This window comes from Fundulus heteroclitus, chromosome 2 (genome assembly GCF_011125445.2).
Source record: "Fundulus heteroclitus isolate FHET01 chromosome 2, MU-UCD_Fhet_4.1, whole genome shotgun sequence".
NCBI lineage: Eukaryota > Metazoa > Chordata > Actinopteri > Cyprinodontiformes > Fundulidae > Fundulus > Fundulus heteroclitus.
Genome location: NC_046362.1, coordinates 27210283 through 27319894, shown reverse-complemented (window position 1 = coordinate 27319894; position 109612 = coordinate 27210283). Strand labels below are relative to the sequence as shown.

Genomic DNA, 109612 nt, shown 5'->3' with positions numbered 1-109612 from the left:
AAGGGTTTTATACATTGATGGGATATTGATGTTTGTGTTATCCGTCCAATCATTATTGCTAAAATAAAGCCGAAAATCCACTAGCCAAACAGCTATTAGCTTCTGATAACTTCCGGTTCCCGGATAGACACGAAAAAAGCTTGTTTCAAGCAGAAGGTTTGTTTCATTTCGCTCCGCCATTGTTCGATAGTGCTACGAGCGTTATTACAGCATTAATACGGAATATTAATGCTTTTAATGGCGTTTTGTTTAACTTTAGGATTAGACGATTTTAGCGACTGGTCGCTACATCGACCCCTAGCCTCCCGGAGGTATAATTGCATCAATAAAATCAAGCATCCCTAAAGTTAATGATTTTACTGAGAAAATTATTCTTTAAAATTTTATTTTGTCAAATAATGTTTTGTTTAACTCAGGATTTGCATTGTGAATGGGTTGGAAAACATACCAAATGTTGTTCAGAATTAGTTAAGCTAATTTAACCTCAATTCACATTCTTTAGGATGAACTTTGGTTCTTTAACTCAGATCTGCAGTGAACCCGGATTCACTGAATTATTCTGATGATGATCACCACTTTTATGTTGTCTTTTTTCTTTTGCATGTACATAGTTCCTCAGCTTAGCTTATTTTTTATCTTCATTTTGCTTAGTAGTTTAGTTAAGTTTCACTAGCCTAGTAGAGAGGATTTGTTGATTGAAATATAGTGTTAATTCAGATAAACAGCATTATATAGTGATGTCCTCTGGATGTTCATTTTATTTCTGTTAATGAATTCTTGAACTTGAAGAGAAGTTGTCTCTCATTTATTCTATGTGTGTGCAGAGTTTGCTGTTAAAACATTTCCAGTGCTCGAATTATCCCTTTCAACTATTGTCCTGATATCAGCTTAAGAGCTGATATCCACTGGACAATACCTAACAGACAGAGAGTCATGCATTCAACATTAAATTACTTTAAAACAGTGTCTAATTCCACAACAACACTTTCGGTATTTCACAGTCTTTCTCTCAAACTCACACAACAAAACTGAAAACTTGACACCACAGACCAGACATTCATCTGTTCTATTTAATGAGTTTCTTCTGTGTAGTGTGATCTCTTTTTGTCTGTTTGTTTTTATCTACCAGAGTTGGGTCTCACAAATATTAAGAAAATAATATAGAATTGGATCAAATCATAAAAGACAAGCAAACAATGATCATGTAACACAGCAGCTGGCCATAAATAAGTAAGCAAACCACTCATTTAAAGTTCAGGTTTAAGCTAGTGATTCAAAGTTTTAAAGTACCCAACAAACTTAATTTACATTTTGCTTTTACAAAAATTAAAATAGGGTTGGATGGAAGCCTGGTTCCAGCAGGTATTAAGGCTCTTCTAAATCTCTCAGTCCTGCATTGAACAGAGAGGAGTGGTCCACCACTATGTTCCAATTCATCAAGGGCCCATGAAGCAAATGACTTGAGATTGCTGAATCTCTCCACCACATCTCTCTGAATCCATCAGGGACACATGTCTGAAGTCATGTTTAAATTTCATTAAGTCATGATTTTATGATAAAACATACATAAGGATTTTTAGTAGCTGTGAATGTGACTACATAACTTCCTAACTGTATCATCAGTAGAGAAAACTGTGTCACCTCCGGGGTGGTATATGATAGATATGTGCCAATCTTTTTGGGTCGGTGCTATCTAAGTGTGCCATGCAGTTCTGGGATAAACAGTTTGTTCCACTTGACCTCGTTAATATCCTAACAAAATAGACGTGTAAACATATATTATCATTACTATTATTATGACTATGTAGACTATGTAGACTGTCTTCACCTATATAGTGTCACAGTATGTCAATGTAATAAACTTTTAAACAGTTTGGCATCGGGTGCACTAAATGTCTAAACTATTAAAATCAGTGTTTTAATTAGCTTTAATGGCTACTGACAGTCATCCACGTTGTACTCGTAAATAAGTAGATTGTGCTGTCACAGAAGAGAAGGGGTCTAGAACAGTGGTTCTGAACGTATTACTATTGAATAGTGCTACTGTGGGAGAACGTTAAAACTTAGAAAAACCAAAAAACCAAGACAAGACAAAATAACTGCTCTTTTCTCAGCCAGACTGGGAATCTCTATTTGCCATCCAGCTTCATCCAAGGATGAAACTGTATAAGCATTCATGCTTCTTTTTATAGTGTGTGTGCGTGGTCTGTGCGTGTGAGATCTTTTGGTCACCTATCCTGACCAGATGTTTTTCTATTATACCTGGAAAAATGCTTATACAATCATTATACTGTTATTAACATGAAATAACTAAACATTAATCTTCCTCTCTCTTGGCAAACACATCATCCAGTCTTTGTAACACACCTTCCAGATGTTCGAAATTTATTTATTTATTTATTCAAACATTAACATGTCTCCTTATCCTGCTTGAGTAAACAGCATTTCCTTTCTGTTAACAAAGTAAATGTGTTAGGCTGAAAAGGATAAGTACAGGGGTTGGACAATGAAACTGAAACACCTCTCATTTTAGTGTGGGAGGTTTCATGGCTAAATTGGACCAGCCTGGTGGCCAATCTTCATTAATTGCACATTGAACCAATAAGAGCAGAGTGTGAAGGTCCAATTAGCAGGGTAAGATCACAGTTTTGCTCAAAACATTGCAATGCACACAACATTATGGGTGACATACCAGAGTTCAAAAGAGGAGAAATTGTTGGTGCACATCTTGCTGGCGCATCTGTGACCAAGACAGCAAGTCTTTGTGATGTATCAAGAGCCACGGTATCCAGGGTAATGTCAGCATACCACCAAGAAGGACGAACCACATCCAACAAGATTAACTGTGGACGCAAGGGGAAGCTGTCTCAAAGGGATGTTCGGGTGCTAACCCGGATTGTATCCAAAAAACATAAAACCACAGCTCCCCAGATCATGGCAGAATTAAAGGTGCACCTCAAGTCTCCTGTTTCCAACAAATCTGTCCGTCGGGAGCTCCACAGGGTCGATATCCACGGCCGGGCTGCTATAGCCAAACCTTTGGTCACTCGTGCCAATGTCAAACGTCGGTTTAAAAGTGGAGGGAGCGCAAATCTTGGGCCGTGGACAATGTGAAACATGTATTGTTCTCTGATGAGACCACCTTTACTGTTTTACCCACATCCGGGAGAGTTACGGTGTGGAGAAGCCCCAAAGAAGCGTACCACCCAGACTGTTGCATGCCTAGAGTGAAGCATGGGGGTGGATCAGTGATGGTTTGAGCTGCCATATCCTGGCATTGCCTTGGCCCCATACTTGTGCTAGATGGGCGCGTCACTGCCAAGGACTACCGAACCATTCTGGAGGACCATGTGCATCCAATGGTTCAGACGTTGTATCCTGAAGGAGGTGCCGTGTATCAGGATGACAATGCACCAATACACACAGCAAGACTGGTGAAATATTGGTTTGATGAACATGAAAGTGAAGTTGAACATCTCCCATGGCCTGCACAGTCACCAGATCTAAATATTATTGAGCCACTTTGGGGTGTTTTGGAGGAGCGAGTCAGGTAACCTTTTTCCTCCACCAGCATCACGTCGTGACCTGGCCACTATCCTGCAAGAAGAATGGCTTAAAATCCCTCTGACCACTGTGCAGGGCTTGTATATGTCATTCCCAAGACGAATTGACGCTGTATTGGCCACAAAAGGAGGCCCTACACCATACTAATAAATTATTGTGGTCTAAAACCAGGTGTTTCAGTTTCATTGCCCAACCGCTGTATGTTTGAACAAGTTCAGTGAAGGCTGTGAGGTAATCCTGTACTTGTTCAGTGAAGGATGTTGAAAGAGGGGTGATAGATGACTCAAGTAGGAACAAAAAGAGGAAGATTGCTGTCTACTGAAATCAGCCCAAAAGAGAGGAAGAAACTTATTGACTGCAGCTAGCCGCTCCCTATTACAACATCAACAGGGATTTTGGCTGAAGAAAGGGGTTTTGCAACTCCCACCAGTGGTTTTCAAGCACGTATGCTCAGTGCTCAGTTCTCATAACAGAAGACACGTTACACGGAGCAGAAGAAGGAAGATTCAAGAAAGAAGACGCATGACAGAAGTAAGACGATTGACTGGCCAAAGGAGGAGCCTCTGTCTCGTGTCACGTTGTCAGGACGGAGACTCAAACTGTGAACCTTTGTGAGCAGGACATCATCTGGACATCAGAGCGTTGCCATTAAGAGGAGGAAAGTTCTTTATTTGATCAACTCTTTCGCCCAGGAAAAAGAGTCACCTTAGGATTCCATCTGCGGTATGGGTCTGTCTGCTCCCCGAAATTCAAAAGCCTCTCCTGAACATTTTAGTAATCAGCCCTAGATAGAGTTAAGAAGTTAGTTAAATTTTAATGTGTGATTTCTTCATTTGCTTTATTGTGCTGTTACTAATCCCCTGCTAAAGTTTACTAATCAAAGAAGCATTTAAAATTCTGTTAGAAGTTGTGGACATTTGATTTATTGAGTCAATATTTATTTAGCTCTTTAATGGTTGTAAAATAGACTTGGTGCATGGTTCTAAAAATGTTTAGGAGGTCTTTAAAGATTGCCTGCAGCAAACTTTAATAAACAGCACCCTTAGGGGACTGTTTATTAAAAGATTTAGTGACTTTTGAGTCACTAAAACTTAACCGATCCGATAACAAGTGCTGTTATGTAAGAGTAGGAGCCACCTTTAACTAAGGCGGTAGACAGGAAATAGGTGGCTACTAGGTTGCCTAACTTGTCTACTGGAAATGGGTGTGACCTTAGGAGGAAGATGGCTGGTAGATAGATTGTGTCCTACTTAGCTAAAAAGGTCTCATAGGAACTCTGAGCAAGGTAATGCTGGTTAGGTTCAGAGGTCTTTAGAACCATAGTTAGTTTGTTTAAATAAACAAAGAGAAGTATGAAGGAGGGGTTTAGTTCAAGTCTAACAACACTCTTACCCCTAAATAAAAGACAGTTAAGTCTACGAGAAACCTATTTAATAAATAGAGTCAATCTGTATCTAATATTGAATCAGTAGAATTACCATACAGGCGTTTTAAGAAGTTTTTTAGATAACATTATTGAACAAACAACATATTTAGAGACACAGCTGTAGCTCTACCAAGAGGAACCCTAATCAGAGAAACAGCCAACGGAAAATGTGTTGCATCACAACTAAAGTCTTGTGTTAAAGAGGCTGATGTATGTTACTGCTGGTCCTAGTTTTAAACCATAAATCTTTTTGAAGGTTGCCTGCCATAAAACCTCATGTGACTTGCCTGGTATCCCACAAGAATGGTGGATACCAGGCAAGTCACATGAATTTGAGTTGAGTGAATTTATAACCCTGCAGACTCCATACTATTTGCCCACCAGGCCACAAAGTTTAATAATATTATTTAAAACTTAGGCAAGTCTTACTGCTTTAGGAAAAATGCATTATTAATACAAAAACTGATTATATATTTCCATAACAATTGTCAGTCTAATCCGAGCAGCTTGTCAGTCCAAATAAACTTTCCGTAATCCCAAAAAGATAAAACAACAGATTCCAGGTTTTCTTTGAAAATAGAGATCCAATGTCAGACGTCTTACTTACTCAAAAAACAAGGTTACTCTAAACAGCTTTATTTCCTTTCAATATAAACAAATCAGTTTAAAAAAATCTATTACCTCCTTTTTTCTGTCTGCATACATAAAAGGGGCAAATAATGTTCAGACTTTCTCAGGAATTTAAAAAGTCATCATTAACAGAAACATCTGCTATAACCTTTCTCAGCAGGGCTGCATGTCTGGGGGTCTCTCTCCATGTGGGGTGGTGGAGTGTGTGTGTCTGTGTGTGTGTGGAGGGGGGGGGGGGTCTTCCTATTTCAAAGGTTACAGCAATGACGTCTTTAAAAATCTTTTCCCCCGTGTCCATGTGTAAGACAGTGTCTTCTGCAAACCTATTTTTTATGACATAAGGGTGAATACAGAGTCTCGATAAATGTTATCACATTTAAATCGCCTTTGTCTGGAAATGAAATGAAATGATATGATTAAACACACACACACACACATATATACATATACATATATATATATATATATATATATATATATATATATATATATATATATATATATATATATATATATATATATATATATATGTTTTATATATAAAAAGGATTGGAGGATATAAGGGATGCAGGATTCAAACCTCCAATAGTCAGGCAACCTACCAACTGAGCTCTGCCCAAGGTCATCAAGATAGCACCCCTGGACGTTGGTGATCCTCCCCAAATTTGTTTATGAGACAGAACAAAGGCAAATGGAGTCAGTGAAGGTAAATCAACCAAGCATTTATTATATGAAACCATGTACAAAGATGTCTTTGGAGATCAACATTTACAGCAATACAGCACCAGCCCCCATCTCAGTGTGATGCCCCCTGTCCTGCTCCCCTCCGTTGGCTGGAGGTTTATGATCAAACCTCAACTTTTATGCTTAAACACCGTACGTTAGCTGCAGGAGACTCCCAGATGTATTACACTCCCTTCCCCTTCAGGCTCGCTATCCTGTTATCTGACAAAGGGTTGCTTATGAGGACCTCATAAACTTATCTCCTGTAGCTCCACTGAGAACAAAGGGATACTGTTCCAAGGAGAAGCTACTCCCCTCACCGCAAGCATTTTCTCACTAATGCAGAGCCTTTGGATCAAGGTGAGGAACTAACTTCCTGTTGAGTTGATGAAGGAGATCCTGATTTTGCAATATCATTTCAAATATCATTTCAAACACACTTATTGCAAAGACATGCTCATTTGTTAAAGGTATACTATGCAACCAGGGTTGATTTTTCAGCGAGGCTCCCCCCAGAGGGTGAAAGTAAAAGTGCACTGTCATAAAGATGCCCAGCTGTTCTGGTTTCTCTGTCAAGCCAGGTGCGGTTGTTTTGAGCTTAGCAGACAGGAGAACGCAAGTAAAAGTCGAAAAAACGGCAGTACAAACAATGACTAACACAGTGAAAGTATGAACATCAGGGTTTCCCGCAGCGCTATCTTGGCGGCCGCCTCGCCAAACTCACGCTACCGCCTCGCCAACATTAAAAAAAATAAAAAAAAAATTAAAAAAAATAAATAAATAATAATAATAATAATAATAATAATAATAAAACTTGATATGCTTGCATGTTTATTTGAGGTTAACACGCGGTTCTTTGTTGCTTTCGCGTGTGCATATAGTGAATGGCAGGGCAAAAACACATGGAGCTCTCGCCGTAAAGCAAGACCGACTCTCGCGGTCTTGCACGAGACTTCTGAGCCTGTGGGTGCGGGCCGAGGGCTCTTGCAATTGCAAGTACGGTACCACCAGGGCAGCCGAGAAAACCTTTGTTCGACCTGAAATGACTCATTTAATCATCCAAAACGGTATGGAACACATTAATTAACTAAAAAATGTTGCATAGTATGCCTTTAAGCAAACAAAAACTAATATAAAAGACGACCTCTACTTCAAAATATGGATGAGGAGATGATTGTAGTGCCCTGAAAGTTACATACAAGGTGCACTGACACGAATTTGCTCCCTACATTCAATCTAAATAGGAGATAGGTAGGTTGTGTTTGTACTGAAAGCAGCTCCACGTGCTGCGCCTGGGAGAGATAAGCTCCATATTTCCTCTTTGAGGTAATTTACATCCTAGAAACGATTTTGGGTATAACCTTCTCATGACAGAGCTCCCTCCTGAAGAATACCAGGGACCAGACGGAAGAGGCGGACTGGAAAGCTCATTAGATATTTGCAGCATATATTACATATTAAGCCCCTCAAGGAGTTTTGTTGTTGGCCAGTAAAATCAACAGTTTTTTTAAAAAAATGGAAAGATCATGTCTTGTTGTGTCTGTGTGCTATGTGTATTTATGTGCATTGTCAGCCAGTGTGAACAATCAATTGATCAATCAATAATAATTTATTTATATAGTCCTTCACAAAGGCAATAAAAGCGACCAAAGTGCTTTACAGGTAGGTAAAAACAATTAAAAAAAAAACATACAGCGATAAACAAAGCAAAGCATAGACCCATAAGGACAGGAAATATAAACTCAGGAATAGAATTTCAGGGAGCTACTTTCTATTTAAAGCCAACCTGAATGAATGAGATTTGAGATTCGATGCAAAAAAAGACTTAGATCAGTGGTGGAGGGTAGATCCAGAGGGAGCTGTGTCCTGAATCGGAGTGCTGCCACTGAGAAGGCCCGGCCACACGAACGTTTGGACCTGGCCTTTGGTCTGCCTTATACAAACAGGACCTTGAAGACCTGCCAGGCCAAATAAAGCTTAGTAAATTGCTAATAAGTGACTAATGTCATTGTTGATTTCAAACTTTTCAAAACTGTTTTTGGGAACCGTTGCTTTGATGAGAACCAATGCTATGTACTATGATGTTGCTGTCCTTTGTCTTTTCCTCCACTTTGTTCGTTTTCATGTTGAATTTATTAATTTCATGGGTCACCAATATACCAGAGCAAGAAGAAAGCAAGAGAGAGGAGAGCAGTTCCCAGAAGATCTCCAGCGGCTGTGAGGTAGGGTATTGAATAACTGTCAGGGTCTTTGCCCCTCCTCCACAGACAGCGAACTATGCAATCAGCCATGCTCAGCAGGAAGAAGACCTGGGAGACAGAGGTAACAGATAGATCAGAGCACTGTTAAAATCAGCCAGTGGGGAATGTCACACCGTGGCTGACTCACCTGGATGAAAGAAGCAGATATGAAGAATACAGTGAAGAGAGCACTGGGCAAAGTGAGGCCTCCTTTCATCAGATAAATAATGTGTAGAAAGACGAGCTGACCAGGAAGAACCAAAAGGAGCAGAACCTGAGCAGATCGGTTGTTTGCCCCTGCCATAACAAAGCTAAATGTTAAAATGTGTGTGATGGTAAATTTACTTTCAACAAATGTACTTTTGAACATAGATTCCAGTAACATTACCATTATGAAAAAATAATGTTTAAAGAAATTTAATAAAATTAGTACTTCTACAATAGGTTGCATGCAAAGTTTCAGGTTCAGTCAAGCTGGTTAGATTTTTAGATGTAGCAGACAGATGTTAAGGAAAATATTAAAGGTTCAAATATGACAAAATTGGAACAAAAGAAAGTGTAACAGGGGTTAAAGCAGCTTCTGGGACCCTGCAAAAGTTAAACCAAAGGAAAACCAAACCTCTTCCCGAACTACGGCTCGATTGGTAACTAAACTACTGGAGCAGGCCACCATCTACTATGTTTTGCACTCAGATAAAACAAGCATGCATCATTTAGTGGCCAAATCGCTGCAAAGCACTGGTTAGAGTGGAGTACTGCCACCAGCTTCACACCTACATGCCTGATGGGTTTGTGACTGCAATCCTGATTGAATTGAATCTTTAATGATTTCAATAAAAAAACTATTTTTAAGTAAAATAGTGTTATTTAATGGAGCATTGCTTCCCTAATTTCCTTTATGCAACTAGAAATGCTAATATCCACACATGCACTTATCTTTCTTGTTGATTATTTAAAGGTTCTGGCTCCAAGGGCTAACACTGTCCCTGACAAGAGGATTCCTGTTTTTGAAGATAATGAGTTATCGTTCTGCCTGTGTATACCAAGATCCTAACTAAAATTCAGGGCGCGATTGAGAGGAAGCACTTTGACTCCAGGACTGCAGTGTGTGTGCTCTAAATGATTTTCACTCTCCTGCTAAACGACAACCAGAGAAAAGCCCGTTATTCGCTCCTAATCATTTCCCCGAGGGTCTTGGACAATGATGAATATGTTCCTTCCTCATGGACTCTGAGGTGAAACAGCAGCTTAACTTTAAAACCCATTCAGCATTTTTCCTCTATTAGATTCAATTTTGAAAGAAGCTTCTCTTTATCACTTTGTGGGGCAAAAACATTAACTTGCCTGTACAGCTGCAGTTAGATATGTCTCAGCATATTATTTTGATCGTGCTGGGACCTAGGAATTTTTCAGCTGGCGCTAGAAGGTGCCTTGGTTGAAGATGTTGTTTTGTTTAAGTGGAAGGTTTAGTTTTCTCTAGTTTTGGAGTATACATATACAGGGGAGTTTTTCCTTTTGTCTGGTTAGAGCAGAATGGAACAGGATAGACCAAACCATGACCTCTTTTGGACTTGTGTCCCATGCTGTTCTCCTTCTCGTGAGAAGATGATACTTTTTGACTTTGATCAAATCCCAAAGCTCTGCCCTGGTAATTAAGGAAAGAAATGAGAGAAATATTTTCCAGCTGTAATTCGCATGACTCAAACTTATACAGGATGAAGGATCCTATTGGACAGCTATGAGAGCAGCTAATTAGCTGCTAAGTCGCTAAGAAAGAAGAGATAATGGGGCAGAACAGGATGAGTTTTTTTGTTTTCCTTGAATGAAAAGAATAATATTTTCTTAAGGGTGTTAGAAAACATAAATGTGATCATTTTATTTTCATTAAATTACAAGTGTTTCCTTGTAACTTAATGTGCTTCCTCTCAATTGCGCCCTGAAGCTTTACAAGAACAGTTGTCCCACCCAGCTGTGTGGGTGCTGTAAAACTGGGAATCGCAATGGTGTGAAATCTTGTACCCCCTCCTGTGCGAGATGTAATAAAGGCTTAAGGTGGGAATGTATCAGCGGAGTTGAGCTCAGACACTAAGTGTTTAGTTTGCTTCGTTTGACTTTTTCCCCTTTTCCGCAGAAAAGTCTAACTGGTTTTTGTGTTGGTTCTTTTAGGTAATTAAGGGTGCATAACCCTAACAAGGGACAAATTCAAAGATGACATATCAGAGAAAATTTAGTTTACTATGTCATAAACTACAGACAACATAAATGGGTAAAACAGAAAAATGAACGTCGATTGAAACAGTGAGCAGACCTCTGTGCACCGAATACTCGCTGGGTGACAATTGGCACACGTCAAGTCTTTCTGCTTATTAATGATCAGCCACTGTATGTCAGGGTTTTGTGGATTGAACCCGAATTCAGCCACACACAGAGCCACAATTAAGGAGTCTTTATTGCAGGGTTTGAGCAGTGGATGAAAAAACCAGGAAACTATACCATGCTGGAGCTGAAGTGTGAAGATGGCTGGAGCTGGACGGCTGAGCTGGTGAGGGAGCAGATGCTAGGCAGACGGCGGACGAGGAACACACATCGACTGAGGGCATCTGAAGGTTGAAGACGGACCAGCAGTGGGGAACAGACTGAGGGAGTTTATATAGGGGAGCTGGCAGGTGTATTGAGTCCAGGATAACTAGAGCAGCAGGTGAAACAGATCAGGCTTGGAGTGGGACTGAGCAGAGTGGAATGATCCGGAACTGTCCATGGTGAAGCCGGAGGAACTGATCCCTGACATCACCCCCCCCCTCAAGGTCGGATCCCAGACGACCAAAGAAAAATAGTCCAAACATCAAAATAACCCACTGAGGGTGGGCGGAGGGAGGCACAGGACGGAGGGAGAGAGTCCAACAAAAAACTACCCAACCAGGGCGAACGGCGAGAGGCTTTGATTGGCAGGCCAAAGGCGAAACAAGAGGAAGTTCAGGTGGTCGACCAGGGGGTTGACGGCCACGAAAAAGCTCTGGAAGCCACTGCGGAGAGCTGGAGACCACAAGCTGCGGCTTAGGAGAACTGAGAGCGCTGGGGTACTTGAGAGCGCTGGGGTACTTGAGAGCGCTGGGGTACTTGAGAGCGCTGGGGTACTTGAGAGCGCTGGGGTACTTGAGAGCGCTGGGGTACTTGAGCGGTGGCTTGCTTCGGTGCGCCGGGAGGATGCTTGGCTGATGACTTGTGGCCAGGTGGGTCGGCGGAGGACGGCCCGGACGTGGCAGGCGGCGAAGCAGCAAGGTCTCTGGAGGCGGTCGTCGCGGAGGACGACCCCGGCGAGGCGCAGCCATCTGGCAGCAGAACGGCAGGATCTCCGGCCCTGAGCGTCGCGGAGGACGACCCCGGCGAGGCGCAGCCATCTGGCAGCAGAACGGCAGGATCTCCGGCCCTGAGCGTCGCGGAGGACGACCCCGGCGAGGCGCAGCCATCTGGCAGCAGAACGGCAGGATCTCCGGCCCTGAGCGTCGCGGAGGACGACCCCGGCGAGGCGCAGCCATCTGGCAGCAGAACGGCAGGATCTCCGGCTCTGAGCGTCGCGGTGGGCGACCCCGGCGAGGCAGGGCCAGGTGCGGGCGTCGCGGTGGGCGACCCCGGCGAGGCAGGGCCAGGTGCGGGCGTCGCGGTGGGCGACCCCGGCGAGGCAGGGCCAGGTGCGGGCGTCGCGGTGGGCGACCCCGGCGAGGCAGGGCCAGGTGCGGGCGTTGTGGCTGCTGTTCTCGGCAAAGCAGAGTGGGCGGCGGAGGAGCGGGCGTTGTGGCCGGCGGATCAGGTCTTTCGTCGGCCGGCGGATCAGGTCTTTCGTCGGCCGGCGGATCAGGTCTTTCGTCGGCCGGCGGATCAGGTCTTTCGTCGGCCGGCGGATCAGGTCTACCCCCTGGGGGCTTTGGAGCTTTGACCGGAGGCGGGTCCCCCTGGACCCACTCGCTGGACTCGGAAGCGTGGGCTGGAGGCGGGTCCCCCTGGACCCCCTCGCTGGACTCGGAAGCGTGGGCTGGAGGCGGGTCCCCCTGGACCCCCTCGCTGGACTCGGAAGCGTGGGCTGGAGGCAGGTCCCCCTGGACCCCCCTCGCTGGATTCGGAAGCGTGGGCTGGAGGCGGGTCCCCCTGGACCCCCTCGCTGGACTGCGGGGCTTCAGCTGGCGGCGGCTCAGCAGGACCTTCAGAGGCTGGCGGCGGCTCAGCAGGACCTTCAGAGGCTGGCGGCGGCTCAGCAGGACCTTCAGAGGCTGGCGGCGGCTCAGCAGGACCTTCAGAGGCTGGCGGCGGCTCAGCAGGACCTTCAGAGGCTGGCGGCGGCTCAGCAGGACCTTCAGAGGCTGGCGGCGGCTCAGCAGGACCTTCAGAGGCTGGCGGCGGCTCAGCAGGACCTTCAGAGGCTGGCGGCGGCTCAGCAGGACCTTCAGAGGCTGGCGGCGGCTCAGCAGGACCTTCAAAGGCTGGCGGCGGCTCAGCAGGACCTTTAGTCGCTGGCGGCGGTATAGGAACGTGCACCCCGCAGGCTTGGGCCGTGGCGTGTGCCGCAGGGACCCTTGAGACAGCCAGCTGCATAGGTTGAGGGCTTCTTTCGGCCGGCGGGGCTTTTCTCTCCTCGGCCGGCGGGGCTTTTCTCTCCTCGGCCGGCGGGGCTTTTCTCTCCTCGGCCGGCGGGGCTTTTCTCTCCTCGGCCGGCGGGGCTTTTCTCTCCTCGGCCGGCGGGGCTTTTCTCTCCTCGGCCGGCGGGGCTTTTCTCTCCTCGGCCGGCAGGGCTTTTCTCTCCTCGGCCGGCAGGGCTTTTCTCTCCTCGGCCGGCGTCGGCAAGATGTGCGCACCCACGCGGGCTTTGGCCGTGGCGTGCGCAGCAGGAACCTTAACTATAGCCAGCAGAGCGGAGCTTTCGGCGGCTGGCAGAGCGGAGCTTTCGGCGGATGCGCGCACACCCACGCAGGCTTGGGCCGTGGCGTGTGCGGTGGGAACCTCTGCGGTGGTTGGAGAGGCGGTGTGCACCCCGGCCTCGTAGGCTGTGGGAGTTTCATCAGGGGCGGACCAACATGGGAGAAGGTCGTCCCTGTCCCCGTAGAAAAAGTCCCACAGCTGATCTTCATGAAGGCGGGGTGCTCTTGCCAGACTATCCTGAGCGGCAGCATCTGCGCTCGGCCGACTCACCGGAGAAAGGGAGGTGACGTCGGCTGCAGTTGGTGCGGCTTCAGCGGGGATGTCAGGCTTGGCCTCAGGAGATTTTCTGTGCCGCCCAGTCCGGCGTCTGCGCCGGGAGGAGCCGGGCGGCGATGTAGAAACTGCTGCTGACGGTGAGGCATCAGGAGCTGCAGCAAAGACAGCAGCGGCGGAAGTTACAGCAGCGGCGGAGACAGCAGAGACTGGAGCTGCAGCAGCGGCGGAGACAGCAGAGACGGAAGGAGCAACGGTGGACAGGCAGGTGAGCTGTGGTCTGGGTGGAGGTGGCTCGTTGAGGAGCTGGGAATGCGCAGCCTGATAGTTCCACTCCAACTCCTCAAACAGCCCAGAGATTCCGAGGGTTGAGAGGAGCTTGATCTGGTCCTTGAAAATGTCCCGTGCGTGGTTGATGGCATTCAGCCGTTTCCAAGGCGGGCTGGCTGCGGCGATGGCATCCAGGCTTTCTCGGAGCTGGATACAGAAGAGCTCCGCTGTGGAGCTCAGGAAAGAGGTGAGCTCCGGGCTCTGTGTGGGTGACAGGTTCATTTGGCTGGTCCGTACTGTCAGGGTTTTGTGGATTGAACCCGAATTCAGCCACACACAGAGCCACAATTAAGGAGTCTTTATTGCAGGGTTTGAGCAGTGGATGAAAAAACCAGGAAACTATACCATGCTGGAGCTGAAGTGTGAAGATGGCTGGAGCTGGACGGCTGAGCTGGTGAGGGAGCAGATGCTAGGCAGACGGCGGACGAGGAACACACATCGACTGAGGGCATCTGAAGGTTGAAGACGGACCAGCAGTGGGGAACAGACTGAGGGAGTTTATATAGGGGAGCTGGCAGGTGTATTGAGTCCAGGATAACTAGAGCAGCAGGTGAAACAGATCAGGCTTGGAGTGGGACTGAGCAGAGTGGAATGATCCGGAACTGTCCATGGTGAAGCCGGAGGAACTGATCCCTGACACTGTATCTCATTAATTTCCCTAAGTTGTCTCGGTGGGTACTGTTAGGGTGTAAAAAAAAATCTACCTTTGCAGGGTGTACAAATTGATAGAAGACACAAATATTCATGGTGGGTTGGGTGAATTTTTAGAGGACAGTGAAGTGTAAAAAGAGATTTGTTCACTCTCCCACTGCCAATGCATGGACATCCCATAGATGACTCAGTGGACACTGACTTGCTGAACAAGGTAAGCTTTTATTTCAACTTGTCAAATGTTACAGATCCTGCGTACAAGACCTGGAAAAAACTGAACCAAATTGCATAAACACTCTTTGTTGATCTCTGGACGCACTCTCCTCTATACAGGTACAGACCATATTTTGTTGCCTTAATGTAGCTAACACTACAAACACATCTTACACACGCTTTCCCATATTTGGAATCCTTCAACCTGCAGCTTCCTGGATCCATACCTTTCCCTTTTTTTGACCCTCTTAGCCTGAGTCTCTGGTCCAGGAATATGCCCTAAATCAAACCTGAGGCGTCGAGTAGCAACAGACACCACAACAGTCTTGATGTGATAATCACTGTGAACATTGTGTGTGATTAACCCTGGAGTTGTGGGGTTCATCTAGATGAAAAAAGTTACACTCAGTTGCTGCTGTGTGCCAGATGGTACTTTTACACAGACAGATAGACACGGGCGCCTCAACAAAAACCCTCAAGGCTGCATATCTTGTCCGATAACACACAGACACACATTTTAAACAGAGAGAGACTTGTCGACAGAAACACACACACATTACAGCAGAAGAGGTCAATGTGATGAGGTTACTGCAGGGCAGATTAGTGGTACAGAGGAAGAGAAAGAGGTATTTCTTCATTGACATTATTGTATGTACAATGGAGAAATACATTTAGGTTGCTCTAAAAGGCCATTTCCGACAAACAAAGGATTGCCTCTAAGTTAAGAAGAAAGATCCTCCTTAGCCTTTTTTAAATCAGTTCAACCCAGCTCATCCCCCTGCTGACCATCAAGGAATAATTCCCATCTTCAGGTTCCACATCAGCTATTTTCACTCATTTAGACTTTCCCGTTCTCCATCCAGTGATCCCAGCTTCCACTCAACCATTGTTTTATCTCATACAGGGTTTGTGTTCATTTTCTATCATGTTTTAAATAAGTGGACTTTCATGATATCCAGTTTTCTATTCTCAATAAAATGTCTTTGTTTCAACTGTGCCAGCTTGCCTGCCTTTACACCAGGAATGGAAGAAATACCACCCCCCCCCCCCCCCCCCCCCCCCACACACACACACACACACACACTTCTGTTTTTTGCTATTTTCAAACAAATATTCAAATTGCCACTTAAACCAAACTGTGTCACCCTTTGCCACAAAGCATTATCTGGAATTATTCAAGGTCATGGCTCAGTACTATAATCAGATTCAGCCTAAAGCTAATGTTAAATTAGCCCTGGTGGAGCTCTATTGTTTCATCGGCAGCAAAATGACCAGTGATCCAAAGGCAGCTGTGATCGCACCTGGAAACTTAAATCATGCTGAATTAAAACCTGATCTCCCCAACTTCCAAAAAAATCATAAAGTCTCCGACCAGAGACAATAGGATCAGATCTACTGCAACATCCCAGGAGCGCATCAGGCTGCAACAGCTCCTCACTTTGGATTATCAGATCATATCTCTGTGGACCTGATACCTGCATATCAACCACGATCCTCACTGATCCTCAACACTGTCACGCCGCACGGTTGTGTCCTCAACCCTCTGCACTCGTGAGTCTCTTACGACTCCTCCGCTATCCACCCCTCAAACATTGCTATCAAGTTTGCGGATGACACCACTGTGGTAGGTCTCATTCCCAACAATGATGAGACCCACTACAGAGATGAGGTCCACAATTTGACACAGTGGTGCTCCAGGAACAACCTCATCCTGAACATCAGCCAAACCAAGGAGGTTGTAGTGGACAACAGGAGGGCCAGGAAGATTGAATATGCTCCTTTCTGCATACATTGGGAGGTGGTGAAACGGATGGACAGCAAAATGTTCCTGGACATTCACATTTCCTCCAATCTCCTCCAACCTCCCCCAGCTGGGGGGTGTGAACACCCCCCAGCTGGTGAAGAGGGCCCAGCAGTGGCTCTTCTTCCTCAGGAAACTGAAAAAAGCTGGACTTTCCACTAAGCTGTTACAGAGGCACAACAGAACGGCTTTTTTGTCTCAGCATAACTGTGTGGTATGGGAGCTGCACGGACCCAGAATTTAGCAAGGCTGTTGAGGACAATACAGGGGATTGTGGGATGCCATCTAAAGGACCTAGACACAGTCTATGCTGCATGAGTCCAGAAAAGGGCCAGACATATTGCCAGAGATCCCACCCACCCGCACAATGCAATGTTTGTCCCACTTAAATCAGAAAGGCTTCAGGGACATTAAAACAAAAAAGTAACAGACTTAAAAACAGCTTTTTTACCAAGGATGTGAGACCCCTGCTAACAATCAACAAACCATCAGTCCAGTTTACATGTCTACATGTGATAAAACTCGGGCTCGTTTCTACTCCATCTTACCACGGCCCGTCTCACCCATCCGGTTCAATGATTTGGCAGCAAGAGAGGAGACAAATAATCAGAGGCAAACCACTTAAAACATACATACACTTATTACAATTTGGAATTCCAAGTTGGGAGACAACTTACAAGTTTTATCAACGACGCGGATAGCCTAATCTTATCCCGAAATTCCTTCCATGAATTGTAAGTCGTGTCTCTCCGTTTACCCTCGGAACATGTCTTTTAAGACACACGAGCCTCTGAGGGGGCTGGACTAACCCCCCTTTCTGGAGACATTCAGTCGATATGTGCTTTCTGACACTTGGCCTGGCCTGTTTCTTGGGAGTCAACTAAAATAATATTCAGGGCCCTGAAAGTTTTTTTAAAAAAACCATTAACTGATCTACAAGGCTCTAATAAATTTTCCGTTCTCTCCTGCACCTGGCACTATTACTGAAGTCTGAATGTAGCCATTGTGTTGTGCAAAGAACCCCCTCCATCCCAGGTTACCGTGTTAAAGGTTAACTCTGTATAACTTTAAAATACACTATTATCATATAAATTATTATATAATTTCATAACACATGTTACATGTTAGAAACACACTACTGATGATTACACAGGTTTCTGATTTGATTGAAATCATTTCTACTGCTTCTCGCTTGCAAATGTCTATTCACGCACTTCAATCTATCAGGGACTGTCTGTTTTGACATCCATGCAAATTGCACAATTCTGCAACTAAGTTTATACCACAGTACTGTCGACTGCTATCTGACTTTGACTCAAAAGGGAGAACATTAGCTGCTAAGGACTATATGAAGCCCCTCAGGGAGTGTTGTTGCTGGGCACTGCCATCAACTGTTTCATGTTTGTTTGTTCAAATGGAAACATCACGTCTTCTCGTTTCTACATGTAATGTGTAATTATGAGCATTCAGAGTCGGTTTCAGCCTCAAAAGTCCCCTTTGTACTTTTATGGTAGATAGCAGATTTTTTTATTCCAACTCAGGTCAACTACATTGCAAAGAGCACACTAAACAAATCAAAAGCTTAATGAAACAAGTACTTCAACAAAAGGTTGCATTAATAGTTTAGTCAAACTGGTTAGAAATTCAGATGCAACAGACAGATGTTAAGGAATATATTCCATGCTAAGATATTTAAATGACAAAACCTGAACCAAAAAAAGTGTAACAGGGGTTGAAGCAGCTTTTGGGACCCTCGGGAACCTCTCCCGGTGAGTAATTCAAATGCAGATGGGTCGAAATGCGGCTAGACTGTATGGAAACCAGGTTTCCTCCCACACCTTAAAAGGAAAACCAAAGTAGATGTCTGGTTAACTGAATATTGGCTGCATATTGACCACAAATAATCTCCTATGTTATGTTGTATATATTATGTTGAACAGTTTGATTAAACAAGCAACAATGAGACGGCAGTTTACCATAGATCACTAGTTAGAGTGGAGCATTGCCTCCCATTTCCATGTACTTGCCAACTAAGTTTGTGACTACAGACCTCAGTGTTTTAAATTAAAACTTATGGTATTGTCTAATTTATCAGTGCATGTCTGATTTCCTCTATCCAGACTTTTTTTTCTACTCAGTTATCTAAAAAGTCAGTCTCCAAGGTTGCAACTCTGTCCCTGACAAAAGCGCTTCTGTTTTTGAAGATAATTGTCATTGTAAGAGATTATGTGACTACAGAGACAGGACTGCAATATCAGTTACTATGGAGATCACAGATAAACGGACTCTGGAGGCCAAAGCCTGACATATTAAGATTGGACAGAATGACTAATTAGGGGAAACCTGTCAGCTAGGACACGTCTGCATTATAGTATCCTCTCCACCAATGTAATGAACGGAACACTGTTATCATGTTGCAAACACCCCTGAATGGATGTAACACAATTGGCCCTATTTAAGGTGAAGAATGAACTCTGAGTCTCACTCTCTCTCTGTCTCCCTGTTTCTCTCTCTCTCTGTCTCTGTCTCGGACATCCTGGAAATGATGTCAGCGTGGAACTGAAGCATCCCTCTGCTTTTTTTTTCGCAGAGTTAAACGTAACTCTGTTGTCTGGCTAGAATATCCGGTTATCAGAACTCTACCCTTAACATTAATGAGTTATCTTTCTGCCTGGGTATCTCAAGATCCAAACTATAATTCAGGTGCAACCACCAGTTCCAGGGTAACTAGTCCTGTTTTACAAGATAATGCTTTACAACCATCAAGGTGTTAAAAGATGCGATTCAGAGGAAGCTTTTTGATCCCAGACTATTGTGTGTGTGCTCTACTTATACCCTCCTGCTAAAATGCATATTTTTGACTCTGGATCATTTCCCTGAGGGTCTTGGAAAATGATGGAAAGTTTCCTGTCTCAGTGACTCTGAGGTGAAACAACAGCTTAACTTTAAAATCCATGCCTTTGTGCTCTCATCAAACTAATACGAGAATAAGGTGATTTATTGGACAGCTTTGAAAGGATAGCAAATAATTTGGTCACCTCCAATGAAAATGCGATAGTAGTTTATAAATTAATGCTAGTAAAATGATTAGCTTGAGTAACTTGTGAAATGTTGAAACAATTAATCTCACATATTAGTGTGTGAGATTAGTAAATTCTGTTGAGGATGTGATCTTGCAGGGATTTTTTTCATCACTTTTGGTTTTTGTGTTTTCAGTCGTTGTCGATAAAAATTAAATCTTTTATATTGTAATGGAGCAATTTCAGCCCACTGTTTTGTGCAGAGTTGGTTTTATCGTCTATATTTGGAGGTTTTAACACCAGAATAGTCTGTTCAAGGTCTTGCCTCAGTACTTTAATTAGATCTAAGTCCAGATATTGACTAGGCAACTCCAAAATCTTAAGTTTAGATCTGCCCATTCAGAGGTGGACTAGGTGGTGCATTTTAGATAATTTTGCTTCTACATAATCCATGTGTGCTTGAACTTAACATGCTGGTAGAGAGCAGAATTTATGGTTCCTCTTTTGGTATGACGTTCTCTATCTGCAATGACTTTCTAAGATTTGTGAACATGACAACAATCAGGAGATAGTAAACGGGGAGTGTTTGTACGCATGCACATGTTGGTCGGTTTCAAAGAACAAACCACCTACTAGTGGCATGGCCCCAGAAATTGTAATATTCCTGTTGTTGTGTCCAAGGAGGCCACAATTAAAAGTTTGTAATCTAAAAGGGTTAACAGAAAGGGAAAAACAATGCCGCATTTAATGGATTGTTGCAATGTGCACAGCACCTACTAAGAGAGCTCTGGGCATACCAAACATTGTTGCCATGATGTAAATTACCTCAAGAAGACAGAGGGAGATATCTCTCCCAGGCACCTGCAGCTGTTTGTTTTACAAGCACAACCTACATATCTTCTAATTGGGCCGAACTTACAATGAACTCTTATAGGGCATAAATCCATGTCAATGCATCTTGTATGTAAACTTCAGACGTCACCAGGATAACACCTTAAATAAGCATGCATTAGAAAAAACGTTGCCAGTGGGTCATGTAGTATAATTTAGTTGAATACCTGAGCAAGCTGTATCCCTTAATGATTCAAGGGAGTTAAATAAAAAAAAAATTAAGAATGTTAATAATTGTATACTCTACCAAAAAGTATTAAAAACCACTGATAGAGAGATTATATAGTATATGACATGTCACTTTTTAATCCGATTTTGATGGATTAAAAGTAGGCGGGGCGATTTAAAAAGGGGCGGGGCTTATTTTTTAATTGACCTTTTAGGTGACCCCACTCACATGATCGTCACGTGGCCCTGCTCGTGACCCTCATGTGACACCCTATCATTGATATTATTACCCTACCGTGACCTCCATATGACCCCACCACGTGACCCCTCATGTGACCCCCCCACATTAATCATTATTAATTAATTAATTATTCTTTTATTAATTGTATTATTATTATTTTCATTTATATTCATATCATTAATAATATTATTACTACTATCATTGATATTATTGTAATTATTTAATTCTGTTATGCATACCCAACCTTATTTAGTAGTATTATTGTAATCATTTAAAGTTATTTATAATTATTTAACTCCGGTATACATACCCAATCTTTTTATTAGTATTATTATGATTATTTTGAATTATTTAATTCCATTACGCGCACCCAATCTTTAAGGTGGGAGGAAATCAGTCTTTGTTTCAGCCGTAAAAGCAGTCAGACTCTGAATACTTAAAGTTTCAAAATAAAGATTAAAAATAAAACTATATAAATCGTTTAGACGCATAAGCTTCCCCATCCGGAATCTGTAAATAAAAAGCTCAGGGTTCTCGCTCAGCCAGAATCCAGCGAGGCAACCCCTCAGCTCTCCCTGTAAACAGCAAGCGTTTAACCTCAGTTACTGACTGCTTACCAGTTGCAGCTTAGAACATAATAAGTCCATACACTCTACAGGTCACTGTCAGTTTGAGGGTCATAAGTTCACTCGGTCAGTAAGCAGTTAAAATAATACTCAACCTGTTCGAAGCGCCGCGCGGGAGGAGACACAAGGGGGGAGATCTCGCTTTCTCTCAATCATCTGACCCCTCAACACAAAAACTGTGTCTTTCTCTACAACCCTCGCGCTGTCATGCTTAGTATTTATAAATAGCGGACACCCTGTCACAAAAAAAATCGACAGGACGTTGTATTTCACGCCTTTACGTATCCTAAAAATCCCCATCACGCGGACAAACACAATGCCTGTATTATCAATAATGTATATATAAGGCCCCCTTCCCCTCCCACCTAATCGAAGGCATATACGGTGACTCCTCCGAAAAATGTCAAAAGACATTTATGTGTGAAATGTTTGTCTCCCCTTTATTATAACTTTTTCTTGCATCGTTACCATCAAGGCTCAGTATAAAATTAAGCATTGTAAAAATGAAAAATGATTTAACTTTTTGGTGCTTACTGCTGTTTCTTGTTCTTCATTCAATTTTGCACAAATATCCTATTTCTCAATAAACTATACATTAAAAGGGTGGCTCTTTTGGAAGTGGGTTTCTGTTATTACAAGTTAATCTCTGGCCCGCAGTATCAACCAAATAAACTTTATTTGTAAAGCACTTTTCAGTTCTGCCTCACATAGGTTAAAAAAATAACTAAACTGAGAGAAAAAGGTTATTTAGATGAATTAAAGTAATTTATGAGGAATGGCTGAAAAACGGGTGTGGAGTTTAATGAAGAAACTGCATTAAATATGAAAAAACTTAACACAAGCTATCATCATGGAAAAGCTAAATGTTTTAACAGGGTCTGCTGTAATGACACAATTTAAAAGACATAATACAAGATGTTGATTATGTCAAACTTCCATGAAGTTGAACTTATCTGCTGCAGATATCAGGGGCTTCTCATTTTACCTCACTGTTGATTAATATAACACTTCACATACTAAAACATAGTTTTCTTGTTTAACAGAATTCTTTGTTTCTGAATTTTTACAACATTTTTTGAGTAAAATGTTTAACCTTGGCTGAACAGAAGATGGGTCTTATTATCGATATGTCCATAAATTCTAAAAGACGTCAACCAGCTTCTTGGGAGTCGGGGTAGGGAAAAAAAGCCTACTCTGTGCAACCATCACAAACTGAAAACCTAACTGTTCTGGGACTTAGACTGGAACTGTGTGCTTCGGTCAGAAGAGTCTAAGCTTTAGCCTTTTGGAAACAAGCACTGCAGCAGGGTTTGGGGTCAAACAATGCATTAAATGTTGTGGTTGTAACATGACAAAATGTGAAAAACTTCCAGAGGTTTTGAATACTATCTTATTTATTAGTAAATTAAATCTACCTGTGTATCGTTTTGTTTCTTTGTTGTTGTTTTTTTTGGAGCCAAGGATTTCGGCATATCTGTTTCAGAGATTGATTTCTAAATCTGGTTTACTGAAGGTGGCAGCTTTTCCACATAGTTTTTTTCTGCCTCTGTCTTGAATCCCAACGATCTCAATCTTTTTGCAATGCAACACAAACTCGCAATAATGAGTGTGTAAACATCTGCCATTTCTTCCTCTGCAAATAGGTGTTCTTGCCTATACAGCTTTGATTCGTTTTGTATTGTTCACGCTACTTCTACGTTTGCTCGCTGTATTGCCAAAACAAATTCCTCGTAAAATACGAATTAGCAACAAATCTCACTCAGACTCTGCTCTGTGACACAGATGACCGGCATTAGTTCAAAGTTAGTTTTTTAATCATTTCAGATGAAGCTCAGGTGTTCAGATGTTGTCACCTACACCAACCTGCACAGCAGCACATGTTCAACACGTATTGTGCTCTATACATATAAATGTTTGCAAGGTAAATTACTTGATGATGATAACTGGTCATTCAAACTTGCTTAAAATAAGAGTTATGGTATTGTAAAATGCGATATATACAATAATTTCCTATTTGCCCACGCTTCTGTGTGCATTTCTTCAGTAAAGTTGTGTCCAGTTAAGTTGGCTTTGAATGTAGAGTTTATCATCTGTGTTAAAGTTGTTGTTTCATACATCTAGCTTTAAATTTCAGTGATTCTTGCTTGGAAGGTGGTTTCATTATTTCTTTCTTTTTTCTAACTGTAACTAAAAAGAGTGAAATACTTACTTTATACAAAAACACAAAATGTGTTTCCGTTGCTGCTTGTTGTGAATTCAGATTTGAGGTCTTGCTTTTGTGTACGACTAGAGAAGGCTGGGGCTTTCTATCCGGGGTCATATTTAGTTGGGGGGAGCTTAGGTCAAATCAACAGGTTTGGAAGTGGCTTTTTCTTGTTGAATGATGGCAGTAATTGTCTAAACTTCTTCTTTTACTCGACAAAACTGCTGACAAACACAAAATTGTTGGATTTTGTTGTGAAATCAAAGGCAGCCGCAGAACACCAGACTCTCTAACAGCTAAACCAGTGTTGTAAAACCCCTAAAGCTACATCTCCGCTGCAGGATCCGGGGCTAAATGGCTAAAAGTGGGTAGAAACGGACCCCTGGTAGGAAGGCAGAGTTTTAAGGATGAACCCTGAACTAAAGGTGGAGTTTTGTGGAGGATGGAAGTTTCTCTTAGTTTTCATCTAATTTACAAACACAACTAGACCCAGCAACCCTCTGTGAATGCCGCTGTTTTATAGAGTTTGCATTCAACCGCTTTGATAAAATCTACAAATCATTGCCGTAAATGTTTAATCAAATGAAGCTTGAACGTCCACTTTCAGCTTCACCACAGAAATGCCAACGGTACCAATCTTCTGACTTTTTAAGAGATTTTAACCTGTAAAGTTAGCATATTTTCAGCATTTAGGCTCTGAAGTACGGATGAAAGGGATCACAATCCCCCAGGACTGTTGATTATTCACCGTCTTTACAGAGCAGCGCCGGATTGAGGAAAAATCAGTGCTGTTCACGCTTAACAACAACAAATGAATAGGCCTACGTTCATGTAGGGCTTCAGCCAGATTGATAGTGTTAGTAAAATTGTATCGTACGTCGATTTATGGAAAAATATCAAATTAAAACCTGAAAATCTGAGTCTTTTTTTTTTCTTTCTAAAGTTGTATTTTGTAGTTGTAAGAACCCAACATACAATACGAGTGTGGATAGTAACTTTAGCCTCCCTGTACTAGCAGCTGAGCGACAACATTTTTTGCTAATTTTACTAGTAAGGTGAGGACTTGAATGTAAAATGAGGCACTCACTTTTTTCTGGGCTATGGGCTAAGGTGTCAAATAGGTCAGGGTGTGTGTGTCACTTTACGGCATATATGCTATAAAAACCCACCGGTTATTACTCCTTTAGGGTAATCTTGCAGAAAAATATTTTATTGCTTATCAGACTTTGAATCTACTCCGGCTTCCTCCCACAGTCCAAAAACATGAAATCAGAATGGAGTCAAATAATCAAAAGAATATCTGGTATAGTCAGATTTAACAACATTGACAAAAAAATATGCATCTTTTTGTGCAGTGTTTCTTATCGTGAAGCCTTTACTTTGTGACATTTTACATAAAAATGTAATCAATACATTATAAAACTTTGAATTAAATTACTCAAATAACTTTTCAGACTACACTGAAATCATTTTTATATAGTTTCATCATTAATGTATTTAAAATGGAAGTCTTTCACACTGTAAGAACGTTAGCTGATATTTAACTGATACATGCATACGGCAGTTACGTGTATTAAAAGTACACCAGGAACAAAGTGATGGTGTGCCTATAATACACTTTCATTATACAGCGAAAGCCATGTTTTCACAGAGCATCAATTCATTTGGACAAACTCAAATAACACATGATATACTTTATTCATCCGAGAATTGGGGAATTATCTAGCAGTAGCGGCATAATATATAGAAATCAAGCTAAACATGAGACCCAAAAATAAAAATATGAAGTGGAAGAGTATCATCTAAAAATGTCTATACATTCTTACATCTTATAGTTAAATCCATTTTGCCCTTAGCAGCCCCGTATTACTGACCTACTCAGTTAATGCTTTTAGCTAAGAAAAGACCTTGATGATTCTTTAGAGGATCCAAAGATAAATTGAACGTCTGTAACAGACTATGGGTTTACCGAAATATATAAATAAAAGGTGAGATATTAAAAAAAAACCTTTGGGGTGTAATAGTGTGTGACTTTAATTTTTAGAAGAAGAAGAAGAAAGAACATTTTAGCTGCTCCTTTGAAGAAATATTTCATTTAAGATACAAAATTAGAGATTAGTGAGAAAAACTGATTTATTGGTTATACACACTTTGGAATCCTGAGAAAAAGCATTCAATGTTTAGAAACCTAGTAGGAAAAAGGTTAAATTAGTCAAGATCTGATGAATTAGAACCATATTGTTACAATTTACTTTTGTTTATTTTTATTTAAACGCAATGAATTTTAACGTGCTATCATGGTGAAGCTGACTGCTTTAAGGATGGTAATAGTGGACTTTCTATGTTTTATTCAGTAAACCAGATTTAGAAATCAATCTCTGAAACAGATATGCCGAAATCCTTGGCTCCAAAAAAAACAACAACAAAGAAACAAAACGATACACAGGTAGATTTAATTTACTAATAAATAAGATAGTATTCAAAACCTCTGGAAGTTTTTCACATTTTGTCATGTTACAACCACAACCTTTAATGCATTGTTTGACCCCAAACCCTGCTGCAGTGCTTGTTTCCAAAAGGCTAAAGCTTAGACTCTTCTGACCGAAGCACACAGTTCCAGTCTAAGTCCCAGAACAGTTAGGTTTTCAGTTTGTGACGGTTGCACAGAGTAGGCTTTTTTTCCCTACCCCGACTCCCAAGAAGCTGGTTGACGTCTTTTAGAATTTATGGACATATCGATAATAAGACCCATCTTCTGTTCAGCCAAGGTTAAACATTTTACTCAAAAAATGTTGTAAAAATTCAGAAACAAAGAATTCTGTTAAACAAGAAAACTATGTTTTAGTATGTGAAGTGTTATATTAATCAACAGTGAGGTAAAATGAGAAGCCCCTGATATCTGCAGCAGATAAGTTCAACTTCATGGAAGTTTGACATAATCAACATCTTGTATTATGTCTTTTAAATTGTGTCATTACAGCAGACCCTGTTAAAACATTTAGCTTTTCCATGATGATAGCTTGTGTTAAGTTTTTTCATATTTAATGCAGTTTCTTCATTAAACTCCACAACCGTTTTTCAGCCATTCCTCATAAATTACTTTAATTCATCTAAATAACCTTTTTCTCTCAGTTTAGTTATTTTTTTAACCTATGTGAGGCAGAACTGAAAAGTGCTTTACAAATAAAGTTTATTTGGTTGATACTGCGGGCCAGAGATTAACTTGTAATAACAGAAACCCACTTCCAAAAGAGCCACCCTTTTAATGTATAGTTTATTGAGAAATAGGATATTTGTGCAAAATTGAATGAAGAACAAGAAACAGCAGTAAGCACCAAAAAGTTAAATCATTTTTCATTTTTACAATGCTTAATTTTATACTGAGCCTTGATGGTAACGATGCAAGAAAAAGTTATAATAAAGGGGAGACAAACATTTCACACATAAATGTCTTTTGACATTTTTCGGAGGAGTCACCGTATATGCCTTCGATTAGGTGGGAGGGGAAGGGGGCCTTATATATACATTATTGATAATACAGGCATTGTGTTTGTCCGCGTGATGGGGATTTTTAGGATACGTAAAGGCGTGAAATACAACGTCCTGTCGATTTTTTTTTGTGACAGGGTGTCCGCTATTTATAAATACTAAGCATGACAGCGCGAGGGTTGTAGAGAAAGACACAGTTTTTGTGTTGAGGGGTCAGATGATTGAGAGAAAGCGAGATCTCCCCCCTTGTGTCTCCTCCCGCGCGGCGCTTCGAACAGGTTGAGTATTATTTTAACTGCTTACTGACCGAGTGAACTTATGACCCTCAAACTGACCTGTAGAGTGTATGGACTTATTATGTTGTAAGCTGCAACTGGTAAGCAGTCAGTAACTGAGGTTAAACGCTTGCTGTTTACAGGGAGAGCTGAGGGGTTCCATCGCTGGATTCTGGCTGAGCGAGAACCCTGAGCTTTTTATTTACAGATTCCGGATGGGGAAGCTTATGCGTCTAAACGATTTATATAGTTTTATTTTTAATCTTTATTTTGAAACTTTAAGTATTCAGAGTCTGACTGCTTTTACGGCTGAAACAAAGACTGATTTCCTCCCACCTTAAAGATTGGGTGCGCGTAATGGAATTAAATAATTCAAAATAATCATAATAATACTAATAAAAAGATTGGGTATGTATACCGGAGTTAAATAATTATAAATAACTTTAAATGATTACATCATTATCAATAATATCAATGATAGTAGTAATAATATTATTAATGATATGAATATAAATGAAAATAATAATAATACAATTAATAAAAGAATAATTAATTAATTTAATAATGATTAATGTGGGGGGGTCACATGAGGGGTCACGTGGTGGGGTCATATGGAGGTCACGGTAGGGTAATATTATCAATGATAGGGTGTCACATGAGGGTCACGAGCAGGGCCACGTGACGATCATGTGAGTGGGGTCACCTAAAAGGTCAATCGCCCCGCCCACTTTTAATCCATCAAAATCTGATTAAAAAGTGACATGTCATATACTATATAATCTCTACTGATATATTCCAGACACTATATAATTCAAAGAAACATTAACAAACACATGAAAAGAAATATGTTTGCAGCAATCTGTGGTAACCCTGTTAATTCTCTAATAAACCCAATAAAAAATAATCACAACATTATTCAATTGTTTTTATTAAAACATGAATAGCTATAAATTAAACATTTATTTTTAACCCTTCTATATTCAGTTTTTAGCATCTAGTGTTGCATCCTTGAGGAAATGGTGGAGTAATGTTTTACACCCCTGAAATTTTAGGCAATGTGTTACAGTTGTTGAAATATATTCTAGGATAACGTGTGAATTTTTTTTCTGTACTGAACTTTAGTAGCTTCCAAGTCTTTCTTCGAATGTAATTATTGAAATAAAGAAGTGTTTGCTAAATGTTAACGATAAAGACATCAACGGTAAAAAGCATATAAATATAATGAAGACAGCAGCTTACCATTTATAACAGGTGCAAAAACTATGATTCCAATCAAGTTAGGATCTGACACAGCCTTTTCCAGAATAAGCCCTCCGATACTAAAAGGCAAATTACAAGTTAATGAATGCCCCATTGGTGAAACATAAATACACATTTTAAAAGGGTTTTTAGTTAACAGTGTGAGGAGAAATACATTAATGTCAGTTACTCTCATTATGCTCTAGAGTAGAGATAAAGTGTTTAAATCAAATGGTATTAACATGTTACAATTTCTCCAACACCTACAGCGTATGAACAAAACATCAAGATTTCTAAACACAAGCTGAACCAAGTAAAAAAAAGCAGAGATGTGTACCTGCTGATGAACATTGCTGTAATGATTGGCTCCCAGCCTGTATGGAGCAGGATGTTACTGGCTGGGTGTTTGGAAGCGACCACCATCCAGACAGGTATTAGACACAAATACAGAAGATCCACCAGGTACAACACATATGGATAAAGCTCTGTCAAAAAAATAAATAAATAAATAAATAAATAAATATATATATATATATATATATATATATATATATATATATATATATATATATATATATATATATATATATATATAAATGTTTGTAATTACTATTTCCACTGTGGTAGCTCTCTAAGCCTTAGATGCCAAAAAAGTTGAAAGGTGCCTTCAGCTGCCCAGAAGTATGTTTTGTGTGTAAATATATATCTTCAATACTTTAGCTTATACCATTCAAAACTTCAAAGCAAAGTTTCCTCATTCATCTTACCCATAAATGAGTAGAACCACCAACTGAAGCACACCAACAAAACAAGCGTGATGAGATCGCCAAAACTGGCAGCCAGGGGTGTGGCCACATTATCAGGATTGATCCCCATCCGCTTGGAGCCAATGATCACTCCCACCACTATGATGCCTGAAGACAGTACAAGACAAAAAGAAATTGCTCTTGAAATTGTTGTCACACTCCACCATGAACCCTGATTAGTTTGTGCGATGCTCTCCCATTGGAGCAGCAATGCATATTTTTCTTTTGCAACGTAACATCTTTGTAGCGGGTGTTGCTCTACAAGCATTAAAAAAACTGTAAATACAAAATGATTTGGTTTATAGCCATATTTACCTATTATTATTAATTTAACTGTTAATGGATCATATACAGCCTAGCAAAACCTCTCAAGGGTTGGGAATATTTTCTACTTAAAATTTTCAACAGCGGACCTTTTAACCACGCTTCCACAGTTATAATACTTACATACTTACTCCACAGTTATAAGTATGCATTCAGAGATAGCTCCATACATCGGCTAGCATGGAGAAGAAAACAGAAACAAATATAAGGAGCTATGGAGAGAGAGTTTTTTCTGTCACTGCCTCCCAGGGCCCCTTTTCCCTCAGATAGATACTTCCTGTACCAACCCCCGTTGTCTGATTTATTGTCACCTCCAGCTTCACCCAAGACCAAGCTCTCATTGTCTCCAAGAGACTCAGTCAACGGTTTCATAACGATCTACTAGCTAGAATCCTCTCCCGCCATCTCCACCATGGGCACAATACCCAAGTTTTCACAGACTCAAAAGTCCCCTTGAGAAATCTCTGCTTCTAGCATATTCCCAGAACAATGGTAGGGTTAGAGCCGTGGTAGAAGCTTACTTGCATGAATTAACTTTAGTGACAGAATTGAACATTTATGCTGAAGATGTATGAACAGTTTGTAGGAAAGAACATAAAGAAATTACAGTAACTTGAAACCATGGCAGAGTATTGGAAGGGTGTTTAATGCATACCAAAGTAATATTCAAACTTTTTTGTGATTGTATTGTATCGTAGTTTGTATCTCATTCTACACTAAAATTGACCCTTTTTTGTGATGAATGGTGTGGTGAAGAACCCAGAATTCAGCCAAACACTGGAGCAATGCTTTTGACGGTCTTTTAATGGAGGGAAGGTGAGGAGAGGGAATCAAAACAGGCAAACAGAACAGGGTCCAAAAAGGGTAAGGCAGACATCCAGACAACTTGACAGTGAACCGGCAAACAGAACTGGGCAGAACAAAACAGATCAGGTTACAGACAGGATCAATGTGCTGTGAGCTCTTACCAAACTGAGGCAATGAACGCATGGTTGACAAATGAAAAACCGACAGGGAGCAGAGAACTAAGGAAGGCTTAAATAACCGGACGAACAGGTGAGCAGAGTAAACTAATTAATCACGGACAGGTGGAAGCGATTGAGGGATCTGACAGAAACCTGAACGTAAAATCTAAGACTGAACAAAACACAGAATAGAAAACAGAACTAATAAAGAGACCAGGGGCCTGTTTCAATAAGGAGGTTCAACCAACTCTAAGTTAAAACTTGAACTTTGAGTTGACTTAGCCTGAGATGGGAAACTCTGAGTTTTGGGTTTCAGAACAGCTGAAATGAGTTAGTTCAATCAACTCTGAGTTCACTGACTCTGAGTTAAGCGCGTGCACCACAACTATAAAAAGGCCATTATCAATGGAGCGCAGATATTACGAGTCACCATGGCAACAGCATCGGACAAAAAAACGTGTGCATATTTCTCACCAGCAGAACTGGATGTACTTATGCAAGCAAATGCAGAATTTGAACATGTATTTAAAAAAAAAAAAAAAAAGCAACACGGCTGCAGTGGCGAAGGACAGAGAGTTAGCTTGGGTGAAAATAGCTGCTTGAGTCAATGCGTAAGTTTACATTTAATTACTTTTATACAGTGTTGGGTGTAATGAATTAAGTTACTAAGTCATCTAAATACTGTAATTAAATTAAAGACTATAAAACAATAGTGGATTTAATATCAAATTTTAAAAGGTATATTTTTAATTTAACTTTCTCCCTCTAGTTACACACTTTGGTCAATTTAAGATTAATTCATGCAATTGAATATTGTTTATTTGAAAGCATTAGAAGTGCAGTTTCTTATCTCTCCTTGTATTTTTCGAGTGGTTGAGGTTGATTTGGGATTTAGAAAGTAATTAATAAGTAAGTAAAACAAATTAGTAAGTAGACCAATACTTTCTAGAGACAGTAATTATTACATTAATCTAATTAGACTTGTTGAAGATAAAATTTGTAGTTAGTAATTAAGAACTATTTTAGAGTAACTTACCCAACTGTTATAATATCAGAGGTGAAACTGGAAGAACAGTATTTTGTTAAACCTAATTTAATTTTCATGGATAGGTGCAATCCTGCAGGCATCAAAAGAACATGGCAGCAGCTAAAAATGAAATATAAAAACATACTTCAAGCAGGCAAGCCTTGAGCACATCACCTGTATAGCCAGGTAGAGTAGCTACCTGGCTTTACAAACATTTGACATAATAAATGACTAAATGGCATTCAGTGTCTAGCAGTGCAACAGTATTTTTGACATAGGTCTAAATGTTCATTCTCATTTGACTTCTACTCAGCCAACAGAAAGAAGGCAGAGGCTCGTAAAACAGGGGGAGGACCTGCACCACCACCCCTGACAAATGCAGAAGAGATGGCCCTGAGCCTAAATGCTGGAAGGCCAATGGCTGAGGGAATTCCTGGAGGGACTTCATCAGAGCCAGTCACTCCAGAAGATTTAAGTGCCTTCATAAAATGTAAGAGGTCTACCTACAGTGTTATTTTTTAATATAGACTAAATGTGATATTTCCATTTATATTACTTTGGGTTGGGTTTTTCGTTGGTCCCAACAGATTCGGATGGTAATATCTGCCTCTTGGAGCCTCCTGTCCCAACAGTACCCCATACAGTTGTCAGTAGCCTACTCCATACACCATCAATTATGACAAATAGTATTATAAAGTGTACTCTATGAAATGCTCATCTTCACAGGATGATGGGGATGAAGAAACCGTTTCTCCTGCCACAGACAGGCCTACAGAGGTAATTTTAATATTATATGTCTACACATCAAAAATCTACACATTCACATTTATATGCGGAGTAGCCTATAGAATCCAAGTTTATATCTATAATGGTCATTCTTATCTCTACCCCCCAGAGTGTGGAAGAACGGCAGGAGGAAGGTCCATCAACTTCTGGTGCACAGATGGACACAGTTCAGTGATTTACAGTAAATGCCACAGTTTCATTCTGAATTTTAGACTACATTCATGATGTAACTCTAATCTAATGTATTTTCAGTTGCCAGTTAAGGAGTTATATAGACTTCTTCTTATTAAAAAGATAGAAAAAAAACAGCAAAGAACTTGTATACTTGGACCGCCAGATCCAAAAGGCAGATCTGGAAATCGACATTCTGAAACTAAAGCTAGAGGTAAGTGTATGGTCACAGGTGAATTCTAGGAAGTATTGAAACTATTTTAAAATCTTTTTTCTGTTTTCTTTTTTTTTTTTTTAGCAAATGAAGAACACCATATAAATTGCTGTGACAGGATAGGGATATGACAAAAAAGCCACTCTGGGCCTCAAAATCCTTTCCCGACGTAAATGTAACTACCTACGAAGTAATACAGCCTCTTCGTCAACAGGATCATCCATAAAAGGACATGCCATTTCATTCCCTTTGATGCGCTCTGCTGAAATGTGCGGAATGAATATATCCCCAAAGAATCAATGAGGTGTTTAAACACCACTTCCTCTTTAAAAAAGGGGAGAAGACCAAAATAAACTCTGGGTTTTGTTGTGGATGGGCCTCCCCACAACGTAATAATTTGTACTAAGTCCTTCAAAAATTCTAAGTTCTTGGTAAGGCAGTTAAAAATATCCAACAGTAGTCAAAAGTGAACAAAGGCAGCTGAAGTTCGGTCCAGGGTGGTTTATTGCAACAACACAAGACAACCACAAGTGAGATGAGCTCCAAACAACATCTGACAGCGTACTGAAAATAATCTGCTTATATACATTCTCTATGTCTTTGGGCTCCTCCTTGAGCCCCTCCCATTTTTACATATTTTCCATTGCTTTTTCCACAGATATCTTTGTTAATTTTTTACCTATCAGTGGAAACTTCCAGGGGGTGTACCTTTTTTAAAAAACATGGTTACACATCACAGCTCATTCCAATCATGGTCATTTCCATATGGTTACACGGTACAAAGTTACACATCACAGCTCATTCCAATCATGGCCCCTTACTACTGCCCATTTCCATATAGTTACGCGTCATTACCTTTTCTGACCATGGACCATGCATTTTCTAAGTTCATTTGCAACCTTCCCTGTTCTAAGTTCATTTGCCACCTTTCCTATTCTAATTTCCTTTGCTACCTGTCCTGTTCTAATTTACATTGCAAATGGCTTGCTCTTTGACCCAGAGGTTTCTTCCACTGCCCTGTTATGTGTCCCTTGACCATCTGCCTCTTAATCTGGACTTGTAGCGTGACACACACATGTTTCTTAGGTGAATGTTACAGCACACTTTATAACCATTGTGATAAGAATATATTTATTATAAGATATTGATCCACTACAATATTCATTGTGAGATATTAATCCCCTACAGTTTTCTGAAGAAAACCTGCTCCCCACCAGGTTATGTTCACAGAGTAAATTGCCATGGTAACTGACTCTGAGTATAAGTTACCTCTCTTTCAGAAACGGGCTTGACTTACTCTGCTTTCTCAGGTTTAACTTACCTCCCTTTCTGAAACAGAAAACCAAGAGTTTCCCTCATTTCAGAGTTAACATACTCAGAGTTTTCACTTAACCTCCTTTCTGAAACAGGCCCCAGATAACTGAAATAGTAAACAGACTAAATATGAATCTAAAACAAGACAGAACCTACTGTAGAAATAAATCCAGAGGCAGGAGAGAACTAACCTTCCCAAACAATAAACCTAAACCAAAACAGAACATCACATTTTTATAATTTTTTATAATTGTTTTAAATATGGTGTTAAGAAATGTATTGTTATTTTGTATATATGAAAAAGTAAATCATCAAAAAGGTTTTACAGACAAAGGTCTTGCCTTTTAAGATCTGATTCGCCGATTTTGAGTTTGTGTAACTAAATCTAATAAAAACGTGAAAATAAAATGTGCTGCAGATTTCCCTGAAAGAATTTTTTTAATGGTCTCTGATAATTAATTTTACATCACCTTTGCCCAGAAGAAACATTGTTCAAAACATTCACAAGGGGCGGTTCCAGACGGGGGCCAACAGGGGTCAGTGCCTCTGTAGAATTGGTCCTGGCCCCTGTTATGGCCCCTGTACTAAAGACTTGGTATTAAATTTCTTATGATGATATATACTGACGACCTGTCCAGGGTGTACCGCGCCTCTCGCCCATTGAACTCCTGGAGATAGGCAATATATTTCCACCCCAATCTTTTGTTCTGTACCCCCATGAAAAAATGGCCCCATCCTGGGCCCCCTGCTAAATGTGGTGTAGTGTTTTAACTTTAAACATTTAACATTTAACACACCCTGTATGTTAAACGTTAATTAACATAGTTTTGTGTTGAATAAAGTAACAAATAAATGTTTTAGCCAACAGTTGTAAATCCAATCAGTATCATTACATCAAAACAAAACAGAGTTACAGACTAAATCATTATCAAAAACAAGCTAATTTAGTTAGTTCTAAAGCAACAGAGTATGAAATAATCAAAATTGCCAAAATAAAACCAGAGCAAGTGTTGCACAATTAATGATAATACAACATATTTAGATTAAGATAAAATTAAATACTTAAGTTAAACAGAGGAAGATCAGCAGCCAATTTATACTACGATGCGACATAAATATGCAGTACGCATGATTGATTGTACAAACAACATCTTGGAGTTGCTAAAACGCGTACAAAAGGACAGCAGTGTCTGAGAGACAGTGTAAATGGTCCATGATCAAATCAGAGCCGTTGTGACCATTAGCATGTTATAAACACTTATTGATTGATTGATTGATTGATTGATTGATTGATTGATTGATTGATTGATTGATTGATTCAACAAACTTGTGGTCCACAAAGCGATAAAAAAACAAGAAAAATTAATACTTAAAAACAAATGGAATAAAAATTAAAAAAATTCAAATAAATCTTATAAAAGACTTGCATACCAATGTTTCCACAGAGCCGACTGGAATCTTAGCGCACTGAGAGAGGGATGTGAAAACATTACAATAAGACTGTTCAATGAGCTGCCCAAACGACACATAAACCTGTATATCAGATTTCTCACAAGTGCCTGGAATGTTCTGACATGTGCGTTACAAAACATCATCACACTGGCACTGCTGAACCTGGGTTTCTTAAGCAGAATTCTCAAAGAGTCATTATATTCAATTCAATTCAATTCAATTCAATTCAATTTTATTTATGTAGCGCCAAATCATGAAACATGTCATCTCAAGGCACTTTACAAAGTCAAGTTCAATCATATTATACAGATTGGGTCAGATTATACAGATTGGTCAAAAATGTCCTATATAAGGAAACCAGTTGGTTGCATCAAAGTCCCGACAAGCAGCATTCACTCCTGGGGAACCGTAGAGCCACAGGAAGAGTCATCTGCATTGTACATGGCTTTGCTGCAATCCCTCATACTGAGCAAGCATGAAGCGACAGTGGGAAGAAAAACCACCCATTAACGGGAAGGAAAAACCTCCGGCAGAACCGGGCTCAGTATGAACGGTCGTCTGCCTCGACCGACTGGGGTTACAGAAGACAGAACAGAGACACAACAAGAGAAACAAAAAAGCACAGAAGCACACATTGATCTAGTAATCTGTTCTACATTAGATGGTAGTAGCGGGTGAGCAGTCTTCTCTGGATGATGTCACAGTTAACAGAACGCCAGACCAGGTGTACCTACTATGAAGAGAAAAGAGAGAGAACAGAAAGTTAAAGCAGAAATGACAACACATAATGCATAATTGAAGAACAGTAGAACTCAATAGAGTGAGAAAATTAGATCCTGATATACTCCAGTAGCCTAAGCCTATAGCAGTAAAACTATAAAGATAGCTGAAAGTAACATGAGCCACTAGTTATAATTTTTGTCAAAAAGAAAAGTTTTAAGCCTAGTCTTAAAAGTAGACAGGGTGTCTGCCTCACGGACCAAAACTGGGAGTTGGTTCCACAGGAGAGGAGCCTGATAGCTAAAGGATCTGCCTCCCATTCTACTTTTAGAGACTCTAGGAACCACCAGCAGACCTGCAGTCTGAGAGCGAAGTGCTCTGTTAGGAACATACGGGGTAATCAGAGCTCTGATATATGATGGAGTTTGATTATTAAGGGCTTTATACGTTAGAAGAAGAATTTTAAATTCTATTCTTGATTTAACAGGAAGCCAATGAAGGGAAGCTAAAATTGGAGAAATATGATCCCTCTTGTTGATTTTCATCAGAACTCTTGCTGCAGCATTTTGGATCAGCTGAAGTATTTGAACTGCATTTTGTGGACTTCCTGATAGTAAAGAATTACAATAGTCCAGCCTTGAAGTAACAAATGCATGGACCAGTTTTTCAGCATCACTCCTGGACAGAATGTTTCTAATTTTGGCGATATTCCGGAGGTGAAAAAAGGAAACTCTGGAAACCTGTTTAATATGGGATTTAAATGACATGTCTTGGTCAAAAATAACACCAAGATTTTTTACTTTATTACCAGAGGCCAGGTTAATGCCACCCAGATTAAGTGATTGGTTAAGAAGTTTATTTTTTGAGGACTCTGGCCCAAAGATTAAAACTTCGGTCTTGTAATATTTAGATGCAGGAAATTTAAAGTCATCCAGCTTTTGATGTCATCAAGACATGACTGCAGTCGAAGTAATTGATTGGATTCATCAGGATTTATGGATAAATATAGCTGAGTATCATCAGCATAACAGTGGAAATTAATCCCATGCTGTCTGATAATTTTGCCTATCGGAAGCATATATATAGTAAAGAGAATTGGTCCAAGGACTGAACCCTGTGGTACTCCACAGGTGACCCTAGAGTTTGAGGAAGATTTATTATTAACATGAACAAATTGGAATCTGTCTGACAGATAAGATTTAAACCAGCCTAATGCTTTCCCCTTAATCCCTACAGTATGTTCAAGTCTTTGTAGGAGAATATTGTGATCAACTGTATCAAACGCAGCACTGAGATCTAACAGGACAAGTATAGACACAAGTCCATTATCTGAGGCCATGAGAATATCATTAGTGACCTTCACCAGAGCTGTTTCAGTGCTATGATGAGCTCTGAAGCCTGACTGAAACTCCTCAAGTAGGTCATTACTTTGTAAATGTTCACAAAGTTGATTAGCAACTACTTTCTCAAGAATTTTAGATAAGAAAAGAAGATTAGATATAGGTCTGTAATTTACTAACTCATCTTGATCAAGAGAAGGTTTCTTAAGTAAAGGTTTAATAACAGCTACTTTCAAAACCTGTGGTACATATCCATTTACTAAGGATAGATTAATCATGTCTAAAATAGTGCCACTGATCAAAGGGAATATGTCCTTAAACAACTTGGTTGGGATTGGGTCTAACATACAGGTAGAAGGTTTAGATGAAGCTAAAATTTTAGATAGCTCAGAAAGCTCTACTGCTTCTAAACAGTTCAAACACTGCGCAGATTCTAAAGATTCCTCCAATGCTGCCTCACTTACTGAGGACGAGGTAATCATGTTTGGGAGGATGCCAATTATTTTATTTTTAATGGCATCAATTTTATTTATGAAGAATCCCATAAAATCATTACTACTAAGAGCTAAGGGAATGGATGGATCAACAGAGCTGTGGCTCTGGGTAAGTTTGGCAACTGTACTAAGGAGAAATCTAGGATTATTTTTATTTTCTTCAATTAATGATGAAAAATATGCTGCTCTAACTCTGCGGAGGGTCTTGTTATACAACAATAGTCTGTCCCTCCAGATTAAGTAGGATTCCTCTTGGTGTGTAGAGCGCCATTTTCTCTCCAATTTCCTAACATTGTGCTTCAAGGAACGCAGCTCTGAATTAAACCAAGGAGCCAGCTTCCTGTGAATAATCACCTTCTTTTTCAAGGGAGCTACATTGTCTAATGCAGAACGCAATGAGGAAGTCAGATTGTTAGCAAAGGTATTGATTTGTGAATGGGAAGAAACAGCAATGCTGCCATCTACAGGGCATTTCTGCAATACTGAGGATATTAAAAAGGGGACAGACTCTTTAAGTTTTGATACAGCATTATCCGATAAAAATCTACTATAATGGAACCCTCTTTTGGGGGTGGAGAACTCAGTTAGATTAAACTCAAATGTTATTAAAAAATGATCAGACAGGACAGGGTTGTGAGAGAATACTGTTAATTCTTCACAATCAATGCCATATGTCAGAACAAGGTCTAAAGTATGGAGCCGAGAGTGCGTCGGTTCATGCACATTTTGAGCAAAACCAATTGAATCTAGGATAGTTTTAAAGGCTACACTAAGGTTATCACATTCAGTGTCAACATGGATGTTAAAATCACCCACTATAATAACCTTGTCAGTATTTAACACCAAATCAGATAAGAAATCTGACAACTCATCCAAAAACTGAGTGTAAGGGCCTGGTGGACGATACAAAACAACAAACAGAAGAGGTTTTATTGCTTTGCAGTTTGGATGAGGGAAACTGAGGGTTAAATGTTCAAAAGAACAGTAATTATTAGTTGGCCTGGGACTAATTAATAAATCAGACTGAAAGATAGTTGCCACTCCTCCTCCTCTTCCCACAGATCTGGGAATGTGGAAATTTGAATAACTGGAGGGGGTTGACTCATTTATACTAACGTAGTCCTCTTGTAGCCAGGTTTCTGTGAGACAAAACAAATCAATCTGATTATCAGAAATCAATTCATTAACTAACAAAGTCTTTGGAGGGAGAGACCTTATATTTAATAGACCACATTTTATTGTTTTATTTTTAGGTTCAAGGTGAACCGTATTGATTTTTATTAGGTTTTTATGATTTATTCCTTTTAGTTCAGTTTTTGATCTGTTAAGTTTTGGCCGTGGGAAAGACACCGTCTCAATAGGATAATGGATGGGTAACAGTACAGAAGCTGCAGAGAGGTGTGTTAAACTACGGCTCTGCTTCCTGGTCTGGACCCTGGGTTGTCAGCATTTAGGAGAACTAATAAATCCGTCCAGATTCCTAGAAAGAAGAGCTGCACCCTCCAAAGTAGGATGGATGCCGTCTCTCCGGATCAGACCAGGTTTTCCCCAGAAAGTTCTCCAGTTATCAATGTAGCCCACGTCGTTTTCTGGACACCACCTAGATAACCAGCGGTTGAATGATGACATGCGGCTAAACATGTCATCACTGGTCAGATCAGGCAGGGGACCAGAGAAAATTACAGAGTCCGACATAGTTTTAGCAAACTCACAAACCGAAGCAACACCAACTTTGGTGACCTCTGATCGGCGTGACCGGGTGTCATTACCGCCAGCGTGAATAACAATTTTGCGGTATTTACGCTTATCCTTAGCCAGTAGCTTAAGGTTATAAGCAACCTTAAGCTTCTGCATGCTAGCTTTTTTTAAATTACACCACAAGGGAGCTGTATACAAGGATGTACAGTAAGCTTTAAGCAGGCTTATTTTTACATCATCAGTGCACATATAGAATTTCCTCCCCAGAATGTTTGCCTGGGCGTACAACACACGACACTGTCGATAAATGTCATCACCATCACAGAGCTGGTCTGTGATGTAGTGACCCAGATATTTAGTTTTGGAACAAACATTTAACTTTTGCCCTGACGGTAAAAAAATCAGGGAAGCAACGTTGTTTGTCTGCTTTAGTCCTACAAACTAATACAACAGTTTTCTTAGCATCACACTGCACATCAAATCTCAACTCATAACCAGAGCAGATATTCAGTAGCTGCTGAAAACCAGCACTGCTGGGTGAGAGGACAGTCAGATCAACAGCATACATGAAGTAATTGACCAAAGTATCGCCAATCATACATCCAGTTTTAAAGAGGTTAATTTCCTTTGACACGTCATCTATGTACAATTTAAACAAGGCAGGTGAAAGAAGCCCACCCTGGCGCACACCATTACTCACTCCAAAGGAAGCAGAGATGTTATTGCCCCATTTTACATGCATTTTCTGGTTAGAATACCAGTAAACTAAAATTTGTATGAAAATATTTGGAACCCCTTGCTGTTTTAATTTGTCAAATAACTTGTAGTGATTGACACGATCAAAGGCCTTAGAGGTATCAATGAACCCAATTAACATAGATGAATTTTTTTAATAAATATGCTCTTGCTGCCTCTTTCAGGCCATAAATACAGAAATCAGTACTCAACTTGGCTTTGAAACCAAATTGGTTTTCTGCTGTACTAATAAACTATAAAGCCAGTAATGTGGTAAACATAAGGGGTTCATTGTCTCAAAATGGTCGCTAGCATCTGGCCATCATTAAGTCGGTCATAGGTCATAAGTCATAAATACTATGTCAAAGGTCTTAGATTACATGTCATAAATCTTAGATTATAGGTCAAATGTCAAAAATCATGTGATTTGACAGAAGGGTTCTTAACCTATTTTTTTCCTAAGATTTATATTTTTTCATATATGTTTCAATTTATTAGTTTGCTCCATATTTTTACTGATGACATTATTTGTTGTGTTACTAATATGTTAGATGTATTAATTAAGGCTGACAAGTTCACTCACTATATTAATTAACAGCCTGACCCACTAACAATATGTTTAAAAAAAGTTATGAGAATATTTACAGATATATTTGCTTTTCCCAAGATAACATTGACTGATCATCTTACATTAAATATGTTACCGGTACGTCAGTATGATAAGTGCCAAGTGGAATGAAAAAAAAAGAATAGATGCAGAAATAAATGGCTTAATATGTGACTTAAATATATGATAGTGAGATTTTAACCAGACTTTTTAGCTTACAAAAGCAGAAAAAGGAAACAAGAAACAAACCTTATTGTAAGTAAAGAATATATGTTGAAATTTGCTATCCGACCAACGACATATACTTAATGATCTAAGGAGCAAGTTCGGATTTAGGCAACATTAAATAGTTATCCTCATGTGGGGAATTTGTAAACCAACTCTTGCAACATTTACTTCGTTTTCCAGCATTTTTAAACAACTTTAAAGTTTAGTGTTTAAAATTAAAACACAAAAATTTAGAGTACACAAGTAAAAACATAGATACACTGAAACATTTCTAGTCCCAGACTTCGCTTTGAAAGAACGTAGAAATTGTCATAAGCATAAAGGCAATTTCAAAAACATGTCCTCCCCTTTTAGCTAAAATTTGTAGAGAAAACCCGGAGTAAGATTTTTTAAGAGTGTCGTTTTTTTTCTTTCACTGTAGCCGAACTAAGAAGCTAAGTCAGGGCAATGTGTTCAAACATAACATGGATCTCCAGCCAGTAGAGATAACAAACCATGGGATAGAAAAACAATTGACTCTAATTTTACAGCCACAGCCCTTCTAATGGGTAAAAAGATTAAAATGGTTCAGTGATGACAAAAGAAGCAATGCAGTTACGTGTTACATCCTGAAACCAGAAAACTCTTGTGAATTATTTGTTTAGGAATATGTCACACTGCCGAAGTTCGTATGTAGAGATATATTTTACAGGTTTTACCTAAAAATGGAATTGTAGACAAGGTCTAATGGAAATATCTTTAGGGATGTATTTTCTTGTCAAATGTTACTTGTGTCAGGTAGGTTTCTTTCATGCGATGTTTAATGCTAATACCTGACTGTTCTTGGTCATGTTGCTAGATCTCACATAGGATCAAGGAAACTGAGGCTATGTTCACACTGCAGGTCTTAATGCTCAATTCCGATTTTTTTGTGAAATCAGATTTTTTTGCATGGTCGTTCACATTTCCAAATATATGCGACTTGTATGTGATCTCCTGTGTGAACTGAATGCGTTCAACCGAAGTGTGCCGCATGCGCACTCGAAGACGCCGTGACGTCACACGTAGCAAGCGTCCTTAGTGTTTGCGGAAGTAAACATGGATTATAATGCTGGCGCGCATTTTGCGGTCATTAACTTATTTTCTAACCAGAGCTTTCCGTCCATTGACTGCTCTTCTCATTGTAGTCCGCTATGGGTGTCGTCTTTCTTCCCGCTTCTGGATAGCAGGACACAGAATAGTGACGTTTGTCGAGTATCGGTGACGTACAGGTCGGATAAATGCGACCCGGCCGTACAGACACAGGTCGCATTTGAAAAGATCAGATACGTATCGGATTCAGGACCACATATCCAAGTGGCCTGGGTCGCATTTGAAAAAATCCGATCTGTGTCGTTCAGACTGTCATAAAAAGATCAGATACAGGTCGCATATAGGCAAAAAAAAAACAGAATTGGGTCACTTCAAGCTGCAGTGTGAACGTAGCCTTAGACAATGAAGAAGTGAACACAAAAATGATGTACCTTTAACACGAAAGAGGCATGTAATTCAACTTTCTGCCACAGTGTAACCAGTAATTTTTATATATGTTATTCTGAAAAACAGGAATAGAAATTCGAAGATGCAGGATCATTTTTTTCAGAATTCTGAAAAGCGGCGTGTTCATATTTATCACTTTTTGCTCTCTAGATAAAAGATGGTGACCTAAATAGTAAACTCATGTTCTTTAAATAACATTAAATCAGTGGAATTACTGTGCAGCTATTTTCATGAGGTTTAAACAAGCAGAGGTTCATCAGCCGCCAGGTCACTCATACAGTTCGAAAGGCGGTGGGATGGCTTATTTTCAAAGCTGCGTCACTTTCTTTCATTTAGGTTTACCTTACCATTTGTGATTCTTTCAAATAAGTATTTTTTCTGTCTGGTACTGTGTGGGTATGGACAGGTTGAATCCCTGTTTTGGATTTTAAATTTGGCTTAGAACGCTACTTAATAAGATGTCACCTTAGAGCTAAAAAATCCTGTTTTTCAACTCTATTGAAGGATATTGTCTTAAATTTTACATGTTTGTGGGTATCCAAACCCCATTCAGACGACCCACGGACAGAGAGAGATCATTCCCCTCCAGTGCGACTGATGACCAGAGGCGGATGAGAGCGTTTGTTCGATGGCCAGGGGGATTTATACAGTGGGCCCCCTGCTGTGAGATGCCGGAAAAAGTCTTGCATTTGATGTAGTTTCCAACTTACAGTCTGATCTTATATTCTCTCTTGGCTGAAAGCACAACAGCAATAAAATTGTCATTCAAACCTAATAGGATCTAACCTCAACTAACTTTTAATAATACTATTTCACTTACATGAGACCCGTCCAGAACATTCCTGAAACCTACAGGGTGTGTTCTACAAAAGTAATCTTATAAGATCACTCAACAGGTTCTGTAAAGTTGCTCAGAAAGGCCAAAACAGCTTTTTAGGATCACGATTAACCCGGTAGAGATGAGTGACGGTCCGTTTCAGTGAAGGAGGATTGCTGAATCCCCCTTCAGTGATCGTCTTTCACCCACAGATTCTACCCCCACGTTTTCTTAACCAATAATTGTAAAAAAAAAAAAAAAAAAATTCACACATTATCTACTGTATAAAAGATGTATGCACTGCATGATCACTGCTTTCTCCTCGGTATGCCGTGTGTGCTTTAGAGTGGGATTGTCAGCTAAACGGAGCGAAGGACTTTGTCACCAAACATTGAGTTTTCAATAAATTCTCAATTGGAAGAAGCAGCCGGGTGGGCTGACAAACACACAGAGTTTATAAAAATCAACAACTCCGTACGGTTTGACTACCTTACTCAGTCGGACCTTTATTGCTCCAACTACTCCACTCCATCTACACATCTACATCTGTCCTCCCTTTCCCTGCAGATCCTTCTGTTAATTTAATTGTACTGGCCTAATCCTGCTTAGCTCTGAAGGCCCATTTCTACCCCGGTTTAAGATTTGACAGTAAATGAGGACTCATTGATCAGAGGTAAACATTGTAAAATGCATATTTAATTCATTAGGAATTCCTAATGGAGACAAAAAGTTTACATTACCATTTTGTTGTATTCATTACAAGCTGACATCCTGGCGATGTAAACGATTGTCTACCTTTCACTAGTCGGAATACATCTTTTAAAGGCTGTGTCCCTCCCATGCTTGGGAGGAGGGTGATCTGTTCTTAAAACAAAGAGGCTGTTCTACTCTGCCAAGGGTCAAACCAAATGACCTACCCCCCTGCCATAAAACCCATGTATGTTATCTTACCCGCAAAGAGAAGAGACAGTCAACAACTCTACATTCCTGAGTTCTTCCATATGAATACAACTAAGATATTTATTTTCCTCAATAATTGCGATCCGGTTCACCCAAGGTTCAGAAGTATGTGTGTATTATGCTGGCTCCCTGACATTTAGTGTCATTCCACTGTGCTCGAAAACATATTGGTGTCTTGCACATGTTCACGTATTCTTCTGCTGATGAGGGATCACGAGGACAGTACTTACCTTGTAGCAGTGATGCCACAAAGGCGGTAGAAAGACTGGTTGAGCAGAGGATCGTCATGTGGCTGAAGGGCATCTGTCTATCTGCGATCCAACCCAACAGAGTCGCCAGAAGAGAAGCCAACAGACCCAAAATTGTGGCTTGGAGCTGGAAAATAGGGAGGGATCATAAACTTTGGCCGAAGAAATCCTGATTTCATTAGTTAAATAAATTTGTCACGTTAAATAAAATCCACCTGTTTAAGCGCAAGGTTTCCACCAATCAGCATCCACTTTTCTCTGGTTGATTCAATTTTTCCAGCATTTACCTAGCAACATCAAACATGTATTAAGTAGAAAAATATATATGAAAAGCTTGTCATAATTTAATCACATTTAATCAAAGTGTTAATAAATCATTTGGGTAAAACATGCTTTCAGATGGGCAGTTTAATGTGTATTGTGCCAATTAAATCTCTGAACCCAGTAGCTCCACTGAGGATTTTTTTTTTCTTCCTTTTTACAAGTACATATAAATCTGAAGATAAAATGTAGCCATTTTCTCTAAATTATGCAGCAAAACCATAATATAATTTTAAAAACGAGACTGTTTTCTCCTATATCTATATCTATATATATCTATATATATCTATATATATATATATATATATATATATATATATATATATATATATATATATATATATATATATATATATCTTGGAATCAGTTGGATGAGTCCCAGACATGGTACTCATGTTGACAAGAGCACAAGCTCCTTTGAAATGTGTATCTGGGTTTCATATCAACTTCTTTTCAGTGTACTGTGATGAGATCACCACCCCAATAATGTGGCCTTGGAGGCAAGCTGCATAGCTCTCAGTCTGACCTAAAAAGCTGCATGTGGATTGAGGCGGGAGTTTGAGTATCAACTGGGTGTAACTATGAGAAGAAACTGGATGATCTCACTTTATTTTGAGTGAACACATAAAAGACGCTCTCATGGTTTAATGAGAGCTTGAAAAAATGGTATGCACGATGCAAAATGGCTGCAGGAAAGGACAAATGTTTTGTCTGAAATAAACAATATGTGTACGTGGACATTTTCTCAGTCAATGAGATTAGAGATGCTTCACTTTACTTTTGATGGCAATGTCCCAGCCACATTGGCAAATAAAATTACGGTTTGTGTGAAGCACTTCACAAAGGACTTTACTATCAACAGTACACGGCAGGATTTACTGAAGGAAAATTATGTCTTGTGTAATGTATTAACTTTGATTAATTTTTTCTACACTTTATGAAGGTTTAACCTGCTTTTATATGCTGTTATATGCTTTTAGATAACTTGCAGAAGGTTCCAAGGTCAGTTCAGCAATTAGCAGAAGAGAAAAACAACTCCATAAATGGTAGAAGTATCTGATAGTGAGTAGAACCGATACTGTGTGCATCATTTGCTAGTGTAACTCTGTAAATTCCTCCTGTTTGAAGTTAAATAAAGCTATGGAGCGATATTTGTGCCTTCTGATTGAGCGAGCAGAAAACCAATTCGAGCGCACAGTAACACAACACACGCGTGCTCAAAACCGGTCTGGCGTGCGCTGAACTCTGAAAAACTCTTCTCAATCCACTGTCCTCGCACTCAGTTCCTTCTTTGCTCGCACACTCGACCTGCTCATTCCACGCTCAACACCAGCTTTGCACTCGCTGGGCTGTTTCTCCTCTCGCTCGACTCTGTCTCTGCGCTGCCTGGCGACTTCAAAAACTGTCCACCTCACCTGCCAATCACAGACAGGTTTCTTTCCATCCAATCAGAGCATGGCTTACAAACACTGCATTCAGATGGATTAAATCAAAGTGCTGCAACTTTTGGCAGAAATTACTAAACATAACGGTGGGATTGTCACTGCGCGCTCGGATTGGTTCCTGCGCGCTCAATCAGAATGCACCAACATCGCTCCATATAAAATGAGCCTGCACAAGGAGGAGAGCAGAGTTGATGGTCACAGACATTGGCTGGTGCATCTCCTCTCCCTTTGCAAAGGTGAAACTGAATTCTGTTTCCTGGCTGAGTTTTGTTGCACTCAACTAAGTCCTGCACACGAATCAAACGGACTGGGGAAGCAAGACGGCTTCAACAACCTTCAGCATGATGGTAACTCCACCTTGCTTGGCAGTTGCTGTAGTGCTGCTACGTCTTAAGGATTATTTTAAACAGAATAAAACAAACTATTCAAATATATCACTAAAAGCTCAAAATTCATATAGCATTCATGACCTTTATGTATGTAAATCTCTGACCAGAGCTGAGTTTTTGATCGCTGCCGCCTCACTCTGTTGGCTTGTTTACATTCAAATGACTCACAGCAGTTGACAGCCTTGATGCCAGAGTCATTTCAAGGTTCCCCTTCATGCCTAAAACAGCAGGAACCAGAATGTAGAGCTCGGTGATCTCCTGGAACACATCCCAGCCCTGCCACAAAAACACAGAAAACAACTTAATCGGATCGTAGACTCCAGACGATAACTGAAATAGACAATTATTGGCTGTGTTTTTATTTTCAGCTAACAGCTAAAAATAAAATGAATGAGTGTTGGGGTGTGTATTAAGTTCTACCTTGGGTAATCTTTTAATCTCATCACTTTATTAATCTAAGTGCAGCAGAGACCTTCTTTCTCCAAGAGAATAGTTTCCTCCTGGTGTTTTCCCAAAAAGTCCTTATTTCAAATCCTTTTATTTTTCCCAGAGTTCTGTCGTGTAGTTTCCTGAATCCTGCTTTTGACTAACTTTATGTTTCTGTTATTGTCTGAACGTTTATCTGCATTAATCTGTGGTTTCCTCACCTGCACAAAATCAAGCAGAACCCCAGCAGAAACCGTCCCTAGCCCAGCCAATACAAACGGCACCAGAATCTGCAGCACCATGGAACACACTGATTCTGTGGGTCCACTTGAACCTCTTGCATCCTTGGCGCTGATGGATCTGCTGAACCTGGGCCCATTCCGGAGCTCATTGGAGAGCAGATGGTCTGACTCACTGTACTCCAGAGACTCGCCCTCCAAACTGTTATTGACTGAAGATATTCTATGAGAGCTACAATGTTGTACACATCCAGAGTGCTGGGAGAAGGATGGGACTGAACCATAGTGCTGGGTGCCATGGGTTCCCAAATGGCTGATTTGGGACGGTGTCTTATCTGGTGATTTTGGGACAAACATGATGTAAAGTTGGTCTCAGGAAATGATCTTCTGCTGTTCCAGAGAGTGATTTAGGAACCTGAAAATACATGAAAAGCCTGAAAAGTTAGACACATATTAACTTGGAAAAGCATTTGTTGGCAGTTAAACTCAATATTATTATTATTATTATTATTATTATTAAACTATTAAAAAATATATATTTTTGTGGATGGCTTGAAAATCCCATTAGTATCACAAAAAAACAGCAGCAAATGTTATTTGTATTGTAAAGTCTTGCATCATAAAAACATGCAAATAATTGGAATATTAGCAGGGAAACTGGAGACATAATGACAGAATCCAGTCAAGTTTGAGGAATGGTGCTTTTGCGGCTTTGAGCTTTGTGGCTGTAAGAATATAATATCAGCCTTAATTGATTGTGACTTTAATGACTGAAAAAGTCCCTGGTGTTATAGCAAAGGTCAAATATCACAGGTAACATCTCATCAAATGAGATCATTTAACAGAAACACTTTTATCATAGTTTACTTTTTTTTCCAGCAGATGTAGATGTGAAAAAATACTGGCTTCCCTTACCTCCTGACCCCAAAGGAATGCGTCTCTGGTTTGACTCAGCATCTGTTTAATGAATTAGCCTCCAACCTTAAATAGCATTACAATAGAAATAGATTACCAAAAATGTTATGATCAAACAACAGAGGTTAATAACTGGTGTAGAGGGTACAACCCAAGTGATGTATGCATGTGTGTAAATTATTTAATATGGTAATTGTCAGGGGGAAATTAATCTTGCAAGGAGGGAACTACACATAGCTTTGCAAACGTGCATTCTGCGTTTCAAAAGAAAGCAAGCTCTTTTTATAAGATGTAGTAAACCCCTCCTCCAACACTCACACAGCTCCAGAGCTGATATCCTGAACTGCAGCATTCTAACTGGCAAGCAATAATTTATCAAATTCAGTTTTAAATTCAGGCAAATGTTACGCACCCAATTATCAGCCCCTTTCCATGGATACATGGTTCTCTGTTGTTCGATTTTCCTGTATTACTAGCTCATTCCCTCCAAGTTTTTATTCAGAGAATCTTGCCGGATCATTCTGTATAATATATATTTGTTTTAACACATACAGACACCATTCTAACAGCTTTTTTCCTTAAACACAGAGTTCTTTTGGCCAGTAATTGCTTCTTTCTCACAAAGGGTCTATGTAATCACCTACTCCAACTCCATACTGTGTCAACACACACACACACACACACACACATACACTGACATAGACTAATTTGTCCCACGACACCACAGGCAATGGGGGATAAGGGGTGTAAAGACCCCACTCAAGTTTTTTTATTCTTACATTTGCAGATAATTTACTAAGACTAAAATTAAGTATTTAGGCCACCTTTATCGATAAGTCTCAATTGCTTTGGCAGAAAATTAAGATTAGCCTATTTATTGTATATCTCTTACCATATGTTTTGAAACCTTATTTTCTCTTAATAAGTAAATAATAACACACACATCAGACATCGCGTAACAAAAGCTCTTCATTGATCACCTTTGAATAAAGCATGGGTAATAGGTCAATTCTAGGGGTAATTTATATCATTTAGACAGCAGAGCGATAAATATGACCACTCTGCAGTTTTCATATTGCTGAAAAAAACTTCAGTTTTTAAAAAATAATACAATATATTGACATTACATGATAGATGGCAGTAGAAAGTTCAATTACATACCAAAACCTATTTCGGTAGGATCTATTGGTAAAGTGGGTGTTTAAGTACTGTTAAATTCACCTCTTCATCTTCTAATTTTCTTGATCCTCTGTGAGCTCGAGCAACAAGATCATAAACAAACATTCAGGTATTAGCATCAAGCGTTGCAGGAAAGAAACCTGATTGTAACAAGTACCGTTTGACAACAAAATACATCCCGTGAAACCTTTTTTTCTTAAGTAAAACCTGTAAGATATATCTCTGCATACTAACTACAATAATGTATCTCAGGTTTCAACAACCTTTACAATCCAAAGAGCCATCTTTACCCGGATTCTTAATGAATAAAATAAGTCTAGAACAAAAAAAAAACACCTATGCAACCCTGTTGTAGTTTACTCAAAAGTACATTTTGTACTTTACATATTTATGGAAAATGAAGGCATGAAAAAACAACAATTCAGAATGAGCTTTTTTACCTTTTAAATCTAAAAAATATTTCTCCCATGTATAATATTGAAAAGGGTCAATGTATAATATTTTTTAAGTTGAAAAGGGTCATTCCTAAAGAGCCTACCATGGTTCTGGAACCATTGGATGCAGACCCCTGGTCCAACAACTACTTATCAAGTACTTAGCAAAATTATCAGGGTAATGTATCCAGTTATTAGTGGATGTAACAAGTAGATTTCCATTTCATCTGCCATTGACTATTTGTTTGAACTTCTTATCCACTACATATTCAAATATTGAACTATTTTACTCAGGATACCAGAATTTGTATTAATGGCTACATTCTGTTATGGAAATATATAATAATTTTTTTGTTAATCGTGTATTTTTCTTAAAGCAGTAAACGTTACCTAAAATCTAATCACTAAACTGTGGCTTGGATTTGAGATGGGATGGGGTTTGCAAACTCACTCAAAAGCAATAAATTCATTCAAGCTCTCGTAGATACCAGGCACTAAGAGTTACTGGAGGTTTTATGGGGGATAGCGACAGTTGGAAAGAGATTGCAGCTGTTACAGGATATCTGCCAAGAAAGAGGAAGTGGCCCACCTGTGGCTCAGAAGAAGGGGAACAAGACCTTTTGTTCAACCGACTTGCTGCCCGGGTTTAAGAGGAAATAAGAGACTTTGTACTGTTGTTCAGTAAAGGGGGGTGGTTCGAAGCTTTGCAACCTTCCAACGGTTCTCTCACCACATAAAGAAGAGATCATTTGGGTGTTCGGGGCTCAGTCCTTATCTCAGAAGACACGCAACACAGAACAGAAGAAAGAAGACCCAAGACGGAAAGAAGATCAACGAGCCAAGGGAAGAACACGGTGCCCCTGTCTCTGAGAACCACCGGGACTAAGTCGAGTTACCCACTTTTTCGTGTTTTTCCACAATTCGTGGCCAACGATCTACAAGTACAAGAAACGCTGTGGTTTTGAACTGGTCGATGAAAACCACCTGAATGTTCCAGAGATGGGAGTCGCACCCACGGGATGTCAGTTCTGAGGCTGAACCAACTTGTCGAGCAGAAGAGACGAATCTCGGACACTGGCATCAAAGCAGAGGCAGAGTCTTTGTGAGTGAGACAATAATGGGACATCAGGGTTGCCATCGAGAGCAGGAAAGTTACTCGTCTGACCAAGTCCTTCATCCACAAATCAAAGACACTTTGGGACTTTGTCTGCAGTTTGGGTCAGTCTGCTCCTCTAAATTTAAAAGCCTCTCCTGAACACATTAGTAAGCAGCCTTAGATAAGAGTGAGGAAGTTGATTACATTTTAATTTGTGATTTGTTAAATTGCTTAATGCTGTTGCTAATTCCCTGCTAAAGCATACTAAGTAAAGAAGCAAATAAAATTGTATTAGAAGTTGTAGACATTCAGTTATTGAGTCAACAGTTATTTGAGTTCTTCAGTGGTTGTAAAACAGACATTGTACATGTTTCTAAAATTATTTAGGAGGTCTTAAAAGGTTGCCTGTAGCCAAAACTTTAAACAACACCCTTAGGGACTTTTGAGTTTCTAAAAAATGTATCGATCCACAAGTGCTGTTGTATAAAAGTAGGCGCTACCGTTAACGAATTAGGTGGGTTCGGGCTATTAGGTTGTCTTACCTGTCCACTGAAACAGGGTGTGGTCCTAGGACGAAGGTGGTTAGTAGATTGGTCGTGTCCAACTTATCTAGCTAAAAAGGTCTCACAGGAACTCTAAACAGGCTAATACTCGTTAGATTCAGAGGTCTTTAGAACCCTAGCTAGTCTGAGCTTTAACCCAAAATAGAGAAGGATTGACAAGGGGGTTTAGTTCTAATCTGACAACAGTATGCAAAAGCTCAGTCTTATATAGTAGTTGAACACAAACCGGCTTTAACCGATCCTTTCCCGCAAATAATTTTTCAGGAAATCCTTATTCTGATCATTTAAGATGAATATACATCCAAATGGCAGATAGCACCCGTTAAGATTTATGATAAATGGGACAGAAAAACGTTTTATATTTGAAAATGACACTGAAGAAAAAAAATAAGTCTAAAGATAATCAACTTATCCATCCATCCATCGTCTTCTGCTTATCCAGGGTCGGGTCGCGGGGGTAGCTCCTGTTTGGGCCTTCAGTAGGGAGGCCCATACATCCCTTTCCCCACCCACTTGGGCCACAGTGTCGTGTCGTGTCCTGGGTTATCCCCTGGGCCTCCTCCCGGTGGGACGTGCCCGGAACACCTAACCAGGGAGGCGTCCAGGAGGCATCCTGACCAGATGCCCGAGCCACCTCCACTGGCTCATCTCGACGTGGAGGAGCAGCGGCTCTACTCTGAGTCCAGAACTTTAAGGTATTCAGGGCGAATCTTATCCACCCCCGGGGCCTTGCCACCGAGGAGCTTTTTAACAATCTCGGCAACCTCAGCACCAGAGATGGGAGAACCCGACCCAGAGTCCTCAGGCTCTGCTTCCGCGATGGAAGACGTGTTGGTGGGATTAAGGAGGTCTTCGAAGTATTCTGCCCACCGACTCACCACGTCCCAAGTCGAGGTCAGCAGCACACCACCCCCACTATAAACAGTGTTGGTACTGCACTGCTTCCCCCTCCTGAGACGCCGGATAGTGGACCAGAATCGCTTCGAAGCCGTACGTAAGTATTTCTCCATGGCCTCTCCGAACTCTTCCCACGCCCGAGTTTTTGCCTCAGCAACCAACCGAGCCGCCTGCGGCTTTGACTGCCGGTACACATCAGCTGCTTCCGGAGTCCCACAAGCCAAAAAAGCCCTGTAGGACTCCTTCTTCAGCTTGATGGCTTCCCTCACCGCTGGTGTCCACCAACGTGTTCGAAGGTTGCCGCCGCGACATGCAGCGACAACCTTGCAGCCACAGCTATGACTAGCCGCCTCAACAATAGAGGCACGGAACACGGTCCATTCAGACTCAATGTCCCCCGCTTCCCTTGGGACGTGTTCAAAGCTCTCCCGAAGGTGGGAGTTAAAGCTCCGTCTCACGGGGGACTCTGCCAGACATTCCCAGCAAACCCTCACAATACGTTTGGGCCTGCCAGGTCTGACTGGCTTCCTCCCCCACCATCGGAGCCAACTCACCACCAGGTAGTGGTCGGTGGAGAGCTCAGCTCCTCTCTTCACCCGAGTGTCCAAGACATACGGCCGCAGGTCAGTTTAAATGACAACAAAGTCGATCATTGAACTACGACCTATAGTGTCCTGGTGCCAAGAGCACATATGGACACCCTTATGCTTGAACATGGTGTTCGTGATGGACAAGCCATGACGGGCACAGAAGTCCAACAACAGAACACCACTCCAGTTCAGATCAGGTGGGCCATTCCTCCCAACCATGTCTCTCCAGGTTTCACTGTCATTGCCCACGTGAGCTTTGAAGTCCCCTAGAAGAACGAGAGAGTCCCCAGGAGGGGCACTCTTCAGTACCCCCTCCAAGGACTCCAAAGAGGGTGGGATGATGAACTTATTTAAGTTGATTATCCTATTCTGATAATTTAGAAACATAAAGAACCTAAAAATAATCCACTATCTTTCTTATGTTTAAATATTGCTCCCTAATGGCATCAAACCTTGATTGTTAAGATGTCTCCATTCAATGAAGCAATCATTTTAAAAATGTTTAAAAGGAGGATAAAAATCCAGTAATTACTTATCATAACCATGATGGTTTGTTGACATTTTGAACCTTGTCATCTAAAGGAGGCCTGTTTCAAGACACCTTTTGTTTTTTGGCTATCATCAGATAAATCTATCACTGAGGCCCGCTCACCCGGTTTGTAAATTCAGCAGCAAAGGAAGACAACAATTATCAAATTGTCAAATTATCAGACAAAACACTTGGAATATACATATATTTGATTACAATTGCCAGATGTTTTTAGGAGTTTACCAAGATAAACACTAAAGAACAATTTAAAAAAAAAAGCTTTTAAGCCATAAACCTTCATGAAGCTTACCAACCATAAAACATCATGTGACCCTTACATGCCCTGGTATCCCCTGTGAGTGACCCTGCAGACTCCATACTATGTGCACTCCAGGCCACAAAGTTTAACAATAGTAGTTTAAACTTAGGTTTTGCTTACTGCTTTATAAAAATACATGATTAATACAAAAACTGATTATATATTTCCATAACAGTAAATGAGCTGAATGAGCACTTTCTGGGGTTTGACTAGCCAGCAGGTGGCCATAACTTCAGGATCCTGAGGTGCTGTGTGGATGAGCTGTGTGGCATCATGGGGCACATCTTTATCAGTCTGATGCAGAGGAAAGTACCACAGCTGTGGAGAACCTCCTGTGTGGTAACGATTTCTTTTAGTACGGGGGTAATACCGATGCCTAAGACGACTCCCTGCTAATTTTGGATTATTTTTACATAAGCTCTCATCAATATGTTTTAGTCTTCAATAATGTCATTGTTTTACTAAATTAACATGTGGAGAAATAAACAGAAATCTCCTTGTATAATAGCATTTTGAAAAGAATTTGACCCAGCTCAATATTACTAAAATATTTAAAAGAACAGCAGATGTAAGAACTTTTTTTTATCTTTGAACAGAAAATAATTTTGTGCACAGAGGAAACGTTCATATCTGTATAAAATATTATTTTAAAATATAGATTTTAATTAAATATCTTTGTGTCAAAATAGATCTAGTACTAAAATAGTTAATCAAGAACCTGGGTCTTCTCTTATTCAAATTGGGAACAGAAATTAGATTTTTTTCAAATAATTGTATTTATTTTATATTTGCTTTCATTCATTGTTTCATAGTTTTTATTTTGTGTTTGCCTCTGTGTGGAGAATAGTTCCACAGCTGTTGCTGTTTCAGAGTCATCTGATGGCATGGATTGCCCACATTATCATTCCTCATGATCGTTTTCCATCAGCAGCACTGAGACCATGTTGTCTGACATGAACAAGGTCATTCATTTGAAATTCCCTAGTTAAGCAGGAACTAATTCAGCAAGATCAGCATGCTAGTGACGAGAAATGGTGGAAAACGTGCAACTTCTTCGCAAGCTGCTGAAAATCCTGAGGAGAGATGAAAATAGTTCGCGTGAACCATCCTGCCATGTAATTTTTTTAATAAAAGCGTAAAATGTTCAGACAGTGTAAATCGCAAAAGAGTGTCAACACCGGAGAGCCGAGGACATCACTCAAAAAAGTTTTCATCCCAGCACAATGTTTTTTAGAAAGACATCCCTCTTTCTACATTTCTTGCTCACATTCACACCAAAACTAAAACCTAATGCCAGTATCATCATCTTGTTTATCTCCACTGATTTGTTCAAATGGGAAGTGAAAATGCTAAATCTCTTACCGCTTTACTTTGCTGGAAAGATGTCTGCTCTGGGACACCGCTGGTGAGCCTGTCAGTCCTTGTCTGAATCGGCCACTGTGGCATTACCCATTAGCCCTCTGCACACACTCCTTCTAATAAACACACACAGAAAAGTCACATCTCTCTCACTCCTGTATGAAACATAGATTTGTGCACACACATTTTACAGCTGTTTTTTTAGGAGTGCCTGTTGAAGTAAAAAAGCTATTAATGACAAAGATTATAACGGCAAAGTAAATAAATTCAAATTCATAATAAGTTTGTGAATGCTGTTAATAATAGGTTCACTAAACGGGCGACAAGAAGGCAATCCTTATAGACAACACCAAACATTAGGTAACTTGTGGGAAAACTACAGAATATAAGGGGGGGGGGGTTGTTTTAGATTTTTATTTTTATTTTTACAAACTACCTACTTTGAAGGACTTCTGTTTACCGTAGTTGTTTACTATGGCAAACGCTTTCTTACTTTTGCAATTCTTGCCCCCCTTCCTACAGGAAGGGTTGTGTGGACAATAATAATTACACTGAAAATCCTCACCAAATAAATACAACCAATATTCAGTTACTGACAGACTGAAGGAATCTCACTTTGATCTGATTCCATTATTCTATTTGTGTACAGGTCCAAAGTGCTGCCGACCACAATGTTACCATTGAGACTGTAGGAGTCGTAAAAGGTGGAAGGATGGAGTCTACGAATGTGGTGGTATCAACAACTGGGGCAGCACCTTTGTCATGAAATATACATGTATGGTTTTTGGGAGCAAGAGAGACCTGAAAGCTGAAAAGTATAATGGGGACCAAAGCCACTTGTAGTGTGTGAAAAAAAGTTTCCATACTTTTACAGTGGACAGGAGCTCAAGATAGACCTGGATGTATGGTTGTCCAAACAGCTGATCGCTTGTCATTGTGTACATCATGTAGAAATAAGACTTTGAGATTATCACAGAGCTATGGCGATCCCACAATATAATGAACTGGAAAATCTCAAAGAAGAAAAAGAATAAGCAATGTTTATATTATGAATCAAGGATAGTGGTTCGTGACAGGACATAATTTGAAAATGGGGTTTCACTGCAGACAGGTTTGCAATACTAACAGAGTTTCATTTTAAAGACGTTTTGATTCCAAGCAATTTTTCTTTTTTATGAGTTGGACCCCAGAGCGGGCTAAGGAAGTTGATTGCAAACTAAAGTCATTTGGTAGAATCCAATTTATACCAATGAGTGCTGTGGGTTTCATGGTTGGCCTTTCACTCCTAACAAGGATTAGATCTGCAGTGAGCCCTACATCAGCAGGCTCCTACCTACACCTGTGACCTAATTAGGCCCTACAGCTCGCCTCAGAGTCTGAGGTTATCTGGACAGAACCTGTTCATGGTTCCACAAACCTGTTTTAAAACTAGGGGCGACCGTTCTTTTGAAGCTGCTGCTCCTCGACTATGGAACGAACTTCTTCTCCGGCTGCGTTCTCTGAACTTTATAGATTAAAACCTACTTGTTTAAACAAGCATTCCTGTACTAACTGACCCAATTGCCACTTCTTGTATTGTCCTGTTTGTATTGTCTTATATTGTATGGTTTTATTACTGTCTGGCACTTTGTGACTTTGTGTCTGTGAAAAGCACTATACAAATAAAGCTTACTTACTTACTTACTTACTTACTTACTTACTTACTTACTTAAGTCTTGACTGAACTGTTGGAGATTTTTAGTCATTCTTTGGTCATTGTTGTTTTTTTATTGTATTTTTATTTATGTTTTTTGAACACAGTGAGAATATTTGCTTAACACTGAGCTTTCACTACATTTAGGAATTTGCTGAGATGTCTGGTTGGCCAAGTGTTGCTGCAGGCTGAGATTTAGAGTAGGTCTGGGCCACCATTAGGGGATTAATAGTCAGTGAGAAAATATACGGCGCACTACTTTTGTTATAAAATGACTGTTGTTCTAAAGAGGGTCATTTCCCAGAACAGTATGGGTTCTATTTGATTAAATGTTAACTGTCATTGTAACATATTTTTGTCATTTTCCAAAAACTAAAAATGAACTTTTTTTAATAAATTACTGGTTACACTGTGGCAGAATTTGGAATTACATGCCTCTTCAGTTTTAAAGGATTGACCTTTTGATCAGCCTTGTTTTCTTTTTTTCACCCTTACTTTTATATGAAATAACATATTCAGGTGTCTCATACTTTTTGGAAATGATTGTTTTATCGCTTTTGCTTGGTAGAGAAATTCTCCAAAAAATCAAAATTTGAAAAAGAAAACCTTCCCTTTGCAATGCTGTGCTGCTTTGTGTCAATTTGTCACAAAAGAAATACACCAAAGTTTAATCAGTGTGAATACTTTCTAAAGGACTTGTAATGTAATTAAGAAAATATAGAATAAATGGTTTAACTACTCTACACGAATTAGTAATATCCCAATTTGGCTGTTTTCAAAAACTGAGAGATTTAAATATGATAGAACTAAAGAAAGTGGTAGGTAGAAGTTATAGGAAGCAAATATTACAGGTATTTAGATAGTTATACAGATGGTCCCAGGATGAGGAAGATAAGGTGGAAATAGGAGTACATATCAACAATGAATATAAGTATTGGGAAAAGATTACCTGACCAGATTTCAGTGTAAGCAGCAGAGATGACGATGGTTATTGTAGGATTTGCAGTGAGTTGAGGAAGTAAGAACTGACAGAGTGGTGTGTTGTGTCGATTTTGTAGCAGCCCTTTTTCAGTATTCAAAATATGACATTAAGTGTAGAACCAAAGACTGTGCAAATTCTCAGTTTTCCAGGTCATCGCAACAGCAAACAAGCTTAAATCGGAGGCAACCAAATTTTTGTTCAGTTCTTTCTGAAAAAGTTTCAACACCTATCCAGGAGTCTTTGTCGCTCACTCTTGAACGACCTGTAGTTGGGGCGCTGCTGTTTTTAAGGACATGGAGGCCCATCCTCCTAGGCACATTCTAAGTCAGATACAAATTATTTGACTCACTATTTGTAGGAGGAGGGTGCATGGGGGAAACAAGCACCATGGTTTGGTGTTTGGGTTCTCTGCTGATAGAAAAAGGTTTTGCACAATAAACTGAGCAAATTTAACACATCTACAAGCTAAGTTCAAAAATGAGCCACTCTCTTGTCTACCACACTTTCTGTCCTGATTCAAAACATACAGCTCTGGATTGTTTAAACGTGCAGTAATAAAGAGAAATAAACCATAGCAATTCATCATAAATGCAAAAAACTATCACAGAATAATTTCTTTATTTTTCTGAACAATATGTGTGATGTTATATAAACAAATTAAACAAAGATACAGTTTTATTCAAAATTAAAAACAGATACCATTCTATTTATATAGTATTAGTAACTGAAATATTAATACTGATAACAAGACAAAAGATGAGGGTCCAAGGAAGGTCCAAGATGATTTACTATGTTATTTTTTTCCACTCTGGTAAAGGGATTTTCTGTAGTTTATATCAGCTTAGTTTGAGCTTCTTGTTTGATATTTGTTGAATCATTAAAAGCAGTTAGTTACCAGTCAGTAGCATGCATTTCACTTTTTTCTTTTTACCAATTACAGCCTGAGATCAGTAAGTCCTTCATATGTATATTACTATTATTTGTTTCATTGGCGCAAATTTCATTGGACTCTCCTATTAAAAACTCCAGATCCCCCTTTACCAACCCCTTATTGTGCAGTATCTGAAAAATATAGGGATATTTATATTTGTCTTAAATGGTCAAAATAAAAATGTCTTGCTATTGTGTGTTTATTAGCGGAACAGGGTTTGCTCACTTTGGAAACGGAAAAAAACCTCTGTGTGTGTGTGCTGATTACACATTCTGTTTTGGCTCTTAAAAACTTAGACCAAAAATGCGTGGGGAAATTGGTCAATGTTTCTAAATATAAAGGTTATTTAAAATGGCTAGCTTTAGGATGGAATTAGTTCTGCAATATGTGCATAACATTTCCTGAAAGGAAGAAACTAATGCTGTATAGAATATTTTACTATAGATAAATAAAGTATCTTTTGTCAATAGGTTGCTGTTTCATCATTTTTGATGTAATTTGCTATAAAAATCAAATGTGCAATTGAAGAAAATAAAAAATACATAAAAATACTGCTGGTTAAATAATAACTGTTGATCTTTAATAAATACAAAACAATTAAACAAATTTCCTGTAGTATATTATAAAAATAAGCTCTTGTCTCAAAGGGATGTGTAACTTTTGTGGCTTTAAACAAAATTTGTTTTGCTGGACCGAGGGCAAAAATGGCTCTAGGGGCTCACTGTAACTTACCGATTTTGACATGCACGCCAAAAAGTTTGGACACCACTGACCGGGAAGACGTCAACAGTTGACTCCATTTCCCATGAGCACTAGCAAATCAAAATCACAAGATCCATCATGGGGTCGTGTAGCTCTACTTCGTAACAGAACCGTGTTTGGATTTTGTGGGGGACCTAATCTGGAGACATGGCTGCAGAAACCATCGCACCTGACTGGGAGTTTGACCGTTTTGACGACGGTTCCCAGAGTAAGTCCTCCATGTTGTCCAGAGATGAGCAGGAACGGCGTGAAGCTGCTGTTTGCTAACAGTGTTAGCTCATATGCTGCTAGCCAAATGCTAAGCCACGGTGCTCGAACCAGAGGATACCCTTCTATCGTTTAGTTGAAATATCAACTTTGTAAATGGTTACATTTAAGCGTGTTTTGGTTGGTTTAAGTACCCGTGCTGTTGAGCCATGAGAACAGGTTGTAGTTAAAAGCTAGCCACGTTAGCTCACCCTCAGTGACAGCTGATAGTTTGACAGTTGGTTAGAAAGAACAGGAATGTCAATGTTGAGCCCATTTAGTGTTGCTTAATTATTACTTAAATGCTTTCGTTGTGATTTTGCTACTGATTGCTGTGTCAGGCCTAAACCTTTCGCTGTCTTTTTATGTTTTAGGCATTTGTTTTTTATTGTTGATATTCAGACAGACTTGCAGGACATACTGTGTGATTACTGTTTGCTAGAAATAGTACTGCTTCTCTATCTGTAAACCATCCAAGTGATTATCTTTATACAAGTAGCCCCCACAATGTTCTTCTGCATATAATGTACCTTTGTAAAATATATTATTTACCGGTATTTATTTGCTTTTCTGTAAGGATGTCTGGGTCATTATGAAGTTAAGCGTAAAATATTAACAAGCACCTTTTGAACCTTACTACGTTTGAATAATGGCGTCGACAGAGACTGAGCTGATTTCTTGTTGAAATAGAAAAATATTAGCTCATTGCAGCTAAGGTTTCTGATACGGTGTCCAGCTGGACTGTGGAAATTGCAGCTAGAATGGGGCAAAATGTTTTATGTGAAAGTGAAATGTAAGCCCTACACAAGACAGGATTAAAAGTCAGTGCTTTTAGTCATCTCATTGTCCAGACTTGTTTCAAGTTGCTGTAATTAAATTACCCAACTCACGTGGTGTCTTTTTTATTATCACTTACCTTTAAATACTTGATTGTTTACCTATCCCTTCTAAGACTTATGGGCATGCTTGTACCCACATAGCATTTTCAATAATTAATGTTATTGCCTCTGGCAATACTTATTGTTTCAGTCTAGGGCTGAACGATATGGCCAAAACTTAAATTGCAATGTAGTTTCTTTATTTTGATCGAAAAAATATAGTAACGATATCGATATAAACAAAATAAATGCCTCAGACTGCCAAGAATGTCCTGAACTAATGCCTGTTGAAACCTATGACAGTTATTTTGCCATGTGTATAAAACTCCTCCAGTATAACATTTTTAGAAATACTTTCTTAAAAAAAATAAGACATAAAACTACATAAAACCCAGAGCATCAGTCAGTGACAAATGCTGTAATCATAGACTGTAACACTGAAATATTGGAAATGTCTTATCACCTTTTATTGAATAAAGTTGATTTATTGTCTAATAATAATAATGGCTATTCAAATGTTAATGTTTCAGATCAAGGGTAAAAAACAGCTTCCTAACTTCTTATCACATCTTCGCTCTTTAAAAGTGAGGTGCACTGCACACATAGGACCTTTGAGGGCTATGTACATACAGTACACACACAAATTACTGACTTTATTATTTTTTTTTTACTTTTTCATGATATTCAATCTTTTGAGCTGAGTAGTGGCAGCAAAAGCTTTCATTTACATAAACTACGAATGAGTGAAAAAGGAATTTTGTTGCAAAGAACAACTAAATGCCTTTGTAAAATCTGGGGAACACATGCTCATCTATTATACTCTCCATGGAATTGGTATAGGAATGTATTTATCCTACCTAAAACTGTCTCAAAGCAAAGTAAATTTTTTATTTTGCATTCTCAAACACTAAGCTTTTTTGACTTTCTTTGAGGGCAGTTATTCATTTCTTATTTCACAGAAATACACACAGAGGTTCAACTGAAGAACTACAGTAAATTTCTGGAAGAGTACACCTCCCAGCTGAAGGGCATTGAAGAGGCTCTGGATGACTCTATAGGAGATGTGTGGGACTTCACTCTGGACCCCATCGCTCTAAAGGTAGGACAGTAAAACTGAGTAGCTGCACCTCAGCCTGCAAAGTCTGACAGAGACTAAACTCAGTTTTCTTTGATTCCTTCCAGCTTTTCCCACTTGAGCAGACTTCATTATTGGAGTTAATTAAAACAGACAACAAGGTAAAACAATCAATATATGTATAGATAAAGATGTAGATAGATAGATGTATACATACTATGGTATAAAATTGACCATCTGTGTTGTGTGCAGGTTCTGAACAAAGTTATTACGGTTTATGCTGCTCTTTGTAGTGAAGTGAAGAAGCTCAAATATGAGGTGAGAATTACTAAAACAATAAGTTCTGTGCTTCTGTTAAATTTGTTTGGTTTGTGTCTGTTTGCTCTCTGAGACACTAATATTTTTAATTTTCAGGCAGAAACCAAGTTTTACAATGGATTATTGTTCTATGGAGAGGGAGGTACAGTATCAGCTGTTCCAGTTTGTAGCATTCTGTATTACAGATGAAAATAAGGGATGATGCATGTGCTGTTTTTTTTTTTTTATTACAGTGTGTGAAACCAGTGTTGTTGAAGGCGAGTCACAGATTCAAATGGGCAGATTTATTTCATTCCTACAGGTGAATTGTAAATCTTTTCCCCTGAAACTTTGTTTATTTTTAGAGTTTTTTTTTTAACTTATTGTCTTGTCTTCCATAGGATCTGTCCTGCTTTGTTTCCAGATGTTATGAAGTGGTGGTCAGCATCATTCATCAACTGGCTGCCCTGTACAACAGCAGCAAGTAAGTTCAATGCGTCGAACTGTAAGAAAAATGCCTAATATCAGATCGACTGAATGAGCCCATTGCCAATATGAGGCTTTTTTGACTTAGCAACCAGAACAATCAATACGTACAATAACATCACGAGTGTTTCAATGAAGCTTTAAAGTATAAAAGAAAATCTTTAACAGGTAAAATTGGTTGTATCACTCTAGAAACTCTCGTTTTTTTCTGTCATTTACATGTGATAGATGAAAACTTTTATTACATCAAACTCAGATCTATTGTGTAAGTTCTTCACAATAATGTCTGTTTGAGTTTGCATTTCTTTGACTTCTGAGTTTTTCTTGCAAATGTACTGAAAGATTTTTATCGAGCCAAAGATTATTATTTTTTTCTGAAATAATTTTTCTACCTCATTTGAAGCTAAAATCAGTAGTCTCTGACTTATTATATGACTGCAGTCAGTATATTGTACCTACTTTACATCCTCCAAACTCAGAAATCTCTTTCAACATCTGAAGTTCATTTGTCCATATGGTTTGTGGACTTTTTACTCATAAGGTCATAGAGCAGTTTATTATTAAAGTAAAATTATTCAACTTATTCAAATTATTTATTATAAAACATTTTTTTCAAAAGCACCTCTCAGAGCACTTAAGGACACTGTACAGATAAAGCAGCGTAATAACAATAAAGCGCGATAAAGACAATAAACATTGAAAATGTAGTATTAAAGAGTGTAAGAATCAGTTTCTCAGTAAGCTGCTGTGAGAATTGACTCCTTGTTTATCTACTCTGTCCAGCTGTGTGGATCCAGATCTGCTCTGGCAGACAACATTCAGAGTGGCAGAGCAGAGAAACTGGTTCTAAACAAAGTTTATTATGGGAGTTAGGGTCATTTTGACCTTTTTCCCTGGCTCTCGCCGATGGGAGTTAAAGGAAACATCTGGAGTCGGTTTTTACTAGGACTGTTCCAAGATATGTCAAGTAGTGGAACTAATCGCTCTGTTGTTGTACTTTTTGTGATAAACACTTCCCAGAATTTAAGCCCTGTTGCCAATTGACGTCAATAGCGTGTAACGCACACACACCAATGGAGACACACAGACACTTGTGTTTAACGCACACACATTATGAGCCTTTAAAATTGCAAGCTTGTATTTGAATGTCAGAATTCGCTCCTGAAACCCGTTGTACGTTTCTAGGCATAATAAAGACGAATTCTCGTTGTTAAGACAAAGGAACGCCATTTTCTCTGAGTCTTTCTTTCTTTTTAAAAGGTTAATAGTTAAGTAATTCTCCCACATTATAAGCATAATAAAGACATAACATCAACCTCAAAAGCAAGGCCAAACACTCATTAGACGTCAGCAAGCAACAAAAATTTTCCATTGTCATTCCATCTGCCCGCTGGTCCCATCACCAACTCACCAACCGACCGGCTAACAAAGGGAAGCCTGACAACTGTAGAAATGTCTACTATAATTCAGTTTAAAACATGAAATGTTTGCACTTAAGATGTGCTAATTCGGGACAGATAACTCTGGGATTGTGAGTTTGGGAAAGTTATCTTGAAAAATTTGTAGGAACCCTCATCACAGGATCCTTTTTTGCTGTTTCAATGCCAAATTGTATTTTCCAGTGATTGTAACTCTGAAAGGTTATTGCAGTTTCTACAGCATTTTTAGGTCTTAAAGTGATATTAATTAGTGACTAGACATTCATTCCAACTTGATGTGAATTTAATGTAGAAATAGAGATTAATCTTGGTACTGTTGGAATTTGCTTATTATTTAAACGTGTTTTGCATGATTTGCTCTCTTTAAAAAAACAAAAAATGGGAATGTGCAACATTTTTTCTCACTTTTTAGGGGTGCAACAAAAATCATTGAATCGTCTGGTGTCCATTTCCAGGTAGTTTTTCAGATTTGATTAACTTTTCACTTGTTTTCTTTTGTTTTACCATTTAATTTTTCAGTTAATTTCTACTTGGGTTATATTTCCTCATGTGTCTGTTCTGCATTCTTGCTGCAGGTGGTGTATGAGCACTTGGGGGAGCTGTTGGTGGTACTGATTACGCTCGATAAGATTATGGAAAATCACATTACTCTAAAAGATCACTGGAAGATGTATAAAAGGTCATTATACCCACACACACACAGATAAAATATGCAAAAGTTACAAGCTTTTCTTTGTAGATTCCCCATTACACAACAAAAGGTTTCCATCAACCTTTGAAAATTCCTGCTTGTGAGTAATATGTGGCCCTTCAAATTGGGGGGGTGGGGCTGCAACCACAATTAAAGGATGGTACAAACTTGGCTCATCAGCAATGGCAGCAGATGCAGATAGATGCTTTATTTAAAAATACCCATATACCCATATAAACTTGCCAAAATTTTGTGACCAACATATGTCTTCAAATAAACTATAAAAAAAAAATTCCATAGATTTATGACTGCTATGATTCACTTTTAGAAATGGCTAAAAACTGTAAAAGCCATCAAAAGTGCAAATATTATTTAAGTGAGTTAAGCATTTGGAGACTCTGCACAATATATAAACTTTTCTGCAACCTTACATGATTTTAACATATATTTCTCTTGTACATATATACAGGTTATTAAAGTCTGTTCATCACAACCCTGGAAAGTTTTCCATTCCTGAAGAAAAGCTGAAACCATTTGAGAAGCTCCTGCTGAAGTTGGAGGGGCAGCTGCTGGATGGCATGATAATGCAGGTGGTTTTATTTCCTTCACGCCAACTGATTACTGCTTTCATGATGGGAAGCTCCTCTGAGCAACAATAACCTCGTAATGTCTGACAGGCCTGTGTGGAGCAGAGATTTGATGACCCAACCGAGGGGGTAGCTGTCTCCAAAAACAGTGCCTTTGCCGAGGAGTTCGCTTTCAACATTCGCTCCATATTCACAAGTGTGGAGTCCAAAATTGGTCGGTTTCTCTCTGTCTCAGTGTAGACCAGCCTGTCTTACCCATTTTTGTTTATTTTTGACCAGATTTATTTCTATCTCTTAAATTTTTCAGGTGAACCTTCCGAAATTGACCAGAGAGATAAGTACGCTGCGGTCTGTGGTCTGTTTGTCCTACATTTTCACATTTTCAGAAGCGTCGACAAAAAACTCTACAAGGCGTTGCTAGATATCTGCAAAAAGGTAGCGTATTCTTAACTTAATTAAATAACATCCCTTCATCCTTTTTTTAAAATCTCCAGCTCGCATATTTCTTTATTGTTGTTGTTTTTTTCTTGTAGGTTCCTGCTGTCACTCTAATCGCAAATATCATCTGGTTTCCCGACGCCTTCCTCACCGATAAAGTCCCGTCTGCTGCCAAACAGATTGACAAGAAGAGTCTCCAGACGATAAAAGGCCACAGAGACACCTACCTTCAGCAAAGGGCTCAGACATTAACAAAGTCAGCACGAGTAAAATTAATTCACAGTAAAATGCAATTTGAATGGCTGTAATCTCATATGTAGATACCTCTTTTTTCCAGGGATGTCCAATCCTACTATGTTTTTGTAACTTCCTGGATGATGAAGATGGAGTCTATCCTTTCCAAGGAGCATAAAAGTGACAAGTTGGCAGAGGACCTCAACAGCAGATGTAATGTGTTTGTACAGGTAAGCAGCAAAAACAAAAAGGTTTGCCACGCTCAGCTTGACCTATTTGTTAAAGAGAGTGTTTTTTGAATTAGTTTTTTTTAGATGAATCATCTCTTTATTATAGTCTATCTGGGTGTAACAGCATACAAGAATTTTGGTCCGGTATATGTCACGGTTTTAAAGTCATTTAGTCCTTTTTAGTATGCTTCAGTGAAGAAAAACAGATGCAAATGTATGATTTTTATTTTTTGTATGTGTGTATGTTTTCTTCCGTCAGCAGTAAACAAAAGGATAATTTTCAATGTATGAAGTTTATTAAATTTTATTACGTTCCAAAGCTTGAAGAAATGGAACATGTAGAACTGACTGAGGATTTTGTTGGGTTTTTTTCGTTGAATAAACTAGTATACCAAATTTTTCAGACTAAAAGTCACTCCAGGATATGAGTTGCATCAGTCACAAAAATGTGTCATAAAAAGGAAAAACATATATAATTTGCCTTTTATTTAAAAATGTATTAAATCAAAATGGTAAAGCAACTTATTTAATTAATTACTGAATAACATAGAACATACCTGGGAGGATGAATAGATTAGATTAGCATAACTGTGTTATAAGTTTGAAGAGTTTGTTGATGTGAAGCAGATTTTTCTTATCATCTACTTCAGGATATTCTTGTAGAGGAAAGTCTTCTGGAAACAAATCTCAGGGCACCTTGCAAAAGTATTCATCCTGCTTTGCTTTTTACCTACTTTGTTAAATTCCAACCTGTAATTTAAATGTTTTTTTTTTTTTTAATGTGTGATGGATCCGCACAAAATAGGGAAGTATATTTAATAAAGAAAAGAATAAGAACAAAAAAGCCTTGACGTTCCCCCGGAGAACCATAAAATCCATCTTATTCAAATGGAAAGCGCATCGAGCCACAACAAATCTGCTAAGAGAGGGCCGCCCACCAAGACTCATAGACTGGGCCTGGAGAGGATTAATCAGAGAAGCAGCACAGAGACCAAAGGTCACCCTGAAGGAGTTGCAGAGCTCCACAGCAGAGTCTGGAGTATCTGTCCATAGGACCACAATAAGTTGCATACTCCATCAAACTGTGCTTTATGGAAGAGTGCTCCAGAGAAAAACGCATTACTTAGTGTTAAAAATAATTTTCAGTTTGTCAAAATGCACGTGAGCAACTTCCCAAATGTATGGAGTTAGGTGCTCTGGTCAGATCAGTCTAAACTTAAACTTTTCAGCGCTATGTCTCGCGTAAAACTTAACAGATCCCGTCACTCCAAGAACACCATCCCCACAGTGAAACATGGAGGTGGCAGCGTCATGCTGTGGGGATGTGTTTCAGCAGCAGGGGCTGGGAAACTGGTCTGAGCTCAGGAAGAGACCCATGGTGCTAAACACAGACCTATCCTGCAGCAAAACTTGTCTCAGACTGCCGGTGATTTAAGAATAGGCTCATCTCGTCAAAGTCCAGACCTTAATCCCATTTAGAATCTGTAGTTAGACTTGAAGATTGCTGTGCAGAGGTGAAAACCATCCATCATGAAGGAGCTGGAGCAGTTTATCCATGAGGAATGGGAAAAAGTCCCATTGGCGAGACGTGGCAGAGGTCAGAGACGTTAGCTATGTTTACATGGACAAAAGTAATCGGAATAAATGGCCGAATGGTATAAAGATAATAAATGAATTAAGAGAGCTCCTTGGTCTTCATGCTGTGATGCCTTTTGCTTAGGGGTGTTGCAGTCTCATGGCTGCACACTAATGGACTTCATTTGAAAAGTTATGAGACTTTTGAAGGTAATCCATTGCACCAGAACATTTTAGGGGAGTGCTGACCTAGAGGTTAGAGAGCTGGGTGTTTGGGTCCTGGAGAGGCCCTAAAGGTCGAAGGTTCGAAGCTCAGTCTGCCACTCTGGGTCCCTGAGCAAGACCCTTGACCACAGATTACTCCCCATGTGCCACTCAGTGTCAGCAGCATTCTGCTTCCTAAGGGAGGGGTTAATCACTGAGACAAATTTCCCTTCCCTGGGACTATAAAAGAGAAATATTTATTTATTTAAAAGAGGTGCAGACATATCCAAATGGCAAGTCAAGGTTTTTTTTTTTGTTTGTTTCCTTTTAATGTTTTTTTTTTAATTCTCATTTCACTTCACCGACTTAAATTATTTTGTGCAAATCCATTATATTAAACAAGATTAAAATCATTTAAATTACAGGGTGGAATGTAACAAAATGGGTAAAAGGCCAAGGGGGCGAATACTTTTGCATGGCACTGTAACCATTTGCATTAATTATGGTGAATTTAGGGGAAGTAAATGTTCTTGGCATGTTCTTGGCTCACAAACTACAAAACAAGCACGTAAATTTTTTATAAAACTTTTTTTTATTGGACTTTTTTATTGTAAAACAGCAGTTGACAACCACTAGTACAGAACAACTAAGAGGGGACCAACAAAAATAAACAGCTCTTAGACAAAAATAAAGTTTGAATAAAACAATGTTTCTGCCAAGATCCTATAAAGCAGATCCAAGTTATATGACAGTTTACAAGGTTTCTGTGTCAAACTGATGCAAGCTTGTATGTTTAGACAAAATGTTCTTGGTTGGGGAAAGTGTGTGTTATTTTTTAACGCTAATAGATTCCTAGAAAAGTCACATCGTGAGTCCACAAGCATGTTGAAGATTGATGTGAATCACTGACTTAAAGCCATCTAAAATGATAGATTGCTACAGTTGGTAGAAAGTCTTTGAATATCATATTCAGACTGCTGTCTACAGACTATTGTAGGATATTCCTCAGTACATCTTAGACACAAAAATTGCAACTTTAACACTTAGCAAGATGCATTCTTTTGCAGTTGTACCTTTGCAAATAACAACAGAGCACAAAATGATTGAACAAAAATCTGTTTTCTTTAAATAGACAGAACACAACTCTATGTTTAAGTGTGAATGCAGCTGAGATTGATAGAAAGGCTACATTATTTGAAATCACAAGGCATTTTTTGTGCTATGTTTTTCTCACAGGGCATCCTGTACGCTTACAGTATCAGCACCATCATCAAGACCACCATGAACATGTACATGTCAATGCAGCGGCCCATGACCAAGACGTCTGTTAAAGCGCTTTGTCGACTGGTTGAGTTGCTGAAGGTGTGTGCCAGTGGTTTTAACACTTACTTTTTTTGTCTGCTTCCTAAATAGTATAACAGTCTTGCCAGTTTACACCATGTGACTCTCCTCCTAGGCTGTGGAGCACACCTTTCACAGGAGGTCTATGGTTGTGGCCGATTCTGTTTCACACATCACTCTGCAGCTCCAGTCTCAGGCCCTCAACGCTATAAACACTGCCAAGGTAAACACAAAAACCTCATGTGTGATATGTGTTGGAAAGGTGTTGTATTCGTTTTCCTCTAATTGTTTTTTTCTTTCCCAAAAAAAAGAAAAGGGTGATCTCCGATAAGAAGTACAGCGAGCAGCGGTTGGATGTCCTCTCTTCTCTGGTGCTTGCAGAAAACGCTCTGAGCGGGCCGAGCACCAAGGAGCGACGCCTGGTTGTGTCTCTGGCTCTGTGTGTCGGGACTCAGCTGGTCCGTTGGAAGATCTCAGCCATACCCACAACACGGACACACACAATGCTGCTTCTCTTATGACCTTTTTTTTTTATTTATTTTGTTTTACCTAGAAAACCTTCAAAGATGAGGAGCTGCTTCCGCTTCAGGTTGTACTGAAAAAGCTGGATTTGATCAGTGAGCTTAGTGAAAGGTGAGGTATTTTTCTTTTTTTTATTTATTCTCTCGGTAAAAATAATATTTCAGGATCACGGTGGGAGAGGAGCTTCAACATGTGCAGAAACTTTTCAAGTCACAGGCATTTTCTAGTCTTATGAAAAACATTGTGTTAAACATTTCTTTCTCCAATAATTAAATGTAGCAGTCATTTACTCTGGAAAGAAAATGTACTTCAGGTTTCTTGATAGAAAGCCCCCAGAAGACAAACGGATTATAGAACAGTGTCCTATTTCAAGTAGCAAAGCATCTCTGCAACTCATATCTGGTGTTTACAAACCTCTGAGACAAAATATTTGACAAAAAATATGGTTTTCATTTATGTGTTTCTGGACCCAAAAATGATGTCACCATTTTTGTTCTGATGCATTTGTTTAATGCACCAGAAAGAAAGAAAAAATCCACCTATTTGTCCTGATCATAGATTATGAAGGAAACCTTTCCAGTTGTGATCACTGGCTGATTAGTTGTTGCATAATCCATAAGTAGTTGCAAACTTCTTGTTTTCATACACATGAACAGATTTCTGTCTTTGTTTTTTCAGGGTCAGGCTCCAGTGTGACTGTAGCTTCCTTTACTGGCACCGAGCTGTCTTCCCCATCTACCTAGATGACGTGTATGACAACGCTGTAGATGCTGCACGGATACATGTAATCAGACTCCTAACTCACAACTCATAACATGCCGCTGAAATGTAAGGCCAGCTAGTGTTTGATTGGTCGGTATTTGCTGTTTGTAACATCTGTTTCGTTGCTCTGCCCTTCTGCTGTTTGTAATTGGTGCGAGCAGTACATGTTTAGTGCTCTAAGAGACAGTGTGCCATGCATGCTCCATGCTAAACACTTGGAGTCATGTGACCAGCTGCTGGAGTGCTTCGACAAGGAGATCATGGATGTGTTCACTGAGGTAAGCAGCACGAGCAAAGAGGAGGAGGAGGAGGAGGATGTATGTAGTTTTAAATGGTGATAGCAGGATGAAGCCTCTTTAAGTGCCGAGGCTTTCCATCCAATAGCTCGACTCTTGTGTCTTTGCATCAGGATTACGGTTTAGTTTGCTGTACCATGCCATCAAGTGGACAATAAATGCAGAGCAAGCATAATGATTATTTGATATGAATTTGGTGTGTGAGGCAAATTGACCTTTATTTAACCAGGTAAAGCCTCATCGGGTGAAACAAGTCTCTATTCCAAGCTAAAACCGAAAAACTGTAAACCTTAGCGGGGAACCAAACCCATGACTCAGCAGTGAAACCACTAGACCACAGAAACAACTAGCTGATAAATTATGCTTTAACTGGGCACAGATGAAGTGAGAGAGCCAGACGAGCTTCTTCCACCAAGCTGACACTAGAGACCTTGAACCTATAAACCCTTGGCAGGACTCCCCATCCGTTCCTGGTCCTTGCAAAAAGCTTCCCAGGCTTTAACGAGGTACCATGAAAAGAGCCTCTATCATAAATTTGACCTTACACCCAAGCAGAGGAAGAGCAAACCGTTCAACTCCAACCCTATGGAAATTTAAAAGTATGTTGCGATCTACTGTATTAATTCCTAATATGAGGTTTTATAGTGAATTTGGTTTGTATTTGCGAAATTTAAATATCCGGGGTTTCTAATTGGGAACAAAGTCTGCATTTAAACTTGGAAACAGCTGCCGCCCATATTAAAACATGGTGAAAGTTGCAGTTCTGTCTCACACTTCTTTCCTCTTTTATCTCATTTAATCAGTGACACTCAAAGTACTCTACAATTTCGTGTTATTGAACATGTTTCTTTAGTCTTGGAAACATAAAATGGAGACCAATAACTTGCTACATCCATGCTCATTGTGAGGGATTGCTGCAAAGCCAAGGACAATGCAGACAATTGTCCACCCTGGGTACGCACAAGAGTGAATGCTGCTTGTCAAGACTTGTTACAATCTGCTGGGTTTACTTAGATAGGAAACGTTTTGACTAATCTGTCAGGATGATTTGATTGAATTTGACTTTTTAAAACGCCTTGACATGACATGTGTTGTGAATTGGCGCTATATAAATAAAATTGAGTTGAATACATTTTTTGTTAACTTGTATGGCTAAATGTTGGTAGCCTGGTCACTCATCAAAACATTTCCTAGATGTTTCCTCACTTTCATCTAGAATTTTCCCAATTTGGGTTTATATCTGAGCTCCAACCCACGAGGCAAATCAATCAGCTTAAAATGACACAGCAGTCTGAAAGACTGGGTCGGGTTGGTTGGGGGACATTGATCACAATAGATTATTAATGTCATGTGGGCAGGTGATATTAACGTACTTTACCAAATTAATTTTGAAAAGTCAAAGATTTAAAAGTCGTCATGTTGTAATTAATTAAAGGTTTTACCAAAAGGCTTACTTGTCTAATGTGAGAACCCAGAATTTATTGCAGTTGGACTCTTTTTCCCTAAAGAAAACCCAAGTTGCCCTTAAAAGTTTTATCCCCTCCCACTTTTTAATAAAATCTTTCTGGTCTGGTGTTACGTACTTGTTTTTAAAGTGAAGTGTCCTATTTTTGCTCTATCCAGGCTTTCAAAAAGACATCCACTCCTCTTATTGGCTCTGTTCCTCCAAACATTCCATAAAAGGAGCTGTATTACATAAGACTTTGTCCTAAAATGGGGTTAATTTCCATCATAACAACAGCTGAACTGTCTGACTGTTCTCCTATAACCTCTAAAGAGCGAGTAATGTTTGCTCCAGTAATGTTTGATTACTAAAGTCACATTTAGATTCAAGGCTCAGGGTAGTTACCCCTTTCTTTACCAAACTAGTTAAAGCAGAAGAGTTATTTAGCCTACCTGCAGTCTTTCTTCTTCTACTTTGTGAAACACCAGTTTTCACAGTTTTACTAATGTTTTTTTTTTTTCGTTTTTTCATTCCCACCTCCTTGCAGCACCTCCTCGATAAGCTGTGTAAGGAGATTGAGAACGACCTACGTCTGTCTGTCCACACCCACCTGAAGCTGGACGACAGGAACCCTTTTAAAGTTGGCATGAAGGACTTGGCCCACTTCTTCTCCGTCAAACCCATCCGATTCTTCAATCGTTTCATTCACATCAAAGGTGCAGAAAAACCGTCAAACAAACACACATTCATCATTTTAAAGGATTTAAATAGAGAAATTTCAGTCAAGTTGACATTTGTTTTTACATCCATGATTCTATTTTTTGAGTATAAGTAAAACATGGCTGCTCATACTCATTAAAAGACATAAAGACCATACGGTGGGGGAAACCCTGCATCAGTGATGGTGATACCAAAGATGGCATACTGTAGTATTTAAAAAAAAAAAAGAAATCAATGTCTCAATATAATCAACACCAAAAATTAATTATTCAAGAGACATACTTAAATAATCTATATAAACAGACCCATTCATATCTCCCCAAACTGTCGCGCTTCTTCCATCAGCACAAACACAGATACTCCCATCACCTCCCTGCAGCTGCGCACACACACATCTGACCCAAATAGTGAGCGGCTGCTGGAAGGGTTGAAGTCTCCCGACATGTGGAGAACAGCCAGAAAAAAAACATGTGACCCTCTTTATAGATGAGATAAACACAGAAGTGTTGTTCGGAGAAATTTTCCCAGGCGCACAGACAAGAAAAACAAAATGCTGAGCAGTGCAACACGTCAAGCTCTCCTCTTTGACACATCACCCCATCACACCCTCCCCCAATAAAACTGCCCACAGGCTTTGTCAGCTTACTGGGAAAGTTCAAGGAATATCTTTTATCTCCGTAAGGCAAACAATTAAACAACAACCGTCAGACACACACATGCACAAAAAAAACCCCAAAAGGCACTTTAATCATTTGTTCAGCATTAGAATTCTAAAAACTCTTAAAAACAGACACACTTCACCTCATAAACTGCTGCTGGGTGTCACCATGACCAATTTTTCCCCCTAATTTTTCTGTGACCTCTGTGAGCTACATCACATGTGCACAGTGAGGCTACACCAGTATTACACCTGTCCAAAACCTGAGGTCATAACAGGTTACATGGCTTACTAAAAAAAAATCCAATTACAGCAATAATTTCTTTTAGATTACTTAATTTAGATACGACTGATTTAACCCGATTACATGAAAAAGGCAAAAAAAACTTGGATTTTTTGCAATGAGCTGTATAGTGTAGTGGATTAATATCTCACAATGCATGTATTTTTGTCACAATAGTTGAAGGGTGTGCTACCATATCTCACAATGAATGTATTCTTGTCACAACAGTTAAAAAGTGTGCTTTAACATGTATCTAAGAAAAATGTGTGTGTGTGTGGCAGTCCAGAGGTCAAGATAGGAGTTAGAGGGTTAATGCACACAAACCCTGGCAGTGGAGAAATACAGGATGCACCATTGAAACATCTGAACCAAAGATCAAGTTATACTGTAATGTAAACAAAATGTGTATGATGATGGTCCAGAAGGGGAGATGATGTGTAGCCGTCCAGAATGGCCAAATGATGTTAACTTAATGAGGTGTAGCCATCTGGAAGGATGTAATGATGTGTAGCCATTTTGTAAATGATGTTAACATAATGGGGTGGGGCCATCCTGAATGATGAAGACTTAGCACTAATTACTACGTCGTCTGGAGGACATCCACGACAATAGTATGTTTTATGTCAGAGTAGGGGTCCTGCTAAGGAAGAACTGAGAGATGTGTATATCTTTCTGAGTTCAAATGTTATTGTAATTAAATTATTTGCATTTTGTGCAATGAGATTTAGCACAAGTTTGTGGTGCTGTGCAGCCTCACTTCGGTCAGTCTGCCCCAGGGCAGCTGTGGCTGCAGTGTAGCTCACCACCGTCGGGGTGTGAATGACTGAATGTGGTTTAAAGAGCTTTGGGGTCGTCGGACATGATAAAGCGCTATACAAGTACAAGCTATTTATATTGCTGTAGTCCTCAGGCATACACTCATAAGATAAGAAACATAGAAACAGAGTTGTTTTTTCAAAAACGGGTAGAACAAGGCTGGTCGGATACCAGCAGAAGCCGCGCACTGCAAAGGACTCCATCTGCAGCTGATAACACCAGCAAAGCACTAGCGCTCCAGAAACGTGTAGCGCTTAAAAAAAACAACCAAATTGGTTAAAATTTGGTACTTACAATCTCAGATAAGCAGAACCCAAAAAAACACAGTCACACAAATAGCTGACATGCAGCAGGAGGAACAAAGATATGAAGGCGTCTGCCCCACCCGACAAATCGTGGTGCGCTCCGATCAGCACCTGCCGCACACAGAGCAGAAACGTGGGAACACCGTCTCACCAGAAATGCAAAATGGTAAAAAAAAAAAAAGACCTCTGTTTATTATTATTTTGTTTACAGTTTAGCTTGGATTTTATTTTCCGCGCTGCATAGATTTGCTGTGTGCGCTGAATCCAGATGCAGCGCGCAGTTGAGCATGCGCGCCGCTTCGAGGGAACAGTGCCCATGACCCAGCCTTACTCTGGGCAAACCTGTTTTTGTCATGGACCCCAAGTTTTACTCTGCTAAAGGAAAAGGGTTATTTCTCCTAGAAGTGAAACATCTGGTTTTTGTTCAGGCACAAATTCCCTGCCCAGAGTTCGTCTGAACTTGTGATGAACTTTTACTTAAATCCCCTCCTTTCCTCCCTTTCTCCTGCCCAAATTTCTTCATCTCCTTTCTTCTTTAGTGCTGTGTTTTATCCATCCTTTCAGCTTCAGTTTTTTTTCCCAGATTCTATATTTAGGGTAGTTTGATAGAATAGGCAAGGCAAATTTATTTGTATAGTACATTTCAGTACAAAGACAATGCAAAGTGCTTTACATGATTGAAATATAGGAAAATAAAACAGAATAAAAGCAAGTTGGATAGATGAGTTTGAGGATGAAACTACCTGGACAGAAACGTCAAAGAATGCGGATTGTGGTAAATACCACTACATTGTAGACCTTAAAGTGTACAATGTAGGGGTATTTACCCGACCCACACACAGACGCAGCCGTTGGCCGGTCCAGTTCTGGAGCTACAAGAGGAGGACATATGATGAATGATTTAACAGTCCTTTTTAAGGGCTAAATTAGAACAGCATTTTTCAAAGCCCCCCCACAAACATCTAAAGAGCGTTCCTTCATCATTTTTCTATCTCCTATTTTGAATGAAAAAAGCTTTGTCTCCGCTGCGCTTCTTTACCGCGTGTCATATTTTTGTTAAACATGAAGCCACAATCTATATTACGTTGTACTCAATGTGTAACTGCCCTCAACAACTGTATAATTCAATTCAATTCAAAGAAAAATCCCAAAGGGAAGTTAAATGCTGGTCTAACTTGGGTTTCTTTTATGAGTTGTTGTAGCTGGTGATGGCTGCAGGCAGGAAGGATCTCCTTCTCTAAATAAAATGCGCCTAAGGGTGCTACTGTGGAATGTATTAACTTTGATCCGTTTTTAATACACATTTATGAAGGTTTAACATGCTTTTAATTTGCTTTTATATGCTTCAAGGCCACGCCTGTTGTTCAGAGGAATAGAATGTGAATAGATTAAGGTAAAATGCGCTGTTTACGAGCAAAAGTATCAGGAGAGAGTTTCAAGGCCAGTTCCTAGGCATTGGGAAAGAACAACAACTCCATTTCACACGCAGCAAGAGAAAACAACAAGACTAGATATTTATAAGGGAGTAAGATAGCGATAAGGTGTGTGCGTCATTCATTGTGTCTTTGTATAATCTATTTTCCAAAATTAATAAAACAAGCCTAAACGGGGAGGAGAGTAAGAGTTGCTGCCCGCAGATGTTTGATGATGCACCTGCTCTTGCCTTTGCAAAGGCGAACTTGAATTCTGAGTCCTGAATGAGTTTTTATTGCACTCTCGAATAACTCCTGTACAACAAATTAACGAAACCCGGGGAAGCAAGACGGCTTCAACACTACTTTAATGTTACTGCGTAACTTTTTTACAATTTTGAACAAGTTCACATAAAATTCGCACGGAATGAGCGAACTGGTGACTTCCGCTGGAGTTAAAAAAAAAAAAATTGGCTTTTCTGTGAAATCGCGTTGCGGCAACCAATCAGGGACTGGTTGCTGTTTGTCATGCTTTGTGCTGTGAAATGTACAAAATAATTCTAGAAGATGTGGTGATACATCAGAAGACTGACCACACCTGTCTGCAAGTACTATAGTATTGATATTAGAAGCAAGAAAAACAGTCATAAGCTTTCAGTATGTGTGAGTGATAAATGTCTTAAAGCCTCATATGAAATCTGGATCATCTGAAACATAAATGCCACTCTATAAATGCTTGTATAGGGCAGGCAGTGATCCATGATATAGTTCTTCTGAGTGGATGTGTGCTAATCTCCCAAGCTTGTTGATCACCATGTTTTGCTTCCTCAAATAGATATACATATCTCACAGTCAATAATAATACTGATGATAATAATAATTCATGTTATTTGTAAAGCACTTTTCTTTGTTAAAAGCAATGCCAAGATGCTATCAACAAGGCCCGTCATCACTTAAGATTAAAAACACTTCTTTCAAACATATTATCTCTTTTTCTTAAGCATGAAAAAGATTATAAATTTAATCTTTATTAGTGATTAGCTGGTTATATCACTTCATACACAGATTAAACCTACTTTCTGCCCGCCACGCCCAGCAGAGAGTCTTTTTTATTTTTTCCCGGCTGTCTCTTAAGATAGAATAACACGTTTTTCAGAAACTAATGTTTCTGAAACAAGTTGCCAAATGAGTTTTGTACAAATACATATGGTTTTGGAGCTTGTTAAACACATGAGGTAAAGGTTGTTCAGACAAGGCTGACACAATGATAAACATACTACAAAAGACGTCCATCTTGGTCAAAACTGTCATTCTTGGTATCATGTGAAACTAGACAAGCTCACCTTTCCAACAATATATCGCACGTCCTTGTAGCATCCCGATGAAGTAAGATCCGCGTATAATCGCAACGACTTAACTCTGTGCCGTGTGCTGATACGCACAGAGCTAAATGTGCTTCAGTGGATTCAGTCCACATTTGCTACACTTATTTTCAAGATATGCATTTATAAAATCCAAGGCTATTCCTGTGTTTTAGTTTTCAATGTTTTGCACTTTTAAGCAAAAAAATTTTTTAGCCTCGGCAAGGCTAAAAAATGTGGATATTTTCTTTTAATCACAAATGATACAGGCAACGAAGCAATTGTAGTAGTGGTTCCAAATATTCTTTTAGGTCTTGCCTTTACACAGGCACCAAAAAACTAGTTTGGACAATATACTTTTTAGTGTTTTATGTCGGGACTTTTGCACACCGTCTGCAAAATCTCTGACAGTTATTTGGCCTTATAATGCCCAAGGAAACTCGAAGGAAAACCAGATTTAATCGAGTGGAGCAATAAAAAAGGATAGGGAATAGTTTGGTGCAAAACACCCCCTGGTTGCTGTAAAATCATAGAAATTCACCATGGAAATACTTTAGTAGTGCTTGAATTTAACTTTTTAAAAGGTGTAACCTAGAGCTGGAAATGCCATAACACAGAACTTAAACATTTTCCTGGGGCTGTTAGGAAAACCAGTGATTACCTCCCAACTGTGAAGCACTAAATAGAAAAAAAACTATTGGAAACACAAACTTATGATATTATATTTCAAGTATTCCAGCACCGTATCAATGTAGTTGTAAAGTACGATATGCTGACTGATTTGATGCATTAAAACTATCAGAAGGGCAAATAAACAGTTTATTACTGGTACTTTAGATTTATTTTATACACTGTCACCATAATGAAGCCTCAGTTGTTGAGAAGCCTCCAGCTTTTTAAGTCTGAATTCTACTAAAATGTTCCATCTTGGGGCTTTCTGACTTGCAAGTATTAATGAAATACACGGTACACCTATAACCATAAAGTTACATTTAACGTGAGATTTACTGTATTTATTAAATCTTGGGCACCAATTTGTCTGATGTAGGTCAAGGTTGTCAAAACATTTATTTTTATGAGATAAACTTGATCGACTACATTTCTTATGTTTAATTGAGTGCTCAGATTTAAACAAAGCAACAATGCATTGGCCTGGACAAGTAAATGCTGTTTACTATTTAGACTTAAACGTTAGACTTTATTAAAGTTGCATGGCGTTGAGGGAAGTAACATCATACTTTTAAAAACACTTTTGCAGCCTACGTAACGCACTACCTGGATAAAACCTTCTACAACCTGACCACTGTTGCTCTGCATGACTGGGCCACCTACAGTGAGATGAGAAACCTGGCGACGCAGCGCTACGGGCTCACGATGGCAGAGGCGCACCTACCCAGCCAGACGCTGGAGCAGGTCAGTGGCGGTGGCACGTCGCACATCGTGACCGAGGAAAGCTTTCCAGTTAACAAACTATTCGCCATCTGCTCTCGTCAGGGTTTGGATGTTCTAGAGATCATGAGAAACATTCACGTGTTTGTCTCGCGCTACCTCTACAACCTAAACAACCAGGTAGGACTCCAACTTAAAATTCAAACACTTCCCCTGTCCTGTTCACGGCCGGCTCTGAACTGATTTTTTCCCTGCAGATCTTCGTAGAAAAGGCAAGCAACAACAAGCACCTCAACACCATCAACATCCGTCACGTCGCAAACTCCATCCGGACACACGGCACCGGCATTATGAACACCACGGTGAGTTTTACTTAAATGCACCTGCATGTTTTCCACGTTGCCTCAACAGGACTTAATTATGCTTTTTGCAAATGTTCTTTGGTCCCGTCAGGTCAATTTTACCTTCCAGTTCCTGCGGAAGAAGTTCTACATCTTCAGTCAGTTTATGTACGACGAACACATCAAGTCCAGACTCATTAAGGACATACGCTTCTACAGGGAAATAAAGGATCAGTCTGACCATAAGGTAATGTTGTCTCCCTGGCCAAGATGAGAATCTTTTAAAAAATGTATCTTTATAAAGATGTTATGTGACAGACCAGTACAGAGCAGTTCATGGTTGAAAAATGGAAAGAAAAAAAAAACATACATGGGATTTCCAATGGTTTTAAATCAGCATCTGAAAGTGCGAAGTCAATTTGTGTTCAGCCCTCCTGAGTCGAGTTATAGAGCCACATTTTGCTTGAAGGTTCACCGTGTAAGTTTTAAACCAAGTATTAGCTTAATCTGACATATATTAGAGGATTTTTCAGGTTAATATAGAACATTTGGCACATATTGATTCTCCGTGCCCTGCCCTTCTCAAAAACTTGCCTGTGTAACTTGAGATGGTCGGATTCGTCGCTGAATGGGTCATTTGACCTAAAGCGCGTAGTTTGCAGCAGTCTGGGCTCCCCTTAAACACGAGCGTTAACCTTACATGCTCTTACTTTTCTCATACTCTAGACCGCTACATTTTTTACAAATATCCTTGACTAAAATTTTGTATAAACTGAAATAGTATTCACGTTTCCTTCTGCAGTTGCAAGGTCAGATTTATGATGGAAGCAATACATTTAAAGATAATTTTACCACTAGTGTCTATGTGAATATTCCAACCTATCCAAACCAAATCCGTGTTTTACGGCAGCCTTCTGGCAGCCATTTTGTCATCTGGACTCCAGATGGGACTTTTTCCCAGAAACTGTTAGATTATTTCCTAACAATCACATCCATTTTATCTATGCCAAGAGCATTTGTTTATCCTAACGCACAAGCTTGGGTCAGCTTGACTGGATATTATTATTTTCCTGGCGGGAGCACATCTGTCAAACAACTTGGATCAGCTTTGCAGAGCCTTGGCAGGACATCATGTTATCTAAACTGTATGTTTGGCCAAGTAAACATGATTTTTTTTCTGTCCTTTTTTAGCTTATGCCAACATTCCTTCCCCTACACCACCATCATGTTTGACCTTTGAGATACAGCATGTGCTGGCTAAGTTTTCACAATATACCATTTTAGCACTTTAGGGTTAGGGAAAGTGATATTAAGGTCTCCTCTGAGCAACTTCTTCCATATGTCTCCTGTGCATTCGTGTGGAAAACTTTAAAACTGGACTTCCTACGACGTTCTTTCTTCCTGCCACTCTTCTATAAAGCCCAGTATTGGTGACTCCTTAACTAATCGTCATCTTGTCAACAGATTCTCCCACCTGAGCTGTGGATCTCTGCAGCTCCTGTCGAGTTCCTCCATAGGCCTCTTGGCTGCTTCTCTTACCTTTGCTCAGATGAGTGTAGTTCAGTTTATTAGCATTCTGTCAAGTCACAAGAAATTTCATCTTCAAGGTACTTTACAAGACAAACAGTTCATATCCAGCAATATATGAAATCAGTTCAATTTGATTGATTGATTGATTGATTGATTGATTGATTGATTGATTGATTGATTGAACAAACAATGCCCTATTTACTAATTTTGTGACATCCGAAGTCAATTGGGTAGTCTGCCTGGATTTTATTTTGGGGTATCCGTGTGAAAGAGGACTGAATTCGAATACTCTCCGCACTTTTCAGATTTTTATTTGTAAATACTTTTCCAACCACCTCACAATTATGGTAACTGTAACTCAACGAAATGCAAAGGAGTATTAAGTGGGTATGGGTACCAACATTAGATGCAGTCTCTAAATCTCTCTGCGCTGCTCCCTCCCTGTCATTGCTCACATTTCAGTGGTTTGTTATGTGCTGTAGTACCCTTTTGAGCGTGCAGAGAAGTTTAACCGTGGCATCAGAAAGCTCGGCCTCACTCCGGATGGCCAGAGCTACCTGGATCAGTTCAGACAGCTCATCAGCCAGATCGGTGAGGATTTTTCTCATCACGTAGAAACGATTAGCCCGCAGGTGGAACCCGGCTCGCTTTTAACTCCCTTTCTTTCAGGCAACGCCATGGGCTACGTGCGTATGATCCGTTCTGGAGGCCTTCACTGTTGTAGCAGCGCAATCAGGTAAAAGCAATTGAAGTAATCTTCGCAGTATTTAATGCAGACCTGATTATATGAAAGCACACAGGTTATTCTTTTTTGTTTTATTTTTTGGCATCTAACTGCATTATTGTTTTTGCATAATTTCCAGATTTGTACCAGACCTGGAAGATATAGTCAACTTTGAAGAGTTGGTTAAAGAGGAAGGACTGTCTGAGGAAACCCAGAGATCTGCCAGGTAGAAGCTTTAAATATCCACATTTTGTCTGGGAGGCAAGTTTACTTCAAATAAATAATAATAATAATAATTATTATTATTATTATTATTATTATTATTATTACTTAAGTGCACATGTCCACTTTCAGCTCTGAGCTTTAGTAAAAAGTTTATAATATTCTCCAAAACCCCTTTAAATCAGGGGTGTTGAAACTTTTCAGTTTGTGGATCTAAATTGTCAAGTCAAATGCACTCGAGAGACAAAAAAATTAACGAATGGCTCTACAAACTATAATAATTTTACATAAGCAAATTATTTATGTAAAATTCTGTATTTAGCCAGTTTTAATAAATGAATTCCAATCAGATTTTAATGCACCAAAGTCTGCATTTGATTAAAAGTCGTTGGACAGATGTGGTACTATATACTATGAAATTAAAATGCTTGTCAAATGTGTGGTTATTAAAATACAAATATATTGTATTATGCCTAATATTAAATGTTCAACTTTTAACGTGTGTAATAATGTTGCCCTAATTGAAAATAAAAAGTTTCCATGAAATGCAGTTGGGGCCGCAAATGGACCCCTGGGCGTCGCGCTTTGAACACGCCTGCTTTAAATGGTCGTTTTGTGTCATTCTCAGCGTCCTGGATGCGGTGTTGAGCGATCTGACCAGCAACTCTGCCGAGGGGACGGAGTACTTCAAGATGCTGGTGGCCGTGTTTGCTCCTGAGTTTCGTAGTGCAAAGAATATGCACCTGAGGAACTTCTACATGATTGTTCCGCCTCTGGTCAGCGCTGCGTGATCTTTCAGTTTGCCGTCTCTCTGACTTCTCTCACAGAAACCAACTAAAAAAAAAAAAACACAACTCTCACTTTCAGACCGTGAATTTTGTGGAGCACTCAATCAGTTGTAAAGAAAAACTCAACAAGAAGAACAAAACTGGGGCTGCCTTCACAGACGACGGCTTTGCAATGGGTCAGCACAAACCGCGCCTGAAGGAACAATGCTGATCGTTTGCTTCTGCCTGAGCTCATGGCTTTGCCCGTTTCCTCACAGGTGTTGCGTACATTCTCAAGCTGCTGGACCAGTACCTGGAGTTTGACTCTCTGCACTGGTTCCAAGCGGTCCGAGATAAGTACAGGAAAGAGCTGAGCGCGGTGGCGAAGGAGCAGACCGTGCAGTCCGCCGGCCAGGATGAGAAGTTGCTTCAGACTATGAATCTGACCCAGAAGAGGCTGGATGTCTACTTGCAGGTGCAGGGCTCAGCCAGTTGTTTAAAATACTTACTGTACCTTAGGGCTGGACGATATAGAATAAAAGCATATAGACAAAATAGAAATCATATTGATCGATATCGATAATTATCAAAAAAAATATATATATATATACATTTTAAGTGCATTTTATACCGTTACTTAATGGACTATTTTCAAATAAATTGATTCAAACACAACCCTTTATTCAACCAACTTTTTAGAAAAACTGTGTTAAAAAACAAAAAAAGAACATGTGCTCTCTGAACTCTCTGAAGGCTGATGGAGCTTTCCTGGGTTTGTGATTGGTCAGGAGGATGTAATGACTGTAGTATTAACCTACATGATAGGCTAGAATCACTGATCTCTATTTATTCACTGGATTGCTGATTCGCCGTCTGTAGTTCACTGTAAAGCCACCAGCCGGCATATTAGTACTCCCCATTTTCCTTCAGTAACTAGGGAATACGTGCGCTACAGCATCGAACAACGATGATTTTCTCATGTTCAGGGGGAGCTTGAGACTTTTAAAATGTAAAATGCCATATACTTTTGTTATGTACTAATACTATCAAGTACTGAGAAAGTCATGTGCTGAAATATTTTGCATGTTATTTATATACACACACACACACACACACACTTCAGTTTTTCGGGCCAACCAGAAATCCAGTGAATAAATAGAGATCTGTGGCTAGAATGCACTGTTCTTTTATTGAACTTTTTATTGACCCCAGTTTTTTTTATATTGAACCATACGTCTATCCATCGATATATATTGTTTTTGAATTATCGTCCAGCCCTACTGTACCTCCCAGTAGCGTTTGTCACATTCCAATTATTAACTTCCTTGTTTTTTTTATCGGAACATATAGACCAACACAGAGGTATGTTTGTGTGGAATTTAATCTCAGAATAAATGGCTGTATCCTGTGAGGGCCTCGGGTTTGTGAGATAACACTAGTCAACTGACAGCGTCTTGGAAAACAGCAGATGGGTCTTGGAGCTAAGTTGGGGAGAAGGTTTTCAATCCAGCCATCCATTTTCTGTCACGCTTGTCCCTGCTGGTGCCCATCTCCAGCATTTAATGGGCGAGAGGCGAGTTACACCCTGGACAGTTAAATCCATCATCTAAAAATAAAGACTGGTGCTGCCTAGATATGAGCAGCTACACTGCAAAAACGGATCTAAAAATAAGTAAAATGTTCCTTAAAATGTATGTTTTTGTCCTAGATTTGAGCATGTATATACAATTATCTGCCAATGGAATGAGTATTTTGACCCCTAAAATAAGATAATTAGACATCCTGCACTTGAAATAAGATGATGAAGATGAGTTGTTCCTATTTTAAGTGCAAAAATCTTATTCCATTGGCAGATCATCTTATTTACCTGCTCAAATTAAGGACAGATACACTCATTTTAAGAAAATATTACTTATTTTTAGTTCTGTTTTTGCAGTGTATCTAAACTCCCAGACTAGGAGAGCAGTAATCAGAGAGGAAACCAAGAGAACCGCGGTGAAACTGGAGGAGCTGCAGAGATCCACAGCTTAGGTGGGAGAATCTGTTGATGGTGTATTTATTGCTCACGCACTCAATAAATCTGGCTTTTGTGGGAGAGAAGCATGAAGAGTGCCATTGTTTAAAAAAAAAAAATAATTGCTGTAATTTTACTACAGGGATTGCTCAAGCATCATTAAATTTATTGGCAGGTATCTTGTTATTGGGGATTATTACATTATTGGTTGCTTCACATCCTGCATACGCACTCTGGTGGTGGCACCATGTTTCAACTCACACATGTTTCTAATGCAGGGACAGAGAAGCAGATTAGAGTTGGTGAGATGGAAGTAGCTGAACACAGGGAAATCCTGGAAGAAACCCTGTTAGAGGACAGAGGTGGAGGTTCAATTTCCTGCAGAATGAACCTAAACATTCAGCCAGAGCTACGGCAGTGTGGTTTAGATACATATTCATGTTTTAAAATGGCCCAGTCAAAGTTCAGATCTAAATGAAATTAAGAATCTCTGGCCAGGCTCCTGTCCGCTCAGTCTGATTGGACGTTCTCCATCCCACCTGACTGAGCTGGGGCCATTATACAGAAGTAGGGCAAAAAAAAAAAATATTTAAGCTGGCAGTCTTAGCCCGAAAGACTTCTAAACGTTGAACTATGCAAGGCATGCTAATAAAACAAGTCATGCTTGCAAAACTTTACCGTTTCATTGTTTTTATTGCAGGAGTTCGAGCTGCTTTACTTCTCATTAAGCAGCGCAAGGATCTTCTTCAGAGCTGACCAAACAGCAGCTGAGGAAACCCAGGAGAAGAAAGGTAAAGTTTTTTTTGGGTTTTTTTTGTACTTTGGTCTTCTGGACATGCTAAACTCCACCCGTCCTGCTGTGCAGCGTTCTTGGTAAGTTAGACTTCAAATAAAAAGCTAAAACTAGAAGTTGTCTTTGTCTTTTTCTCCCGAAGAAGAAGCTGGGAAAGCAGGAACGTCGTCAGAAGGCTCCACACCTGCTGAGTCGTCGTCAAAGTGAGATCAGAGGGTTGTTTTATTACTCCGAGAGCTCTGTGGAGGAAGGATCCCGAAGAAAGAAGCTCAAGTGGACCCCACTGATCTCAGTTTTTGTAGTTTGTGGATAAAAGACTGAAAATTTCACAAAACAATGGATGGTTTTATATCACACAGTAATCCTAAAGACTGTGTACTTTAAGTGCTAATACAGGAAGTCTCTCTTCACATTTCTGTTTTTTGTTTTGCTCGTTTTACATCCAGTAAGTTTAGTTTGTTGCATTCACACAAGCGCCTGCTACTTGAACTAATTTGAGGCAAAAACTGCTGTTTTTCGTGTCTCACCCTCAGCAGACTGGTGCAGAAATATCTGCAGAAGTCGGAGACAAGGATTTGATAATTCATTCCAAGGGTTTTGTTTCTTCGAGCATTTTATAGTTTGGATGAATCGTATGTGCCTTCACAAATTTGGGGTGGTCATTTTGATAATCTATTTACAAAAGGTAGACTAATTCCCAAACTCCAGGCTTTTTGTAAATTGTAAAGGTTCATTAGGTTTGGTTTTTATCATCTGGATGTTCCTGAAATTGTCAGAAATCACACTGGTGGCTTCTAGTTTCAGATGACTTCACTACTTCACTTGGAAAAACTCAGATCAGCTGTTTTGCGATCTACAATACTTTGATTCTTATGGAACAATATACTGAATCATATATATATATATATATATATATATATATATATATATATATATATATATATATATATATAATGAATGTTTTTGTTTGCTCTGTTAACCTGAGTTCAGTTTTTTAAGCTTTAATCTTACGGTACCAATAAGTCAAAAAACAAAAACAAATTGCCAGTTCTGAAATTCTTTTTTGCTAGAGATACATTCATTTAACAAAAACAAGTTTTTGTTTTTAAAAAATGAAGGATGCTCCTTTCTGCAAAAACAATTTGAATTTGTTTCTAGTGATACAAGATGTCCACAAACTCAAAATATTCAACGTTTCTTACTTCTCTACTTTTCCAGACTGTTGAAATGTGCAATAGGTTTATTTTATCCCTGCCATTTTTACATTATTTCTATCATATGCATGTGGTGCACATGAAGTGGCAATCCCATAAAATCATTTTATTGTTTAGAGCTTTGTGCTAAAGGTTTTCAGAATGAATGCGTCCCCAATCAGGTCTGAAAGCCCAGGTTCAGCTGATGTTCATCTAGGATGTGTAAAGTTTAAACTGTCACAATAAATATAAAACAATGTGGTCTTTTTTTTTTTTTTTTAACCCTTAATTATGATGTGGGTTGATCGTATCTAATATGTCCAGGATCGTGTTGCAGTGATCTGCTTTTCCCAGGCTGGAAGGGAAACACCGTCTCCCATCAGCTTCCAGGTCCGACATGAGAGGAACCCAGATCAGTGGCACAAACCATCTAACCTGCTTCCTTTCAAAGCAGCATGTGTTCACGAGCCCATTCTTTGGGTCACGATCCATTTCTGCAAACCATAGTCTGACCAGAAAATGATGAGCTTCGTTTGTATCAGAGCAGCATCTGCGCCACTGCGGCCAAAACGCTGATCCATCTCCCAATAGAGATGGAAATAAAGTAACGATATCTGAAATAATTGTGTAATAAACAACACACAGGGGGTTCAGGAAAGCCTTTTCTGCTTTAATACAAAGGAAACTTTGACTTAAAAAAAATACAAGACTAGTTTTGATTCTTTTGAACCAAATCCATGCCCCCCCCCCCTCCCCTCCCCAAAATGAGCTAGTGTTCCCTACTTTTCAGTCTTAATTAAAATGCACCACTTCTTCACCACAGAGATCCTTTCAACAATTCTTTCCTTTAAAACTGGGGAAGTTGACATTTAGGCCTTTCCTTTATTGACATTTTATTAGCATTGCTTTGATGCAAGTGCCCACAGTGCCAAAATGACACTCTGTCCAGCAGTTCCAGAAAATTTGTTACATCCACATATCCATGCTCGCCTCATAAAAAAAAACGAGGTACAAGGCAGGGCAAAATTTCTCTCAAAATAGATATATAGATATATATATATACAGACATATATATATATGTAGCAATCATATATACACATTCGTACATATAGTCTTATGTGATGCAAAAAAACAAAATGTACACTTTTTTTTTTTACAAAAATCGTAACAAAGACTGGAAAGTGTTTTGCTTGCTCTCGAGCGAAGTTGTGTTATTTGTTCTGCGAGGATTTCTCCACAATTGTGGAGATGGAAGTCGCCTCTCGGGGTTTTACGTCCACGGTTTGCTGCCACAGAAGTCACAAACGAAGGGAGAGATACAGAAAAGTGTTTGTTGGTGCGACTACACGAGTTGGAGGAGCTGATGTGGTTCAATGGAACCGGGAGAAGAAACTTAAATGAAGGCGAGGATGTAGAAACCAAAAATCAAGACAAAAAAAATGGAAAACGTGTCATGGGAGTGTTGATATAAGAAAAGCACAAACAAATTTTGTGTTCTTTTATTACTAAATATAGTGCAACAATGACCATTGCATTTCTTTCACCCCTTCACTTGAATTTGAGGATGCCAACTTTGCTTTTTTTTTTCTCCCCCCCGCACCTTTCTGTGTTCTGAACACTTGGTGTGAATAAAAGGTGGAACCTTTGTTCTGTCATAGTCCCACGTCACAAAGTTTTTTCCTCCTCTGGTAGTAAACAGGGTTCAGAGACGTAAACATAACACAGACCCTGCTCAAAAGACAAAAAAACAAACAAAAAAAAAACAACAAACAAAAGACAGGAACACAGGATAAAAACGGAACAAGTGAGTTTTTCGGGCAGAATGTAAATATAGAAAGGCAGGACAGTTTTAATGATGACGACGACCCCTGCAGTTGGTTAGCCAAATCCTCCAGGAATAAAAACCCAAACTATGTGCGTCACAGCGCCCCCTCCTGGACAGCAGTGCAGCAGACTTTGGACTGGTTGGGCCTTAGAAGGCCTGCTGGGCTGGATTGTAGTTGAACGTTGTTGGCACGTGAGGCCTCTCTTCCAGCTTGTCATATTCCAGATGAAATTCCTTAGAGATGCAGGCGTAGTTTTAAACACAATCCCTCTAAAAAGCACATCGTGAGTCAGGACAGCTTACAAGGAGCGCCTCAACTCTTACCTTGGCTACTTTCCTCCAGTTAAGACAGTCAAAGAAGTAGTAGGTGCCCCTCTCATAGGTGTTGGTCTTGAGCGTGGGCTCCATGCCGGGTGCTCTTGTTATCCAAACCCGCTCCTCTTTGTGGTATCTCCAGTCCCGGTTAAACCTAGACAGGGCAAGGAAGGAAAGAATGGGAGAAAAACGCCAAGAACAAACAAATTAATCTCTACATTTTGCATGACCCAAGCTGATTGAATCATGTTTGGAGATTTCTAGAAACACAGATCTTTAATTCCTGCAGTTTAAAGTCATGTTGACAACTTTATAAAAAAAAAAAAGTTAACAAAAAACAAAGCGATTTAAGGTGTATTCCCACCAGGAAAGTACTTTGTTTCAGATCAAAAGTGGACTTTACTTTTTTTCCCCTCATTTGGTGCAGTTTGCTCTCATATTGTACATTTTGCAGGTGAAGTATAACTTGTAACAGGGCTACAATTATCAGCACTCCAATTGGACAGAAAATTACTAGGTGGAAGATGTAGCACAGACCTGGAAATTTACGAAAACAAATGGACATGAGAGTCCTGCCTGCTGCTTTGCTGTTATACACCTGTGTGCTACTATGATAGCAACATTCTTTTACTTTGACCCGGCATTAAGGAGACCACTCAAAGCCCTCTCTCCATAAGCCTGGTTTCATGCTTGACACATCTGCACGGCCATATTACGTCATTTGGGCTACCCCGACCCTCCGCGCACTTAGGAAAATTCCTGACTATGAGGACATTCCTGTGCAGAAAAACATGGCGGACTAGCAAGAGCTCCTTCTGGCTGGGGTTCGTAAATATAGACCTCTTTAATAGTCGACACATAAAGATCACCTTGATCAACAATTTGTTAACAATTCCTGGACAGAAATCGCTGTCACTCTTGGAAGAAAGGAAGAGAACTTTGTAATGTTGGAAACAACTGTGTTTTCTACTTTTATGTACAGAGCGGTGTGGTACGCTTGGCACAGGAGCGCAACGCTGCCCTCTAGAGTCCAGGAGAATAGTGCTACTTCGAGAGAAGAGCCACATGGAGCATAAATGCTGCAGACATGTTCAAGCGTCTCATTTCCGTCCGTAACGTATACGCGCGTCAAGCAAGACTAGTCTTTTAATGTCTGGAACACGACTGCATTCTTGTGTGTCTTTTCTAGCAGTTGAGGCATGTCTGCATCTACCTAAATGTCGAGGAGGCACAGTGTCGCCTCGATGCCCCAGGTCTCTCCACGGTTCATTGGTTGAAGCATCGATGCAGGAGTAGCGTTAGCAACACTAAAGGACACATTCTCGCCAGATGACCCGCAAGGGTGGCTCATCAAGTCCAAAAAAGACGTATATTTCCTGTAGGCGGGTGGTATCGAGGCCGGTTTGTATTTAGACCAGAAGCCAACCACGCCAGAGACCGTTTGGAAGCAGACCTGTTGTTTAGGCCGGACCAAGGGGGAAAACAAATTCTGGTCTGTTTAAAGTGGACCAAACGCGGCAGGTGTGAATACAGCCTCAGTTGTAACGATACAAAAATACTAAAGACTCTCACATACTCAGGTATATTGCGCACATACTGTAAGCAACGCGGACTGTCTGCAGACGTTTTACCCTTCATAGTGGGCCGCTGGTCGTCCAGGGACTCAAGTCCACACAAGTATTGTGGGAGACTTAAGAAGTCAAGCATATAGTACAGATGCACCACTGTGCCTGATTTCCGTCTTTTGGGGTTTTTTGGGAAAGATTTGCTCTGCTGATTCTGACTCCTCTTAAAGAACTATAGTTTACAACGATTCATAATAGCTGTCAAAATATTTTTATCGTCTTTCTGCCATGAGCATAAACTTATTTACTGTATATTAAAAGTAGAGGCAATGTCTCAACACCTGTGTGAAAACAGTCGAATAAAACGTGGTTTTTATCGTAAAACTGAGAAAACGATTAGACTTGAGGTTATAATTGGTCTTATAATCCTATATTGGGACATTGTAGGAAATACAGTTTTCAGTTTTAGTAGCTTTTCATACCTCTGTGTTTCATCTGACTACACTTCAAAATAGTGAAAATTCTGATTTTTTCTTCACTCAGTAAGAGCATCCATACCGAAAAGCATTTTTTCAACCTGCTAGCACTTATATATGGTGCGTTCACTGACCGAACAAAGATTGGATTTTTGAGATGCAGACCACCCGGTCAGCGTTCAGGTTCTATTGAGCGGATACTTATTGGATTTTTCTGTGTATCCCTAGTATATACTACTGAGAAAAAAAGTTACTCACAGCTCCCCTGCTGCCAGGATCTGAAGTAAGTCCCCTCCATTCATGTAGTACAGGTAGAACAACAGATCTTCACCGTATCGAGCCAACTTAATTGCAGCTAACTAGACATAGGACAATTAAGAATACGTACTGTTATTTTTATTTATTTTTTTTACAACCTATAAATTAAACACAAACTGCGGCACTGTGGTGGAGTTTCTAATTACCTTGTCCCTTATATGGATGTTGGTTAAATACTCAGATGGAACATGGAAATCTAAAAAGATACAGCCAAATACAAGTTATTGTATTACAATCCCCACACAGATTCAATCAGTACACACACCTGGATAACACGTAAAAGCATTCATACCCCTTGAACTTTTTCACATGTTGAAATTCTACAACCGCAAACTTTAATGCATTTTACGTGACAGACCAACACAAATTAGCGCATAATAGAGCAAATAAGGAATACCTGTGTCTAAATAGTTCTCCAAAATGCTGACAACCCAGGGTCCAGACCAGGAAGAAGAGACATTTTTTAACACACCTCTCTGCAGCTTATGAACTGTTACCCACCCATTACCCCGTTGAGACAGTGTCTGCCGCAACGACCAAAACTAAACAGATGAAAAACTGAACTAAAAGGAGCAAATCATAAAATCAATACAACTGAACTTAAACCAAAAAGTAAAACAAATCACACATTAAATTGATTCTATTAAAAATAAAATCTTTGGCATCCTCTGTCAAAATACCTCTAAAATCGGTGGTGTGGTGAGCTCGTCCATATTCCACGTCATTCACAAAGATGTTAATTTGGATATTAAATATATTACTTAAAATAGATAACAAAGAGCGCTGTAATTTTGTGTTTAAATTGATTGTTTTCTCTTTATTAATTTTTCTTTCTTAAAAGGATCAAGCATTCATGTATGTATTAAATGAGTGAAAAAAATTATTATTTTAATGCAGTAGATGTGTCAGAGAGCCTGAGGAGAAAATAGATTTGAACATGTTCAGTTGAGAGGATGTGAAACGATGTAGGAGTTGGTTAAGGGGGGGGGGGAGAAAGAGGAAGCGGTCCGTCTGTGGCTCAGAAGAAGGGGAACAAGACCTTTTGTTCAACTGTCTGGCTGCCTGGGGTAAATGTCGAGGGGCCCGCCAAGGTTAAGAGGAGATAAGGACTGAAATAAGGACTGTTCGGGGCTCAGTCCTCATCTCAAAAGACACACAAAGACTAGAAGAAAGAAGACCCGAGATGGAAAGAAGATCAACGAGCCAAGGGAAGAACACGGTGCCCCTGTCTCTGAGAACCACCGGGACTGAGTCGAGTTACCCACTTTTTCGTGTTTTTTCACAATTCGGGGCCGACAATCTACAAGTCTGTCAAGAAGAATCGCAGTGGTTTTGAACTGGTCGATGAAATCAACCTGAATGTTCCAGAGACGGGAGTCACAACCACGGGATGTCAGTTCTGAAGCTGAACCAACTTGTCGTGTAAAAGAGACTTTTAAAATTTTATTAGAAGTTGTGGACATTCACTTATTGAGTCAACAGTTATTTGAGTTCTTCAGTGGTTGTAAAACAGACATGGTGCATGGTTCTAAAATTATTTAGGAGGTCTTAAAAGGTTGCCTGTAGCCTAAACTTTAAACACCACCCTTAGGGACTTTTGAATTTCTAAACCAATCCAATAACAAGTGCAGATGTATAAAAGTAAGAGCCACTGTTAACTAGAGCGGTCTGAGCTTTAACCCAAAATAGAGAAGGATGGAGGAGGGGGTTTAGTTCTAATCCGACCACAACACCTCTCAAACATGATTACCCTGTCCTCAGTAAGTGAGGCAGCGTTGGAGGAATCTTTAGAACCTGCGCGGTGTTTGAACTGTTTAGAAGCAGTAGAGCTTTCAGAGCTATATAAAATTTTAGCTTCATCTAAACCTTCTACCTGTATGTTAGACCCAATCCCAACCAAGTTATTTAAGGAGGTGTTCCCTTTGATTAATGCCCCTATTTTGGGCATGATTAATCTATCCTTAGTAAATGGATATGTACCACAGACTTTTAAAGTAGCTGTTATTAAACCTTTACTAAAACACTCTCTTGATCAAGATGACTTAATAAACTACAGACCTATATCTAATTTTATTTTCCTATCTAAGATTCTTGAGAAAGTAGTTGCTAACCAACTATGTGAACATTTACAAAGAAATGACCTGTTTGAAGAGCTTCAGTCAGGCTTCAGAGCTCATCATAGCACCGAAACAGCTCTGGTGAAGGTCACTAATGATATTCTCATGGCCTCAGATAATGGACTTGTGTCTATACTTGTCCTGTTAGATCTCAGTGCTGCGTTTGATACAGTTGATCACAATATTCTCCTACAAAGACTTGAGCACACTGTAGGGATTAAGGGGAAAGCATTAGGCTGATTTAAATCTTATCTGTCGGACAGATTCCAGTTTGTTCATGTTAATAATAAATCTTCTTCAAACTCTAGTGTCACTTGTGGAGTACCACAGGGATCAGTCATCGGACCAATAGCGTACCGCGCACGTGACGTCACCGTCTCAAGAGCAACGCCCCTTTTGCCGCTTAGGTAGGGCATACAGATAGAGAACGCCCGTAGCAACCAGCTATTACACGCGCAACAGAACCAGCGATATGACCGACTTTGCAGCCGTTAAACTTTCCCAAGACGATGTCCCAGGCGCACGGATTACTGGTCGCACTGTGGAAGAACACACCAACCTCCAGCTCAAACGATGGCTTGAGTGTCGAGGGCTTAAAAAGACTGGAAAACAGGCCGACTTGATCGAACGGTAAGCTTTGTTGTTTTTTTTTCCTGCGCAGCGGTCATGGCGTCATCGGACGTTTTTTTGTTTGTAATCACCGTCCAGGGATCGGTATATGTTTAATGTTTGTCTTATTTGAAATGTTTTTGAGTAAGCTATCCTGGTAGCAGGGTATCATGTTAGCGCTTGCTACCATCACAGCCTATATGCTATCATGGTAGCAGGCGCTTCATTATTAACATGTCGGCCACCAAAATACTCTTACCTTGACTTGATGTCGCTGGAATTGGGTCAGGATGTTCTTCGGTTGTGCCCTTTCCTCCAACAAAATGCTTGCTACATATGTACGTGAATTTGGTAACTTTTTCCGGGTTGAACTGTTGTGTAGGCTGACCGCACCGGTGTACCCAGCACACACATTTCTCCTTGGCAGTCTTGAAGAAAACATCCTTCATATGCGGCCGATCAGCGTACCTCGAGTCGCTGTTGCACGTTCCATAGCAACAATGTTTAAAAACCATGGTCTTAGATTTGGAAAAAGCAGTCGTTTACCGAGTAAAACCAAGGGTAACGCACATCTCTTTTACAGCGAAACAGCGGCGGACTATGCAAGCTTGCCCTACTGCGTACCACGTGATGTGACGTCATCGTGACGTTACGTTTCTAAAAATAGCTCGCTCGCGGTACGCTATTCTCTTTACTATATATATATATGCTTCCGATTGGTAAAATTATTAGACAGCATGGGATTACTTTCCACTGCTACGCTGATGACACTCAGCTATATTTATCCATAAATCCTGATGAATCCAATCAGTTACTTCGACTGCAGACATGTCTTGATGACATCAAAAGCTGGATGACATTAAATGTCCTGCTTTTAAATACTGACAAGTAAGAAGTTGTAATCTTTGGACCTAAAAAAAAAAACTTCTTAATCACCTAATCTGGATGGCATTAAATTGGCCTCTGGTAATAAAGTAAAAAACCTTGGTGTTATTGACATGTCATTTAAATCCCATATTAAACAGGTTTCCAGGGTTTCCTTTTTTCACCTGCGGAATATCGCTAAAATTAAAATATTCTGTCCAGGAGTGAACAACATTAGAGAACAATGTCCTGGTTAAGTGGTTAGGTTTGAACCAGGGTTAACTAATAAAACAAATATTTCAAGGTTTGAATGTCTCCAAAAGCTCTCTTCGATCCATCATCTGGAAATAAAATACTACCAAGACATGACCAGACTGAGAGGCTGGGCAAGGAGAGGCTTACTGAGAGAAACAACCAACGGGCATAAGGTAAATCCGGTGGACGACTAGTCATGCACTCCACTGGTATAACCTTTTATGTAGAGCTGGGCGATAAATCAATTTAATTGATTAATTCAAATTTACAATTCTTTAAGACTTTAGCTTTTGGAAAATCTGGATCTGGATGAACATTTTTAACTTAGTTTGAAGTTCACAAGTGAAGTGAAGCCTGTTCTTAGCTCAATGTGTAATACCACTAGCAGCAAATGTTTTGTTATATTTTTATTGTTTATAATGGCACGGCTGCCATCTTGTTTTACAAGCATGTTTTACAGCTTGTTTTTAGTTGCACTTTGAATTCAGGTCAACTCCCTGACGAAATGCTTTAGATAAAAAGCAAGGTTTTAAAATAATTTCTTTAATTTCTTTTTATCAAACAAAAAGGAGGAAAAAAAAATCGATTAATCGGGTTTGGTATGATAAAATCAGAGATTTATTTTTTAATCCATATCGCCCAGACCTACTTTTATGAGGCTAGAATAAAGCTATGGGTATAGTCCTTCTTGAAATTTGCTATCCGGCTATGTAAGGAACACAGCAAATGTGGAAAACATGCTCTGATCAAATGAGCCCAAAATTCTACTTCTTGGCTTACATCCAAAACATTATGAGTTGAGCAAAACTAATGCTGTGCACCACCCACCATCACCATGTGAAACATTGTGGTCGCAGCACCATCTGTACCGGTGCCTTCCAGTGGGTGTATTGTAAGCCCATTCCTCCTCTCTCTGTACACAAATGACTGAACCTAGACAGATCAGTCTGCAAAACTTGTGAAGTTGGCAGACTGGACATGATGGTGGTTTTCCAGAGAACACGCACAGACTCCCTCATCTGTCTATTCTCAATCACACACTGTCTTCTGTGGATCACTCCCGGCTCCTAGGAACCACCCTTTCTCAGGACCTGAGATGGTCTCCACACTGTTCAGAGGGCCCAGCAGAGACTGTACTTCCTGCGGGAACTGAGGTAAAACCTTCCACTGGAGCTGCTGGTCATCTCTAAACTGTTCTGTGTTTGTCCATCACTGTGTGGTTTGGCTCATCCACAAAACAGGTCCAGGCTCAGGAAAAGTGCAGCCAAAATCTATGCAGACCCCACACCATCCTGCACGCAATCTCTTTCGACTTCTACCTTCAGGTCGGCGCAACAGAGCGCTATTTGCTAAATCCAGCTGCCACAGAAACTGTTTCTTTCAAACCTTGCCTGCGAGCTGAATACTCGAGGTAATTTTTGCATTCACAGAGACACAAGAAGCCATCAATCTGGCTTCTCAGGTTAATTTCTTTCCCCAGGCTGTCACCATTCATAAACTGATACCATACAAGGTTGGACTAATTCAGTGGTTTTCAAATTGTTTTATTCCCCTTTGGAGAATAAAACAATTTCACCCCCCCCCCCCCAAATTACAAACAATTGGGTCCAAAATTAAACTTTTATTAAAAGTTAATGTGTTGAACCCGTCTCTCTGAAGACTACCTATAATCACTGTTCCATTTTCTAACAACTAAACACATTCTATAACAACGGTTTCTGACAACTAAAACTGTTCAACATTTTTTAAGCTATACAAAAAAAACATTATAAAAGGGTTTTTGCCTGACACAGCCATACAGTCAAGACAAAAATGAAATTAAACAGCTCGTTCTCTCTCTGGATAGATACTACTTACTTTTAGCTAGATATGAACCTCATCAATAAAACACACAGATCTAAAATAGACAAGCTAAAAATATGACAAAAAGATCAAACCATTAATATTTAAGACAAACTAGAAATACATTAAGTTTTATACTCTTCATGAGTTTATAACTATTATTCGTTCACAGACTACTTCAATGCCGTGAAGCCGTTGCTCTGAGGATTACAGAGAATCCCTTCCTACTCCTACTACTGACTGCAGATTCAGACCAAACGGCAGATGGTGCTGTTGTCCCATTTAGCCGGATTTATCCATAATCTCCCCACAGACCTTTATAACTAACATCTGGGCTGTATTTTGTGGACGAAAATAGGCTGTTCTTGCACCGTTGCTGTCGTGCCTTTATGCAACCCACTAGGGGGCGCTCCCCACTATTTGAAAACCACTGCACTAATTCAAACGTGTCCTCATGTCTATATCAATATTTACAAGAGAGTTTCTTAACAATTTTGCTTATTTTTTTATATTTAAAATCAAAAACTTTCATACATTGAGAGGAAAGTGGAACCAAAGCCGCAATAGCTTGTTTGTGTTTACAAAGTTGGCAATTAAAGTTGTTTCCGATCATGGTGTGAGGATGCGTTGCTTCATCATAGGCAGTGAAGCTGGTCAGAATTGACGGGAAGAAAGATGGAGCCTAAGACCGGGAAGATCACTTGTTAGAGGCGGCAGAAGGCCTGAGACTGGGTCAGTGGGACACAGCAACAACGGAACGGTTCAGATCGAGTATTTTCACATGTCAGACTGAAATATACTCAAGAATCTGAGCACTTGTCTTATTGAGCTTGAGTTACTGCAAAAAGGAACCATGAGAAAAAAAAATGCAGGCCCTGGACATGCAAAGCTGGTGGAGACGCACCCCAAAAAGACGTGGAAGTGTAACTAAACCGAAAGGAGCCCAGAGTATCTAATGTAATGCACTACTTTGTGTTGGTCTATCATATAAATCCCAATAAAATGCATTAAAGTCAGAGGTTGTCATATGACAGGTCCAAGTGGTATGCAAGCCCCTGTTCTTTTGACAAAAAAAAAAAAAACAGCTTCCGGTTGCTGAAGCAGTTTTTAGTTAAACTAATAAGAGCCACTGTCTTACCGATGTCTTGAGGTCGACATGGTGCAGAAGCCCAGGGAGAGGCGAACTTTGGGTACAAGTTTCTGCCAAAGAGAAAAGTTTCATAATTCCTACCAATAACGAGGTCCCACGGTGAGAGAACAGCGGTTTTAATGGCGGAGTGGCATATCTTACTCTGGTGAATTTAAGTTGAGTCCCAGTGTTGTGAGGTCACTTCCCAGCGCCAGATGCACCATCCCCGGATCCGTCTCTGCAGCACGGATAAACGTCAGCAGGCCCACCATGCCGAATTGGTCCGTTACCATTCCTGAAGGAATGTTCGTCACCCGACCTGCGGCAGAGGAGCGATCGAGATTCACCAAACCACAGCTCTACAGTGGAGTGGGGATCTACAGAAAATACTTACTGTGAAACCATTTCTACACTGTTATTTGTGCACAAATAAGAGAGCAAACCGAGCCACTTACTTCTCCTTTAAAACTAGCCCTCATATATAACATTATGCCCTGTTTCATGCGCAATATTACACTGTTTTGGCCTGCTCAGAGTAACCCTATCTGACAGTTATCAAGCCCCAAATGCAGGGTAGCGAGCCCAACTGCCTCACCCAAGTTGTGTGATTAAGAAGGGATGTCTCAGAGGAATTGGAGCGATACGATTGGCTGAGAGGTCTCACCATCGGGCAACACCTGGATCCCTTTCTTCTGGTTGTTGTTCTGTGCCGAGATTGTCTTGTCACCAGGGAACTTCGGCCCATCTGTGCTAGATGTGCTCTTGCTTGTGGAGTTCAAGTTCTGAAGAGGGAAAACAAATTTAAGACTACATTTTTAACTCCGTAGTCCAAACAAAAAAAAAATCAGAAGGAAAATACCAGGGAGATCCAGCGGTGGCTTTAACTTACAGCTTTACTGTCGTCGTTGTTCAACGTGGGGTCTTTATAGTTTGGCCCGGGCAGTGCAGGGAAGTCCTCGTTATGTATGGAAAAGTCTTGTGTTTGTTCGGTCGAAGGCTTTGTCACCATGCCAACTTCAACATTTTTAAACAGCAGGAAAAAAAAAAAAAAAAAAAAAAAAAAACATCCCAACAACACATCAACATGAGCAATTATTCTTTGTGTTGAGACAATCGGCACTAAAACAAACCCTGTTAGTGGTTATGTGAAACCGATCGAGCGGCTGTACACGAATCATTAGATCTCCTCTAATGGCCTACCATAAAGAGCACGTCCAGCCACCGGGTTGAGCACCGGTGTTGGATTTCCAGTCCCTTCTCTCCGACTCCTGTCCGCCAATGCTGGGAAGTCTGACAGATCAAGGCCCATTATATTATCACTCCCATCTGCATAAACAGGAAAAGCAACAAAACCAGTCATATTTTAAAATTCAATACTTTTCCAGACCAAATTCTTAGATTTTATTTCTGTTTTTGATAACATTCTGGAGTACAAAACATTTACTTGCTCAGGTTTTAACATCTGTTACAATACATCGGGGGTCTACTGGGGGGGACATTTTTTTTTTTAAAAGATGGTTTTATAAACTGAATTTAACTGCATGGTATCACAACTAGGACCGAACTGAAATGTGTATAATTGACGAGACGCCGCCTGTCAATCAATCCTGGGGGCTCATCAGCAACTGACCAATCAGCGGTCGCAATTTGTCCCCAAATGAAACATTTCTTGCCTGCAGAAGCTCCACGCCTTTTACCTCGGGCAAAACATTGTTGGGATTTTACGTTATGAACGCATTGCGGTCAAAGGGATTTTGTAAAATAAAAAAATAAAAATAAAATCTGTGGTAAATATAGTAAAACGCTATGAGTGGGGAAACTACCATTCAGACACGCGTTATCCCGAACGTTTAGACGGTGGAATGCAGCCGACTTCACGAGCAGCTGAACACAACAGTGATCGACAGGGAACCACCGCATGTTCATCTGCATAAGAAGTAACTGTTTTTGTTCATAATTACATTGCATCAATGGTTAAATTAAAGAGTGATGCTTGATGCTAGTTCTGCTGTGTTTTATGTGTTCTGGAGATCTGTACGTTACATAAGCTGAATCTTTGTCAGCCATGATCCGTTACAGGACTCTGATTTTGCACAAAGCTTTTAATAAGTCGTTTTATGAAAACCTTGCACTCCTAATACAAAATTTCTATTTACATTATTGCAAAGAAGTGGCTCGATGGCAGCATGAAAACATCTACTGCAGTCTGCTGTAACTGTTTGAAGTGACTAATATATATTTTAAGTTGGGTATTTAAACTTGGACTTTAATGTAGACTTGCCCGTGATTACCTTAAAATAACTTCAGTGATTTGATTCACGACTTGTCTGAAAAATGTTTCTCTGTCTTCTTTGCCTTAATCTTGGTGGATGAGGCAAACATGCCTCTGTTAAGGTTGTGAGCTTCACTATTACAACTATTACAACTATTACAACGTCGCTGTTGTCGGGACTTTGATCGGCCTGGAATACACTTCTGTGTGGGCGAGGCAATCCAACAGCTGCCGTCACGTCAATTCAATTTGGATCCATCAATATGATTGATAGAGATGGCATTTACTGTGAGAAATACTTAGTTATAAAGCTACATAATCAAACATGAAATAGAAAGAATTACGCACTTAAAGGCTAATTAATGCTTGGAAAAACCAGCATGTCTGTTAATAACCTATCTAATGTATCTTAGTGTTGAAGATATGGAAATAAATTAACTTTTCTTTAACAGTCTAATTCATTGAATGGGTCTGTGCACACATTTCTCTTATATACATCAATTAGCTTATATAGCATTCACATATACAGTGAGGTCCAAAATTCCTGTTTCCCCTGTCATGTTATTTACATTCAACCAAGAAGTTTGTTTCTGAAAAGAAATGAGACTGACATATCTCAAAACAATAAACTTGTGTAGAAATTTTAACAATTTTAAATTTGCATTTTAATATTTAAATGAATTTAAATAACATTATTAATTTGACAGTGAGCAAATTAATTAATTATACTAAATCTTTATTAGTGTGACAGCAGTAAAAGCCTTGTTATAATTGCTGACCAGGTTTTTGCATGTTTCACTGGTATTTTGACTTTGGTGATGAGCTCCAAGACTTTGAGGTTGGAAGGCCTCCCTGCCATGACCCTAATGTTTAACTCCCTCAACAGATTCTTTACCAAGTCAGAACTGGTTCACTCCAAAACATTAACATTATTTTCAGTCAGAAGAAACATGTTGGCAAACATAAAAAAAAAATACTTTAAACCAAAATCTGCACAGCGTACGAATCCTTCTGAGCTTAATGGGGCAAACATGTAAGCTGTGATATCACAGAGGTCCCTAGAATGTAAATTAATGGAAAAACCCTTTTTATTTTTTCAGAAACACTTTTTGATCACGTGTTAAGGAATAAAGTCTAAATGTTTTTCTAAACTCAATTTTCTCTTTTCAATGCTGAAAATCTATTTCGCTAATTTCTATTCTGTTTAACCTGATATAATAAAAAATGCAGCATGAAAACGGAGCCTACTGTGACATGTGGTAGCTTAATAGTAAAGCAATATTACAGAGGGGATTTTTATACCAATTCAGCAAAGTTGTCTGTTTGGCTAAATACTTCACATCTTATGAAAAAATGGCTTCAAACCATGCTTGTTAAATAAAGCTGGGCATACACTGTACGATTTTTTGCCCTTTTTGAGCCGATTCTTCAGTCATGCGAGAATTTTTTGGATCGGGCCGAGTTTCAGCTTGATCATGCGTCCTGCGTCGTGTAGTATACTAACGAGGTAACGAGGGTCGATTAGCCTCTCACGACCACCTCCCGATTAGGAATCGTACGGTCGGATGAAAATCAAACATGTTTGAGATTCAGCCGGCCCTCGTGAGATGATCATGAGCGCATCCTGCTTTTGAAGCAGAGCTACGAACGTTTACGAGACGATTTTCCCCAACCTGACGCACTGCACATGTGCAAACAAGGGAATTCTTCTTCTTCTCCTCAGACGAAAACATAGGAGTGGAGAGAAGCATGACGGCGGCATGTGTGACATGGAGTCAAACTACGGAGGAGCAACTCATAGAATTGCCAAGGCAGCGCGGTGCGTTTTAGTGAGCCTCATATTTAACAGTGAGCATCGACACTTCCGACTTTTTCTTCTTCTACTGTTGACATTTGGCTTCTGGATAGATGAGTCCGAGGAGCGCCATCTCTCTACGGGGCTGAGTCTGACATGTGGTTTTTAGATGTACAGTGTGAACAGTCAGATCGCATCAGAGCATCGGGTCGCACAGTGTAACATGTGATGAGCTGTGAACTTTTAAACGCTGCGGTTTCGTCGTACACCGCAGTTGTATCTGAGTACAACGATTGAAAATATCGTACGCCCAGTGTGCGCCCGGCTTAATGGATTTTTTTTTTTTTTTTTTTTTTTATGATGTCCTGAAGGTGGTTTTCATTTTTTTTTTAAAAAGCACTTAAAATAAACTTATTTTGTAAATTAATATTTTGAAAATTACATTTTTGTGACTTTATGAATTGTATGATCAGCCTTAAACTTAGAATATTTTCCTTAAACATTCACATCGCTTAATTTTTCCTTTTTTTTTTTTTCCTTATAGAAATTTGCCAAACTGCGTTTCCAGTCTCTGCTCTTTGGGTCCAGGGATACTTTCTCCCGTCTACCAACAGCAGGACCAAAACACCCGATATGTCGTATAAAGGTGCCTCGGGTAAGATTTTGTCTTTAAGACTGTGACCTTCCGGTCAAACACACCAACCTGTGCCATTGAAGATGTTGCTCGATAATGAATTGTTCATTCCGAAAGCTTGATTGCGGTTCATGCCAAATCCTGACATGCTGCGGATAAAAACAGCAATTTTACGGTGTACAGCTGATCTCCACAAAGATGAATCCCCATCAAATTGCACCGTGAACACCAACCTGTTGATGGTGCAGGGCTGGCGTGCTGGCTGCTGTTTGGGCATGCAGATGATGCTGGGCGAGCTGCGGTTAGGGCTTCCTAGCCCCGAGCTGCCCATGCTGCTGGTCCTGCCGGTTAACCCTATGCCCTGACCGACCTGAGAGTGGTTCAGGATGTTCCTCGAATTCATCGATAGCGTTCCCCTGCAGAAACATCAGAAGGTGAACCGCGGCTCCCCTGGCGCCATACCAGGCATTTTAAGATGTCATCCCAAGACGACAGCACGCACCTGCTCGGCGATGGAGGTGTGTGTAGGGACATGGAGGGAACACCCGTCGTTGGGGTGATGTGACTTGCTAGCTGCGTTCCTTGCGTTAGATTTCGGTTTAACTGAGGCGTACTGTTTCCCATGTTCCTTACAGGGAAGCCAATTGCACCTGCAGATAAAACAACAAAACAGAAAGGCAGGAATAAAAATAATGAAAGAAACCAGGTTCTGTTGTGTTTCCAGTTCACATCTGCATAATTGTAGACATTCAAAGCTTCTTAGAGTGTGCGAATAGCATAAAGCTTTCGGCTATTATCACTTTATAAAATCAAAATGCAAAAACTCACTTTGTGGACCGTACAAACTCACACCGAGCTGCGACAACTGACTGGACGACGACGGTGAAGGAGAGGACAACATCTGGAGGACGACATGGATTAACAATACAGCATAAATGACAAACAAACACTTCCTGGGGTGATAGCCAGTGTAAAGAAAACTCAACAGACTGTGGAGAAACGTGGACAAAACTTACATCTTTGTCCGGCCTGTGGAACATGGACTGCTGGCTGTAGTACAAGTCATCAGCCAAGTCGTTGTCGACTCCATCACCGAAATCGGGAAAGGGTTTTCTAGAACCAAACATGTCTTTTTTTTTTGTCACCTAAGGATAGGATAAAGACCATCCATATTAAAGACGATCATCCAGGAAACAAAGGAAAAAAGCAAAGATTCAACAAGCTAAGACTGTGATTTCCATGGAAAATCCTCCTCAAAACCAATACAATTAGAAACACCTTCTACCAAGACCATAAGACACACACACAAAAAAAAAAAACAAGTATCAGGGCTTGGAGGTCACATAAACAAACATTTTTTAAGCCATTTTAAACTTGCTGCAGCGGTCTGACTAAATTAGACAACTATAATAGCAGCACTGGATCAAGATGCTAGTGCTACACAGTTTACCTATCAGTGGACCTTTTTTTTTTTTTTACAGCTGAGGTGTGCGGATTGTTCATTTACTTTTTAATCGCAGGTCAGAGCAGAGCTTATCCCAACCAATCACAGGAGAACATGTCAACCATAAAACTGGTTTTAATTTGCATACTGCCTGCAAGTTTAGCGTTTAATATCAAAGCTGAGAAAATGTGTTTCTACATTTTCGTTTGTCTTATGAAGCTATCTCACAGCAGCATGCCTTTAGCCACACAGACTGAGGCATGTTTTCTCTCTTCAGAAGCTTTTCAGACATTAAACTTCTAGATAGTGGTTTCAAGCTCCTATTACACTCAGTTTAGTAAAAAGAGCAAAAAATCATTTCAGGGTTCCTCACAGATTTTGCTCAGTTAAATTTTATGTTGTTTATCGAGGCTCACTCATGGTTATCTTAATCAAAAAAAGAGATGCCTCAACTGACTTTCGTGTGTCTTTTACCCTGTTGATTGTTCTCCTTTGTAATGTATTCATAATGATGTTATGTCTGTGAAGCCAATGCAGTCCCAGAGAATTAGAGCTTTAGTGGGTTTTACAGATAGTGGTAGACAATCACTCCTGGGCTTTGGCCCTCGTCTTTTTTGTAGAGACTTATTTGAATCAAAAATGTTAAAAAGAAACTGTTTTATGATACTGTTTTTGAGAACACTACGGCAAACAGCTGTCGGATGAGCCAAAGGGCTAGATGTCCGTAGACAAACTGAAAGATTTTCAGAACTTCTTAGAAATTATTGTCCAAGAACAAAATTTTGCAAGTTTACAGTCACAAAGGACTGCTTAGACGCAATTATAAGAAAGCTTTTATATTTGAAAAGTGATGAATTCATGCTGTCCATGCTAACTGGATCTCCCTTGACGGCCACATATGACAATTATTTTTTAATCAAGTGCTTAAAGGAACTATACCTGAATTTATTTATGTCTGGTTAAGAAAAATGCTTTTTATGCATTGTATTATGAGTTAAAAAACCCAATTTGATAATAACAATTGACTAATTGATTGCACGATCAAGCAAGTCCAGGCTTTTTTTTTGTAGGAATAAGCAGTAAAATGGGGACAACCCAGGATGACTTTTCTGACGGTGACACAACGAGGTGCGGAACCATTGCTAAGCAGAAGCTCTTCCAGCACATGCAGGGAATGTAAACAGAACAGTATGGCATGCATCTACTACATGTTGACCATTCACATGACAAAATATAATTTACCCAGACGTAGCCATTTATGTATATAATAAAAAAAAAAGAAAAGACCCTTGTTTTGAGCCTTATTTCCTCCAGAGGATTGTGCACGAGCTTGAGGCATGCGTTAAGTCTTGTCCATGTTGACTGGGAGGGGACCAGGAAAAAGAAAAGAATGGTTTCTCATTGGGAACTGTTGGGGTCGGACCTTACAGTTCAGTTCTGTTCAGTTCAGTTCTGTTCAGTTCAGTCAGGAGAACTGTTTGATTTTGTGCAGGATCAGGTATAGTTCCTTTAAGCTCACAGAGAGGCTCAACATTATGAAATTGGAAATAAAGAGATGAAAACACGGTCTGATCCCAATTTATAAATTTAATATCGCAAATTTTCCCAAAGTCATGATTTTTATTTTGCAGCAATCGCTTTTCTCTACGTATGTGTGCATATTGAGAAATTATTTTATGGAAGCTATCAATTAGGAATAACAAGAGGGGAATAAGATGACCCTTTTCCTCTGTAAACCACAACCGGCAGTGAGTTTTATTCTGTTCCCTAACAGAGCATAAAACAACATGCTCGACTGGTTGTCTTACAATGCATGTGCTGCCTGTTGGTTAATTAATTTCTCATCTTCGTTCTGCAACCTGTAGAATCTAAAGCATTATTTTGTTGCTGTCTTTCAGGAAAGTGAAATGTTCAAGTTTGTCCCTTTCATTGACCATTCTTATTTTGACTCTTTAACTAGACACGTTCAGATTTTTAATGCTCATCCTATAAATAATTTAAATATTTTATAATTTAATTTGTTGTTTCTTACTAAAGATACACCAATCACCACCAATCTCCTTGTTCAATGAATATGTCAAAACTGAGAAGCAAGATCTATCAACATCATGTACTTTTAACAACTTTTTCTGAGTTTAATTTTGAGCAAAACAAAAAAAACACCAACATAAAAGATGCTCTGACACGTAAACAGGGTCCTGTAATTAGCTTATTTTCTTCCTGATTCACAACCTCTAACAAAAATAACGTAGCACACTTTTTGTGTGTGTTATAATCCTTACAAGAAAGGAAATTAAAATTTGTAACTCAAAGAAAACCTATAATTAAAGTGATGTATGTCAGGAAAAGCAGGTGCATATCTTCATTTAACACCAATTAACATCCTGTCCCTTTGGTAATGTTATGCCTTTCTCCAGAGGTAAGCAGCCACACGCTGCCCATTTATTTTTCCAAAACCTGGTAATTTCTTCCGTTTAGTAAACCAGCTGTGTTGTGGTCAGTCTATAAGCATCATTCACCACTTGTCAGCTTTAAATTAAACTGATGGGATCAGAGGAGGGTACTTAACTCTTCTTTTGGCAAATGTTTTATCAACTATTATATGAGAAACAGCTACAAAAATGAGTCCGGGTTTTAATCAAATCTGCAGGATTTGATTGAATTTGACTTTGTAAAGTGCCTTCAGAAGACATGTGTTGTGAATTGGCGCTATATAAATAAAATGTAATTGAATTTCAAAGTATGTGCTAAAGCAGATTTACCTTCCAAAACAAGACATCTGATCGAACTGATTTAAATGACTAATTAAAAAAATAATAATAACGCACGACAGTCCCACTGGTTGTTAATCTTCAACGACGTATTAATTGTTAGAGAGTCTCAGTCACCGATTATAACTTGAGCAAAATCGCCGACCCTAGCTTTAAGGGGGAGGAACACAATCAATGTGCTAAGTTAACCAGTTAGCCAACACTGCTGCTAAGTGGCTAGCGTTAGCATGCTAGGTTAGCACAAGGCTAGCTCACATATCAGCCACAACAGTACCCAAAAGAAGGATGACAACAGTTAGGGCACCAAACGCTACATTTAAGCGATCCAACAACAGTTAATGTCGAGCTGGAAATGGTGATATCTGCACTCGTATGTCTGCATTCAGCGGTCCGTTTCCTCGGCTAACTTAGCGCTCCGTTTGGAAGTAGCTGCAGCTGTAGCAGCTACATTCTGCTGGTGCTAAAGGTCAACGACCCGCTGTGTTTCGACAGAAGTGGAGAGCAAGCCAACACGAAGCTTTACATGACCGGTTACATCAAGACCGAGCTATTTGACGCGAGAATTAATAAGGAAAATGCGCTCACCGCATTAATCTCTCTTCGCTTCGTTAGATCCAAGATGGCTGTGTGTAGTACCAGCCGAAAGAGCCTTTACTCTCTGACCCCACGACCTGAAGGATCACTTCCGTACACAAAGCTGAACTCTGTAAACACTGAGCTTCTCCAGATGAAACCGTGAACATATCTAAAACAAATATCTTATAATACTGATGTAGATTTTCCAGTTAAAATTGTTTGTTGGCAGTAGTAGCCAATATGTAGTTATCCCGAATAGGAGTACTTAGCCCATATAGAACAATTATTAAATCAATTTTGAAATACTTAATTTTAAATAAAAGTTCCATTAGGAATCCCAGAGAAGTATTTAAGCTAACAAATGGTTCCCGTTTTTTATTTCAACTCCGCTTAAATCTGGAGGAATACTTGGCATTACAATGCCACTATTTAATTAAACAGTTTTTCTCTCAGTAAAAACAAATGTGGACAAATTTTGAAAAATCCTTGGACAGTTTTTTTTTTTTTTTTTTAAAAAAGCATTAAATCAATCCTTTAAAGAAAAAAAAATGTGGAAGATGATTATTTAAACAGTCACTCATGACAACTTTTAGATAACGAAACTGCCCTAAAAAGATATGGGAATTATGAAAGTGTTCACATCTCAATCCATGTGAAGTAAATAATGCCACATTCAAAATATGTGATGGTCCTATCTCAAATACTCTCAGATCTGTTTTAGGGATGCCTTGCATTACATTAAACTTGGACACAAACATGGGCAGTATGATTTATGTTTTCATAGCTTATTATCCAACAAACAATGATTATTATGTGTGCTAACACCTTTCTAAAAAAAAACTCTATTATTCTCCATAATCTGAGTAGCTCTTTCTTGTGTGGCCTGGGGGCCTTTATTTGACAGTAGGCTGACAGGAAATGGTTTTGAGAGAGAGGGGGAAGACAAGCAGCAAAGGTCCAAGAGCTGGGACTCAAACCCAGGAAAGCTGCATCGAGGACTGAAGCCTCCAAACACGGGTCGTATGCTCTAAACCTGCGCCACAACCACACCAGAATAGCTCTTTTAATTATATCTGTTAATTTTTGCTCACTATGTTAATGTTGGGTACTGTTGTTCATCATGGA

The 109612-nt window shown here is 39.7% G+C and overlaps 3 protein-coding genes across 6 annotated transcripts; 1 reads left to right on the top strand and 2 right to left on the bottom strand.

Annotated features, from left to right (window-relative positions):
• Positions 1-7387: 7387 nt before the first annotated feature.
• On the bottom strand, positions 7388-56155 carry slc41a2a (solute carrier family 41 member 2a). 2 transcript variants are annotated; one of them, XM_036151897.1, is made up of 12 exons: positions 56043-56155; positions 49074-49139; positions 48141-48573; positions 47662-47769; positions 45554-45625; positions 45321-45465; positions 29682-29828; positions 29252-29399; positions 28915-28994; positions 18469-18600; positions 8732-8880; positions 7388-8652 (listed from the first exon to the last, which is right to left on the bottom strand). In XM_036151897.1, exons 3-12 carry the CDS (start codon positions 48513-48515, stop codon positions 8485-8487), a joined length of 1524 nt encoding a protein of 507 aa, XP_036007790.1. In that variant the 5' UTR covers positions 48516-48573; positions 49074-49139; positions 56043-56155; the 3' UTR covers positions 7388-8484. The 2 variants fall into 2 exon arrangements, with proteins under 2 accessions (XP_036007790.1, XP_036007797.1); XM_036151904.1 differs by lacking the exon at positions 49074-49139.
• Positions 56156-60454: 4299 nt separating this feature from the next.
• washc4 (WASH complex subunit 4) lies at positions 60455-87941 on the top strand. 3 transcript variants are annotated; one of them, XM_012852616.3, is made up of 33 exons: positions 60455-60615; positions 62491-62630; positions 62714-62767; positions 62859-62924; positions 63021-63066; positions 63158-63225; positions 63305-63387; positions 65241-65283; positions 65404-65507; positions 65989-66109; positions 66197-66320; positions 66414-66541; positions 66640-66800; positions 66882-67008; positions 70024-70149; positions 70244-70351; positions 70440-70586; positions 70682-70761; positions 71329-71434; positions 71574-71690; positions 73700-73868; positions 79966-80120; positions 80202-80276; positions 80354-80458; positions 80550-80684; positions 82450-82558; positions 82637-82703; positions 82831-82917; positions 83542-83689; positions 83781-83877; positions 83959-84155; positions 86395-86485; positions 86630-87941. In XM_012852616.3, exons 1-33 carry the CDS (start codon positions 60555-60557, stop codon positions 86692-86694), a joined length of 3510 nt encoding a protein of 1169 aa, XP_012708070.2. In that variant the 5' UTR covers positions 60455-60554; the 3' UTR covers positions 86695-87941. The 3 variants fall into 3 exon arrangements, with proteins under 3 accessions (XP_012708070.2, XP_021166319.2, XP_036007783.1); XM_021310644.2 differs by having other exon boundaries at positions 60555-60615; positions 86633-87941; XM_036151890.1 differs by lacking the exons at positions 86395-86485; positions 86630-87941 and adding an exon at positions 85617-85815 and having other exon boundaries at positions 60555-60615.
• A 619-nt stretch (positions 87942-88560) lies between these two features.
• cnot2 (CCR4-NOT transcription complex, subunit 2) lies at positions 88561-108588 on the bottom strand. Its single transcript, XM_012852615.3, has 15 exons — positions 108497-108588; positions 104713-104841; positions 104525-104597; positions 104199-104346; positions 103930-104112; positions 103766-103845; positions 100196-100321; positions 99885-100009; positions 99660-99777; positions 99158-99314; positions 99005-99066; positions 92326-92375; positions 92120-92220; positions 89830-89974; positions 88561-89739 (listed from the first exon to the last, which is right to left on the bottom strand). The coding sequence occupies exons 2-15, from the start codon at positions 104821-104823 to the stop codon at positions 89653-89655; spliced, it is 1566 nt and encodes a 521-aa protein (XP_012708069.1). The 5' UTR covers positions 104824-104841; positions 108497-108588; the 3' UTR covers positions 88561-89652.
• Positions 108589-109612: the final 1024 nt, after the last annotated feature.

What these genes read in the sequence shown, in the direction of transcription:
- washc4 (XM_012852616.3), top strand. Translation starts at nt 60,555, where the DNA reads ATGGCTGCAGAAACCATCGCACCTGACTGGGAGTTTGACCGTTTTGAC. An exon ending in AGGATCAGTCTGACCATAAG is followed by an intron (nt 80,685 to 82,449) that starts GTAATGTTGTCT and finishes TATGTGCTGTAG; the next exon opens with TACCCTTTTGAGCGTGCAGA. An exon ending in TGTTGTAGCAGCGCAATCAG is followed by an intron (nt 82,704 to 82,830) that starts GTAAAAGCAATT and finishes CATAATTTCCAG; the next exon opens with ATTTGTACCAGACCTGGAAG.
- slc41a2a (XM_036151897.1), bottom strand. Translation starts at nt 48,515, where the DNA reads ATGTTTGTCCCAAAATCACCAGATAAGACACCGTCCCAAATCAGCCAT. An exon ending in TTTTGCACCTGTTATAAATG is followed by an intron (nt 18,601 to 28,914) that starts GTAAGCTGCTGT and finishes TTTCCTTTTAAG; the next exon opens with GTGTGGGAGGAAACCTGGTT. An exon ending in TATCTGCTTCTTTCATCCAG is followed by an intron (nt 8,653 to 8,731) that starts GTGAGTCAGCCA and finishes TCTGTCTCCCAG; the next exon opens with GTCTTCTTCCTGCTGAGCAT.
- cnot2 (XM_012852615.3), bottom strand. Translation starts at nt 104,823, where the DNA reads ATGTTTGGTTCTAGAAAACCCTTTCCCGATTTCGGTGATGGAGTCGAC. An exon ending in CAGCCCTGCACCATCAACAG is followed by an intron (nt 103,846 to 103,929) that starts GTTGGTGTTCAC and finishes TTTTATCCGCAG; the next exon opens with CATGTCAGGATTTGGCATGA. An exon ending in ACTGGAGGAAAGTAGCCAAG is followed by an intron (nt 89,740 to 89,829) that starts GTAAGAGTTGAG and finishes TGCATCTCTAAG; the next exon opens with GAATTTCATCTGGAATATGA.